The 144,179-nt window shown below is 48.8% G+C and overlaps 1 protein-coding gene across 1 annotated transcript; it reads left to right on the top strand.

The window, feature by feature from the left end:
• The first annotated feature begins 37,798 nt into the window (after nucleotides 1–37,798).
• gabbr1b (gamma-aminobutyric acid (GABA) B receptor, 1b) lies at nucleotides 37,799–119,402 on the top strand. Its single transcript, XM_041213034.1, is given in 19 exon segments — nucleotides 37,799–38,174; nucleotides 60,838–60,972; nucleotides 68,648–68,818; nucleotides 71,084–71,185; nucleotides 71,466–71,531; nucleotides 74,880–75,071; nucleotides 76,119–76,367; nucleotides 80,718–80,781; nucleotides 82,041–82,118; nucleotides 88,956–89,106; nucleotides 89,604–89,736; nucleotides 93,619–93,735; nucleotides 100,843–100,950; nucleotides 104,115–104,208; nucleotides 105,713–105,840; nucleotides 111,301–111,429; nucleotides 113,706–113,849; nucleotides 116,912–116,980; nucleotides 116,982–119,402. Coding segments are annotated over 19 exon segments (2,457 nt in total). The 5' UTR covers nucleotides 37,799–37,946; the 3' UTR covers nucleotides 117,081–119,402.
• The last annotated feature ends 24,777 nt before the right edge of the window (nucleotides 119,403–144,179 follow it).

Here is a 144,179-nt window from a genome sequence, read left to right as displayed (position 1 = left end):
CACACACACACAATCTCTCTCACATGCACACAATCTCTCTCTGATACACACAACCTCTCTCTCACACACACAATCTCTCTCACACACTCTCTCACACATGCACAATCTCTCTCACACACACAATCTCTCTCTCACACACACGCACACACATTATCTCTCTCTCTGTCCCTCCCCCTCTCACACACAATCTCTCTCACACACACCCTCACACACATGCATTCTATCCCTCTCTATCACACACGCACACTCTCACACTTACACACACACACACAAACACTCTCTCTCTCACACACACTCTCTCTCTCACTCATATACACTTTCTCTCACACACAATCTCTCTCTCACATGTACACAATCTCTCTCTGACACACACTGCCTCTCTCACACACACTCTCACACGCGCACTCACAATCTTTCACACATGCACAATCCCTCTCGCATGCACAATCTCTCCCTCACACATGCACAATCTCTCTCTCACACACATGCACACACATTATCTCTCTCTCCCTCCCCTCTCTCTCTCACACACAATCTCTCTCTCACACATGCACAATCTCTCTCTTACTTACACATGCATAATCTCTCTCTCACACACTCACTCACTCACCCACACTCTCGCTCTCTTTCCCCCTCTCTCTCGCTCACACACACACACACTCTCTCTCTCACTCATACAACCTCTCTCTCACACACATAATCTCTCTCACACACACTCTCTCTCTCACACACACACACACAATCTCTCACACATGCACAATCTCTCTCACATGCACAATCTCTCTCTCACACACATGCGCACACACATATTATCTCTCTCTCTGCCCCTCCCCCTCTCTCTCTCACACACAATCTCTCTCACACGCACACACAATCTCTCACACATGCACAATCTCTCTCACACACACAATCTCTCACACATGCACAATATCTCTCACATGCACAATCTCTCTCTCACACACAGGCACACACACACATTATCTCACTCTCTGCCCCTCCCCCTCTCTCTCACACACAATCTCTCTCTCACACACACCCTCACTCTCACACACATGCATTTTCTCCCTCTTTCTCACACACACACACACTCACACACGCACACACTCTCTCTGACACACACACATGATCTCTCTCTCTCACTCACACACACATGCATGCATGCGCACACACACACACACACACAATTTCTCTCACACACACACAATCTCTGTCTCACACACACACAATCTCTCTCTGCCACACACACAATCGGTCTCTCTCGCTCTCACTCACACACACCCATTCACTCACTCACACACTCTCTCTCCCCCTCTCTCACACACAAATGCACACACACTTACTCACTCACTCCCTTTCTCTCTCACACACGCTAACTCACTCATTCATACACTCTTTCTCTCCCTCCCTCTCTCTCACTCTGTCTCTCTCCCCCTTTCTCTCTCCCTCACATGCACACACACACTGTCTCTCTCTCACACACATACACTGTCTCTCTCACTCGCACACTCACTAGCACACTCACTCACTCACTCACTTGCACACTCTCACTCGCACATTCTCACTTGCACACACACTCTCTCTCACTCTCTCACACACACTCTCTGTCTCTCTCTCACACACATAATCTCTCCCTCTCACACTCACTCTGTATCTCACACACCCTTTCCCTCTCTCTCTTTCACACCCACTCTCTGACACATGCACAATCTCTCTCTCACACACACAATCTCTCTCTCTCTCACTCACACACTCACCCACCCACCCACACTCTCTCTCTCCCCCTCACACAAACACACACACACATCTCTCTCACTCTCACAAATCCCTCTCTCTCTCAGTGACACACAATCTCTCTCAATCATTAACACAGAATCTCTCATGCACATACGCACACACTCACACTCACACACACAATCTCTCTCACGTACACACACACATACAAACACACACACAATCTCTCTCTCAGACATACAATCTCTCTCTCCCCCATACACACGCACAAACACACTTTCCCCAAACATCTGACAGGACAGCAGTGACATTCAGGGGCATTAAATCGAATGTGGCAACACATTCTCTCTGTCTGACACACACACTCTCTCTCTGACACACACTCTCTCTGACACAAACTCTCTCTCTGACACATTCTCTCTCTCTCTGACACATTCTCTCTCTCTGACACACTCTCTCTCTGACACACACTTTCTCTGACACACACTCTCTCTGACACACACTCTCTCTCATACACAGTCTCTCTCTCACACACTCTCTCACATACACAAAATCTCTCTCTCACACACACACACACACAATCTCTCGCACACAGCACAATCTCTCACACACACACAATCTGTCTCACACACACACACAAAATCGAATGTGGTAACAACAACAGCCTGCATTTAGGTAGCCCCCTTAACGTAGCACTAACACCTCATGGCGATTCACAGGAGCATTATCAAATCCAAATTGACTCTGAGCCACGTAAGGAGATATTAACGAGGTCACCAAAAGCTTGGTCAAAGAGGTAGGTCTTGAGGAGAATCTGAATGGAAAAGGGGGAAGTGGAGAGATTTAGGGAGAGAATTCCTGATTTCAGGACACAGACAATTGAAGGCACTGTCCTCAATGATGATTAGATGGGGGTTTGGTGATGGGGTGGAGGGGGTGCCGGAAGTTGGTGTAGGGAGGGGTGGGGGTGTGCTCGGGGAGAAGCATCAAAGGTAAAATAACATTGAGGGCATTAGACCTGCTTCTCTGCATAAACCGGCAGTGCTGAGTCACTCAGGTCCTCCAGAGGAAAACACCCTCCTCCGGAGCGTCATGGAAAGGTAAATCCGGCTTTTCCCATCCTGCAATATTTTCGCTGACCGATCCTGGGCTCCCAGACGTTCATCGCCTCTCCCCGCTAACCTGCAATGGTTTTTTACATGGGGGGGAGCCCTCCCCTGGCACTGTGGCACTGCTCTGCCTGGCGCTTAAGCTCGGGGAGGGTGGGGGTGTGGGTGGTGCCAGGCAAGCCCGGGAGCGATGGGCGGACGATTCCGAGCTTCGATATTTCAAACCCCGATGAGAGAAGGGACGGACTGCCTTTCTATAGAGCCTGTCACCACGGCAGCTCATCCCCAAAGCGCTGCACAGCCAATCCAGCACCTCCCCCATCACCCCCCCCCCCGCCCCCGAAGTGCGCTCGCTGTCGCCTCTCAGAGGAATGTGGCAGCTGATCTTATTTCCTTGCATAGCAAGATCCCAAAATCAGCAACCTGATGATGCACAGATTATCTGCTCTTTCCTTTTATAAGTGATCCTTTTCCCCCTCCCCCACACCCCCTCCCCACCACCCCCCCCACCCCCCCAAGACAGCCACTCTCCCCAGCTCTTCCCTAAAATACTAAATTGGGATCTTTTACTTGCCTGTGGCAGAAAAATCACGGATTGGGTGCAGGTTCAGTTTTCTGCAGAGTCTCCTTCAGGATAGAGCAAAGATGAACAGCATGGACTCTCCACCAGGTGGCACCTGGAGACTGACTTGACAATGGTGACTTATCACATGGACTGAGCAGCGATAGAAGGTGACTATTTGCCCTTCACACAAGCCACTACTACTTCAGCTCACCCTATCGCTGCAACCATAAGCTTCCATTCTCCCTCATATATTTATCTTGCTTCCCCTTAAATGCGTCAATCCCTCCCTGTGAGTAGCAAGCCCAAGGTTAATTTTTTTCTTTCATGGGATGTGGGGTGTGGCTGGCAAAGCCAGCATTTGTTGCCCGTCCCTAATTGCCCTTGAGCTGAGAGGCTTGCCTGGGCCATTTCAGAGGGCAGCTAACAGTCAACCACAATTGTGAGGGGGAGAGAGTGTGACACAGAGAGAGAGGGCCAGGAGTCACATGTAGGCCAGACCAGGTAAGGATGGCAAATCTCCTTCTGTAAAGGGCATTAGTCAACCAGATGGGGGTTTTAACAAGAATCGATGATAGTTTCATGGAACTGAATTTAACTCCCACCAGATGCAGTGGTGGGAATTCCTCCTGAACCACGGAAGTGAATTCCAAATCTGGAGACCCACCTCCCCCATCCCTTTAAACTCTTTCTCTCAGAATGGCTCTGTAGGGGAATTTGAATCTCTTACTAAATATGGTTTGCAATGAGGCTGCTGGTGCTGTTCCACCAAGACTTCACAGCTCAATCTCTCTCGGCAATGGCCCCACAGAAAAATAAACAATATTGCCCCATTTCTCTTTTGGCTAAAGACGTATCCGTCATCGATTCTTCTACTCTCACCTTCCCTGAAAAATGTGTAGGAAAGCTCAAGGTATTTATATAAATATTTATAGGGCTCTAGTCACGCACTGCCCTTAACGATTCAGTTTGGCATGGCAAGAGTTAATAAGACCCCCAGAAATGAGTGAGTCCCTCATCTGGGGAGATGGTAGCAATGGCACCAGACTAGTAATCCAGAGGCTAACCCACTGAGGGCATGGTTCAAGTCCCACTGTGGCAAACCTGGAATTATAAAGCTATCATCAGTAATGGTGATGATGTCATTGATTGTTGAAAAATCCTGCCCATTGACTGGGGGAATCTGCCGCCCTTAGCTGGCCTGGCCTATGTGTGACTCCAGACCCACAGCAATGTAGCTGACTCTTACCTGCCCTCTGAAATGGCCTAGTAAGCCACTCAGCTCAAGGGCAATTAGGGATGGGTAACAAATGGACTGCCAGTAGGGGGGGAAAAAAAAACTCCAACTGATCAACGTTACCCTGTAAGTTTAAAAAACTGAGCCTGAAATGCTTGCATTGGGAGCTGGTCAGAGACGGTTAATGAGGCTAATTCGTGGACTGAATGGGCTTCTCTTTGTGAGGATATGTTGAGCAGGTTGGGCCTGTATTTATTGGCGTTTAGAAGAATGAGGGGTGATCTTATTGAAACAGATAGGATTCTGAGGGGGCTGGACAGGATCTGATGCTGAGGGGATGTTTCCCCTCGTGGGGGAGTCTGGAGCTAGAAAGTTTAAAAATGAGGAACCCTCCATTTAAGATGGAAATGAGCAGGGATTTCTTCTCTCAGAGGATCATTAATGTTTGGAATCCTCTTCCCCAGACAGTTGTGGAGGCTGGGCTGTCGAATATATTCAAGGCTGAATTAGACAGAGTTTTGATCGAAAGGGGAGTCAGGAGTCATGGGTGACAGGTAGGAAAGTGATGTTAAGGCCACAATCAGATCTTACTGAATAGCAGAGAAGGCTTGAGGGGCCAAATGGCCTGCTCCTCCTATTTCTTGGGATCTTATGTTCTTCAAGCCCCATTGTCCTATTTCCTATCTCAAGGCTGTGTTGTTTCATAGTATACAGACAGGGTTAGTCAGCAGGTATGATTAGCATATTGTGCACTTTCAGCACAATTTAAACAGTTAAATCGTGTTCTGATAATTTAACACTATTCTCTCCTGGGAATAAGCAACTTTAACCATTTCATCAGTTCAAACTGCAGTACAAATCCACAAGCTAGTCATTTTTCTAAATTAATTCACGGCATGTGAGCTTCACTGGCTGGGCCAGTATTTATTGCCCATCCTTTGAGAAGGTGGCAGTGAGCTGCCTTCTTGAACCGCTGCAGTCCATGTGGTGTAGGTACACCCACAGGGCTGTTAGGGAGGGCGTTCTAGGATTTTGACCCAGCGACAGTGAAGGAACGGTGATGTAATCCCAAGTCAGGATGGTGAGTGGCTTGGAGGGGATCTTCCAGGTGGTGATGTTCCCATCTAGCTGCTGCCCTTGTCTTTCCAGATGGTAATGGTTGTGGATTTGGAAGGTGCTGTCAAAGGAGCCTTGGTGAGTTGCTGCAGTGCATCTTGTAAATGGCACACACTGCTGCTACTGTGCGTCGGTGGTGGAGGGAGTGAGTGTTTGTGGATGTGGTGCCAATCAAGCGGGGCTGCTTTGTCCTGGTTTTTATCTAAAGTAAACAGAAACCTTATTGATATGAGATTGAGTGGAATGTTAATTCTATGCACACGGGACTGGGCTATCATACTGTTCCGACCTTTGGACTTAATTCTCTCTCTCTCTATCTCTCCCCATTTCCCTGAAGTTCTGCCTTTGTTTATTAGCCTTTCTTTTCTGTCCTACTCAATTTCGCTTTTCCTATTTTCTGTCTCTCCTTAATTCTCTCTTTTTCTGTTTTTCTTCCTTTCTTTCATTTTCTACATTACATTTCTCCCTCCAAACCACCTCAAACTCTCTCTTTCTCCATTCCCCATCTCCCTTCTTCATTTTCTCCCTCTGCCTTTTTCATCTTCCCTCATTCTCTCTATTTCTTTCTCATGTTTTCACCTCTTTCCTCTCCGTTTCTCTCCCCCTCTCTCTCATCCCTCCTCTCCTCTCTTTTGCTCCATAAATTTCCTGCACAATTTTCTTTCTGTAGCTTCCTCTCATGTTTTTGCCAATTCTCTTTTGGTTACTCCCTTTCTCTCTCCTGTCTGTACCTCTCTAACTCTATCTCTCTTTCTCTCCCTCTCTCTCTCTCTCTCTCTCACCCTATCTCTGTTTCTCTCTTTGCTCAATCTTTCTCCCTCTCTCTGATTCTCTGCCTGTCTCTGTTTCTATCTCTTTCTGTCTCTTCCTCCTATCTCTCTTCGTCTCCCTTTTTTTAAATTCTCTCTCTATTTATGTATTTCTTCCTCTCTCCCTCTCTCCCACTTTCTGTCTTCCGATCTCTCTACGCTCCCTGTCCCTCCCCCTCTGTGTCTATCACCCCCTCCCATCTCTGTGTCTCTCTGTCCCTTCCCCCTCTGTCTGTCTCTTTGTCTCTCCCTCCCTCTGTCTCTCCCCCTCTCTGTCTCCCCACCGTGTCACTTTCTCTCTCTGACCCTGCCCTCTCTGTCTCTCCCCCTCTCTCGTCCTCTCTCTGTCTCTCCCTCTCTCTGTCACTCTCTCTCTGACCCTATCTCTGTCCCCTCCCCCTCTGTCTGTCCCTCTGTCTCTCTTCCTCTCTGTCTCTCCCTCTCTGTGTCACCCCCACTCTCGATGTCACTCTTCCTTGCTTCTCCTCCACTCTGTGTCACTCTCTTGCTGTCCCTTCCCCCTCTGACTGCCTCTCTGTCTCTTCCCCTCTCTCTCATCCCCTCTCTGTCTCATCACTCTCTCTGTCTCCACCTTCTCTCTGTCTCCACCCTCTCTCTGTCCCCACCCTCTCTCTGTCTCTCCCCCCTCTCTCTCTCCCCCCTCTCTGTGTTTCTCTGTCTCTTCTCCCTCTGTCTGCCTCTCTGCCTCTCCAAATCTCTGTCTCTCCTCCTTTCTATCTCTTCCCCTCTCTATCTGTCCTGCTCTGTCTCTCACTCTCTCTGTCTCTCCTGCTCTCTGTGTCACTCTTTCTCTGTCCCTACATCTACCTCTCTGTTTCTTTATCTCTTTGTGCCTACCCTGTCTCTGCCTCTCTTTCTCACTATCCCTCTTTACCCCTATTTCTCATTTTCCCCTCACTGTCTCTCTCTCTCTCTCTCTATCACTCTCTCCCTCTTTGTCTTTTCCCTTCTCTGCCTCTTCCTCTTTCTATCTCACTCCCTCTCTCTTTCTCCCTCCCCCTGTCCACCTCTCTGTCACTCCTCTGCCTGTCTGTCTCTCTCTCTGTCTCCCCATCTCTCTCACACACCCCGCCCCTCTGGTATTTGTCTTCTGTTTGCACTCTGTTTGGGCTGGAGGTGAAGGGGTTAATCCCCAGTTCATGCAGACACTACCAACACCCTCCCATTTTACAAAACCATTTCTTCAAAATGGAGCTGATTAACACGCAGTTAGCTCTGAGAGAGTTAGAATTCAGGCTGGAAATATATTTCTTGCTAAAATGTATTCATTGTGCAGAATAATATGATGCCATTGGCAAATCAGAGAAGCAGTGACAGATCACTGAACAATATCTGGCCACAATCCTGCACACACATTTCTAAGATGCTGTCAGGCATCCACTCGAATCCTTAGGGAAACACTGTCCTTATTTCAAATAGTTCTGAGTTATATTCCTGCCGGGGAGGGGAGGAGGTGGGGCGCGATATTAACCACTGCCTTGGTTCAAAAAAAACCCCAATATCACCCGGTTTTGGAATGTTCTGGAAATCCAAGTGACCGAATGATTGGACAAGATAGGGCTTTGGTGTCAGTGTGTGTCCGACTGACAGTGCGACAGTGTGTGTGCTGCCTGTTTGATCTGGGAATGTCTCTGTCTGTGAGACTGACAGTGTATCAGTGTGTGTATAGCCTGTTAGATCTGGAATTGTCATTGTACTTCAGACCGTCTGTGTGTGTACAGCCTGTTAGATCTGGAATTGTCATTGTACTTCAGACCGTCTGTGTGTGTACAGCCTGTTAGATCTGGGATTGTCATTGTATTTCAAGCTGACAGTGTGTACAGCCTGTTAGATCTGGAATTGTCTCTGTCTGTAAGACAGCCTGTTAGATCTGGGATTGTCCTTGTACTTCAGACTGTCGGTATGTGTGCAGCCTGTTAGAAGTTTGTGTGTGTGTGTGTGTGTGTGTGTGTGTGTGTGTGTGTGTGTGTGTGTGTGTGTGTGTGTGTGTGTGTGTGTGTGTGTAGAAAGAAAATACAAATGTCAACACTTTTGTTAAAAACAATATTCAGTCACATGCATTCTATGGAGAAACCTCCCTTGCAAGGATACAAATGCAAATGACCTCAGTATGTTACATCAATGAACCCTCACTACATTAATGGAATAGGCCATCTTTGGCTTTGCAGCAGGATGATACATTAATGGGATAGACCAACCTCAGTTTCACAGCATTATAATTCATCATTGTCCCCCAAAACCACCCTCCCCAAACCCCCCACCTTTATCCTCATCTAATATTGCACTGGATTCTATCATGATAGCAGGTCTAGATTATCCACTTGGATGGATAGTGTGCTGTCGTTAAGCTATTGCTGAATGATTAAAATCAGTCTTGGCAGCTGGCTAGAAGGCCGAGTGCTTTCTACTATTAGCAGATACATCACAGCCGGCTCACTTGCAGGGCTTGTTCCCAGCAAAGTGGTGGCAGCCAGGTGTGAAGATATAAAGTACCTGACATCGGAGCTCCAGTTGTGGGTACGTGCACACCAGGTGTGGGGGTACCTGCACACCAGGTGTGGGTATGTATACACCAGGTATGGGGGTATGTGCGCACCAGGTATGGGGGTATGTGCGTACCAGGTATGGGGGTACGTGCATACCAGATGCGGGGGTACGTACATACCAGATGTGGGTATGTACACACCAGGTGCGGGGTACGTGCATACCAGGTGCGGGGGTACGTGCATGTCAGGTGTGGGTACATGCACACCAGGTGTGGGGGTACGTGCGTACCAGGTGTGGGTACGTGCATACCAGGTGTGGGTATGTGCACACCAGGTGCGGGGGTACGTGCATACCAGGTGTGGGTATGTGCACACCAGGTGCGGGGGTACGTGCATACCAGGTGTGGGTATGTGCACACCAGGTGTGGGTATGTGCATACCAGGTGTGGGTATGTGCAACCAGGTGTGGGTACGTGCACACCAGGTGTGGATATGTGCATACCAGGTGTGGGTATGTGCACACCAGGTGCGGGGGTACGTGCATACCAGGTGTGGATATGTGCATACCAGGTGTGGGTACGTGCACACCAGGTGCGGGGGTACGTGCATACCAGGTGTGGGTATGTGTACACCAGGTGTGGGGGTACGTGCGTACCAGGTGCGGGGGTACGTGCGTACCAGGTGCGGGGGTACGTGCATACCAGGTGCGGGGGTACGTACATACCAGATGTGGGTACGTGCACACCAGGTGCGGGGGTACGTGCACACCAGGTGTGGGTATGTGCATACCAGGTGTGGGTACATGCACACCAGGTGTGGGGGTACGTGCGTACCAGGTGTGGGTACGTGCATACCAGGTGTGGGTACGTGCACACCAGGTGCGGGGGTACGTGCATACCAGGTGTGGGTATGTGTACACCAGGTGCGGGGGTACGTGCATACCAGGTGCGGGGGTACCTGCACACCAGGTGTGGGTATGTATACACCAGGTATGGGGGTATGTGCGCACCAGGTATGGGGGTATGTGCGTACCAGGTATGGGGGTATGTACACACCAGGTGCGGGGGTACGTGCACACCAGGTGTGGGTATGTACACACCAGGTGCGGGGGTACGTGCATACCAGGTGCGGGGGTACGTGCATGTCAGGTGTGGGTATGTGCACACCAGGTGCGGGGGGTACGTGCACACCAGGTGCGGGGGTACGTGCGTACCAGGTGCGGGGGTACGTGCATACCAGGTGTGGGGGTACGTACATACCAGATGTGGGTACGTGCACACCAGGTGCGGGGGTACGTGCACACCAGGTGTGGGTATGTGCATACCAGGTGTGGGTACATGCACACCAGGTGTGGGGGTACGTGCGTACCAGGTGTGGGTACGTGCATACCAGGTGTGGGTACGTGCACACCAGGTGCGGGGGTACGTGCGTACCAGGTGCGGGGGTACGTGCGTACCAGGTGTGGGTATGTGCATACCAGGTGTGGGTATGTGCACACCAGGTGCGGGGGTACTTGCACACCAGGTGTGGGTATGTGCATACCAGGTGTGGGTATGTGCAACCAGGTGTGGGTACGTGCACACCAGGTGTGGATATGTGCATACCAGGTGTGGGTATGTGCACACCAGGTGCGGGGGTACGTGCATACCAGGTGTGGGTATGTGCATACCAGGTGTGGGTATGTGCACACCAGGTGCGGGGGTACGCGCACACCAGATGTGGGTACGTGCACACCAGGTGTGGGTATGTGCACACCAGGTGCGGGGGTACTTGCACACCAGGTGTGGGTATGTGCATACCAGGTGTGGGTATGTGCAACCAGGTGTGGGTACGTGCACACCAGGTGTGGATATGTGCATACCAGGTGTGGGTATGTGCACACCAGGTGCGGGGGCACGTGCATACCAGGTGTGGGTATGTGCATACCAGGTGTGTGTATGTGCACACCAGGTGCGGGGGTACGTGCATACCAGGTGTGGATATGTGCATACCAGGTGTGGGTATGTGCACACCAGGTGCGGGGTTACGTGCATACCAGGTGTGGATATGTGCATACCAGGTGTGGGTATGTGCACACCAGGTGCGGGGGTACGTGCATACCAGGTGTGGATATGTGCAGACCAGGTGTGGGTATGTGCACACCAGGTGCGGGTGTGCGTGCATACCAGGTGTGGCTATGTGCAACCAGGTGCAGGGGTACGTGCATACCAGGTGTGGGTATGTGCACACCAGGTGCGGGGGTACGTGCACACCAGGTGTGGGTATGTGCATACCAGGTGTGGGTATGTGCAACCAGGTGCAGGGGTATGTGCACACCAGGTGTGGGTATGTGCACACCAGGTGCAGGGGTACGTGCACACCAGGTATGGGTACGTGCGCACCAGGTGTGGGTACGTGTGCACCAGGTGTGGGTACGTGCATACCAGGTGTGGGTCTGTGCACACCAGGTGTAGGTACGTGCATACCAGGTGTGGGTACATGCACACCAGGTGTGGGTACGTGCACGCCAGGTGTGGGTACGTGCGTACTAGGTGTGGGTACGTGTACACCAGGTGTAGGTACATGCGTACAAGGTGTGGATACGTGCGTACCAGGTGTGGCTATGTGCGCACCAGGTATGGGTACGTGCACACCAGGTGTGGGTATGCATGCACCAGATGTTTGCATGTGAACAAATATATATAATCCACCAACACCAAAATGAAACCATTCATGCCCACCGACCCACATGTGAAACAGCAACAATCTCTGTACATGCGCAGAGCTTCACTCTGTATCTAACCCCGTGCTGTACCTGTCCTGGGAGTGTTTGATGGGGACAGTCTGGTCTGTATCTAACCCCATGCTGTACCCAGTCTGGTTGTGCTCCATGCTGACGCCCTTTTTGCCTTGAATAGAATTAGTTGCTTCTTCCACCTTGTTGTGCAAACTCGATTAATCGAGATCTACTTTTTGACTGGCTGACCTGTGCCATTCTTGGAGCTTAGAATCCCTGTTTGTGCCTTAAGTTGGCCGTTGCGTGGTTGGCGATATCCTGCTCGTTGTGTTATCTCTGGGAATCTCTGCTGGCATCACGCAGTGCCACATCAGCCCAGGTGTTTACTGATATCTTCCTTCCCCCTTTCTATCTCTTGTAGTTGGGTGTTGCAAAGTGATATGGGTGAGATCACAGTCATACATGTCATAAGCTTTGGCAAGCATGTCACTGGTACGTTAGACTTCCAATGCACTGTTACAGTTATTTCGCCACAGTTTAAGTGACTGACCGCTGACATATTCAGGCACCTGCCAGTGCGCGTTCACAGGTTCATGGAACAGGTATGACTGGGCTATCGTCCGAGGCTCATTCCTGGCTTCTCTCACCCTCCTATCAACGTGCTGCTGCCTGTAAAGCATTAGGGGAAGCCTGACTCCATTTCCTCTCCTGACCTAAGGCCGCGTGGACCACCAGAGACTTGCCACAAGAGCCCGCACCAGAACTGGATTGACCGGGGGTGGGGGGGGTGGGGGGGCTGGTTCTGCGGCCTGAGAAGAGACTTGGAAAGTCAAGCTGATTTTTTTTGTGCTCACCGCCTCACCACACTCCCACCAGATCACCACCCCCCCACCCACCCCCTCCCCCCGCCCCCCTCCCCACCACCACCAGCTGCAGGCCCAGTCTGCAGCAGACCCAGAGGCCGCGGTGCACTCTCGCCTCTGGTTCTAAGGTCATGGGTTCAAGCCCCACCCCAGCATAAAATCCAGGCTAAAACTTCCAGTGCTGTGCTGTCCTTTGGTTCATGCGTTAAAGTGACCTTGCCTTGTCCAGTGGCTGTAAAAGGTCTGACGGTCACCTTTCCGAAACAGGGGGTGTGTTTATCCTCCCCAGTGCCCTGGGCCAATATTTGCCCCTCACACCAACATCATTAGAACAGGTAATCTGGTCATTATCACATCTTGTGAGCTTGCTGTGCACATATTGGCTTCCGAACTTTCCTACATTGCAACAGTGACTAACACCTCAATATTATTTAACTGGCTGTGAAGTATTTTGCAATGTCACGTCAGGCGCCATATAAATGTTTCTTTCCATCTTTCCTACGATCTGTCTTTCTTTTCTTCCCTCTTCACTGGGGCCCAGCAGGCTGGAAGCTGATATGTCATGATATAGAATGCTAGGCCTCAGGCTTGGTGCTACCAGGAGAGGAGGCCGAAGGACAGGTTTTTTTTATATGTTAAAAAGCAGTTCCTCTCGGCTTAATCTGTCACTGTGCGCACAGCAGTCGTGTGAGCTCACAGCTTTAATGTGTTTTGTGTTTTGCCTCACAATATTGAGCGTGGGAGGGATTTTACTGAAGAATTAAAATTTCGCATGAGATTGTTTTCCAGGACCACACTGTCCAATGTCATTGTGTGAGTGGGAGCGACAGCTGGGGGCTCCGTGGGAGGGAGAGCCAGGGTTAGGAGGGGCAGGAATAGCTGACTGTGGAAGCAGCCTGACGCTGTGTGTGGTGCATGCACGAGGCTGGGCCTCAGCATCTTATACACATGCACAGCGGGCAGCAAACATCTCTCTCCATCCGTTCAATCTCCCCCTCTACACCCTTTCACCAACTCTCTCTCTCTTTCACTCTCTTTTCCACTTTCTCTCTCAATCTATCTTTTCACACTCTCCCTCTTTCTCAGATTTTTCACAATCTTCCTATCCTTTCACCTTTACTTTCCATCTTTCCTTCCTCTCTATTCCCTCATCGTTTTTCTTTCTCTCTATCTCCCTCCATTCTTTTTCTCCCTCTCTTGATCCTTTAACTCCCTATCTCCTCTTTTAAAAATCTTCACTCCCTATCTTCACTGTTTCTTTCTCCCACATGATCCTCTGAGGCAGGCGCCGGATGTTGACTGTGTTCTCTGCCAAGTCCCTTGTTAACTCAGCAAGGTGAAGATTATTTATTGTAATCATGCAGAGCCCCACTTGATTCAGCAGGGTAAGGATTACTCCCTGTGTATATGATCACTCTTGATTCAGCAGGGTAAGGATTACTCCCTGTGTATAGGATCACTCTTGATTCAGCAGGGTAAGGATTACTCTCTGTGTATAGGATCCCTCTTGATTCAGCAGGGTAAGGACTACTCACTGTTTATAGGATCCCTCTTGATTCAGCAGGGTAAGGATTACTCACTGTGAATATGATCACTCTTGATTCAGCAGTGTAAGGATTACTCCCTGTGTATAGGATCCCTCTTGATTCAGCAGGGTAAGGATTACTCCCTGTGTATAGGATCCCTCTTGATTCAGCAGGGTAATGATTACTCCCTGTGTATAGGATCACTCTTCATTCAGCAGAATAAGGATTACTCACTGTGTATAGGATCCCTCTGGATTCAGCAGGGTAAGGATTACTCACTGTGTATAGGATCCCTCTTGATTCAGCAGGGTAAGGATTACTCACTGTGTATAGGATCACTCTTGATTCAGCAGGGTAAGGATTACTCCCTGTGTATAGGATCACTCTTGATTCAGCAGGGTAAGGATTACTCACTGTGTATAGGATCCCTCTTGATTCAGCAGGGTAAGGATTACTCCCTGTATATAGGATCCCTCTTGATTCAGCAGGGTAAGGACTATTCACTGTGTATAGGATCACTCTTGATTCAGCAGGGTAAGGGTTACTCACTGTGTATAGGATCCCTCTTGATTCAGCAGGGTAAGGATTACTCCCTGTGTATAGGATCACTCTTGATTCAGCAGGGTAAGGATTACTCATTGTGTATAGGATCACTCTTGATTCAGCAGGTTAAGGATTACTACCTGTGTATAGGATCCCTCTTGATTCAGCAGGGTAAGGATTACTCCCTGTGTATAGGATCCCTCTTGATTCAGCGGGGTAAGGGTTACTCCCTGTGTATAGGATCGCTCTTGATTCAGCAGGGTAAGGATAACTCACTGTGTATAGGATCCCTCTTGATTCAGCAGGGTAAGGATTACTCACTGTATAACTGTACAAAGTCCCTGGTAATTCAGCAGAGTAAGATTTACTCATTATCTAATTATACAGAATCCATTTAATTCAGCAGGGTAAGGATTACTCACTGTGTATAGGATCACTCTTGATTCAGCAGGGTAAGGGTTACTCACTGTGTATAGGATCACTCTTGATTCAGCAGGGTAAGGATTACTCACTATGTATAGGATCCCTCTTTATTCAGCAGGGTAAGGATATCCCACTGTGTATAGGATCCCTCTTGATTCAGCAGGGTAAGGATTACTCACTGTGTATAGGATCACTCTTGATTCAGCAGGGTAAGGATTACTCCCTGTGTATAGGATCCCTCTTGATTCAGCAGGGTAAGGATTACTCCCTGTGTATAGGATCCCTCTTGATTCAGCAGGGTAAGGATTACTCACTGTGTATAGGATCACTCTTGATTCAGCAGGGTAAGGGTTACTCACTGTGTACAGGATCCCTCTTGATTCAGCAGGGTAAGGATTACTCCCTGTGTATAGGATCCCTCTTGATTCAGCAGGTTAAGGATTACTCCCTGTGTATAGGATCCCTCTTGATTCAGCAGGGTAAGGATTACTCCCTGTGTATAGGATCACTCTTGATTCAGCAGGTTAAGGATAACTCACTGTGTATAGGATCCCTCTTGATTCAGCAGGGTAAGGATTACTCACTGTATAACTGTACAAAGTCGCTGGTAATTCAGCAGAGTAAGGTTTACTCATTATCTAATTATACAGAATCCATTTAATTCAGCAGGGTAAGGATTACTCACTGTGTATCTTTACAGAGTCCTGATAATTCACCAGGGTAAGGATTAGTCACTGTGCATCTGTACAGAGTCTGTGTTAATTCAGCAGGGCAAGGGTTACTCACTGTCTCGCTGTACTGAGTTAGCGTTTATAAAGCCGGTTAAGGATTATTGCTGGATGGTAAAATGCTGTAAGGTGAACTGTTACAAAATCTGAGCACATTTTCAAGGATGATCAGGTAGCCAATTAATGGAGCCCATTATTAGCTCAGACTCCGCTTGTGTTACTATGCAGCTCGATGATGACTGATGGAGTGTCCTGGCATGTGGAACGGTTTACTTCCTGCCGATTCATCCCTCCTGATGAAAGTTAGGATTTCTCACAAATCAACATTTTAATAAACATGACTACAGCAACCTCCTGCGCTATGAATTAAACAGCAAATCTGAATATCCAGAATCCTAATCATTGGATGCTCTGGGGCCTGAAAACTCGGAGGCTGCTTCCTCCCACTGCACCCGGTTCATTTGCCTCATTATTACATTCATGTTGATGAATTGGGAGTGCAAAGGATGTATGCTGAGCACTGGCTTGTGAGACAGGGACAGTGAGCGGCTGTGAAATGTGGGCCCATCAAGCATAGCGCATCTGAACAGGGAACAATATCAGTACAGAGGGAATCTCTCTGTGTCAGTTCCCCTTCTGAAGAGGGAGTCTCTCTCTGTCAGTATCTCTTCTAAAGAAGGTCTCTCTGTCAGTTCCTCTTCTAATGAACGTCTCTCTGTCAATACCCCTTCTAAAGAGGGAATCTTTCTATCAGCATCCGTTCTAAAGCGGGTCCCTCTGCCAGTTCCCCTTCTAAAGGGGGAGTCTTTTAGTCAATACTTCTGCTAAAGAGGGAACCTCTCTGTCATTATTGCTTCTAAAGAGGGAGTCTTCTGTCACGGGCAGAAGGGGGAGAGGGTTAACTTAAACAGCCCTGATTTCTCCCCACATTACCCGCTCGTAAACAAAAAGGTGTTTTTGATTTCCCTTCCCCTTTATAAGCGGTGGCGTATTTCCCAACCTCCCAGTTTTGGTGCGATCCAATTTTCTATTAATAACCTCTCAGTAACTCGAGCTAGGATGAACTCAAATGGTTAATTTATTTGCACACACTCAAACGAGGGAGGGAGTAGCAACTTTGCCTCCTTTGATTTCATACAATGAAAAGAGGACAGCGAAAAGAGATTTACAGGGCAAAGACCACAGAGGAATTATTGTTTCACATGATTCCACTGTCCAAAATCGCAGTCCAATGAGGTTTCCCTTCACGGAGGCCCGCAGGCCGAAACCTAATGCTGTAAAATTCACTTCTCTAGTATAGTTGACTTCTCATGAGGAGATAGACATGCAGGGATGGATCAGCCCTATAGGCAATGGTACAGAAGTTCCTGTAGAAACAGTGTAGATGGGACTAGGTATTCAATGTGGGCAAAGCCTCTTTTCTGTGCTGCTGCTTGTTGATGACAACATGGCAGACCGAGGATTTTTTTCCAATGTAGCAAGGCAATATTATTGGTCACACAAGCTAGAGGATTCCATGCCACATGACTCCCACCTCTTCACAGTGTCTCTGACAAAGGGTGTATATCCCCCGTCTGAGTTCCCAAGGTGTCAAATGTTCCAACCATTAAGATTTGAAAAGAAAATTGCAGGGCCCTTTGCCCTAGCAGATGGATAGGCTCCGGTTGGCCCGACTTGGCTTATGAAATGCAGATGGCCTTTGTATAGTTCTCTTTAAATTTGATCTCTGCAGCCCACAGGGGTCATTAGTGTCTCTTCAGAGATAACAATGTGCAAGTTTCTGCAATACTGCCATGGTAGCTCCTTTTTGTTCAGGGTCATGGACAGACATAGATTCTGCCATGTTAAAAGGTCATTGCCCAGTTTTTAAAATTTTAGAACATATATATGTTTATAAAAATATATGATGTGAGATTTTAGTACACTGACACTTGTCAGAGCCCCTTTGAAAGAGGGATTCCTATCTATCTATATATCTCTTTATCTCTGTACTTCTCTCTCTATGTATCTACCTCGTTCTCCATCTGTATCTTTATCCATTTGATCTTTTTACTCGACTAATGATGATTGACAGACATTTGTGATCTCCAGTTTTCTATTTATCTATCCATAGATCTATGACTGTTTATTTGCTCCTCTAGTCACCTGTCTCACTGTCTGTCAGTCAGTCTGTGCTTTCCTTCATTTCCTTTCATGTCTCTTCACCCGCAGCTACCCACCCCCTCACCCACCACCCCCTCCGCCAATCGTCAATCTGCCCTGGTCTATGACTCACCAGCCAAGCACTTGCTGTACTCTTTCGGACTGGGACAGTGCTTAGCAGCTGCTCTCCCCTAACGCAGTTGCGGGTTTTTTTTTCATTCGTGGGATGTGGTTGTCACTGGCTGGGTCAGCATTTATTGCCCATCCCTAATCGCCCTTGTTCAGGGGGCATTTAAGAGTCAACCACATTGCGGTGGGTCAGGAGTCATGTGTAGGCCAGAGCAGGTAAGAACAGCAGATTTCCTTCTCTAAAGGACATGAGTGAAACAGATGGGTTTTTACCACAATCGGCAGTGGTTTCGTGGTCATCATTAGACTTTTAATTCCAGATTTTTATTGAATTCAAATTCCACCATCTATTGTGGTGGGATTTGAACCCGGGTCTCCAGAGCATTACCCTGGGTTTCTAGAATACCAGTCCAGTGACAATGCCACTATGGGTATGAGGGGGTGGGGGGTGCTGCTATTCCCTTGGGGTGTGACACCTCAGTCAGAGAGGGTGGAACAACTCTCACAAACACAGTCTCCTGGAACGTTGGATCCACCCAGCTGAATTAACGTGAAGCTCATGAGCGTGTGGAGAAGCCAACTTTAATTGTTTCAGCCAACTCTCTGTTGTGTTGAATCCCTATACTGCTGTTTTCAGTAAGTCAATGGAGCTGGGGCTGAGGGGCTGGCAGGAGACAAGCCCAGGCTTCTCGCTGTCAGAGGGTAAGTGGATGCTGCATGGGCTGAACTCCATCACCAACACCATATTTGGCCCTCCAACAGTGTCAACCCGAGTGGGTCTGGGGCATCCCAACTTCACTCCAGCTTCTCCTCAAGGAGTCAGCCAGGTGCCCTTGGGCACCCAGACGGAGGAAGATCAGCAGGTGGACCCTGAAAGACGTCAGGGACCTGTGACCGACTGAGGATGTAGGAGTCATGCACACTCCTTGGAAACCATGCGCACACCTGGAAGCGTTTGTGGTGGTCGCACACCAGCTGCACATTCAACGAATGGAAGCCCTTATGGTTAACATAGTTGACCCCTTGTTGCGATAGAGACCTGAGTGTCATGTGAGTGCATTTGATCGCACCCTGCACCTGTGGGAAGCCCAAGACCTGGGCAAATGCAAACGCTCTTGTATCCTGGCTCTCTTGGATCTGGGGAAATGCACAAAGTTGTGTGTCCTCGCGAAGATGGCATCCACGACCTCATGGATGTATTAGTGGGTGGAGGCTTGTGAGATCCCACAGGGGTCGCCTGTGGAGCCCTGAAAAGAGCCACTGGTGTACAAATTGAGCGCTGCTGTCACTTTCAAAGCCGTGGGCAGTCCCTGTGGCGCCAAATCCTGCAGTAGCTGGCAGATGTGATTGACCAGTTCCCTAAACATGCACAGTCTTCGGCAACACTGGTTCTCGGTCATGTGCAGGAATGAAAGGTAGCACCTATAGACCCTGGGTCTACCTAGGTGCCGACCAACAATGGCTCACTGTGGTCCTTCAGCAGCATGTGCAGGAGCCTCAGCCACCCCTTCTTCCTGAGGGTGCTGCTCCACAGCCAGGTGCCTCTGTTGCTCTCTTCTCCATCCTCTCCGGTCTCTGTAAGCCACAAGGCATACAGTTAGTTCACCAGGCTCCATGCTCCTGATGTACTCCCTCTGCAGGATGAAAGAGAGAGACGCGTGGGTTAGCTTGGGTATGCTAAGAACCTCTTTTGGTTAAGCACCCCGGAGAGTGCTGGCCACCACTTGGGTGGCCAGGGTTCTGTGCACTTCATGGCTGCCCGAAACTCCACCCACCTCCGCCTCACTCCACCTGACCGATTGGCGGCAGCCTTGCCCACTGGACTGCGTGCTGTGCTCTCAGATCAGGCACAGGCGTTCTCCTAACCCGCGCTGCAAGGCTGCACTGTTAGCTTGAACCATGGGGGAAGACTGGTCCAAACTGGGATGATGGATGGTGAGCACCTCCAACCAGTGACTGCTCCACAGCCAGCTTTAGCAAGGAGATTGTACAATGTGTCCAACTGTTCTACAACCCACCAAAACGCTCATTACTTTGCAGTCTGTGCCCAAGGGGTGAAAAGCTCTGGAGCACTTGGTGGCACTTTGATACCTCTGCGCTGCTTGCATGGGCAGGTAAGCTAGAGGTCCGACTCCACGCATGTCGATGTGTTTGAACTGCCTCAGCAGCAGAGGAATGGTCATTTTATAAAGGGTTTCTCTAATGCATGGCCACTTCCCTCTGTGCTACCCTGCACATGCTTGTGCACTACCTTCAACCGCAGGGCAGCCCTTGCCCCCACCCCCACCCCCATCCCCAACGAGCCTCAACCTTGAAGTCCAACAGGCGACCCAGGTGAGCACTGTGCAATGACACTGTGCACTCACGTCCGAGTTCCCCTCAACTGCAGGTCTTACGTATGCCTATGTTGGGAAACACACCGATGTGCAATGACACCAACGTGGGCAGATGATCCAGCCCGGGGTATGGGGGTGGGGTGGGGTGGGCTGGCCTCATAATGATATGCAGATGTATTACAGTGAGGTTCCTGACGTCCCCTGGTGGGAAACGCGGCCCGCCATTGACGGGCTGAGTGGACAATTGCAAACTGGTTTCACGACTGATCGTGAAACCGATTTTTGCCCTTCTCGCCATATTGCCCGCTCATTCCACTGAGCAGGACTGACGCCAGCAGGCACGGACAATTCGTCCCTCTGTATCTGACCCCGTGCTGCACCTGACCTCGGAGTGTGAGATGAGCAAACGATTGTTAAGTTGCAAAATAAATGCTCCTTTCTCAACTTAACTCATTGGATTCATGTTATCCTAAGCATTGCCTGCAGCCTGGAGTTTCTGCTGGGGGTGGAGTCAGTAAAATGTATCTGGATGTGCTGGACACCAATCTCATTTTTGCCAAGGTCGAGTTGCCCTCAAGTAACTGCTTAAGCTTGTGAATGTATGTCCAAATCAAGAAGCCCCCTCAAGGAGGGTATTTTTAATCCCTCACTATCTCTTCAATCACACAATGCGATGACCATTCCCCAAATGGATGCAGTTGGCATAAGCTTGCCAAGTCCAGCTGAACGAGTATTGAACCAGTGTGAAAGGTTGGGGGAAATGCCATTGGGAAGCTGGCATAAGCTTAACTCAATTAGGCTTAAAATCCCACCACCTTTTGTGCTAACTGATAGGCCTGAAGCACGCTGTCTCTCCAGGACTGTCAAGGAGAGGGAAAGTCAGCAGTGAATCTTTTCCATGTGCATCTCATTAATACTGTGCTTGGAGTCAGCTCTCACCATTTTTTTTTTGCTGATATTTTTAATCCTTCACCAGCTCTTCAATCTCAGAAATCTGTCATGTTGAAGCGAATTGCCTACAGGTTTGCAGTAACCTAGATTGCAGCCTAGCTTCTCTAGTTTTTCTTAGTTACTTTGAGCCAGAGAATTGCTGCTGTGCTCTCTCTCTCTCTCTCTCTGTCTCTTTATCTATCTATCTCTCTCTCTCTATCTCTCTCTCTCTCTCTCTCTCTCACACACACACATGGTCTCTGTCTCTCCTTTTTTTAATGAGACTGGAGCAGATGACTCCTGGCAATGCTGCCTTTATCCATTTGTTGTTCAATGGGCTCTGCTCTTTGGCTGATTACAACAGGATGTGCTGTCAGTGGCAGTGCCCAGGGAGCTGTATCTCAAGGAGCTGAATGGGATGATTACTGAGACACAAACTGGGCACCCATTTCAGGGAAACTCACACTGCAATTAGAGAAAAGATACATGTGCTATACTTCAGGGGTCATAGTGAGCCAATTACAAACCACAACAGTTACGAACCACACCAATTACTGTCCCATAACCATTAAGGACAAGTCATCCCAGTCAATATGGTTAAGTCAGCCCAGTCAATAAAGACAGGTTAGCCCAGTCAATACAGACAGGTTACCACAGTTAGTACAGGTAAGCCAGCCCAGTTAAAACGGACAGTTTACACCAGGTTACCCTCAGCCAGAAGTGCTGAGTGGATGATCCAGCTCAGCCTCCTCCTGAGATCCCCAGTATCACAGATGCCAGTCTTCAGCCAATTCGAATCACTCCACGTGATATTAAGAAATAAAGGCACTGGATACTGCAAAGGCTATGGGCCCTGACAATATTCCATCAACAGTACTGAAGACTGGTGCTACAGAACTTGCCATGCCCCTAGCCGAGCTGTTCCAGTACAGCTACAGCACTGGCATCTACCTGGCAAGGTGGAAAAGTGCCCAGGTATGTTCTGCCCACAAAAAGCAGGACAGGTAACATATAAGCCTGGATAGAGGATTGGCTGGCTGGCAGAAAACAGAATACATAAATGGGTCTTTGTCTGATTGGTGGGATGTAACGAGTGGAGTCTCACAGGGGTCTGTACTGGGGCCTCAACTTTTTACAATTTACATCAATGACAGATGAGGGTAGCGAAGGCATGGTAGCTAAATTTGCAGATGACACAAAGATAGGTAGGAAAGTATGTTGTGAAGAAGATATAAGGAGTTTGTAGACAGGTGTAGATAAGTTGAGTGAGTGGGCAAACATCTGGCTGATGGAGTATAATGTAGGGAAAATGTGAAGTTGTTCACTTTGGCTGGAAGAATAAAAGAGCAGAATATTATTTAAACGAAGAAAAACTGCAGAATTCAAAGGTGCAGAAGGATCTAGGTGTTCTCGTGCATGAGTCACAAGAAGTTACTTTGTAGGTACAGTAAGTAATGAAGCTAATGGAATGTTATCCTTTATTACAAGGGGAATTGAGTATAAAAATAAGGATGTTATACTTCAGTTATACAAGGCATTGGTGAGACTGCATCTCGAATACTGTGTGCAGTTCTGGTCTCCTTATTTAAGGAAGGATGTAAATGTGTTGGAGACGGTTTGGAGAATATTTACTAAATTGATAACTGGAATGAGCAGTTTGTCTTATGAGGAAAGGTTGGACAGGCTGGGCTTGTTTCCACTGGAGTTTAGAAGAGTGAAGGGTGACTTGACTGAAGAATATAAAATCCTGAATGGTCTTGACAAGGTGGATGTGGAAAGGATGTTTCTTCTTGCGGGTGAGTCTGGAACTAGGGGGCACTGTTTTAAAATTAGGGATTGCCCTTAAAGGACAGAGATGAGGAGAAATTTTTTTCCCGGACGGTCGTTCCTAACAATACTGTGGGTGTTCCTGCACCACATAGCCTGCAATGATTCTAGAAGGCAGCTCACCACCACCTTCACAAGGGCAGTTAGGGATAGGCAATAAATGCTGGCCTAGCTAGCAATGCCCAAACCCCATAAAAGAATAAAGCAAGCAAGTTACCCCAGTCAATACAGACAGGTCAGCCGAGCCAACACAGACAGGTCAACCCGGTCGACACAGACAGGGTACTCCAGTCAATACAGACAGGGTTCCCCAGTCAATACAGACAAGGTTCCCCAGTCAATACAGACAGGTTAGCCAAGTCGACGCAGGCAGGTTAGCCAAGTCTATGCAGACAGGCTAGCCAAGTCGACGCAGACAGGCTAGCCAAGTCGACGCAGACAGGCTAGCCAAGTCGATGAAGACAGGCTAGCCAAGTCGACCCAGACAGGCTAGCCAAGTCGATGCAGACAGGCTAGCCAAGTCGACGCAGACAGGCTAGCCAAGTTGACGCAGACAGGTTAGCCAAGTCGACGCAGATAGGTTAGCCAAGTCGACGCAGACAGGCTAGCCAAGTCGACGCAGACAGGTTAGCCAAGTCGACGCAGACAGGCTAGCCAAGTCGACGCAGACAGGCTAGCCAAGTCGACGCAGACAGGGTACCCCAGTCAATATAGACAGAGCACCCCAAGTGTTGTAGACAGAGTACACAGGCCACTGCACGGAGATTTTTAAGGCTGTTGCAGACAGGGTACTCCAGATGTTGAACACAGGGTACACAGGATGTTGGAGACAGCGAACGGTGGTGGTTGCTGGCTTTCCCTTGATTCGAGGATGATGTCTACTCAGGGTTGCGGGTTTCTCTCATGGGTATTCTTGTGACTGAACATGGCTGATCCTCAAGCCAGAAATCATTGGGCACATGGGGCAGGACATCCCATGTGGTAGTGGGACCTGGATGCAGGATTTGCTTCTTTTTTTTCCCCATTCCCTTCCCTCGCCCTGCATCATCATTAAGACATTGTGACTCAAAGCATGAGGCAGGTTGATGGACAAGTTGTCGCCATTTTGAATGATTGGCAGCAAACTCCCCCCAGTTATTAATGTCAATGCTGTTGCACTTCGTGGCAAGCTTCAGAGTGTCTTTGAAATGTTTACTTTGCCCTCTCCTGGAACGTTGGTCATTTGAGAGTGAGACTACAGGGCCTGGTGAGGGAGACAGTTTTTGGCCATCCAGACACAGTCTCCAGTCCATCAAAGTTGATTTTGCAGGAGTTTTTTTCCTGAATGCTTGTGGAGTTGGCTTCCATAAGGACACTCGTGTTTGTTCGACATTCCTCCCAGTGAATCCAGAAGATGCGGTAGCGGCGTGGATGATGGAATTCCTTTAGCGCTCTTAAGTTTTGCTGATACACATTCCAGACCTCATTGCAGTACAGGAGTGCAGTGACGACAACTGTTCCATCACTAGGACTGTTGTCAGCTTGCGGAGATCTTTGTTGCCAAACACTCACTGCCCTAGTTTGTAGAAGGCTGAGCTGGTGCAGCTGATCCGGCATTGGATCTCCTCGTCAATGGTGACCTTTTGAGAGAGGTGACTGCCAAAGTGTGGGAAGTGCTCCCCTCATTCCAGTGTCTCTCCTTCAAAATATCTAGGAGGTGGACTTTTGGCTGACCGGGTGTGGCTTGGCCTGTGAGCTTTGTTTGTCAACATTCAAGGACAGGCTGAGAGTTTCCTGTATGCAGAATTGAAGAGATCGAGAGTGACTTGCAAACCTGGTGCACAGTGGGCGACAACACTGCAGTCATCCGCAAACTGCAGATCACGTACGCCTATGGTAGAGTTTAGTTTTGGCACAGAGGCAACTGAGGTTAGAATTTCCCACCTAGATTGTATTTAACACTTACACCAGAAGGCAGTTGATCTTCAATGAGGTGAACAGTCACTGTCAGCAAGATTTAACAAAATAGTATGGGGACTAACACACAGCCTTGCTTGACACTGGTTTGGATTTTGAAGGTGACTATTTCGGATCCCCCACTCAAGACATTTGCAGTCATGTCACCATGAAGCAGATGCTGGACTGTGATGAAGTTTCTTGGATCTTCGGAGCACAATCCACAGAAGCTTCATGATCTTCTGAGTCAAGTGCTTTGATCAGGTTGACGAGTATAATGAAGATTCCCGGCATTGATCTCGATACTTTTCTTGGATTTGCCCGGCAACAAAGACCATGTCGGAGGTTCCTTCGGAAGGTCTAAAGCCACCTACATCTCTTGGGGGATATCCTCAGCCAGAAGGAGTGGGCAGGTCAGGATTTCCCCTGCTATGGATGGGAGGGAAATCCCTCAATAGATTCCACTGCATGATTTGCCTCCCTTGTTGAGGACGTCATCGATGTCAGAATAGAAGTTTTCCTTAACATCTTCATCGGAGTCAAGGGTCAGGGCATAAACGCTGATGACAGAGGTACATTGGTTACAGATAAGTTATCGGTGAAGTGTCGAGCCTTTCAATTATACAGTTAGGGAGTTCTGATACCGCAGGGTACCAAAGCTGTTACAAACAAGCTGCCATAGCTATTGCAAACAGGAGACCCACTGCCATTGCATTCAGTGTATCCAGACCTTTGCAGACATGGTTCCAAGCGAGTCCCCACAATCAGCACTTCAATAATGACCCGACAATCTTTTGATGGGGCAAATATTGGCCAGAACACAGATGGAGAACTCACCCTGCTTTTCTTTGAAATAATGCCATGAGATCTTTTAGATGCTGTCATACTGGCAGTAGGCAACCAGTATGCTGAGTGAATCTTTGATAAGAAGTCAGTGTGCCAAGGATATCAGCTGCCAGGTGAAATTAAATGTGGTGTACCTCCTGGAATACCAACGCTCAGTGAAAGCCCTATTACAGTCAAATGTTTATTACAGTGAAATTCCTATTACAATTAAACAATCATTACAGTGAAATTCCTATTACAGTTAAACTCCCATTGTTTTTATTATTAATTCATGGGACATGGGCTTCACTGGCTGGGCCAGCATTTATTACCCATCCCTAGTCGCCCTTGAGAATTGCGACTAGGGATGGTCAATGCAGTGAAACCCCTATTACGATAAATACCCTAATACAGTAAATACCCTATTACAGTGAAGCTCCCAGTGCAGTGAAACCCCTATTACAGTGAAACCCCTAGTACAGTAAAAATCCTATTGCAGTGAACCCCTATGACAGTAAAACCCCTATTAAAGTGAAACCCCTGTTACAGTAAAGCCCTATTACATTCAAACTTCTATTACAGTAAGCCCCATTATAGTAAAACTCCAATTACAGTGAAACACTGATTACAGTGAAACATCTAATGCAGTGGAACCCCATTAAGTGAAACTCCTGTTACAGTGAAACTTATATTACAGTGAAACTTGTATTACAGTGAAGCCCTTATTATAGTAAAATCATATTATTGTAAAACTCCTGTCACAGTGAAACCCCTATTACAGTAAAACAGCTTTTACAGTAAAATTCTGACTATAGTAAAACCCCTATTACAGTGAAACCTGTATTACAGTGTAACTCCTGTTACAATGAAAACTCTATTACAGTGAAATCTGTAATACAGTGAAACCCCTATTATAGTAAAACACCTTTTATAGTAAAATTCTAACTATAGTAAAACTCCATTACAGTGAAATCTGTATTACAGTATAACTCCTATTACAATGAAAACTCTATTACAGTGAAATCTGAAATACAGTGAAACCCCTATTACAGTAAAACCCGTGCTATAGTGAAACTCCTATTACAGTGAATTTCTAACACATTGAAATCCGAAAAATATTGAAACCCCTATTACAGTGAGGACCTAGAGAACAGTAACACCCCTATTATAATGAAACCCTGATTACAATGAATTATCAATACAGTGTACCCCCCCCCCAAATGCAATTAACTCCTGATACAATCAAAATCCTACTCCAGTGAAGAACTCGCTATTGCTGTGAACCTCCTAATACAGTGAAAATCCTATTGAAGTTAAATTGCAATATAGTGAAACCCCTAATTACAGTGAAACCACAAATATATGGAAGCCTCTAAGACCGTGACCTCTTAATACAGTGAAACTCCTATTAGAGTTAAATCTCTAAGGAAACGCCTAATATGCAAGAGCCAAAAGTGATGAAAGACCTATTGTATTAGTCCTCGATTTAGTGAAATGTTTGCTATACCCACACTGTATATAATAATACTTTTAATAAAGTAAAACTTGTTACAACACAACTGCCAGTAGAGTGACACTGAAAGCCCTGATATAATAATTTCCTGGCACAGTGAAATTCCTGATATAGTGAAACTCAATACAAATAAACTCCTGGAACTATGAAGCTTAATATAGTTAAGCGTCTACTCAGTTGGAACACAATATAAAAGAACCTCTTGACCCAGTAACGTTTGATATTGCGATCTTCTCTTGCTGTGAAACTTAACACCTCTCCCAGATTGAAACTCAATGCAATAAAACCCCTAATGCATTGAAATTCAGTCGGGTGATATATTGAAACTGCTGATAGATTAAAACATAATGGACACTGCAAACCTCCTGACACAGTAGCAGCCTGTGGCATCCTGTGTTTGAAGGGGGTCATTTGGATGGGCCATTAACCAAGTGTGGGAGAGCTGGAATATTTCAATATTTTGGACAGAGGAACACTTTGATTAGAAATGATCACTGCCTGTGATCAGTAGAAATAATATATTCCTGTTGAGTTCTGAAGAAATCATAGTTGACTCGAAACACTAACACTGTTTCGCTCTCCACAGATGCTGCCAGGCTTGCTGAGTATTTTCAGCACTAGCTGTCTCTTTATTTCAGATTTCCAGCATCTGCAGTATTTTGCTTTTATTTTAATATATTTCTGTCCCTTTTGCAATGCTACAGATATATAGAGTTGCATAAGCGGGCCAATATCAATTGTAACTGCATCAATATTTATGGCATTGTTGTGTTTATTCAAAAAGAGAACTATTAATGGGCTTCTCTGTGATTTCAAGCCAGCTGGCTGATTGTGATTAAGATCAATACACTCATGCTTCTCTGACCTATTCTTCAAGCAAAATTGATGGACACTTTAATTCATTTAATTCACTCCAGATTGCTTGGACTGCGCGGATCAACATTCCCCTTGGATTAGATAAGGAAAAGAAAAAAAATGTCCCCTTCCTGCTGATGGTCACAATTCCAGGTGAAACTATTTTAAGGATATTTCCACTTCCTAGATGGAGTCAGATTCAGGGCACAGAGTGGGATAAGAGTAGTGTGTAAATAGAATTAGATACAGAGCGCGGGCGAGATCGGATACAGAGCACGGGCGAGATCGGATACAGAGTGCGGGCGATGTCGGACACAGAGCACGGGTGAAAACGGATACAGAGCACGAGTGAGGTCGGATACAGAGCACGGGTGAAGACGGATACAGAGCACGCGTGAGGTCGGATACAGAGCACGGGTGAAGACGGATACAGAGCGCGAGTGAGGTCGGATACAGAGCACTGGTGAAGACGGATACAGAGCACGGGTGAGGTTGGATACAGAGCACGGGTGAAGACGGATACAGAGTGCGAGTGAGGTCGGATACAGAGCATGGGTGAAGACGGATACAGAGCATGAGTGAGGTCGGATACAGAGCACGGGTGAGGTCGGATACAGAGCACGGGTGAGGTCGGATACAGAGCCCAGGTGAGGACGGATACAGAGCGCCGGTGAAGAAGGATACAGAGCACGCGTGAGGTCGGATACAGAGCACGGGTGAAGACGGATACAGAGCGCGAGTGAGGTCGGATACAGAGCACTGGTGAAGACGGATACAGAGCACGGGTGAGGTTGGATACAGAGCACGGGTGAAGACGGATACAGAGTGCGAGTGAGGTCGGATACAGAGCATGGGTGAAGACGGATACAGAGCATGAGTGAGGTCGGATACAGAGCACGGGTGAGGTCGGATACAGAGCACGGGTGAGGTCGGATACAGAGCCCAGGTGAGGACGGATACAGAGCGCCGGTGAAGAAGGATACAGAGCACGGGTAAGGTTGGATACAGAGCGCGGGTGAAGACGGATACAGAGCACGAGTGAAGACGGATACAGAGCGCGAGTGTGGTTGGATACAGGGTGCGGGTGAGGTCGGATACAGGGCGCGGGTGAGGTTGGATACAGGGCGCGAGTGAGGTCGGATACAGGGCGCGAGTGAGGACGGATACAGGGCGCGAGTGAGGTTGGATACAGGGCGCGAGTGAGGTCAGATACAGGGCGCGAGTGAGGTTGGATACAGAGTGTGGGTGAGGTCAGATACAGAGCGCGGGTGAGGTCGGATACAGGGCGCGAGTGAGGACGGATACAGAGCGCGGGCGAGGTCGGATACAGGGCGCGAGTGAGGACGATACAGGGCGCGAGTGAGGTCGGATACAGAGCGCGGGCGAGGTTGGATACAGGCCGCGAGTGAGGTTGGATACAGAGTGTGGGTGAGGTCGGATTCAGAGCGCGGGTGAGGTTGGATACGGAGTGTGGGTGAGGTCAGATACAGAGCGCGGGTGAGGTCAGATACAGGGCGCAAGTGAGGACGGATACAGGGCGCGAGTGAGGTCGGATACAGAGCGCGGGTGAGGTCGGATACAGGGCGCGAGTGAGGTTGGATACAGAGTGTGGGTGAGGTCGGATACAGAGCGCGGGTGAGGTCAGATACAGGGCGCGAGTGAGGATGGATACAGGGCGCGAGTGAGGTCGGATACAGGGCGTGGGTGAGGTCGGATACAGGGTGCGAGTGAGGTCGGATACAGGGCGTGGCTGAGGTCGGATACAGGGTGCGAGTGAGGTCGGATACAGGGCGCGAGTGAGGACGGATACAGAGCGCGAGTGAGGTTCAGTTACAGTGTCTGGGTGGGGTCAGATATGGAGTGTGGGTAGAGTTAGATGTAGAGTGCAGATAGGGTTAGATACAGAGTGTGTGTGCGTCTGAAACTGAGCGGAGGTGGGGATAGATTCAGAGTCCAGGTGGGGACAAATAGAGTGCTCAACCTTTCCTCACAAGACAAACCCCTCATCCCAAGAACCAGCCTAGTGAACCTTGTCTGACCTGCCTCCAATACAAGTATATCTCTTCTTAAACAAGGAGATCAAAACCGGACACAGTACTCTAGGTGTGGTGTCACCGATGTCCTGTACAGATGTGGCAACACTTCCCTCCTTTTATACACCAATCCCCCGGCAATAAAAGCCAACATTCCATTTGCTGTACCTGCATGCTGACTTTCTGTGATTCATGTACAAGGGCACCCAGATCTCTCTGTACTGCAGAGTTCTGCAGTCTCTCATGATTTAAATAATATTCTGCTTTCTTTATTCTTCTTGCTAATGTTGATTGGATGAACATGGGTCAGGGCACCAGGGATAATGCCCCTGCTCCTGTTCGAAATAGTGTCATGGGGTCTTTCACATCCGTCCAAGCCAGCAAGTGGGGTTTTCGAACCTCTGACAGTACAACACTACTTGCACTAAAACCCTGGAGTAGGACTTGAACCAAGGAGATTCAGAGGCGCATGTGCTACCAGCTGAGCCACCATCGGAGCCCCAGCTTAACATCTCAACTAAGAGACAACACATCAGGCAGTGCAGCACTCACTCGGGACGGGCACTGGAGTGTCAAACTAGGTTTTGTGCTCAAGTCTCCTGTGTGGGGCTTCAGACTCAGAAGTGAGAGTGCTCCCCACTAAACTGCAGCTGACATCTAGCATGCAAATACTTAACATAGTGCGTATGGGATCCTACTATCCAGTCTTTTTAACTGAAATGCTAACCCATATGAATAAAACAAATGAGACAAGTATAATGCATTTGTCTGGTGGTGTTCCAAGAGGTCTTGTGGGCGCAGTGGGTGGTGTCCCTACCTCTAGGCCAGAAGCTCCAGGCTCACGTCCCACTCCAGGACCCGGTGGCCACAAAAGGAGCGTTCCTAATGTGGCCAAACAGGTCGATTATCAGCCTGTGAATCCTTCCAAGTACACCTGATGGTAAGAGTGGGAGAGTTTCTTGTTCAGCCACACTGCAGAAGGCAATGGCAAACCAGTGCAGCGCTTTGCCAAGTATAATCACGGACCAATCCAATGGAGGTCTGTGGCTGCCAACACCCTCTTGCCTTATGGTACCTGGAGGAGGAGGATAATTACAAGTTTTTTTTGTGTTTGCATCTTACTGGTCATATTATCTTTTTCTGTGTATATACTATATCGCTATGGGTGTTAGTGTGATTATCGCCCTTTAAATCTGTATGTATCTCCATGTTGATATCCCTGTTTGTGTGTGTGTGATTTTCTCCCCCTCTATTTTTCTGTATATATGTCCATGTGTCCATCTATCTATCTCTCTCTCTCTGTCTGTATCTCTGTGCAAATCCCAAAGTGTTTGTATGTGATTGCCCGTTGTTCTGTTTACAAAAAAAAAAGAAAGACTTGCATTTATATAGCATCTTTCATGACTTCAGAACATTCCAAAGCACTTCACAGTGAATCAATTACTTTCGGAGCGTCTTCACTGTTGTAATGTAGGAACCAAGGCAGCCAATTTGCCCATAAGCAGCAATGCGATCTTGACCAGATGATCTGTCCATGTGCTGTTGATCGGAGGATAAGTATTGTCCAGGACACTGGGGATAATTCCCCCACTGTTCTTCAAAATTGTGCTTTGGGATCTTTTACGTCCACGTGAGAGTTTGGATGGGGCATTGGTTTAACGTCCCATCTGAGAGACAGCACCTCTGATAGTGCAGCAATCCCTCAGTGCACTGGAGTATCAGCCTAGATTGTTGTACTCAAGTCCCTACGAGTTTTTTTCTATCTGTCACTCTGTTTATGCCTCTGCACCTGTCTGTATGTCTCTCTCACTCTCAGCATCTGTATATCTCTGTACATCTATCCCTGTGTGTGATTATCTATCTTACTGCATGTGTCCTGTATGTGTGTCTCTCTCTCTAATATATATTATATATATATTCCTGTTTATTCATGTAATTATCTGCTTGTCACTGTTTATGTCTCTGCATGTCACTCCCTCTTTCTATCTGTGTGTCTCTATATATTGTTGTATGCATGTGATTGTCTGTGTGGCATTCTGATTATATCACTCTTTGTCTGTCTGAATCTCTCTCTCTCTCTCTGGCCATATGCATCTGTACATATATGTCTCTGTATCTGTTGGACTGCGTTGTCTCCCTCTATATGTGTTTCCCTGTGTGTAATATATATACGTGTCAGCATCATTTTCCCTCTCTGACTCTGCCCCTCTGTTTGTATGCTTATGTCTGTATATTTCTCTCACAGTATCGGTATGCCTCTGTGAATATGTGCCTGTGTGTGAGTGTGATTATCTCTGTCTGTCTTTGTGTATTTCTACATGTGTGTGTATGTGTTTGTGTCTCTCTGCCCATATATAATACTGTGTCTGTTTATGTCTGCGTAAATATCCCTGCACCTGCCTGTCTGTCTCCCTCTTTGTATCTGTGTGCTTCCATGGACTGCAAATGACTGCTTATGATATTAATGGTAAATGATTACTGTGCTGAGATGTTCCTCCACCTGTTGTTTACACTGAGGGATTAACCTGCTTATTTTAATTAAACTAATGCTTTTGTTAAAATAGCAAACAGGATTTTTTTATTCATTTGTGGGATGTGAGTGTTGCTGGCTAGACTAGCATTTATGGTTCATCCCTAATTGCCCTTGAGAAGGTGATGATGAGCTGCCTACTTGAACTGCTGCAGTCCCTGTGGTGTAGTTACATTTACAGTGCTTTTAAGGAGGAAGTTGCAGGATTTTGACCCAGTGACAGTGAAGGAATGCCAATATAGTTCCAAGTCAGGATGGTGCGAGACTTGTAGGGGAAATTGGAGGTGGTGGTGTTCCCATGCTTCTTCTGCCCCTGTCCTTCTAGGTGATAGAGGACGTGGGTTTGGAATGTGCTTTCAAAGGAGCCTTGGTTAGTTACTGCAGTACACTTGTAGATGGTACACACTGCTGCCACTGTGCGTCGGTGGTGGAGGGAGTGAATGTTTGTGGATGGAGTGCCAATCAAGTGGGAGGCTTTGTCCTGGATGGTGTTGAACTTCTTGAGTGATGTGGAAACTGCACTCATCCAGGCAAGTGGGCAGTATTCCATCACACTCCTGACTTGTGCCTTGTAGACAATGGACAGGCTTTGGGGAGTCAGGAGGTGAGATACTCACTAAGATTTCCCAGCCTCTGACCTGTTCTTGTAGCCACAATATTTCTATGGCTGGTCCAGTTAATGTAGTGTAAACACTTAAATATCTGTTTCCAAACACAGCCAGGCAAGTTGTGCCAACAACATAAATGCAACAGGACAACCTGCTATAGTTGAGAACTCTAGCAAAATTATAAAACATTCTAAAAGCACAGATTTCATTATGGGTAGTCATTGGAGAGAATCTGCCTGCTATTTGTGGAGTGTATATGATTGTGTGTGTGTTTGTGTGTGTGAGATTCTCTCTATGTCTACCAGTCTCTCTCTCTCTCTTTGTATCTTTATATTTGTATAATCTAAATGACAATTGCAGAATTAGTGTTGTTATGAGTGACAGATTTAACATGTTCCTGTGACTTTCCTGACATTATACTGGAGGTATTCACACATTTAAGACTAATGGGTTAATGCCTATGTTAAGGTAGCAGAAAAAGGAATGATATTAGTGGTGTTAAGTCTTCATCTACTGATTTTGCCCATTATCATTTCTAGGTTAGTGTGTCTAGGTGCATGTAGTTTTATATGCCTGTGCCTCTGTATCAATGTGTATATCTGTATGTGTCTCTATGTTTGTCTGCATGTATATATATCTGTGTGTGTGTGTGTGTATCTTTGTATTGTATTGTATATATATATATCCGTGTGTATATCTGTGTGTGTTATAGAATTGTATGCAACAATGGTTACAGCACAGAAGGAGGCCATTCAGCCCATTATGCCCATGGCAACTCAGTTAGTTTTGTGTATGGGGATGATTCTCCATCAGTCTATATATCTGATGGCTGTGTGATTGGGTGCGAGGGGGTGTGCGTGTGTGTGTGTGTGTGTGTGTGTGAGAGGGAGAGAGATGTATGAGATTGATTCTCTGAGATATATTGAGTGCTTTACATTTGTGTGAGAATCTGTATGTATTTTGCATTTGTGTATATATATCTTGTGTATAGACTTGTATGTATATATATATATATATATATATTTATGTGTGTGTTATGCACAAGGGTGATTTTGTGTGGGCACATATCTAACTGCTTTGTGATAAGGTGTGAGTGTCTCTGTAACAATGTACTTAGAAAATCATTGTATGATTAGATCAAGTGAACATGGTTTTACTAAAGGGAAATCCTGTTTGGCAAACCTATTCAAACTTTTTGAGGATATAACCAATAGAGTAGCTAAAGGGAAACCAGTAGATGCAGTATACCTGGATTTTCAAAAGGCATTCAACAAGGCACCACACAAAATGTTAACAGGCAAGGTAAGTACTCATGAAGTTGGGGTGATATATTAGCATAGATAGAGGACTGGTTAACAGATAGAAAGTAGAGAGTGGGCATAGATGGGACATTTTCAAGTTGGCAGGCAGTGAATAATGGAGTACCACAAGTATCAGGGCTAGGGCATTAACTATTCACAATCTATATTAATGACTTGGATGAAGAGAGAGAGAGTAACGTATCAAAGTTTGCAGATGATACAAAGCTGAGTGGGAAGATAAGCTGTGGGGAGGACACAGAGAGGCTGCAAAGAGATATAGGGTGGAATTTTACAGTCCCGTCACGTTGGGGGGCGGGGCCATAAAATTCAGCGAGCCAGTCAAAAGTCCATTGACTTTGGCAGGACCAGAAAATCCAGCCAGTGGGAGGGGCCATAAAATTCCACTCATAGACAGGCTAAGTGGGTGGGCAACAAGATGGGCGATTGAGTATTGAGATGGAGTATAACGTAGGAAAGAGTGAAGTTATTCACTCTTATTGGCTTACACATTGTACAAGTCTTCAAAGAGACTTGGGTGGTGCTTGTACAAGGAACACAGAAAGTTAGCCTGCAGGTGCAGCAAGCAATTAGGAGGGAAAATGGCATGTTGGCCTTTATTGCAGGGGATTGGAATACAAGGATAAAGAAGTCCTACATATGAACATAGGAATTAAGAGCAGGAGTAGGCCATTCAGCCCCTTGATCCTGCTCCACTATTCAATAAGATCATGGCTGATCTAATAGTGGCCTCAACTCTACATTCCTCCTACCCCCGATAACTTTAGATGCTTGACTAACAAAGGAATCAACATACCTCTGCCTTAAAAATATTTAATGATCCTGTCTCCATGGTCGGATTCACAACCTTCTGAGAGAAAAAAATTTCTCCTCATCTCCATTTTAAATGGGAGACCCCCTTATTTTTAAACTGTGTTCCCTAGTTCTTGACTCTCCCACAAGGGGAAACATCCTCTCAACATCCACCCTGTCAGGTCCCCTCAGGATCGTTTACATTTCAATAAGTTTGCCTCTCATTCTTCTAAACGCCAATGGGTACAGGGCCAGCCTGCCCAACCTTTCCTCCATAAGATAACCCTCCCCCATCCCAGGGAGTCAGTCATGCGAGCCTTCTCTGAACCGCTTCTGATGCAAGTATGTCCTTTCTTAAATAAGGAGGCTAAAACTGTGCACAGTACTCCGGAGGTGGTCTCACCAATGCCTTGTGCAACTGTAGCAAAACACCCTTAGTTTTATATCCCATTCCCCTGGCCACAAACAACAACATCTGATTCGTCTTCCTAATGGTTTGCTGTACCTGCATACTAACTTTTTGTGATTGTGAGTATTGCTACAATTGTAAAGGGTTTTGGTGATCCACATCTGGAGGACTTTGTGCAGTTTTGGTCTCGATATATAAGAAAGGACATACTTGCGTTGGGGGTGGTCCAGCAAAGGTTCACTAAATTGGTCCCTGGGGTGAGGGAGTTGTCCTGTGATGAGGGGCTGAGTAAATTGGGCTTATAGTCTCTGGGGTTCAGAAGAATGAGAGGCGATCTTTTGGAAACCTACAAAATTCTGAAGGGGCTTGATAAGGTGGACACAGACTGGTTGGGGGATGTAGAACACGGGCACAGTCTCAGGATGAGGGGCCGATTGTTTAGGACTGAGACGAGGAGAAATTTCTTCACTCAAAGGAATTCTCTACCCCAGGAGGTTGTGGATGCTTCATTGTTTAAGGCTGGAATGGACAAATTTTAGGTCTTTCAGGGAATTAAGGGATATGGGGAGTGGGCGGGAAAGTAGGGCTGAAGCCCAAGGTCAGTCACAATCATACTGAATGGTGCAGCAGGCACCACAGGCCCTATGGCCTACTCCTGCTCATATTTCTTGTATTCATATGGTTCTTGTGCATGTATGTCAGTTTGTGTGGATGTATGTGCATGAGGGTGAGGATGCTTTTCTGGGTAACAGCATGAATGCACTAAAGAAGGGTCATACAGACTCAAAACGTTAACCCTGTTTCTCTCTCCACATGCTGTCAGACCTGCTGAGCTTTTCCAGCATTTTCTGTTTTTATTTCAGATTTGCAGCATCCACAATATTTTTGCTTTTATTATAGTCTAAATTTGTGCGTGTGTATGAGAGAGAGTGTGTGTGTATGAGAGAGCGTGAGTGTCTATGTGTGTGTGTGTGTTTGTGAGTGTGCGTTTGAGTGTGTGTGTGTATGTGTCTGTTTATGTGTGTCTGTATGTGTGCGCCTGTCTATGTGTGTGAGTACGTGAGTGTGTGTGTGTGTGCCTGATTATGTGTGTGTGTGTCTGTGAGTGAGTGTGTGTGTGGGTGAGTCTGTGAGTGTGTATGTATGTGCCTGTTTATGTGTGTGAGTATGTCTGTGAGTGAGTGTGTGTGTGTGCCTGTTTATGTGTGCAAGTGAGTGTCTGTGAGTGAGTGTGTATGTGAGTGAGTCTGTGAGGTGTGTGTATGCCTGTTTATGTGTGTGAGTGAGTGTCTGTGAGTGAGTGTGTATGTGAGTGAGTCTATGAGTGTGTGTGTGCCTGTTTATGTTTGTGAGTATGTCTATGAGTGAGAGTGTGTGTGTGCCTGTTTATGTGTGTGTGTGTGAGTGTCTGGGATTGTGTGTGTGTGTGCCTGTTTATGTGTGTGAGTGAGTGTCTGTGAGTGAGTGTGTATGTGAGTGAGTCTGTGAGTGTGTGTGTGTTCCTGTTTATGTGTGTGAGTATGTCTATGAGTGAGTGTGTTTGTGTGCCTGTTTATGTGTGTGTGTGAGTGAGTGTCTGCGATTGTGTGTGTGTGTGTGCCTGTTTATGTGTGTGATTATGTCTGGGAGTGAGTGCGTGTGTGTGCCTGTGTGTGTGCGAATGTAAGAGTGAGAGAGCGTGTGTGAGTGTGGGAATTTGGCTGCTGTAGTGACATCACCAAGCTTGCTGACTGCAGTAAGATGGAGCTTGCTGCTGATGCTGCTGATGCTGCTCATGCTGCTGCTGTTGTTACTATGACAGAGCTTCAGCGCTTGGGAACGAGGACGATGTGTCGGGGGCTCTGAGCATCTTTAAGAGGACGGGGGCCAAACGCGACTTGTCGGCAGCGAATAATGATGGCACGGAGCCGGAGCAGCCTCTTGCTCCTTGCGCTGATCCTTCTCCCTCTCTCCGCAGGCAGCAAGCAGACCCTGTACATCGGAGCTCTGTTCCCCATGAGCGGTGGCTGGCCGGGTGGTCAGGCTTGCCTTCCAGCTGCTCAGATGGCCCTCCGCGATGTCAACAACCGCTCAGACATTCTTCGGGACTACGAGTTGCAACTGATCTACCATGACAGCAAGGTATCTTGGATGGGAGAGGGGAGGGGGAGGGCTGCTTTCAAAAACACAACCCTTGTTCCTTCAGGAATCAGCCCTGTATCGGAAGATAACAGATTTCCATGTGTTTTGGGGGTGGGGAGGGGGTAGCAGTGGCAGCCGGCGGGGAACATCTGAAATGCAAAAAGCCACTCACAAGTTTTTAATCGTCTGGGTTTCGGTGTCACTGTTGATTTCACTGGCGCTTCTTGCAGGGTCGGTTTCACCTGCTAGATAACCCCCCACACCGACCCTCACACACACACACACACACACTCACACACACACACACACACACACAGGGAGGAACATGCAATGAGATTAAGCAGAGTTGGTTAAGCAGAATTGGTGTTCTATTTGTGAGGAGAATTTATTATCGCGTTGCATTGTGATTGGAGGTGCTTGGAATGGATGTTGGCAGCGAGATCTTTGGGGAGACAGTTACTATGATTAAATCTCTCTCTCTCTCTCTATCGGTCCCTCTTTTCCTCTTTCCCTGCTGTCTCTTGTTCTTGGTGCCTGTCTGCCCTCACTCTCTCCTTCTTTTTGTCTCTGTCTCCCGGTATCTCCCTCTCTCGCTCTGCCTCACTTTCTATATGTCTCACTTTCTCCTCTCTTCCTCTCTGCCTCTGTGTCTCTCTGTTGCTCTTTTCCTTCTGTTCCTCTCTCTATTTCTCTATCTCTTTTCTCACCCTGTCTGTCTCTGTTTCTGTCTTTCACTGTCTCTGCATTTTTTTCTCTCTATCTCTCCCTCTGTCTCTCTGTCACTCCCTCTGTCTCACTCTCTGACCTCTGACTCTTCTGTCTCAGTCTCTCTGACTCTCGCTTTCTTTCTCTGCTTCTCTCTTTCCCTCTGTCCCTCTCTCTCTGACTCTCCATCTCTATCTCTGATTCTCTCCCTCCATCTCCCTCTCTGTGGCTCCCTGTCTCGCTCTCTCTCTAACTCTCTCTCCCTCTGTCTCTTGTTCCCCCATCTCTCTCTGACTCTCTCTCCCTCTGTCTCTCTCCCTCTCTCTGACTCTCTCTTTCCCTCTCTCTCTGACTCTCTCTCCCTCTCTCTCTGTCTCTCCCTCCATCTCCCTCTCTGTTGCTCCCTGTCTCGCTCTCTCTCTGACTCTTTTCCCCTCTGTCTCTCACTGTTGTTCCCCCATCTCTCTCCCTCTGTCACTCTCCCTCTCTCTCTGACTCTCTCTCCCTCTGTCTCTCTCCCTCTGTCTCTCTGACACTCGCTCTCTCTGTCTCCCTCTCAAACTCTTCCTCCATCTCTCTCTGTCACTCCCTCTGTCTCTCTCTCTCTCTCTCTGACTCTCCCCCCACCTCTCTCCCTCTCCGTCACTGACTCTATCTGCGTCTGTCTCTCTCTTGTGTGTCTGTTTTCTCTCTCGGCCTTTCTCTGTGTCTCCGTCTCACTCAGGTTCTCTGCCTCTCTCCGATGTGCTGGCAGCCTGAGAGTCGGCTTCACCCTCCTCGACACACTCATTGCTTATCGACAGCACAGTCATTGCACAAAACAGGGGCTTTCTCAGTGTTCGCTTCCAGCCTCACTGAACAAGACTGAAAGCTGAGAATCTCTAAACCAGCACAGTGCTATCAGTCTGAATGGATTAAATCTTGCCTGGGAGGAGGGGGCAAGGGGGATGGTTTACAAATGCCCCCTTCCCACATTTATTACTGCAGAAGCAAATTAAACTTCATTAAAATACAACGCATCTTGAGAAAGAGAGAGAGAAAATATTCATGTGGGTATGGAAGCAGCTGAATGAACCATGCATGGCACTGACTGTAAAGGTTGCCCTTTATCATTGTGCATTAATCTGTCACTCAGCCATGGTTCCTTCCTCCAGATTTAACTCCATGGGTGCTGCATCACTAGGCAGCGTGGTCCAAATCCATTACATCTATGTTCCTCCACCCCACCCCTTTTCTAAAATTTATTCTTTCATGGGATGTGGGCTTCACTGGCAAGACCAGCATTTGTTGCCCATCCCTAATTGCCCTCGAGCCGATTGGCTTGCTAGACCATTTCAGAGGGCACTCATGAGTCAACCGCACTACTGTGGGTCTGGAGTCACATGTAGGCAAGACCAGGTAAGGAGGGCAGATTTCTTTCCCTAAAGGGACACCAGTGAACCAGATGGGTTTTTATGACAATCAATGATAGTTTCATGGTCGCCATTACTGAGACTAGTTTTATATTCCAGATTTTATTAACTGAATTTAAATTCCACCAGCTGCCCTGGTGGGATTTGAACCCGTGACCCCAGAGCATTAGCCTGGGCCTCTGGATTACTAGTCCCTTCTGCTACTCTTAAAGGCACAGGGCATCTCAGTGACAGGAAAGATGGCTAGATAGGCGGTGGTAGATGGTGGTGTAATGGTAATATCACTGAAGTGGTAATCCAGAGGCCCAGGATAATGCTCTAGGGACGTGAGTTTAAATCCCACTAGGGCAGCTGTTGGGATTTAAATTCAATTAATAAATCTGGAATTGAGAGCTAGTCTCATGGAAACTATCATAAATTGTCATAAAAACCCATCTGGTTCACTAATGTCCCTTTAGGGAAGGAAACCTGCCGTCCTTACCTGGTCTGGTCTACATGTGACTCCAGACCCACAGCAATGTAGTTGAATCTTAACTGTTCTCAGTTCAAGGACAATTAGGAATGGGCAACAGATGCCGGCCTTCCCAGCGATGCTCACATCCCATGAAAGAAAAAAAACACTCACAGTTTATTTAAGCGCTGGAAAATTATGGTGGGGGTATCGTTGATAGGGCCCTGAGGGGATCCAGTGAAAGGGCCCTCCCCACCCCAGCTGATCCCTGATCACTGTTTTTCAATACACCCCAGATGCCTGAGTGCATCATCTAGGCGGAGACTCCCAGCGCAGTACTGAGGGAGCCCTGGTCTGTCGGAGCTGCCCTCTTTCAGATGAGATGTAGAGTCGAGACAGCACCACCACCCACCCCCAACTCTGCCCTCTCATGGCTACCTACTTCAAAGAAGAGCAGTACGTTATCTGCCGTTACCTGATGAATATTTGTCCCTCAGCTAAAAGCTAAAACGAGATTATTTGATAAATTTTCTATGGCTTCTTGTACTGAAGTAGACTGTGGATTTAGATGTAGCATCAGGGCTCTGTAAATTGCCAAATAATTTATGTAGCACCTTTTCATGACCTCCGGTTGTCCTGAAGTGTCTCAGTCAATGACATACTTTTTGAAGAGCACTCACTGTCGTGAGGTAGGAAAACTGGCGGCCAATTTTCATCCAGCTAACCTCCACAGGCCACAGTGTGATCATCGGCAGATCATGTTTTTAGTGATGTTTGGTTGAGGGATAAACAATAACCAGGGTTCAGGGGAGAGCTCCCTTGGTCCTCCTTGCCATAGTGCCATGGTATCTTTTATGCCCACTTGATTGGGCACAATGGCCTGGGTTCCATATTCACCTGGTGAGGGGGTCGGGAGGAGCTGCGGGGCGTTGTGGGGTTGGGGGTGGTGTGTCAGCTTGAGGCTTATGTTCAAGTTTCTGAAGTGGGGCTCAAACTATAGAGAGGTGGTGTATTGTGTGTTGAGGGACTGTTCCTCAGTGTGGATGTGGTCCTGAAGAGAGAGCAGAGCGAAGGGGCATATTGTGTGTTGGGAGATGGTCCCTAAACATGAATGTAGTCCTGAAATGACAGCAGAGCGAGGGGGAGTATGTCACCCACACACCCTGCTTTTAAATGCACGATTTGCGGAGGTTCCTGTCACATCGCGATCAATCCATCACTGCCACGGATTAATTTGCGGTTGCTCTTTTCCAAATGGATTTCTCCAAAACGGCTGCCTTTCTTATCATGAAGGACAGGTGCCTAAATCAACCATGCGAATAACAGCTTCAGATGTGCCTACCTCTGCTCCTACCTCAGCGCTTCGGCTGCTGAAACCCTCATCCATGCCCCCGTTACCTCTAGACTTGACTATCCCAACCCACACATGACTCGTCTCCCATATGCTACTCACAGTAAACTAGAGGTCATCCAAAACTCTGTCGACAGTATCCTTAAATCGCATCGAATCCCATCCCTCTATCACTGCCCCCACCCACCCCACCCCACCAAGGCCCCCACCTGGGCTCACTGCCATAAATTGACTTCCAGTTAAGTAATGCCTCAGTTTTAAAATTCGCATCCCTGTTTTCAATGGCCTCTCCCATCCCTATCTCTGCCGTCTCCTCCAGCCCCATGACCTTCCGAGATATCTGTGCACCTGGCCTCTTGAATATCCATGATTTTAATGGCACCCATCATCAGTGGCCCAGCTGCTCACATCCTAAGCTCCTCAACTCTGCAATTTCCTCCCTAAACGTCTCCACCTCTTCTTCCTCCTTTGAGACACTCCTTAAAAGCATCCCCTTTGACCGAGCTCGGGTCTTCTGCCCTGCTATCTCCTTACTTGGCTCGGTGTCAAATCTTGTTTGGTGATCACTTTCGTGAAGTCCATGGTATGCTTTCCAACGTTAACGTGCTGCATTAATGCAAGTGGTTACTGTTATAAATACAGACCAGCTCAATCAGCCCACCTACAGAATGAATAATTCCCAAGCACTATCTTAATCTGAATAACCAACATTATCTGGCGGGCTTTTTTGGTAAGCTAAACAATCGTCAGCAATTCTGCGCTCCCACCTGAGATTGCAATGGGACATCAGTTTAATCTGAAAGGCTCACCTCCTTAAGTACTCCACAGGGATTGTGGCTGAGATTTTCATCTTGGTGCGGGGGAGTGCGGATCGGAGCTCCTGATCTTCCGGCTCAGAGGATCATGGGAACGTAGGACTTAGGAGCAGGAGTAGGCCATTCGGCCCTTCGAGCCTGCTCTGACATTTAAAGAGATCATGGCTGATCTGGTTGTGGTCTCAACTCCCACTTTGCTTTCTGCACCCCCCCCCCCCACCCCCCACCTTGACTCCCTTGTCTGTCAAAAAGCTGTCTGACTCAGCCATGAATATTTTCAGTGAGCCAGCTTCCACTGCTCTCTGAGGAAGAGGATTCCACACAATAATGGCCCTCTGAGAGAAAGAATTTCTTCTCATCTCCATCTTATATGATAGACCTCTTATTTTTAAACGGTGTCCCCTAGTTCTAGCCTCTCCCACAAATGGAAACATCCTCCCGGTAATCCACCCTCAGGATCTTATATGTTTCAATAAGATCACCTCTCATTCTTCTAAACTCCATTGGGTATAGGTCCAACCTGTTCAACATTTCTTCATAGGATAAGCCCCTCATCCCAGGAATGAGTCAAATGAGCTTTCTCTGAACTTCTTCTAATGCAGCCAAATCTTTTTTTCCAAATAAGGAGACAAAACTGTGCACAAAGTCCAAAGTGTTACATAGTGAGTTGCGTCTTAGGGTTGAGGAGTTGGTTAGACAAGCATAATCGGTCACAGAAACTACTGCTAGTCCTGTAGGAGGCAGGACAGGCTAATCATCACCTCAGATGCAGCCCAACAATGTGTGAAGGGATTGGGATCCCATCACTCACTATCCTGTAATATACTTAGGCCAGAAAACAGACTGAAGGAAAGGGGGAGTTTTTTCCCAATGCGAATGGTTCCTGTGAATGCAAAATGGTATGTGGGTCTGTAAATCCCCTTCATTGGAACCACAAGTCACAACTGGTGCATTCTAATCTGACAATAATCAGATTGAGATCAGAAGGGTTTTTTGATAATTTTTGATCATTTTAATTCTGCACTTGGACTCACATAATACATATCACACTAGATAGAGAGGTGTAATACATATCACACCAGGTACAGAGAACTATAATACATATCACCCTGGGTATAGAGAATTGTAATACATATCACCCTGGGTACAGAGAACTGTAATGCATATTGCACCAGGTACAGAGAACTGTAACACATATCACCTGGTTACAGAGAACTGTAATACATATCACCCCAGGTACAGAGAACTGTAATACATATCACACCAGGTACAGATAACTGTAATACACATCATACCAGTTACAGAGCTGCAATACACATCACACTCGATACACAGAGCTGTATTACATATCACACTAGGTACACAGGGCTGTAATGCACATCACAACAGGTACAGAGAGCTGTAATACATATCACACTTGGTGCACAGAGCTGTATTGCATATCACACAGGGTACAGAGAGCTGCATTACATATCACAGCAGGTATAAAGAGCTGTAATACATATCACACTCGGTACACAGAGCTGTAAAACATATCACACTGGGTACAGAGAGCTATATTACATATCACACCGGATACAGAGAGCTGTATTACAAATCACAGCAGGTATAGAGAGCTGTAATACATATCACAACAGCTACAAGAGTTGTAATTCATATCACATTGGTACAGAGAACTGTAATACACATCAGACCAGGTACAGAGAGTTGTAATACTTATTAGAATGGTGCAGAGAGCTGTAATACACATTATTCCGGGTACAGAGAGCTGTAATACACATCACTGCGGGTACAGAGAACTATAATACACATCACTCCGGTTACAGAGAACTGTAATACACATCACTCCGGGTACAGAGAGCTGTAATACACATCACTCCGGGTACAGAGAGATGTAATACATATCACTCCGGGTACAGAGAGCTGTAATACATATCACACTTGTGTACAGAGAGCTGCAATACACATCACAGCAGGTACAGAGAGCTGCAATACACATCACAGCAGGTACAGAGAACTGTAATACACATCACTCCGGTTACAGAGAACTGTAATACACATCACTCTGGTTACAGAGAACTGTAATACACATCACTCCGGGTACAGAGAGCTGTAATACACATCACAGCAGGTGCAGAGAGCTGCAATACACATCACAGCAGGTACAGAGAACTGTAATACACATCACTCTGGTTACAGAGAACTGTAACACACCTCACTCTGGGTACAGAGAGCTGTAATATACATCACAGCAGGTACAGAGAACTGTAATACACATCACTCCGGTTACAGAGAGCTGTAATACATATCACACTGGGTACAGAGAGCTGCAATACACATCACAGCAGGTACAGAGAGCTGAAAGACAAACTGGATGCAGAATGAAAATGTAAACATTGCCATGAATATTATATGGTGGTCCCAGGGGTTTTATTACTTTACATATTCGCACAACTGCAATGGATCCACTCATAGCACCAATCAACTCACATCGCAGACTGCTGAGCTCCAGTGCCCTGTATTTCAACAATTCCCCACAATGATCTTTTTTTATTCTTTTGTGGGATGTGGGCAATTTATTGTCCATCCCTCACTGCCTTTGAGAAGGTGGTGATGAGCTGCCTCCTTGAACCGCTGCAGTCCACGCAGTGTAGGTACACCCACAGTGCTGTTAGGGAGGAAGTTCCAGGATTTTGATCTCATCACATGGCAATAACAGTGATAGTAGCAATAATAGTAAAATAGAATTTCAGTTCAATTCTCCCTATAAAGATGATGAGCAGTTGTCAGTGTCTGCTGAGGGACATTGAGAATTTAAACATCAAATAAGGTTTAAAAACAAGAATTTGTTTTCCTTCTTAAAACTTAACGTTTCTTCTAGACTGCCCCATAAAACACCCCAGGACAGGTACAACACAGGTTTAGATACAGAGTAAAGCTCCCTTTATACTGTCCCCATCAAACACTCCCAGGACAGGTACAGCACGGGTTAGATACAGAGTAAAGCCCCCTCTACACTGTCCCCATCAAACACACCCAGGGCAGGAACAGCACGGGGTTAGATACAGAGTAAATCTCCCTCTACACTGTCCCCATCAAACACTCCCAGGGGAGGTACAGCACGGGTTAGATACAGAGTAAAGCTCCCTCTACACTGTCCCCATCAAACACACCCAGGGCAGGAACAGCACGGGGTTAGATACAGAGTAAATCTCCCTCTACACTGTCCCCATCAAACACTCCCAGGGGAGGTACAGCACAGGTAATATACAGAGTAAAGCTCCCTCTACACCGTCCCATTAAAAATACTCCCAGGGCCAGTACATCTAGTGTAAAAAGGCTGTACTCGATTGCAAAGACATTTTGGCACAGGTCATGTTTCTTCCTGACTTTTAAGGTCACCACCGTAAATTTACTCTCCAAGCCACGAATCATCCTGTCTTGGAAATGCTGTATATACTTGTGTAAAAGTTGAGATTTTGAGATCAGAATTTTAGGCAAAAGTAAGGGGGTCGACATTTCCAGGAGTAATAGTTTGGGGAGTTGAAATCCACGCCGGTTCTTGTGAGCTGCCGATAACTGCGCTGTCTCAGCACTAACCGGCCATTGTCCTGAATTCAGCATAAATGAGAAAAGAGCAATTGTGAAAAAGACTCACTGGACTGTTCCTCCAAAACTGCTCCCCAAAACTGACACAAGGTATATGAAAACTAAAGGATTCAGGGGCCAAAAAGTCAGAGTTCAACTCAGGCGTGCGATACATGAAAAACTAAGGATTTAGGAAGGGGGACCGTTACCTGGGTATTTACGGTGTGTCGCGGTTCCTTCACTGTTGCTGTGTCAAATTCCTGGAACTACCTTCTATATGAGCATGGTGGGGGTGTACCTACACCACATAGACTGCAGTAGCTCGAGTAGGCAGCTCCCCACCACCTTCTCAAGGGCAACTGGAGATGGGCAATAAAATGGTGGCTTGGCCATTGATGCTCACATCCTGTGAATGAATAGGAAAAGGTTAATGAGAAGCAGGAGAAGTGATCTATTGACTGCTTCCCCAGGCCCAGTCCAGAGGGCCTACGCTACATTTCTGAATGCTTCAGATACAAGCTCGTTGGTCCCTCCAGCCTTGGTGCAGTACAATTGTACATATTAACTGGCACTACCGTTCTGATATTCATAGACTGATGAAACATTTCTGCTAGGACATCAAAATGAAGATAAACAGATGTCAAATATAATAAGGAAAATCCCTCCAGTCAAGGGTTCTGACAATGAAACACTTTTATCTAACACTTCACATTTACACAGACAGCCTCTTCCCAGGGGAGAGGTATAACCCCGGAGTGATCGCTTCTGTAAATAGGATTTACCCTCTCATCCATCTCTCCCCCATCCACAGTCAGACACTGGGCAGCCTGTTCCCAGTGGAGGGGGATTAACCCTCTTCCTCACCTCTCCCCCATCCACAGTCAGACACTGGGCAGCCTGTTCCCAGTGCAGGGGGATTAACCCTCTTCCTCACCTCTCCCCCATTTACAATCGGGTAATATAAATATACCAAAAAGGAATATAGACCAAACGGTTTGACCTCAAGGTACGGTGACTAGTTTGGGTGAGGGGAGGGTTGGGGTGGTGGGTGGTGTTACACAACCTGATAAGACCATTTCAATCCATGACCTACACACTGTGCGACTGACACTCAGCCGCTGCTTCCCCCTCCAAATACCCTCTCAGCCGGATGCTGAAATCAGGTGCTGCAAACCCTGGAAAAAGAGGCCAGCTCCTTACCATCTGCTCTTTATTTCTCCTCATTGCAGCAAAACTCCTTCTTCAGTGATTCAGGTCAGCTTAATAATCGCAGCCTGTTGTCACTTGGGTCTGTTTTAAACAGGCCCTCCGGGCAGCCGCTAACTCAGTGATATGGTAATTTATGTCAGCACTGTTAATGTGGAGAGACGTCCCCGGGCACTTCACGAGGCTGAGTTTGCTGGGCTATGGGGAGCAATCAGGCAAGCGGAACTAATTGGATAGCTCCTTCAAAGAGCTGGCACGGACACGATGGGCTGAATGACTTCATTCTGTGCTGTGTCATTCCATGATCATATCCCTCCAACCTGCCCCTGCTCTGCTGATCGTCACGTGTGTCAGCAAAGTTACAGAGGCCCAGCCCCAAGTTCGGACGAAATCCCCATTTCTGAAGGGCAGAGTTTTGCGGGTGTCGCCGCCTCTGGCTGCCCAGCGGCCCTTTGACGCTCCAAGGGGCGCTAATTGGCCGGAGGCAGGCTTTCTGCCCCTCACTCGGATGAAAATCCCACCCGAGAGAGCCGCGGTCGTCCCAGCAGCGCCACCAGGAGCAGTGGCCACTGCCGGGACAACAAGTGGTCCCCGGGTTATAAGCCCTGGTGCCCAGGTTGGAGCTGAGCGTCTTGCAGCGGAGATGGGAGGGGTGGTCTCGGGGTGCTGGGCAGCGTGGGGTGAGGGAGGGGGTTCATGATGGTAAGGCCAGGTAGGGAGGGAGAACCTGGGTGGGTAGGGAGAGACCTTGGAGTGGCGGCGCTGATGCCGGGGGTCAGTAATGGAGGTCACACACCAACCCCCCCCCCCCACCCCCCCCTCCCCACCTCACCTCCACCTGAGGCCTGAGCACAGTGATCGGTTTGGCTTCCCCCAGACACTGAGCTTCACCCCCCCAGCCAGGGAATCATGTCTGGACAGGCCACTTAAGGGCCTCAACCGGGGCAAGGACAGACAGGCCTCCCCCAAGCCCATCCCTCATAAATTTGCATTCAGGTCATGGGCGGAGGGAAGGTAGGTAGGGGGGAAAGCAGGGGGGTAATGGGGGAAGGTGGGGGGGTAGGAGAGGGAGAAGGCAGAGGGAGGGGGGTGAAGGGGGATGAAGGTGGGGGGAAAATTGCAGGAAAGGGGGTGAAGTTGGGGGGAAGGGGGATTGAAGGTGGTGGGAAAGGGTGTTTGAAGTGGGGGGAAAGGAGGGGGTTGAAGGATGGAAGGTGGGGTTGAAGGTGGGGGGAAGGCAAAAGAAGGGGGAATGAAGATGTGGGAGTAAGGGGGTGAAGGTGGGGCTGAGGGGGGGTGAAAGAGGGGTGAAGGTAGGGGGGAAGTTCAGTGAAGATGGGGGAAGGCAGGGTGAAAGGAGAATGAGGGTGGGGGTAAGGGGGGGTTGAAGGTGGGGGTAAGGGGGTTAAAAGGTGGTGAAGGTGGGGGGGAAGGGCAGTGAAGGTGGGGTGAAGGCAGGGTGAAGGGGGTAAGGGCATAAGAAGGGGGTGTGAAGGTGGGGGAATGGGGGTGGGTGAAGGTGGGAGTAAGGGGGGGAGGAGGATGAAGATGGGGAAGGCAGAAGAAGGGGGTGTGAAGGTTGGAGGAAAGCGGGAGGAAGGGGGAATAGGGGTGGGGGGGAGGAGGTGTGAAGGTGGGGGGAAGGCAGGGGGAAGGGGTAAAGGTGATGGAAAATGGGGGAAGGCAGGAGGAAGATGGTGGGAGAATGGGGGAATGTGGCTGAAAGTGTGGGGAAGCGGGGTAAAGGTGGGACAAATTGGGGGGAAGGAGGTAAAGGTGGTGGAAAATGGGGGAAGGCGGGAGGAAGATGGTGGGAGAATGGGGGAAGGTGGCTGAAAGTGTGGGGAAGCGGGGTAAAGGTGGGACAAATTGGGGGGAAGGAGGTAAAGGTGGTGGAAAGTGGGGGAAGGCTGGGGAAGATGGTGGGAGGACTGCTGGAAGGCAGGAGGGGAAGGCAGGGGAAAGGGGGGGAAGGTGTGGGGGAAGAGGGGAAAGGTGGGGGAGTAGGCGGTGGAAGTGGTGTGGGGGGGGTGCGGTGCCACCTGGAGAATCCTACGGGCCCTCATGGCACATCACTGGTGGGGGGAATCATGAAACTCTGCCCAACATGTTCCCCACCGGACATTCTTGCAAGCCTTTGCAAAGATGGGAGTTTAATGGAATAATCTCCACTTGCCTGGATGAGTGCAGCTCCAACAACGCCCAAGAAGCTTGACATTGTCCAGGACAAAGCAGCCCACTTGATCAGCACCACATCCACCACCTTCAACACTCACTCCCAGTGCACAGTGGCAGCAGTGTGTACCATCAACAAGATGCACTGCAGCAACTCACCAAGGCCCTTTAGGTGGCACCTTCCAAACCCATGACCTCTACCACCTAGAAGGACAAGAGCAGCAAGCATGTATGAACACAACCACCTCCAAGTTAAACTCCATCCTGGCTTTTATTTTTCTTATTTATTCATGGGATGTGGGCTTTGCTGGCTGGGCAGGTATTTATTGCCCATCCCTAGTTGCCCTTGAGAAGGTGGTGGTGAGCTGCCTTCTTGAGCCGCTGCAGTCCCTGTGGTGTAGGTACACCCACAGCACTGTTAGGGAGGGAGTTCCAGGATTTTGACCAAGCGACAGTGAAGGAACGGCGATATATTTCCAAGTCAGGATGGTGAGTGACTTGGAGGGGAACTTCCAGATGGTGGTGTTCCCATGTATCTGTTGCCCTTGTCCTTCTAGATCGTAGTGGTCATGTGTTTGGAAGGTGCTGTCTAAGGAGCCTTGGTGAATCAGCCATAATAAATGCTGGCCTTGCAATCAACACCTGCAACCTGGGAATAAAATCTGTTGAAGTTTGCTAGCGACTCCGTTTCTCCAACATTCCCCCTGGGATTGTTAGCCGAGATCTTAATGTTCAAGTCTCTGGAGTGGGGGATGTTGAACCCACAACTTTCTGACTCTGAGGCAGGAGCCGGACACACAATACCAAGCTAACTTGACACAAAGATCGAACAGGGTATGTTCCTGGTCCATCTGGCCAGAGTACCGACTGAGAAACTTCAATGAGCCATGTGGATGGGATGGTTAGGGGCTTTCCACAGTGTGAGCTCACTGTGGTGAACACACTGGGGATGGTGAGGGGCTTTCCACAGTGTGAGCTCACTGTGGTGAACACACTGGGGATGGCCTTTGCAATGGGGGACCCACATGACAGTAAATTGTAGGAAATTGAGAGAAGCTGATTTCTTTGGGTCTTGAAGTCACATTGAGCTGAAATATCAACAGGAAGGCCACGTAAGTGTACTTAGTGCGTAAATAATTTTAAAAAAAACATTAGTCCCTCTTCTGCCAGTTTAGCATGGGGAATAGCAAGGGAAGCACTAAGCAATCTTTCTCTTCGTCCCAAGCCCGAGGGAGCACTGGGACTAACATGGACTGATGAGGGAGAGAGTGAGCCAACGTGGATTTGCAAAGGGTTAGTCAGGTCCATCGAACCTGGTGGAATTTTTTGAGGAGAAAACTAAAGTGGGATAGGAGGTCTTGTGGAGCAGTGACCCTGCCTCTGTGTCAGAAGCTCTTGGTTCGAGGGGCACTCGTGAGACTTGATGCCATGGAAGGTGTGTTCCTAACGTAGCCAAACAGGTTGAATATCAGCCTGTAAATCCTTCCAATACACCAATGGCAGGCGGAAAAAGAGTGTGAGAGTTTCCTGGTTGGCCACACTTTGATGTAGAGTGGCATCCCCCACCCACCACCCTAACCCTCCCCCCGCACCTCCCCACCCCTCCCCCCCACCACAACCCTCACCCCCCCCCCCCCCCCCCCCAACCTTCACCCCCTCAGGAAAATCTGGCTGTGGAAACAGACATAAGCATGTGCTTTGCCTGCCTCATATATCAGCAGACACAGGAAAGCCTCCAAGCCCAAGTCACTGAATTTGGTGGGGGAATGAGGGATGTTATTTACACAGGCTTCCAGAAGGTATTGAACTGGGTTCCATACAAGAGACTGGACAACGAACAGAAGGCACATGGAATTGGGGGGTCACCTATGAAGATGGTAGTGAGTTAGTCCGGAGATAGAAAGTAGGGATAATGGGAAGGTACTCAAATTGGCAGCAGCTGGTGTTCCTCCCACAGTCCCCCCACTCCCCTCCCCTCCGCTCCCCTCCCCTCCCCCACTCCCTCCCCCCCCACCGCACTACTCCAGCACCCTACACCCCGAACCAGAGATGCGTACTGAGGCCTCAGCTTTTCACCACATTTTAAAGATAAGTTAGACAGTGGGCCAGGTGTCTGACCTTGCGCACGACACGAAGTTGGGTGGGAGAGTGAACTGTGTGGATGGGGGCCGCTCGCTGTAAAGGGGTGTTGACAGATAAACGGGCAAAGCTGCGGCAGGTGGAGTTTACTGGTGGGGGGGACGGAAGTGTGAGGCCGTCCGCTTTGAAAGACATGAGGGTATTTTTCTAAAAGGTGAGAAACAAGGAACTGTGAAGCTACTTGTGGGGGGGTGGGGGGGGGGGGTGCCTATGTAAGAAAATCACAGAGAGCAGATATAAAAGTAAAATTAAAAGGCCACGTGCAGGGTTAAGGGGAGAAGGTGGGAGAATGGCACGAGGTGAATTACTCATTCGGAGAGCCACGATGGGCCAAGTGGCCTCCGTCTGTGCTGTAACAAATTCTGGGAATGGAACGCAGGCCTTTTACACCAGTCACCGGGCCTTCCTGTTTTGAACCCAAGTGACGCACGGCCCTTACACTGTGCACCAGGCATTCGGCCGTGACTTGGGAACCGTCAGCACTTTGGGATTGGCCCTGGGATGGCGGGGGGGGGGTCTCCAGAGAGCGAATAGCAACCTCCGAGAGACTGCTGTGAACTGACCTCAGGGTTTGCTGGGGGGGTGGTTGGAGGTCAGGGGGTCAGGAGATGGGATCTCCAGAAAACATTCAACCAGAATTGGCAACCCTTCTACCATGGGCCTTTCGGATTTCCGTTTTGTTTTGGGCGGAGGCAGCAGTAACGGGATTTCTGAATCGTGGTTAACCCCTCCTGAATGCAAAAATACTACCAGCTCTCTCTGGATGAGCAGCCGACCTCCTGCCTCACATCAAGGCCTCAGGGCACAGTCAGCAGGACCTGCCCCACCGCCCCTCTTGCTCCCCTCCCCCGCCCCACGCCAGGTTCCCCTGCAGCAAGAGCCAACAAGCCATTGAAACCTGGATTCACGCCGGCGGGATCAGAAGAGGGGCCGGAAAATCCCAGCTGTAGAATCATGCAACACAGAAGGAGGCCATTCGGTCCTTCAAGCTTCTGCCAGCTCTTAGAGAGAGAGGGAGAGCTATCCAAGTGGACCCCACTCTAGCTCCCTGCCCTCTCCCCAACTCCCGCTGCCCTGCAAATGACCCTCCCTTCAAAAAGCTTGGTCAAGGGGATGGCTTTCAGGGATCATCTTAAAGAAGGAAAGCAAGGTAGAGAGGTGGACAGGTTTCAGGAGAAAGCTCCAGAGCCTAGCGTCTGGTCTGCTCAAGTGGATCCTGAAGATTTGAGGTGGTGTCAAGGTGGCTCAAAGCCCGAGGTGAACTGGTCAGTCGTTGACTGGGGGCTGAAATTAGTCAGTTTCCAAGTTAATTTTCCCTCAGTGGGTCTCTGACATCAAACGCATTTCAGTAATTATTTGCAACAGGGTGGGAACAAGGGGCAGAATTTTACGTTCACCCACCGACCGTGAGGTTTTTCGACAGCCTGCCCACTGGACGCCGGGTGAGGCCTAGGCCAGCCGGCCTGCTCTTGCCTCAGTTGAGGGCCTGAACCAATCATTCACCAGTTAAGGGCCGTTTCCCGCCCAGCCTCAATTTTCAGGCTGGCGGGAGGAGTTCAGGGGCAGGTGGAGAAGCCTGAAAATTAACCCTGTTCAGGCCCCGGGTGGCGAGGTGGGGCCTGGGGGTGGGGGGGGCAGGGGAGTCAGGGGGGAAGTCCTGTCTCCGGCCAATTAACACTCATTGGATCATGCAGTGGCTGTGAGGTAACCAGAATAGGCCAGGACGTGTTTGGCAGGGGAGGAAACTCGGCCATCTGAAATATCCTGGTCTAGAAGCCTCCTCAATTTCTCAACTCCCACCCCCGCAGTTTCTGATCTGTGTTGTTTATTTCTCTTCTGTGACCTGTCAAGTCTTTCAGTGGCGTGTTGACTGGCCCAATCTTCAGAGACAACATTTCCATAGCAATGCATGGAGGTTTGACATCTCCTTTGGTGCTCGGTGCCAAAGCCTCTACTTCGCTCTGTGTCAGCCTGTTCCCGTTGCCAGTTTGTACAAGCGTTGTACAGCATACCATCTTAGCTCTGAACGCGCTGTAGCATTTGGGTTTCATGTCTATGCCCCGGCTGTGGAGGAGGAAGAAAGACTTGGAGTTAAGCAGCACCTTTGACATTCTCAGGATGTCCCAAACTGCTTCACATCCAATGCATTTACCTTTACGATACAACTCTAACATAGGCAAACGTGGCAACCACCTTGTACACAGCAATGTCCCGCATCCCCGGAGAATTTCCCCAATATTAGGTTGAATATTGCATGAGATAGCTCAGGCCCAGCCTTACTGTAACACCTTGTTCGAAAAGCAGCACCTCGGACAGCAAAGCATTCCTTCATTACTGCACTGGGAGTGTTAGCATAGATCTCTGGGTGGGACTTGAGCCCATAATCTTTTGACTCGGGCAAGAGTGCCACCCATCAAGCCACGACGGTCATGTCTGTATTCTGAAGGGGTCATGTCAAGGATGTTCAGTAATAGCTGGGGACTCGGGACAAGATCTGAATGTTCTGCTAGCTGCTCTTGATGGAACAGAAGTAGGTGGTTCATCACCTTGAGCATGTTCCACCATTCAGCTAGGTCAGTTAGAACTAGTGGACGTAGTGTGTTTGGATTTTCAGAAGGCGTTCGTTAAGGTGCCACGCGAGATATTGTTACACAAGGTTTGGGGTAATGTATTAGCCTGGATTAAGGATTGTTTAGCATACAGAAAACTGAGAATTGGAATGAACCAGTCATTTTTGGGGACGGCAGTGTGTAACTAGCGGGGACATGAGGATCAGTGCTTGGGCCTCAGCTACTTACAATGTCTTGGGATGAAGGGAGTGAGTGTAATGTATCCAAATTTGTTGACGATACAAATCAGTAAACTGTGAGGAGAATGCCAAGAGGCTGCATTGGAGTACAGACTGGTTAAGCATGGTAGATGTGGAGTACAAGGCAGGGGATGGTGAAATTATCTGTTTAGTTAGGGAACTTGGAAAAGCAGAATATTTTTCAAGAGGTGAGAGATTAGCATGGGTTGCAGAGGGAATCGGAGGTCCTTGTACACAAATCAGAGAAAGTTAGCATGCAGGCATAACAAGCCATTGGGAAGACAAATGCTAGGATAGTCTTTATTGCAAGAGGTTTGGAGTATTAGAGTAAGAAGGTCTTGCTTCAATTATATACAGCTTTGATGAGATCATACCTGGAGTACAATGTACAGTTTTGGTCTTCTTACCTAAGGATGGATATACTTGCTTTAGAGGGGGTGCAATGAAGGGTCATAGACTGATACCTGGGTTGAGAGGGTTGTCCTATGAGAAAAGATTGAGTAGGATGGGCCTACATTCTCTGGTGTTTAGAATGAAATGTATGAAGTTCTTAAAGGACTTGACAGTGTGCGTATGTTTAGGGGGAGATGGTGCTGTAGTGGTAATGTCAGTGGACTAGTGATCCAGAGACCCAAGCCACTGTTCTTAGGACATGGGTTCAGATCCCACCACAGCAGTTGGTAGAATTTAAAAACTCAATTAATCTGGAATTGAAAAGCTGGCCTTAGTAATAGTGACCATAAAACAGTCATTGATTTAGGGAAGGAAATCTGCTGCCCTTACCTGGTCTGGCCTACGTCTGACTCCGGACCTACAGAAATGTGATTGACTCTTTACTGCCCTCCGAAATGGCCTAGCAAGCCACTCAGTTCAATGGAAATTAGGGATGAGCAACAAAAGCTGGTCTTGCCAGTGATGCCCACTTTTCATGTCTCATGAAAGAATGAAAAAAAAGGTCATTTCCCCTGGTTGGAGAATCTAGACTAGGGGTCATAATATGAGGATAAAGGAGCAGCCAATTGAAACAAGGGGTCTAAGGTGAGGAGAAACTTCTTCACTCAGAGGGTTGTGAATCTTTAGAACTCTCTACTCCAGAGACCTGAGGTTGCTCAGTGGCTGGTTATATACAAGACAAGAGATCAACAGATTTTTGGACTCTGAAGGAATTAAGGGATATGACTAAAAGGCAGGAAGTTGGAGTTGATTATGAAGTTCAGCCGTGATACTGAATGGGCTCAGTGGGCTGAATGGCCTACTCCTGTTTCTGTTTCTTATGTTCTTACAATCATAGCTGATCTGAGTCTTAACTCTATACATTTTGGACCCAAAAAGGATAGAACAGGGCACTTTAAAAATGGTGAAAGGCTGGAAACAGAGGAGGTCTTGAGATGAGGGGGAACCTAGGTACATAGGCAATTAAAATATCATGAGCAGCTACAGGAAATAATGTAAAAAGGCTAGTGGAATGTGGACCTTTATATCTCGAGGGTCATGCTTCAGTTTAATGGTTAGAGCACACCTGGAGTACTGAGACCAGTTTTGGGCACCACACCTTAGGAAGAATATCTTGGCCTTGGAGGGAGTGCAGCACAGACTTACCAGAAGAGCAGGAGGTTTAGGGGGGATGTGAGGAAAAACTTTTTTACCCAGAGGGTGGTGACGGTCTGGAATGCGCTGCCTGGGAGGGTGGTGGAGGCGGGTTGCCTCACATCCTTTAAAAAGTACCTGGATGAGCTCTTGGCATGTCATAACATTCAAGGCTATGGGCCAAGTGCTGGTAAATGGGATTAGGTAGGTAGGTCAGGTGTTTCTCAAGTGTCGGTGCAGACTCGATGGGCCAAAGGGTCTCTTTTGCTCTGTGATTCTGTGATACCTGAACTCTAAGGGTTACATTACAAGGAGATATTCCACAAACTATTGTTGTATTCATTCCCTGAATTTTATAAGGGCTGATTTGATCAGAATTTCCAAACTGTTAAAGGAAACAGAAAGGGTAGATGGAGAGAAGCTATTTCTGCTGGTTGGGAAGTTGAAGACATGGGAGCACTATGGAAAAAATTGGATCCAAGAATTTCAGGAGTGAACTAGGAAACACTTCTACACTTAAAAAGGCGGTAGAAGATTGGCACTCTCTTCCACAAACAGCAATTAATGCTAGGCCAATTCTTAATTTTAAACCTGAGATTGATGGATTGTTTGTTAACCAGACATATGAAGGGGTAATGAGTAAAGGCGGATATACAGAGTTAGGTTGCAGATCAGCCGAGATCTCATCAAATGGCAGAACAGGCTGAAGGGGCTGAATGGCCTCCTCTTGCTCCCATGTCCCATGTTCCGAACTGCTCTTGTTCTGTATCACCTAAAAAAATAATCTATCAAACTCAGCTTCGAAATTCAACAGCTTTTTGAGAGAAAAAGAGAGCAGATTTCCACTAAGGATTATGTGAAGAATTGCTTCGAACATCACTCCTGAATCCTCTAATGTTAAGACCATGACCACTTGTTCTGGACTTCCCCCATCTGAGAAAATAGATTCTCTCTCTATCTCCCCTGTAGAGTCCATTAATCACCTTAAACACCTCAGTTAGATCACCCCCTGAGCCACCATGGGACTATTTGACAGCTCCGATTTTGCTGAACAGAGGCAAGTTATTGTAAAGCAGCCTGCACTTAATCTACTGCCTCTAAGATAGCGAATGACTGAGGGCCCCTCATGGGTGGGGTGGGGGGTGCTATCATATACAAACAGGAGTTGTGAGAGGAGTTAGGCCATGTGGGTTAGAGATGAACAAGATGGTGGATGGCAGTAAGGGTCAGAGCTTAAAGGTGAGCCAGACTGAGAACAAGATAAGAAGGGAGGCAGTGTGGGTTGGAGGCTATAGGTGAGCAGGACTGAAAACAGGATAAGAGGGAAGGCAGTGTGGGTCAAACATTATAGGTGAGTAACACGACCACTACCATCTAGAAGGGCAAGGGTAGCAGATAGTTGGGAACACCACACCTGGAAGTTCCCCGTCCCTCCAAGTCACTCACCATCCTGACTTGGAAATATATCGGCCGTTCCTTCACTGTCGCTGAGTCAAAATCCTGGAACTCCCTTCCTAACAGCACCGTGGGTGTACCTACGCATGGACTGCAGTGGTTCAAGAAGGCAGCTCACCCCCACCTTCTCAAGGGTAACTAAGGATGGGCAATAAATGCTGGCCCAGCCAGCGAAACCCACATCCCGTGAATGTATCAAAAAAAATGATGAGAGGCAGTGTGGGTCAAAGCTTATAGGTGAGCAGCAGGATAAGATGGGAGGCAGTGTGGGTCAAAGGTCATAGGTGAGCAGGACTGAGAACAGGGTAAGATGGGAGGCAGTGTGGGTCAAAGGTTATAGGTGAGCAGGACTGAGAACAGGATAAGACGGGAGGCAGTGTGGATCAAAGGTGTAGGTGAGCAGGACTGAGCTAGGAAACAGATGGTAGCTCTTGAGTTGAACTTGGTGTACAAGGAAGTAGAGGCAGCCGATGGTGAGAACATTGGAGAGCTTGAGCCTCAGAAAGATGAATGTCGGGATGAGATTCCAAAGGCATTAGGGAGGTTAGAAGTGGAGCAGGCATTTCAAAGGTGAATCGCTCTGATTCAGTCATACCAGGGCATAATGTGACCAGTCGGTGCCGAGAGAGCACAGTGAGCACCCCCCACTCCTCCTGTGTGACATGCATGTGTCGGTGGTGGGGGGAGAGGCGGTGAGAGCTTTACACACATGCCAAGAACTCTGAGGAGCTGTCGGACATGAGCAGATGCAAGGTGAGAGCGTTATTCGCAGATCCTGCAGCTCAGCCGATGACTGTGTCAATTACATGAAAACAACACATTCATCAGAGGCCCCAGGGAACTGGCCGAGTGACATTAATGGATTCTTCTCTTCTCCTTGTTCTCATTCTGTTTCTGCATCTGCTCTTTTCCCTTTAACCCTTTACGTCCCGTTTTACTGCAGAATTCCATGGGTCCTTCCTCACCGGGGGGGGGGGGGGGGGGGAGGGGAGGTGGAGGGGTAAATGTCTTTGGACACCTTTGTGCCCATGTGCTTTTTAAAAAAATTTTCTTGGGGAACATCCTACTGGAAGGTCAGAGGAATTCCTTAGCAACTAACAGAACAAGAGAACATAGGAGCAGGAATAGGCCATTCAGCCCATCGAGCCTGCTCCGCCATTCATTGAGATCACAGCTGATCTTCTACTTCAACAGCATTTTCCCGCACTATCCCCGTATCCCTCGATGTTTTTAATACGTGGAAATCTATTGATCTCAAGTCTTGAACTTACTCAACGACTGAGCTCCCACAGCCCCCAGGGGCAGAGAATTCCGAAGATTCACCATCCTCTGAGTGAAGAAATCCCTCCTCATCTTGGCCCTAAATGGCCTGCCTCTTATCCTGAGGCTGTACCTACCCTGGTTCCAGCAACCGCCCCCACCCCCCATCCCCAATACCACTCCCCCAGCCACCCCCACTTACCCCTAGCCAGGGGAAACACCCTTCCTGCATCTACCCTATCGAGCCCGGTAAGAATTTAGTGTGTTTGAATGAGATCACCCCTCGTTTTTCTAAACTCCAGAGAATAAAGGCCTAGTCTATTTAACCTTTCCTCATACGACAATCCCTCCAGCCCAGGAATTAATTTTTGGTGAACTTTTAGTGAATAGGAGAGGGAGGGAAGATGGCAAATCAATCCGTCCAGCCTGCCAGGTAATGCTGGTGATATTAGAGCTGGAGCGGTTCTCCTCAGAGCGGGGATGGGTTAGAGGGAGATTTAATTGAGTTGTTCAAAATCATAAAGAGGTTTTGATGGAATAAATAAGAAGGAACTGTTTCCACTGGCAGAAGGATCGATAACTGAGGACACAAGATGAAAGAAAATTGGCTAAAAAGCCAGAGGGGAAGATGGGGAGGTTTTTTTTTTACATAGCTTGTTATTATGAACTGGAATGCTGTGTTTGAAAGGGCAGTGACAGCTAATTCAATAGCAACTTTCAAAGGGGAATTGAGTGAGGAAATTGAAAAGGATAAATGTGAAGGGCGCTGGGGTGGGAGCAAAAGGGGAAGTGGGACTAATTGGATAGCTCTTTTCAAAGAGTCAGCATAGGTACAAAGTTCTAAATGGCCTCATTCTGTGCCATATTACACTGCGAAGCTTTGATTAGCAAACATGTGGCTGGCGTGTTGGTGTGGTGCTCCTCCATCTGCTGTAAGAGAGAGAGAGGGAGAGAGACAGGTTGCATTTATATGGCGCCTTCCCCATCCTCAGGCGGTACAAATAGTGTTTCACAGGCAGTGGAGAGCGCACTTTAATGGACAGCAAGACCCCACAAATAGCAAGGAAATAAATGACCAGCTATTGTTTGACAGACAAATAGCGGCTGAGGGAACACCCCCCCCGCTCTTCTACAAAATGCATCATGTGCTTTTTTTACATCCACCTGAGAAGGCAGAGAGACGTCCAAGACACAGCACCTCAAGCAGTGCAGCTCCCCCCACCCTTCACTACTGGATGTTGTTCTTGAGTCTCTGAGGTGGGATTTGAACCCACAACCTCCTGACGTAGATATGCGAGTGCTACCCACTAAGCCACAGCTGACAAAGCCAGTGTGCTAGCACCTGTTGGACAGCTGAATGGTGCACCGACTAGATGTGAGCCACTAACCCATTGTGTCACCAGCTGGAAATCTGCAAGTTAGAGCAATCCCTGGGGGTATTTTTATTTTGAATTAATAGGTGAAAAGGGTCCATTGAACCCCCAATACCCTGGATTGAATTCTTTTTTAAATTCATTCATGGGATGTGGGTGTCACTGGCTGGGCCAGCACTTATTCCCCATCCCTAATTGCCCTTGAGAAGGTGGTGGTGAGCTGCCTTCTTGAACCGCTGCAGTCCATGTGGTGTAGATACACCCACAGAGCTGTTAGGGAAGAATCCTGGGCTGCAAGGCTGTGTCCCAGTCTGATTGGTTGTGCTTGCCTTTTCAGTGTGACCCCGGGAAATCTACCAAGTACCTGTACGAGCTGCTCTACAATGAGCCCATGAAGATCGTCCTCATGCCAGGATGCAGTGGTGTCTCAACGCTGGTGGCCGAAGCAGCCCGGATGTGGAACCTGATTGTCGTGAGTAGCACAGCTCGGACATGAATAAGGACCTGTGGGCCCCTCTCTGTCTCCGCCTGTCATTCTTCTCTTATTCACACACATTCTCTCTCCCTCTCACTTTCCCTCTCTCCACCAGTCACCTCTCCCTTTATGTCTGTGTCACTCCATCTAATTCAGTCTTGCTCATTTATCCACCACTCCTTGATTGTCCCCATCTTTTTCTGTCTCTCTTCATCTCTGACCCTTTGTCTTCATCTCTCTCCTTCCCTCGTCTCTCTTTATCTCTCGTCTTTCTCTGTCCCTCTGACCCCTTCTCTCCCTCTGTCCCTTTCTCTGACTGCCTCTGTCGCTCGTCTCTATCTCTGTCCCTCTGACTCCATTTCTCGCCGCCGTCCCCATCTCTCTCTTTCTGTCACTCTCTGCCTCTGTCTCCTTCTGTTTCTCCATCTATTTGTTTCTGTCCTTGTGTTAATGTGAGTGTTTACCTATTTGTCTCTCTCTCCCTCCCTCTCTCTCCCTCCCCCTCACTCTTTCCCTCTCTCCCTCCCCCTCACTCTTTCCCTCTCTCTCCCCCTCCCTCTCTTGCTCTCTCTCCCTCCCTCTCTATCATTTCCAACCCTCGGGAAGCGGGGTGGTTAACGCTAACCTCACCCTCCCACAGGAGTAGAATGGATTTGTGACGGACGCCTGTTTTACACAAGTCAATCGCTGTCACCTGGTTCACACTATTGCCCAATATACCCCTGTGGGTGAGCAGGCAGCAACAGAAATACCAGACCAGTTCACTTACCAATAGCTCAGCCAGGCAAGTAGGTTTGCACCTTGACAGATAGTAAGGTGGATCTGTTGTCAGTTTTCTGTCACCGAGGAGTACAGGAAATTGCCTGCTGTCACTGTGAAGGCTGTGTGCCATTCACTCAAATATTTATGTAAGAGAAAACGCAGGGCTGGCTTGAAGCTGTGCCTGAGTTAATGAGGGGCCTGCTGTAAAGAAAGACATGTTCACATGGTAGTGTGTGTGATGTTACAGCGTCTGCTGTAAGCAGGGCTTCTGCACACTGACCCACGGGCTCACGTGATGATGGCCTCAATAAGCTGTCACAATCCAGATCTTAATGAGTGTGGGGACCCCCTTGAATGAGATTACTCACCTCCCCCTTAATATCGGGTGCGAAATGTTGCAGTAGGTGTTCCAAGAGTGTCCCCATCTCCCAAACCTTTAAATCCCACCATGGCAGTTGGTGGAATTTAAATTCAGTCAATAAAACTGGAATATAAAACTAGTCTCAGTAAAAGTGACCATGAAATCATCATTGATTATCGGAAAAACCCATCTGGTTTACTGATGCCCCCTTTAGGGAGGGGAAATCAGAGCCAGTGCAGACTCAATGGGCTGAACAGCTTCCTCCTGCACTGTAAAGATTCTGTGATCCTTACCTGGCCAGCCCCCTACAAGTGGTGGACTCTTAACTGCCCTCTGAAATGGCCTAGCAAGCCACTCAGTTCAAGGGCAATTAGGAATGGGCAGCAAATGCTGGCCTAGCCACATCCCATGTCAGAATAAAGTAAAACATCTGGGATATCTGCGCTCCGCTCCTCCAATTCTGCCATCTTGTGCATCCACGCTCTTAATCGCTCCATCACTGGTGGCTGTACCTTCAGTTGCCTTGGCACCCTGCCCCCCAATCCCAAGATCTGGAATTCCCACACCTCTCCGTCTCTCCGCCTCACTTCCTCCTTTAAGACACTCCTTAAAATCGACCTCTTTGAACAAACTTTCGGTCATCTGACCCGAATATTTCCTTATGTGTCAAATTTTGCTGAATAATGATCCCGTGAAGCCCCTTGGGATGTGTTAGGTTGTTGAACGCGCCATATAAATGCAAGGGGCTGTTGTTGCTGACACTGCAGGTCCTATCCCAGCAATTTAAACACGGGAACCCTTTATAAAAATGAATGCTGCCATTAATTGACAGAATTTCCTTCATAGGTCTCCATGATGTAAACACTGGCGAGCTCAGACACACAAGCTATTAAACCAGTTGTGAGTGAATGCAGATTGCCCTTTGACCCTCTTGTCGAAATCATGATGGAAGGCCCTGGAGGGATTTGTGACAGGATTTACTGCTCATCTCTTGTCTGTTCTTCCTCACTGTCAGTAGTCATTAAATCCCTGCCTCGCGTGTTCAGTGGCAATCGTAACTGAATCTGTCAATTTTTTTTTAGCTTCTCCTGTCCTTGGCCTGCATTCACATCAAAAAAAGAAATTGGCCACAATTTTGTTTTTGACGGTAGCAGAGGAAAGGCAATGGATTAAAATGGAAGGTGGGCAGCAAGAAGTGGACAGTCCTAAGGGTTAGCGAGGCGAGGATATCATGAGGAACATTATATTCAGGTTGTATTCGGCCCGACAACAGCTAATGTTTACATGGCGCCATTTTGTTACATTAACGTAACGAAACGTCTCAAGGTGCTTCAGAGGATCATGATAGAACAAAGTGTGATACCGAACCATGTGAGGAGATATGAACAAAAACAAAAATACCTGGAAAAACTCAGCAAGTCTGACAGCATCTGCGGAGAGGGATACAGTTGACATTTCGAGTCTGTATGACCCTTCATCAGAACCAAGACATATAGAAATGAGATGAAATATAAGCTGGTTGAGGGGGATGGGACAGGTAGAGCTGGATAGAGGGTCAGTGATAGGTGGAGGCCAAGAAGAGACTGCCAAAGATGTCATAGAAGGACAAAGGGGTGTTTGCGGTGGTGATATTACCTAAAGGATGTGCTAATGGGGAATTAAGGGAAGCAAGCTAGTGGCAGATGGCCCTAGTGGGGGTGGGTTTGGGGGGGAAGGGATCAAAATGGGCTAAGAGGTGCAGATGAAACAATAGATCGAGATATGAAGTCAGGTGAGCAAAAGCTTAGCCAAAGAGGTGGGGGTGGGATTTTCCGGTCCCGGCACCAGCGGATGGGGATGGGAAAATTCAGAGATCCTTTACAAGTCCATGGCTCTCCAAATTTCCTCGTCCCGCCCGCCAAGGCACCTGCCGGTGTCGGCTCGGAAAATCACTCCCGTAGGTTTCGGGAGAGCGTCCTAGTGGGAGAAAGAGAGAGGCAGGGAGGGGAACCCCAGAGCTTGGGGCCCAGGCGACTGAGGGCACGGCCACCAATGGCGGAGTGATTCCAACCGGAATCAGAGGAGCGTGGCTGTGGGCCTGGAGGAGATGATGGAGGCGGGGAAGGGCTGATTGCCACGGATTGATTTAAAACGGGGGTGAGCATCTTAAAATTGAGGCACTGCTCGACCGGGAGCCAACGAGCTGAGGGACAATAACGGAATGTGGTAGCAGGGTTTTGGACAACATCAAGCTCACAGAGAGTGCGAGAGACCCGCCGGTCGTGCGCTGGAACAGGCTAATGTAGGCGTAACAGAGGCGTGAACGAGGAATCTCCAAGGTCGTGCACATCGGGCCCCCGTCAGCATCCCCGGTTTTGATCACTCCACCGTTGGCGGCCATGCCTTCCCCGCCACCCCCCACCCCCCACCCCCCGGTCAGCCTCACTTTCGACGCTCCTTAAAACCTAAACCATAGTTCCAGATGCTGTGACAACACGGGTAGTTTGTGGGCCGCGCGGATCTGAAAAACCCGTTGACCGATGGCAGGCGGGAGTGGTCAGAGGGCCGCTCCGATTGCCCGCAGAGCTGACCTCCGACCCCCGACCCCCCCCGGATCAGGATACGAGACGCCAACCAGCCAGGATCCCTGCGAGGTGACGCCATGACCCGGCACTGGTCACAAGGCCGCGCGTGAGGAATGACCCCGCCGTCTGGAGGTCAGCCAGCTCCTGCGGGATTGAGACCTCCCCTCCCCTCCTCACACAGCGAGACTCGGGGGACGGGCGGGCCAGAACAGGACAGGTTTTTCAAAACGTGGCTAACTATACTACCGAGGCCCTGTCCTGCTGTACAGTCTCATGGGAGGAGAGGGGAGGGTTAATTTAATTTTGGGCCATAGTGTCAATGGTCGATAACGAGCTGACAGCCCCTGATGTGCCCTTCCCGCTCCAGCCCGACTTCTGCTTTGCATTGAAGCCCCAGCAAGGGGAAAACTGGTTGTGAATGGATGGCCAGTTCCGATAAGCAGCCATTTTAAATCGCCGGCCAACAGTTAAAATGGCCACCCTGATGTCCGGCTGGCTGTTCCTGGCCTGGCTCACCGAGAGAGAGAGAGAGAGAGGGACACAGAGAGAGAGAGCTGAGCTTGTGGATGCTGAATGTGACAGCTGTGGCGTGTCAGCCAGGATCAGCACTGAGGGGGGAGGGGGGGAGGGTGGAAGGGGGGGGGGGAGGGGGGGAGGGTGGAAGGGGGGCGGGGAGGGGGGAGGGTGGAAGGGTGGAGGGAAGGGGGGTGGGCGGAAGGGGGGTGGAGGGGGAAGGGGGTGGGGAAGGGGGGGTGGAGGGGGAAGGGGGTGGGGAAGGGGGGGTGGAGGGGGAAGGGGGTGGGGAAGGGGGGTGGAGGGGGAAGGGGGTGGGGAAGGGGGGGTGGAGGGGGAAGGGGGTGGGGAAGGGGGGGGTGGAGGGGGGAAGAAGCGGGGTGGGGAAGGTGGGGGAGGGAGGGGGTCGAGGGGGGGGATGGTGTTGGGTGAGCGGGACAAGCATAATCCGCACCTCGTTGGCGCTCGGCCTCCTTTTCCATTGCCCAGCTCCTGACCCGCTTCCGCTCCCGGCTCGATTTTGATTGTTTTCCCAGTTTTCCAGATGGTTAATAAGAGAGGGAGAGAGAGCAACGCGAGGAGCGCTCACCGTTGCCAAGGCAACTGCCCTGTGGAGCTCAACCCTGAAAAGCAATGAGAGATAAGGAACAAACACCGTGTGTGCTTTAACCCTGGTGTAGCGGGATGGGTACACAGTGCCATTTCGCTGCTGTGGGCAAACTGGGCACTGTTAACCCTCTCCCACTTTTCCCACGTGCCTGTTCTTCACGAACGCAAGGGCGAGTAAGATATTCACCTGCAGGAGTCAGATTCCACCGAGCTCAGTCACTCCTGCTTGTTTCATCCCGAATTCCCCTGCACATTCCTGCCCGTCAGGATTGGAGAAGCCGGCTGATTTTCCCCCATCCTAAGGTTGGGGGGGGGGGGGGGTTAGCGCAGGGGATGCCAGGGCATTGAGGCCAATCCCAGTGGCCCAATGGCCGTCACAGCCGAGATTAATGTGGGTATCAAATTCTGGGATCTGGGATTGAGGGGCAGAGAAAGCAAGAGATTAAGAGAGGGGGCAGAGAGAGTGAGGGAAAGAGAAATAGTGAGGGGCAGAGAGATAGAGGGGCAGAGAGATAGAGGGGCAGAGAGATAGAGGGGCAGAGAGATAGAGGGGCAGAGAGATAGAGGGGCAGAGAGTTAGAGGGGCAGAGAGATAGAGGGGCAGAGAGTTAGGGGGCAGAGAGATAGAGGGGCAGAGAGAGTGAAGGGCAGAGAGAGTGAAGGGCAGAAAGAGGGGTGAGAACAAGGAGAGGGGCAGAGGGAAGGGGGAGCCAAGAGAGAGGGGCAAGGGGAGAAAGAAAGGGGGGAGTCAGACGGAGGGGCATAGAAAGAGAGAGGCAGAGAGAGACAGGGAGGCAGAGAGAGAGAGGGGCAAGGAGTGGGAGAGAGGGGGAAAAGAGATGGTGGCTGAGAGAGAGGGGGCAGAAAGACTGAAGGGCAGAGAAAGAGAGAGGGGCCAGAGAGAAGGGGGGGTGCAGAAAGATAGTGAGGGACAGAAAGCCTGAGGGGGCAAGGAGAAAGAGAGAAGGGGGAAGAGAGAGAGAGAGAGAGGGAGGTGTGCAGAGAAGGGTGGGGACAGAGAGGGAGAGGGTCAGGAAAAGTGAAGGGCAGAGAAAGAGAGAGGGAGCAAAGAGAAAGCGAGCAAGAGAGAACAGAGAGAATCAGAGAGGGGAGAAACTTGGAGAGAGAGAAAGTGGTGGGCATGTTCTTGGCTGGCTCCAGCTTTCAGCTCCCTGTCCCTGGTTGAAGCTGGCTCTTAGCTTGAATAAAATGGACAATATTTTGTGCCCATCAGGGGTCACAGTGCTGAACGGTTCTCATGCAATTTGCAGAGAGTAGCACACTTTCACTAACCTTCTCCTCTCTTGATGCGGTGTTGCTTAGCAACGCTGGGTGCTTGGCAGCGGTTCAGCTCTCGAGCTGCTGATTTGCTGAGCTGAGCTGTTCTCCAAGTGGAAGCCATGAATTCCTCCACCTCCTGCAACGAGACCCTGTCAGCCACAGGGAGGAAGGACACAGTGTGAAGCTACCCCCCACCCCCTCAATTTCCGCCAACACAGGGTCTGATACTGTGCATTGCACAGTATGGTGCGCTCTCTGGGTCTGAGTCAACAACAGGAACAACTTTTATTTACACAGCAGCTTTTTAAAGCAGCAAAACACCCCAAGGCCTTTCACAGCAACAATTTCCAAACCAAAATTTGACGCCGAGCCATGCACATAAAAAGGTTTGAAGACAGGTGACCGATAGCTTGGTCAAAGAGGTGGCTTTTCAGGATTACAGGAGGAAACTCTAAACACTTTTAAAAAGTACCTGGATCTGCACCTTAAGTGCTGTAAGCTGCAGGGCTATGGGCCGGGTGCAGGAAGGCAGGATTAGAAAGGGTACCTGGGTGTCCTCAGGCTGGCATGGACAAGATAAGCCAAATGGCCTCTTCCTGTGCTGTAACTTCTCTATGGTTCTATGGTATGGGGAAAAGGGGGAGCAGGCTATTGAGTTGGATGATCGGCCATGAATGGCGGAGCAGGCTCAAAGAGCCGAATAGCCTACTCCTGCTCCTAGTTCCTATGTTTCTATGAAAGGGAGATAGAGAGGCAGAGAGGAGCAGTGAGGGAATTCTGGAGCCTGGGGCTTAGAGTGGCCACCAATGATGGAGCAATTAAAATTGGGGATGCTCAAGAGGTTAGAGTTGGAGGAGCACAGATATCTTGGAGGGCTGTGGGCTGAGGAGATAACAGAGATAGGGAGGGTAGAGGCCACGGAGATATTTTGAAAACAAGGGCGAGCATTTTAAAATTGAAGTTTGAGGGGCTTATCTTATGGGGAAAGGTTGAACAGGTTGGGCCTATACCCATTAGAGTTTAGGAAAATGAGATCCTGAGGGGACTTGATAGGGGGGATACTAGGAGGATGTGTGGGGGAGACAAGAACCAGGGGGCACAGTTTAAGAATAAGACGTCTCCCTTTTTAAGATGGGGACGAGGAGAAGTTTTTTTTTCTCAAAGGATTTTTAGTACATGTGGAATTCTTTTCCCTTCAGGGCAGTGGAGGCTGAGTTAAACAGATTTCAAGGCTGAGTTAAATAGATTTTTGATAGACAAGGGAGTCGAGGGTTATTGGGGGGGGGGTGCAGATGGCAAAGTGGAGTTGAGATCACAGCCAGATCAGCCATGGCCTCATTGAATGGTGGAGCAGCCTCAAGGGGCCGAATGGTCTACCCCCCCCGCCCCCACCCCCACCGCTCCCAAGTCCTATGTTCCTAGATGTTGCCAAGCTGAGAACTAATAGAGATTAGTGAGCACAGTGGGTGATGAGCAAATGGGATTTGGTGCCTGTTAGGATATGACATTTGTATCTCACATTGTGAGAGGCCCCCTGTGCATCACTGAGCACGCTGGTGACCCTCTGCTCTCCTCTCTGCAGCTCTCGTATGGCTCCAGCTCTCCTGCTCTCTCCAATCGCCAGCGCTTCCCCACCTTCTTCCGGACTCACCCTTCCGCGACCCTCCACAACCCGACCCGGGTCAAACTCTTCAAGAGATGGGGCTGGACGAAGATCGCCACCATCCAACAGACCACAGAAGTCTTCACCTCGGTAGGTTCCGTGTGCCAGCATGTGGTGGAGGGGGGGGGTGGGGGGAGGTGGCTACCGACCGAGTTAAGGGCCGGATGGGCAACACAAACTGCCGGGCTGTCTGATGGGCCATCACGTGTGGACCGACATCAAGGGTGCACGTGGGGTGGAGGGGGTCGTGGAGAAATGGGAAGGAGAACTGGTTTGCTTTTAATTCAGTTTCTAGGTCTGGGTAAGGCTACTATTCATTGCCTGTTCCTCATTTCTCCCCTGAGATCCTGATGATACATAGGAATATAAGAGCAGGAGTAGGCCATTCAGCCCATCGAATCTGCTCCACCACTCAATATGATCATGGCTGATCATCCCCTTTAATGCCTTTTTACCACACTAACCCCATACCCCTTTATTATGCATCTATGGCAAGTAACTCACCTCCAGCCCCCACCCCAAAACCCGTCCACCATTTACAAGACACAAGTCAGGAGTATGATGGAATACTCTCCACTTGCCTGGATGAGTGCAGCTCCCACAACACTCAGGAAGCTCAACACCATCCAGGACAAAGCAGCCCCACTTGATTGGCATCCCTTCCACAAATGTTCACTCCCTCCACCACCGATGCACAGTAGCAGCAGTGTGTACTGACTACAAGAGGCACTGCAGGAACTCACCAAGGCTCCTTCAACAGCACCTTCCAAACCCACGACCTCTGCCACCTAGAAGGACAAGGGCAGAAGATGCATGGGAACGTCACTAACTGCAAGTCCCCGCCAAGTCAATCACCATCCTGACTTGGAGCTATATCGCCGTTCCTTCACTGTTGCTGGGTTTAAACCCTGAACTCCCTCCCTAACAGCACTGTGCGTATACATATACTGGATGGACTGCAGCGGTTCAAGAAGGCGGCTCACCACCACCTTCTCAATGCCCACATCCCATGAAAGAATTTTTAAAAAACCGAGTGGCACGCTAGCCCACTTCCGAGGGCAGTCAAGATTTGACCACTTGAGAGTGGGACTGGAGTCACATGTAGGCCCAACATAAGGATGTCAGATTTCTTTATCTGCAAGGGTATGAGTGAAGAGGTTTGAGGCTTTTAACGATATTCTTACAGCTTTCCAATGACAGCTTTTCCTGATAGCAGATTTGTTACTTAATTCCAATTCTCAAACTGTCTCTGGTGGGATCTGAGCCCACGTTCCAACAGGCCTCGGATGCCGATCCCTCTTCCTCTTCATTTACCATGAACATTGAGTCCGGTTCTGGTGACCAGACTTTAGGAAGGGTGTGAGACTCCTTGAGAGGGCACAGTGGAGATTCACCGGAATAGTTCCAGGGAAGGGGGCATTTTAGCGACAAGGTTAGGTTGGAGAAGCTGGGGTTATTCTCCTTGGAGCAAAGGAGATTGAGGGGAGATTTAATTGGGATGTACAAGATGATGACAGGTTTAGATAAGGTAGACAAAGTAAAGCTGTTCCCAATGGCTCATGGTGCAAGGACGAGGAGGCACGGATTAAGGTTTTGGGAAAGAGATGCAGGGGGAACATGAGGAGGGACGTTTTCCCCGCAGCAAACAGTAATGACCTGGAACTCGCTGCTCACAAGGGTTATAGAACGGGAGATGATGAAGGAATTCAAAAGGAAATTGGATGGCCACTTGAGGTAAATAAACTTTCAGGGCTATGGGGATAGAGCAGGGGGGTGGAATGGGACTGACTGGATTGCTTCACAGAGAGGAGGGGAAGTGGTATTGTCACTAGACTGGTAATCCAGAGACCCAGGGTACTTCTCTGTGGGGACCTGGGTTCAAATTCAACTACAACAGATTTGAATTCAATAAAAATCTGGAATTTAAAGTCTAATTGCTGATTATCATTAAAAACCCATCCAGGTAGGAAATTTGCTGTATTTACCCCTGGTCTGGCCTATATGTGGCTTCAAACCCACAGCAATGTGCTGACTCTCAACTACACGTCTGAAGATTGGTGATAAGTGCTGGCCTAGCCACTGATGCCCACATCCTTTGAATGAATAAGAAACTCTAATGGGCTGAATGGCCTTCTTCTGTGCCATCATAACTCTCTTACTCCTCCTGATTCCATTTCTCCATCCCACCTTGACATCCTTGGCCCTGTTTTCACCAGCTGCACGTTGAAGATGCCTCAACCCAGCAGACGGGGCAGAGGTGAGCCTGGAGTTCAGCTCCCCATTGTCTGAGTTGCGCTCAGTGGCTTGTTGGAGCCGTTCAGAAGTCCTGATAATCCTCTCTGTTTCCCCTCCCAGACTTTAGACGATTTGGAGCAGCGCGTGAAGGAAGCCGGGATCGAGATTAGCGTGCGGCAGAGCTTCCTGACAGACCCTGGCGTCGCTGTTAAAAACCTCAAGGTAACCTCCGAGCCGTTGGAATAACAGGCTGCAGCAAGGACTGATCATCGGCTTTCACGCTTTACACACACGGGACGTTCGGTACTAGATAGGAGTGAATCACCCCCCTGTTAAAGCACTGTACATGCACAGGAGCTGATACTGAGACACACAAGGACTATGCAGCACCAGACAGGAATGAATAATTCCTTCAGACCCCAAGCATGTTGTATCGTTTAGGCAGGGGGGAAGCCGTGATTGGTTTTATAACCTAATGGAGTGTTTTAATCTGTTTCTGCAGAGACAAGATGCCCGTATCATTGTTGGGTTATTCTACGAAACTGAGGCAAGGAAAGTCTTCTGTGAGGTATGAGTTCAATGGAAAAAGCAACTTGCATTTATTTAGTGCCTTTCCCATCCTTGCGATGCCCCAGAGTACCTCAAAGCAGGCAAAAATACTTTTCAGGTGTAGCCATTGTTGTAATGCAGGAAAATTGGTGACCAGTTTGCACACAGCAAGCTCCCATAAGTGACAAGGTGACAATGACCACATAATGATGTTGGTTGATGGATAATTATTGACCAGGACATCAGAGATAACATTCCTGCTCTTCTTCAAAGAACACAGAAGGACCTTTTACGTCCACCCGAGAGGACAGATGGGGCCTCAGTTTAAAGGTCTCATCAGAAAGGTGGCACCTCTGACAGTGCAGCACTCCCTCAGTCCTGGGGCTGGAGTGTCAGCCTAGATTTTGTGTTCAAGTCTCTAGAATGAGACTTGAACCCACAGCCTTCTGACTGAGAGGCAAGAGAGAGAGAGAGAGAGGGAGGTTACTTCCTGAGCATGATTGCTGTCTCTTGTCACATTCAGACCACCCTGACAGCACATGATACAGGGCAAGGACCCCAGAAACAGCTACCCCTTCAGAGCCTGGATTTTCCCTATTGGGACATTCTGACCTGTTTGAGGCTCGGTTCAGAGACTTGAGCACAAAATCTAGTCTGACACTCCCAGTGCCAGTGCTGAGAGTGTCGCACTGTTGGCTGAGGGGGAGCTGGTGCGTTAATGAGAGAGTGCTGCATTGTCAGTGGCAACATTCTTTGGCAGAGATGTGCATTAAAGATCCCGTAGAACAGAAGGAGGCTATCTGGCTCCTTGAGCCTCTTCCGCTTTTCACTTAGACCCTAGCTGATCCTTACTTAACTCTGTCTACCCGCCTTACTCCCATATCATTTAATACCCTTACCATGAGTCCTTATCAAATTTTTCTCACAGGCATTGTGAGGCTTGCAGATTTTGCCGGCAGGCTGTTTACACATCTCTCTGATAGTGTCTCCCACCTTTTTTTAATTCATTCATGGGATGTGGGCTTCGCTGGCTGGGCCAGCATTTGTTGCCCATCCCTACTTGCCCAGAGTAGGCAGTAGTGAGCTGCCTTCTTGAACCGCTGCAGTCCAAGTGGTGTAGGTACACTCACAGTGCCATTAGGGAGAGAGTTCCAGAATTTTGACCCAGCGACAGTGAAGGAACGGCGTCAATCTGGTTATACTGCCCATCAATCAGACTCCATTTCTCATTTCCACATCACAGTTGACCACCCCATGTGCAAGGTTACCCCTTGTCCTGGCTTCCAGTTCAAGGGTCATCATATGATGTAAGAACTGATTGCTCATAAAGAATAGAAGACAACTTATATCTAGCCAGAAGAGCGAAAAAAACAGTAGCTTAAACAAAATAACAGCTGCGAATGTGGTCTGACCAATATGAAAACAAGACGAAAGAGTGGGAAAAACAAGTCCACAGTTAATAATACCATTATTGATTACTATTCACAAATTGATTGATTAATTGCTTGACTTAATCAAAGCACAATCACACTTAGTTTTAGCTCAAGTTCCACAAAGTAACTTTCAGAAAATCAGTACTGGCTCTCTTCAAATCGAGAGCAAAGCATAATTAAAATGTAAAAATATAAAATTGCAAAAATTGATGATTTCAGCCCTACAACCATCCTTTGTGTGAAGAAGTGCTTCCTGACATCACCCCAAAATGGCCTAGCTATTATCTTAAGGTTATACCTTCTTGTTCTGGGCCATTCCACCAGAGGAAATTGTTTCTCTCTATCTACCCAATCAACTGCTTCAATCAGCTTCAAGATGTCACTTGTTAACAGGGTACAAGGAATTCCCCTGACATAACAGTCAACTGCCCTTCCTGGGCTAAGAGTATATGGTAGTGCAGTGGTAATGTCACTGGGTGAGTAATGTTCTGGGGCTGGGTTCAAATCCCACCACAGTAGCTGGTGGAATTTAAGTTAAATCAATAAAATCTGGAATTGAAAGCTTGTCTCAGTGGTAGTGATCATGAAACTATCACTGATTGTTGTAAAAACCCATCTGGTTCACTAATGTTCTACCATCCTTACCCTGTCAGGCCTATATGTGACTCCAGACTCAGAGCAATGTGGTTGACTCTTTTAACTGCCCTTTGAAAAGGCTGAGCAAGCCACTCTGTTCAAGGGCAATTAAGGATGGGCAACAAATTCTGGCCTTGCCAGTGATGCCCATATCCCATGGAAATTTTTTTTAAAAACAGCACATTATCCCATGAAGTATCCCATTGCTGTTGTTTGTGCATAGTCACATTATAAATGCAATCGCGTTTTATAATCATTCATTGTAGGTGTAAGACAGTTCAGAAAGATATGGTAAGTTGCTATATAAATAAATACAAGCTCTTGTCACATCACTACCCTATCAAACACACCCACATCAGATATAGTGCAGGATATAACTTAGGTCATTCACACTAACACTCTGACACAATATAACTGTCACAGAAATCACAAACTCCTCACTGTGACAGTTATATTGTGTCAGAGTGTTAGTGTGAATGACCTAAGTTATATCCTGCACTATATCTGATGTGGGTGTGTTTGATAGGGTAGTGATGTGACAAGAGCTTGTATTTATTTATATAGCAACTTACCATATCTTTCTGAACTGTCTTACACCTACAATGAATGATTATAAAACGCGATTGCATTTATAATGTGACTATGCACAAACAACAGCAATGGCTCACTCTGGCTGTAACATCTTACATAAAAAACCCTCACTGTAATACTCTGACATTACACTGCTCCGACTGTAACATCTTACATAACACTCACTGTAATACTGATATAACACTGCTCTGACTGTAACATCTTATATAATACTCCCCCCACTATAACATTGATATTACATTGCTCTGATTGTAACATCTTACATAACACTCCCCTGACTGTAACACTCTGACATTACATGGCTCTGACTGTAACATCTTACATAAAAAACCCTCACTGTAATACTCTGACATTACACTGCTCTGACTGTAACATCTTACATAACACTCCCCTCATTGTAACACTGATATAACACTGCTCTGACTGTAACATCTTATATAATATTCCCCTCACTGTAGAAGTGGTATAATATGCCTCTCACTTTTCACTGTAACATTCTGATTTTAAAAAATGTCTCACAGTAACATTCCGATATAACACACATCTGTCATTACCACACTCTCTGGTATTACACACCACATCTCGCTATCACTCTTATAACACATCCCTCACGAAAAAACACTCTGCTCTAGCTGCACTGTGCTAACGGCTCTCCCAGTTAATTCCCCCTACACTGCACTGCATCTTTCTCTCTTCCTCGGCTGCAGGTATACAAGGAGAAGCTGTACGGTAAGAAGTATGTCTGGTTCCTGATCGGATGGTATGCGGACAACTGGTTCAAGATCCAGGACAATAACATCAACTGTACGGTGCAGCAAATGACGGAAGCCGTGGAGGGTCACCTCACCACTGAGATCCTCATGGTGAATCCCACCAACAGCAGGGGAATTTCCAAAATGGTGAGGACACAGCTTCGGAAGGAATGGGGGCCGGTTTTGCTTTTTTTAAGGCACACTCCGAGTGTTGGCATCACTGGCGTTTATTACCCCACCCCTCTAGCTGCCTGTGAGAATGCGGCGGCGAGCTGCCTTCTGGAACTGCTCCGGTGCGTGTGGGTTAAAGGTGCTCCGGCGGGGTTGTGAGGTAGGAAGTGGCAGCACTTTCACCTGGCGACAATGAAGCATACGCCAAGACATGTACGAGTAAAAAGGACATGTGACCGGGGGAAAGGGGGGGTGGGGTGGGGGAAGAGGGCAGGTGTTAATGTAACCGAGGGTGCGGGTGAGCGCTTTGAGGGAGCCCCCTGAAGGCAGATGGCTGCCGCACGTGCCCGCTGAGCGGAATCTGGTGTGAGTGCGCGTGGGCGCCGGCACCCTCGCCCGGTGTCACCTCGCGCTGTTCCGCGTCCATTTCGGGTCCGGTGCGAGCCCGCCCACCCACGGGATGTAATATTCTGGCCTGGGTGTTGGAGGTCAAGTACTTGGGGGTTATGGGGTGAGGAAACCTTGGCAAGTTGCTGTCGTGCATCTCCGCAGGAGGATCGTGGAATGACGCAACACGTGGGAGGACATCCTAACCGGGAGGGGGTGGGGTGCATTATAAAACATAATGTGACGCTTAACCCTCATTCATAGATATTAGGACAGGTGACCAACAGGTTGGTTGAAGAGGTGGGTGTTAGGAGCATCTTAAAGGAGGTAAACAAGAGAGGCAAAGAGTTTTAGGAGGAAATTCCAGAGCCCAGGGCCCAGACAGCTGGAGGCACAGCCGCGAATGGTGGAGCAACTGAAATTTGGAATATGCAGTTGGCCTGAGGAATGCAGAGACCCCAGATGGCTGTGGGTGTTGGAGGGGGTTACATAGATGAAGGGGCGAGGCCTTGGAGGGGTCTGAAAAGGAGGATGAGGATTTTAAAATCAAGACATTGCCTGGCAGCTGTGAGCTGGATGGGTTGGATGCGGTGTGATGTAGCCCATGTAACTTTCCCGCTCTGAATCCATGCCCAGACCTCCCAAGAGTTCTTGGAGAAACTGCAGATGGTGATCAAGAAATCGCCGGAGGAGACGGGGGGCTACCAAGAGGCCCCCTTGGCCTACGATGCCATCTGGGCCCTGGCCCTGGCCCTGAACAAAACGGCCCAGGAGCTGGAGAAGAAGCAGATGCGTTTGGAGCAGTTCAACTATCGCAGTCAGAACAGGGACATCACCGACGAGCTTTACAAAGCCATGAATTCCTCCTCCTTCGATGGGGTCTCGGTATGTGCCTGTCTGTATGCCTGTCTGTATGCCTGTCTGTGTGCCTGTCTGTGTGCCTGTCTGTGTGCCTGTCTGTCTGTATCTGTGTGTCTGTCTGTATCTGTGTGTCTGTCTGTATCTGTGTGTCTGTCTGTATCTGTGTGTCTGTCTGTATCTGTGTGTCTGTCTGTATCTGTCTGTCTGTATCCGTGTGTCTGTCTGTTTGTCTTTGTGAGTGAGTGTGTGTGTGTTTGTCTGCACCTGTGTATCCCCATGTGTATGTTTGTTTATCTATGTGTGTGTGTGTGTGTGTGTGTGTTTATGTGCCTGTGTATCTCCATGTGTGTCTGTGTATCTCTATGTCTGTGTCTGTTTGTCTGTGTGTGCCTGTGCGCTTGTGTGTCCGTGTGTAAATGTTACTGTAGGCAGAATTTTACACTCTCCGGGTGGTGGGTTTGTATGTGGGGTGTCAGCGTAAAATTCCTCGGATGGCCTTCCCGCTGGGTTCCCACCTGCCCCGACCTCTCCGCAACTTGACACTGGGACAGGCGGGGCCAGAGTCAGCCCACCCACCCTTCCCCCAATTAAGGCCCTTAAGCAGCCAATTATGGATCTCTTAAGGGCTGTTTCCCAGCCAGCCTCAATTTTCAGAATGGCGGGAGGAGTTCCAGGGAATGGGGGAAGCCCGAAAATAAGCTGGATTCAGGCCTCAGGCTGGAAGTTGGCGGGGGTGCGGGTGGGGGTCGTGGGTGCAGGGGGGGGAGGTTGGGGGGGAGGTTGGGGGGTGGGGGGAGAGGTGGGTGTGCCTCCATCAGCAGCTCCCTTTTAACATCGGGTGCCGCCCCCTCCAACATAGCTGCAGGACCTCCCTCCCCCCCCATCCTGGCCTCTCCTCTGACACCCCAATCCCCCCCCACTCCAGTGCCCACCTACCCACCCTACCCCCCAGGCCTCCCTACCCTCCCCGCCCTGAGAGGGCCAAAACTCACCTGTTCCTGGCATCCCGGGACTTGGGCTCTGGGCACGGCTTGTAGTCCCGGTCTTGGCCACTGCCAGTGTCTGGCACCAAACAGATTGCCCAGCAGCTCTCTGAGGTGGGACTTCCTCCTGAGTGAGGGGCAGAAGTCCCGCTTCCAGCCGATTGATGCTCAATGGAACGTTAAATCGCTGAGGGGCAGGCGGCATAGGCGGGTATCTGTTCCCCGCTGACGGTTTGGATGCCGGGAAGGGATCCACCCCGCCATCCTAAAAATCCTGGCCTGTGTGTGTATCTGTCTGTCTGTGCATGTTTATCTATATGCATGTGTCTTTCTGTGCGTGCCTTTCTGAGTGTGTCTGTGTCTGACTGTGCTAGCGTATCTGTGTCTGTGATAGTGTGTACCCGTCCGTGTGTGTGTGTCTGCCTGCACATGGTTGCCTTTACATGTCTGCCTGTGTTTACCTGCCTGAGTGCATCTGTGTGTATGTTGTATGTCTGAGTGTGTGTGGCTCTGGGGGACATGGGTTCAAATCCCACCGCAGCAGCTGCCGGAATTCAAATTCAATTAATAACCTGGAATCAAAAGAGATGATCTTAGTAATGGTGACCACGAAACCATTGCCGACTGTCATTAAAAACCCATCTGGTTCACTCACACCCTTTAGGGAAGGAAATCTGCTGTCCTTACCCAGCCTGGCTTACGTGTGACTCCAGACCCGACAGCAATGTGGTTGGCTCTCAGCCGCCCTTTGAAATGGTGTGGCAAGCCACTCAGTTCAAGGGCAATTTGGGATAGGCAGCAAATCCTGGCCCTGCCAGTGATGTCCACATTCCCATGAAAGCATTTTTAAGAAGTCTTTGTGTGTGTGTGTGTGTGTCAATCTGTCTATATCTATGCGTGTGTGGATGTACATCTGTCTGTGTGTGTGCATTGATGTGTCATGTGTTGGTGTATAATTTGTGTTTTTCCTGTTTGTGTTTGTTTATTTGTGTCTCTGTGCGCCTGTAATTAAAGGTAGTCTCTTTTAGTGTGCTGTGTGTAAGTTTTTATTTGTAAGCAAGTGTGTCTGGTACGTGAAAACATTGCCGACATTTTAACCAGAAGGTTAATGATCAGATAACCAGTTTTTTTAGGTAATATTGATAGACCAGGAGAACTCTCCTGTTCCTCTCCAAAATGGGGCTGTTGAGACCTTTCACACCCAGCTGAGAGGGCAGATAGGGCCCCTGCCTGCTCCCCTGTGCCTCACGTCCCCTCCATGCCCTGAGACCCCCACCATTGCCCGGTCCTGGACTTGAGACTCTGGGTACCAATTGCAGTTCCCGTCCTGGCCAAAGCAGCCCCACTGCAGGGACTCGGGAGCTGCCGGCCAGCCCCGGGTGAGGGCCAGAAGTCCCCTCTCCGGCCTATTGACGCTTGTTGGAGTGTGAAATGGCTGCGGACTTGCCGACTTGTCAGATGGTGGAAAGGGAAAACCCACCATCCTGAAAACCCTGGCTTATGTGCTCGTCTCTGGCTCTAAACCACAACTTTCTGACTGAGAGACAAGAATGCAGCCCACTGAGCCACGGCTGACAACCATTTTGAACACCTCTTTAAACAAATCCCCGCAGAGTCTGAGAGTAAACAAAGTTGTCTTTGATTTGAGGTTTTCCCTGAGCCTTTAACCCAAGCAGCGATCTGTGTTGCAATTGTTCCTGAGGATATTTATCACTTCAGTAGCGGGAGGCCCAAGACCGCACTCAGCATTTCCGATGTGGCCACTGTTTTACACAATCACCATGATCTTGTTGCTTTTATTTCCACTCCCTCTCGATGTAAATCCTCAGGCCCAATTTTCGATTTTCACTGGCTATCTATTTGCCCTTCCCTACCCTGTTTCTCAGAATTTAATCATCAACGTGCCCGGACCCCTTTGCTCCTTCATCACACTGAGGAATCTCTTATTTGTGGGATATTGTCTCTAACCCACTCCTCAATGTGAGATGTCGCATCTCTCAAACACGTTGCTCTTCCTGCCTCTTCCAAAAACTATTTAGTTACTGATTATACCCTGTGTGGAGCTCCATCTCAGATACATCAATGTGTGTGTGTCTGGGTCTGTATGGTGTGTGTGGGTCTGGGTGTGTGTGGGTCTGGGTGTGTGTGGGTCTGGGTGTGTGTGGGTCTGGGTGTGTGTGGGTCTGGGTGTGTGTGGGTCTGGGTGTGTGTGGGTCTGGGTGTGTGTGGGTCTGGGTGTGTGTGGGTCTGGGTGTGTGTGGGTCTGGGTGTGTGTGGGTCTGGGTGTGTGTGGGTCTGGGTGTGTGTGTGGTGTGGGTGTGTGTGTGGTGTGGGTGTGTGTGTGGTGTGGGTCTGGGTTTGTGTGTGGTGTGGGTCTGGGTTTGTGTGTGGTGTGGGTCTGGGTTTGTGTGTGATGTGGGTCTGGGTTTGTGTGTGATGTGGGTCTGGGTTTGTGTGTGATGTGGGTCTGGGTTTGTGTGTGATGTGGGTCTGGGTTTGTGTGTGATGTGGGTCTGGGTTTGTGTGTGATGTGGGTCTGGGTTTGTGTGTGATGTGGGTCTGGGTTTGTGTGTGATGTGGGTCTGGGTTTGTGTGTGATGTGGGTCTGTGGATGTGTGTTTATGTGTCTGGGTGTGTGTGTGTCTGGGTGTGTGTGTGGGTCTTGGTATGTGTGTGTGGTGTGGGTCTGGGTGTGTGTGGGTGTGTGTGTGTGTGTGTGGGTCTGTGTGTGTCTGTGTGTGTGTCTGGGTGTGTGTGTGTGTGGTGTGGTATGGGTCTGTGTGGTGTGTGTGTGTGTGTGTGTGGTGTGGGTCTGTGTGGGTCTGTGTGTATGTGTGTGTGTGTGTGTGTGTGGTGTGACTGAGTGTGTGTGTGTGGTGTGACTGAGTGTGTGTCTGTGTGTGTGTGTCTGTGTGTATGTGTCTGTGTGTGGTGTGTGGACCTGTGTGGTGTGTGTGTGCCTATGTGGTGTCTGTGCTTGTGTGGTGTGTGTGTGTGGGGTATGTGTGTCTGAGTGTGTGTGTGTTGGTGCATCTTGTAAGTGCCTGTGTTTGTGTTCATCAGCACGTGTCTGTGCTTGCTGCTGGCTGCCATAGAGACAGAAAGTCATTTAAGGCACAGGGAAAGTGCTTTGCTGCTGTCCGCCGAGCTGGTGTGTCGGTCCCTGTGCTGCTCAGTGTGTGTGTCTGTCTCGGTGCATTTATGGAGTGGCATCAGTGCAAGAATACTTAAGGAATGTTATGGTTCTCCCAGCTTAGATCCCTAGAACTGACATTACCATCGGTTTGACATTTGCGTCTCCTCTCCCCTCCACTCCCAATCTTTGTGCTGATGGCTTTCCTGAACATTGACGGATCTTGATGTCTATTGACATGTCCTTTCTCTCCCCTAGGGTCACGTGGTGTTCGATGCCAGTGGATCTCGGATGGCCTGGACAATGGTTGAGCAATTGCAAGGTGTATTTATCATTGTGCTGCAGCTGTAGTTTTTTAAAAAAATTCCTTCCTGGAAGATGTGGGCATCACTGGCAAGGCCAGTCTTTGTGTCCCGTCCCTAACTGCCCTTCAGCTAAGTGGCTTGGTCATTCATTTCTGAGTCAACCACATTGCTGTGTGGTCTGGAGTCACATGTAGGCCAGACCAGGAAGGGAGGGCGGATTTCCTTCCCTACTAGGCATTGGTAAACCAGATGGGTTTCTTACAACAATCGATGATAATTTCATGGTCATCCTTACTGAGGCTCGCTTTCAATTCCAGATTTTTTTTTCAATTAATCGAATTAAAATTTCATCAGCTGCCAAGGTGGGATCTGAACGAGAGAATCAGTCTGGATTAGTAGTCCATTACCAGTACTCCACTGTCTCCCCGTGTGCCAAAAGCAGTAGAAATGGTTGTTGGGGGGCAGCAGCACACACACTGCCCACAGCATCTGATTGAATTCACCAGGACTGAATGTCGGATGGGGAGCAAAGGGAGCTGTCAGCACATTAACATTTTCCGTTTCCCCTACCACAGAAATCCAGATCCCTTATCTATTCCCCGACTTTCTGGAGTGAATTCCCTCCATCTTCCGGATGGATCCTTGCTGTACGTTCGGAGATGCTTTACACATAATTCCATGGCTGATTTCACTGTATTTCCCTGGATGGAATTTAACTGTGTTGGCCAGAGAATTTTTCCCTGTCTCTTTGTCTGCATTTCATGTCTGCAGCTGGCTCCATATATCCTGTGCCTTCCCCCTTTACCTGCTGGGAATCTCTCCCTCCGAGAAGCTCCGATGGAAGAATTAATCCCCTCCCCTGGAAACAGGCTGCCCAGCATCTGACTGTGAGTGGGGGAGGGAGGTGGGTGAGAGGGTTAATCCCCTCCGCTGGGAACAGGCTGGCCAGTGTCTGACTGTGAATGGGGGGGGGAGAGGTGGGTGAGAGGGTTAATCCCCTCCGCTGGGAACAGGCTGCCCAGTGTCTGACTGTGAATGGGGGGGGAGAGGTGGGTGAGAGGGTTAATCCCCTCCGCTGGGAACAGGCTGCCCAGTGTCTGACTGTGAATTGGGGGGAGAGGTGGGTGAGAGGGTTAATCCCCTCCGCTGGGAACAGGCTGCCCAGTGTCTGACTGTGAATGGGGGGGAGAGGGGGGTGGGGTGAGGATGGTGGATGTTTATCCCGTTATTATCTGGAGCAGCTTTGTAACAGAATGACTTTGTTCTTTCCCCACAGATGCTAAATACGTGAAGATCGGCTACTATGACAGTACGAATGACAACATGTCTTACTTTGGCACTGACCGCTGGTTTGGTGAGTCACTTTGGCCTGTTGCTCGGAGTCATGACATGACACTCAATCCCCACCCATATGTGGAGTGAGACTTACCCTTGTTTATGCTTCGTTCTTGACAGATGCAGTATCTGCTCCATCAGCCAGGGCTCGGTCAGTACCTCACTTGCCTCTGAGTCAGAAGGTTGGGTTCAGGTCCCTGGAGTGGGACTTGAAGACAAAATCTAAGGCTGACACTTCTAGTGAGGGAGTGCTGCACTGTCAGAGTGTCAGTACTGAGGGAGTACTGCACTGTCAGAGGGTCAGTACTGAGGGAGCGCTGCACTGAGAGAGAGTCAGTACTGAGGGAGTGCTGCACTGTCAGAGGGTCAGTACTGAGGGAGTACTGCACTGTCAGAGCGGCAGTACTGAGGGAGTGCTGCACTGTCAGATGGTCAGTACTAAGGGAGTGCTGCACTGAGAGAGGGTCAGGATTGAGGGAGTGCTGCACTGAGAGAGGGTCAGGATTGAGGGAGTGCTGCACTGAGAGAGGGTCAGGATTGAGGGAGTGCTGCACTGAGAGAGGGTCAGGATTGAGGGAGTGCTGCACTGAGAGAGGGTCAGTACTGAGGGAGTGCTGCACTGTCAAGGTTCAGTACTGAGGCAGTACTGCACTGCCAAAGTGTCACACTGAGGGAGTGCTGCACTGTCAGAGGGGCAGTACTGAAGGAGTGCTGCATTGTCAAAGGGTCAGTTTTGAGGGAGCATTGCACTGTCAAAGGGTCAGTATTTAGACGGTGCTGCACTGTCAGAGGCGCCATCTTTCTAAAGAGACATAACGCTGAGGCCCCATCTGGGGCTTGAGTGTTGGAGCTGGACTCATCCACCAAGTGGACAGCCTGAGTATATGGCAGGCAGCTTATAAATTGAAGTTCTTTGTGGGTGAATCCATAGGAAGGACGGCCTTCCCTTTCCTCAGATGCACTGCAGCCATTCAAGAAGGTGGCTCACCACCAGCATCTCAAAGGCAGTTAGGGATGGGCAACAAATGCTGGCCTTGCCAGCGACGCCCACATCTTGAGAATTACATATTTCAAATAGGAGGATGGATAATTTGCCTCAGTCCCTGAGGACCATTGGCCTCAGTCTAGATCGAGAGCCTGCGTGTATTTGTTCTTCACGTGAGGACAGGCTTCCTATGCGATGGCCCCCTCCTCCCCAAACCACCACCCCCCAGCCCACCGTCCACTGGTTGAGTGAACAAGTTTCTATTACTCATCACCTATAGTCGCACTGTGACAGGTTAGCGGTCACGGAACCTTCTCCCATTGAGGCTGGAAGGGAAGAGGATGAGATTTGGGGACCGCTCCCCTGCCCGACCCCTTACCTCCCTCACTCCATCAGCTTGAGCTCATCCAAACTCTGCTGAACGCATCCTAACTCGCGCCAAGTGCTGTTCACTCATCACCGCTGTGCTTGCTGACCTCAGCAACACTTCAGTCTTAAAATTCTCATCCTTGTTCACACACCTATCCATGGCCTCTCCCCTCGCTATCTCTACATAACCCTCCGAGCTATCTGCGCTCCTCTGATACTGGCCACTTGGGCATCCCTGATTTTAATCCTACCACCATTTCCTGGCTAGGCCTCGATCTGCCCAGGCCCTAAGATCTGGAATTCCCTCCCTAAATGTTCCTGCCTCTGCACCTCTGTCCCCACTTTTAACATTTAAACCTAAAACCAATTTCTTGCTCACCATCTCTTTATGTGGGCTCAGTGTCAAATTGTGTTAGATAATTGCTCCTTGAAGCATCTTGGGATGTTTCCAATGTTAAAGACGCTATATTAATGCAAGATGAGATAAACATTGCTAAGACCGGTGAGAAAGAGGCAAAAGGTTTTAAAAGGAAGCAGTGATTTGCAGAGAAAGAGTTACAGCTGCAGGTAAGTGAGGAGTTAACAAGTCACAGGACAGTTAGTAAATCTCAGCAGTTTGTGCTCACAGCTCGAGCTGTCTGGCTGGAAATTAATCACACTCATCATGCAGTGTCGCAAGTGACAAAAGAGAGAGGGAAGTGTGGAAAAGAGAGCCGCAGAGTGTGAAGAGAACTGGAAAAGGTACAGCCTGTCTCAGAGGAGAGAGGCTCCCAACATCAGGGGTTCAGAGACCCCCTGCATTAGGAGAACAGACACCCCTTGAATCAAAGACCAGACACCCCTTGCATCAGAGACCAGACGCCCCCTGCATCGGGAGACCAGACGCCCCCTGCATCGGGAGACCAGACGCCCCCTGCATCGGGAGACCAGACGCCCCCTGCATCGGGAGACCAGACGCCCCCTGCATCGGGAGACCAGACGCCCCCTGCATCGGGAGACCAGACGCCCCCTGCATCGGGAGACCAGACGCCCCCTGCATCGGGAGACCAGACGCCCCCTGCATCGGGAGACCAGACGCCCCCTGCATCGGGAGACCAGACGCCCCCTGCATCGGGAGACCAGACGCCCCCTGCATCGGGAGACCAGACGCCCCCTGCATCGGGAGACCAGACGCCCCCTGCATCGGGAGACCAGACGCCCCCTGCATCGGGAGACCAGACGCCCCCTGCATCGGGAGACCAGACGCCCCCTGCATCGGGAGACCAGACGCCCCCTGCATCGGGAGACCAGACGCCCCCTGCATCGGGAGACCAGACGCCCCCTGCATCGGGAGACCAGACGCCCCCTGCATCGGGAGACCAGACGCCCCCTGCATCGGGAGACCAGACGCCCCCTGCATCGGGAGACCAGACGCCCCCTGCATCGGGAGACCAGACGCCCCCTGCATCGGGAGACCAGACGCCCCCTGCATCGGGAGACCAGACGCCCCCTGCATCGGGAGACCAGACGCCCCCTGCATCGGGAGACCAGACGCCCCCTGCATCGGGAGACCAGACGCCCCCTGCATCGGGAGACCAGACGCCCCCTGCATCGGGAGACCAGACGCCCCCTGCATCGGGAGACCAGACGCCCCCTGCATCGGGAGACCAGACGCCCCCTGCATCGGGAGACCAGACGCCCCCTGCATCGGGAGACCAGACGCCCCCTGCATCGGGAGACCAGACGCCCCCTGCATCGGGAGACCAGACGCCCCCTGCATCGGGAGACCAGACGCCCCCTGCATCGGGAGACCAGACGCCCCCTGCATCGGGAGACCAGACGCCCCCTGCTGCGGGAGACCAGACAGACCCGGCATTTGATGACCAGGTGGTGGAAGCAGATTCAATAATAACTTTAAAAGGGTAATTGGATAAATATTTGAAAAAGAAAACAAATTGCTGCATCTGCGGAAAGAGTAGGGGGCTGGGATTACTTCAGTTACTTTTTCATGCATGGTGGGTTGAATGGCCTCCTCCTGTGCTGTATGCTTCTATGCTTATTATGGGCTGATCCCTGGCAATGTTTATATAAAAAATATGCTGTATATATTTATATTATATACATTCAGCCACACATATACAAAGCTTCAAGTCTAGTGTGCAACTACCACACTAAGGTACTCATCATTCAGACGACATGTTTCAAAGTGTCGAGTGTTTGCAAAAAGAGAGATGACAAGTCAGGGATCTCTTTCTGGCTTTCCTGACCTTGATAACTCAGATCTCTTCCCAGGATGTGAGCAAGGAATTTTACAAGGAGCCACCAATCAAAAGAAACCTAGCTCCCTCCTTGCAGCAGTTGAACTCTCAGTGACCTTGGATGCTAATTGGAGTGGTTAATGATCTACACCGCTGGCCTTAAAAAAAAGGGGGGGACAGGAGGCATCAAAGGCAACCCGCATCAGCAGGTGAAAATTGTGGCTGCTACCCCAGGGAGATATCTGCTGCTATGAATAAGAATGCTGAATACCAATGACTTGCCCTCTTATATAACTATTCCTGCTGCCTCTACTGAGACTGAAGGTCCGTGGAGCCACCCCCAATGCTACAGTTGTCCAAGCACTCGTTTAACACAAAAACAAAGAAAGACTTGCATTTATACATACACCTGTCATGATCACCGTGTGTCCTAAAGTGCCTTACAGCCAATGAAGTACATTCTGGAGTGTAGTCACTACTCTGTAATCTAGGAGCCGCGGCAACCAATTTACACACAGCGAGATCCCGCAAACAACAACATGGCAATGACCAAATAACCTGTCCTGGTGAGGCTGGTTGAAGGGTAACTCATGGCCAGGATACCTGAACGAGCCCCACTGCTCCTCTCCAAAATGGTGAATTTTCAACATCCACAGCAGAGAGGGCATCCAGGGTCTTGATTTAATATCTCACCTGAAAGGCAGCACCACCGGCAGTGCAGCACTCCATCAGTACTGCGCAGGGGAGCGCTGGCTAAGATTACGGGCATAAGTCATCAGAGTGAGACTTGAACCTACACGGCTTCTGGTTTGAGGAGGCCTGAGTGCTTCCCACTGTGCCAAAGCCAATATCAAGATGAAGCCCAAGTGATTCGAAATGACAGCAAACGTATTGAAAGGCGACAGTTTTCAACAGGGAAGTCAGAATCTAAGCACAGGGAGGGGGAAAATGCAGCACATACATTAACAAACCCATCAGCAGAGCAGCAATAATCCCCAATTAGTGCACCCATAGGTGTCTCCAGCGTGCTGTGCTGTGTACATTCCAGAGCAGCATTTTTTCAGCCTGGCAAACCTGACAACCTATTAATTAGCAGGAACTCTCACAGTGAGACACAGGCCTGCAGTGCTGCAACGCAACTTCAAGTGTCCAACGCTCACATCCTTGACTTGAGATTCATCTCATTTCCATTTCACATTTCTAAGTTTTACTTTTGAAAATAAGTTACACTTGTGAATTTTATTCCAATCTGTAGCTCACTCCCAGGTATCCATTATTCTCTATATAAACCATCTGAACCCCTCGATTAGATTCCAGTCCGTAACTCACTTCCAGGTATCCATTTTTCTAGATATAAACCATCTGAACCCCTCGATTAGATTCCAGTCTGTAACTCACTCCCAGGTATCCATTAATCTATGTATAAAACATCTGAACCCCTCGATTAGATTTTAGTCTATAACTCACTCCCAGGTATCCATTATTCTCTATATAAACTACCTGAACCCCTTAATTGTACTCCGGTCTGTAACTCACTCCCAGGTATCCATTAAACTATATATAAACCATCTAAGCCCCTCGATTAGATTCCAGTCTGTAACTCACTCCCAGGTATCCATTATTCTAGCTGTAAACCATCTGAACCCCTCGATTAGATTCCAGTCTGTAACTTACTCCCACTATTTGTCATTCTGAAAGTTAATGGAAAGGTTCAATTGTACAGTAGTTAGGTGAGATTTTTTGCTTTTTTGAAAATTCAAGGATATCAAGGTGATATTTCTTGTTCAGAAACCACTGCAAATATGAAGGAGGGACCTCTCTCACCTCTGGGACTCTAATACCCCCGCACAGCTCTTGTACAGGACTCCAGTAATGAGACATTCCTGAGAGCGTGGGAGGAAAGGTTTTAGGTGTCAACGTTCTGTCCTTTCGTCTCTATAGAAACCGCCGGAGACTCTCCGACACATGCAGGCCTCTCATTTAGGTCACCATAGCAACCTGGTGGATTGCCGCAGTGGCTCTCAGGGCTGTTGCCATGGAGAAATCAAAGCTGGAGAGCTGTGCTCCATATTGATGTCTCCTTGAAAACAACAGGAGGAAGACACAGCGTTCTCAGCAATGGATGTGCCCCAGGCTCACTCCAAACTGTCTGAAAAATAACCCTCTCACCTACCCCTTCCCACACGCAGTCAGATACTGGGCAGCCTGTTCCTCACATAGGGGATTAACCCTCTCACCCATCTCTCCCCTATTCACAGTCAGATACTGGGCAGCCTGTTCCTCACAGAGGGGATTAACCCTTTCACCCACCTCTCCCCTATTCACAGTCAGACACTGGGCAGCCTGTTCCTCACAGAGGGGATTAACCCTTTCACCCATCTCTCCCCTATTCACAGTCAGACACTGGGCAGCCTGTTCCTCACAGGGGCTTAACCCTTTCACCCATCTCTCCCCTATTCACAGTCAGACACTGGGCAGCCTGTTCCCAGTGGAGGGGATTAACCCTTTCACCCATCTCTCCCCTATTCACAGTCAGACACTGGGCAGCCTGTTCCCAGTGGAGGGGATTAACCCTCTCAGCCATCACTCCCCCTATTCACTGAGCAGCCTGTTTAGTTGACAATCACTGACACTGCTGAATTAATCGCAAAGAGAATAAAGAATGAATCTGTAACAGTCTTTCAGGAGCTACAGACTGGAATCTAATCGAGTGGTTCAGATGGTTTATATACAGAATAATAGATACCAGGGAGTGAGTTACAGACTGGAATCTAATCGAGAGGTTTACATATGGAAGAATGGATAACTGGGAGTGAGTTACAGACTGGAATCTAATCGATAGGTTCAGATGGTTTATACATAGAAGAATGGATACCTGGGAGTGAGCTACAGACTGGAATCTAATCGAGAGGTTCAGATGGTTTATATATAGATTAATGGATACCTGGGAGTGAGTTACAGACTGGAATCTAATCGAGAGGTTTATATATGGAAGAATGGATACCTGGGAGTGAGTTACAGACTGGAATCTAATCGAGGGTTCAGATGGTTTATATCTAGAAGAATGGATACATGGGCCACACTAATTGCACTTTAAAAAGTGCTTCATTGCTCTGAAGTGTTTTATGGCGTCCTGATGTGGCGAAAGGCACTATGAAAATGTGTGCTTGTTTCTCTCTCTCTCTCTCTCTCTTTTTCTGTCTTTCTAAGAGTAATGATGAACTCACCACCCTAACCCTTGACTATCGTTGTCTTATGTTCCTAGGTGGGGTCCCTCCCGCTGATCACACAAAGGTTATCCCCACTTTCCGTTACCTATCCCAGAAGCTTTTTGTGTCGGTCTCAGTCCTGGCTGGACTCGGGATTTTACTGGGAATTATCTGCCTCACCTTTAATATCTACAACAGCAATGTACGGTAAGTAGGCAGGAGTAGAAAGTGTCTATAATTATTGCTGGGCCTATAATAGCCAATAAATCATCACCTGAGTGCTCGCTGTCCCACACTGCTTCCCGTTCTGGTAATGCCTCTATTTAAAAAGTTCCATCCTACCTCTGCAATCTCGTCCCTCCCTCCCAGATATCTGTACTCATCTAATCCTGGCCTCTGTGCATCCCCTATATTAATCGCTCCACCATCGGTGGCTGTGCCTTCAACTGCTTGGGCCCCAAGCAGTGGAATTCCCTCCCTAAACCTCCCCACCTCTCTCCCCTCCCATTAGATGCTCTTTAAAACCTATTTTTTAGCCAAGGCGTTTGGATATTTGCCCTAATAGTTCTTTATCTCGCACGTGTCATACTTTGCTCGACAGCTGCCCCTGTGAAGCACCCTGGGATGTTTGACTGGGCTGTAGGCGCTATGTAAATGCAGGATGTCATTGGTGTTGTAACGGCTCGATCTTTCCCTCATTCCAGGTACATTCAGAACTCCCAGCCCTACCTGAATAACATGACGGCGGTGGGCTGCACACTGGCACTGGCAGCCGTATTCCCGCTTGGACTGGACGGGTACCACATCCGCCAATGGCATTTCCCCCTTGTCTGCCAGGTGGGTCATCCAGGAAGAAACGAAAGCAAGGAAGAAGGGTTGGGGGGGGGGCGCGGAATCTCTTTCATTCAGCCTCTTTTGTTCAAAGCGCTTCAGAGCCAGTGAGGTACTTTTGAAGTGTTGTCCCTCTTATAAGGCAGGAAACTCATCAAGGCTCCTTCGACAGCTCCTTCCAAACCCAAGACCCCTACCACCTAGAAGGACAAGGGCTGCAGATGCATGGGTACATCATCCCCCTCCAAGCCTCTCACCACCCTGACTTGGAAACATATCAGCCGTTCCTTCACTGCCGCTGGGTCCAAATCCTGGAACGCCCTCCCTAACAACGCAGTGGGTGTACCTACACCGCATGGACTGCAGCGGTTCCAGAAGGCAGCTCACCCACAGCCTTCTCAAGGGCTATTAGGGGGTGGGCAACAAATGATGGCCCAGCCAGTGACAGCCCATGAAAGAATTGAAAACCAAAACAGCAGCCAATTTGCGCACAGCAAGATCCCGCAAACATCATCGCGATAATAGCTGGTTAATCTGTTTTGCTTCGCGATGTTGGTTGAGGGGTAAATACTGCCCGAGGCCAACAGGGGGAGAACTCCCTCGCTCTTTCTCAAAATAGCGCCACGGCATTTCCTGTCGGGTGGGAAACGTAATTCAGCCCATCTTTCCGTTCCTGCCTCAATGTGTCCTCCGCCTCAGAAACCAGGTGGCTCAGGCTGTCACTGCCCCTTCCCCCCCCAACTCCCCCCACCCTACCCCACCGAAAGCCTGGCCAGCCCCCAAGCGAGCTCCGCTCTTGACTGCTTGGCTGCTGGGCTGGGGAGGACGTGAGGTCGGGGGGGTGGGGGGGGGTGGGGGGGGGGGGGGGGGGTGCATTGTGGTCATGGTCACCTCCCCAGCTCGTTCATCCTCGATTCGTCGAGCTGCTGGTAACTGAGGATGCGGGACAGACCTGGAAAGGTCGGCATTTAGTGTTCGTTCGGCGGCTGCCCTGAGGGTGTGGGTTCCTGCGCCCTTCCCCTCAAGCGAGTGGCACTTTGGAGGGCTTTGAAAGTCGGCATCAATGAGACGCATAGGTGCCATTACACAAAGGCTTCACCATCGCTGGATCCCACCCCACCCCCGCCCCCTCGCCCCCATTGACATTTCAGGGAGTCGCCATTGACCAGAAACTTAACTACATGATAACAATGTCTACAAGGGCTGGCCAGAGTCTGGGGATTGTGTGGTGAATAACTCACCTCCTGATTCCCCCAAGCCTGTCCAAAATCTTTAATGTACAAGTCAGGACTATGGTGGAACACTCTCCAATTTCCTGGATGAGAGCAGCTACAGCAACGCTCAAGAAGCTGGACACCATCCAGCGCAAAGCAATCCCCTTGATTGGTACCCCAGCCACCACCTTAAACACTCACTCCCTCCACCACCGACGCACAGTGGCAGCAGTGTGTGCCATCTACCAGATGCACTGCAGCAACTCGCCAAGGCTCCTTCGACGCCAAACCCCAACCTCTACCCCCCCTAGAGAACCAAGGGCAGCAGACGCATGGGGTCACCATCCACCTGCAAGTTTCCCTCCAAGCCACACACCGTCTTGACTTGGAAATATATCGGCCGTTCCTTCACTGTCGCTGGGTCAAAATCCTGGAACTCCCTTTCTAACAGCACCGTGGGTGTACCTACACCGCATGGACTGCTGCTCGCCAGCACCTTCTCAGGGGCAAGGTGGGGTTGGGGGGGCGTGGGTGGATGGGCAATTAATGTGGCCTAGCCAGCGACGCCCACATCCCAAGAGAAAATAAGGTCAGATCGGGTGGGGATGACAGGGCTATGAGCCAACTGATTGTAGTTTACGACAATCCACCAGCTTTCGTCATCATTTTGGACTAGACGTTAAAATACGGCCACGTCTGTCCTCTCGGGTGAATACAAAAGATCCCAAAGTAGAGCAGGGGAGTTATCCCTGGAATCCTAACCAATATTTATTTATCCCTCGGCCAACATCACAGAAGGAACACAGATGATCCGCCCATCATCACATCGCTCCTCGAGGGAGCTCTCTGTGCGCAAATTGGCTCCCGTCTTTCCTACATCACAAGGCTGACCAGCTACACTTCAGAAGTAATTCATTGGCTGTCGTGCGTTTCTGTGACCTGCTGAGATTGTGAAAGATGCTCCTGAAATGCAAGTGCTTTTTCTTCTTCCTTTTCCAGCAGACAAACCATGCCCGGGTTGATGGATTATTTTCTTCTTTACACCTCAGGGTCAGCGGAGAAATCCAGGACTCCTCTGGGTTCTGGGTTGAAGGCCAGACAACTGCATCACTGCACCCATGATCCCACTGAACACTGAGGGATCTGAGGGTTCTTCTCTGGGCCTTTGAGCTGCAGCAAAGCCGACAGGCTGTTCCAGGCCTGTGGACGGTTGCTATGGGGTTCAATTGCCTCTGCGCTATTTTTAGTGCCTTTGTTAATTCGTTTGCATTGCTTTGCTGTCTATGTTGTTACAGTGCTACTGTTAACCCATGAATTACTGGCAGTAAGGCGGCACAGGCAAGGGATCTGGGAGAAATCGACGACGTACAGGGTGTCTCTGATTGGGTGCCCCCGATGGAAAGTTCAATTACTTCACCCAATCAAATAACACGCAACAGCAGCCAGAGGAAGGCACTTTAACACCTGGTCTGAAAGACAGCACCTCTGGCAATGCAGCACTCCACCAGTGCTGCAGTGTCAACCTGGACTTTGTGCTCGAGTCTCTGGACTTGAAGCCGTGATCTTCTGAGGCAAGAGTGTTCTCCACCGGGCCTCAGCTGACACAGATGAGCTAAGATGGGCATTTCTCATCTAGAGTGATTTCCTGATGCTATGAGCTTGTCAATGGTATCCTGTACAATGGCTTTCATGGACAGCTCTCTTGTCTCAACTCAGAAAATCATGGGTTCAATTCCCACTGCAGGGATCAAGCAAAAAAATCCAAGCTGACAGACCCTGTGCAATACTGAGGGTGTGCTGCATTGTCAGAGGTGCTAGCTTTTGGATGAGGCGTTAAATCAAGTCCCCACACTGCCCTCTCAGGAAGATTTAAAAGATCCCGCAGTGCTAATTTGAAGAAGAGCAGAGGAGTTATCCCCAGTCTGCCCTGGGTCAATATTTACCTCTCAACCAACATCACGATAAAATGGTGATGGGAACGCCACCACCTGGAGGTTCCCCTCCAAGTCACTCACCGTCCTGACTTGGAAATATATCGGCCGTTCCTTCACTGTCGCTGGGTCAAAATCCTGGAGCTCCCTCCCTAACAGCACTGTGGGTGTACCTACACCACGTGGACTGCAGCGGTTTAAGAAGTCAGCTCAGCACCACCTTCTCAGGGGGGGCAATTAGGGATGGGCAATAAAAATGCTGGCCTAGCCAGCGACGCCCACATCCCGTGAATGAATTTTTTAAAAAAATTAACTGATCGTCATTCTCCCATTGCTGTTTGTGGGAGCTTGATGTGCGCAATAGCAGCTGCCACATTCCCCACATTACAACAGGGACTCCACTAAAATACTTTAGTGGCTGCTTAGGGGGTGACTGAAGTTATGAAAGGCCCTACGTGAATGAAAGTTCTTTCTTTCAAACACAGGAGCAATGACCGTGGGCCTCAGCATTACACGGGAGAGGCCGAAATTCCTTTGATCTCCCCTCCATTGCAGCCTACACTTCCAAACCGGGAGCCTGACTGGATTGTTTTTAAATTCCCCGCAGGCCGGTTTGCAGTGTTGGGCAATTGAAAAATTCTAGCGCCTTAGTCTTCTCGGAGGAGCCCTCCCTGTGTGGACCCCATGGCCGGAGAGCACCTGTAAATAAACATTAAAGTGGCCCTTATCTTTTTCTCCCACAGGCCCGAGTGTGGCTACTAGGCCTGGGCTTCAGCCTAGCTTACGGCAGCATGTTCACCAAAATCTGGTGGGTTCACACCGTGTTTACCAAGAAGGATGACAAGAAGGAGAAACGGAAGGTATGGGCGCTGACCTTTTCAAGGAATTCATGCACAAGACATGGGCATCACTGGCAAGGCCGGCATTTGTTGCCCACCCTTAACTGCCCTTGAGAAGACTGTGAGCACCCCTCACTCCAGAACCCAGCAGAATATTAGTTGACCAGAAGGAGAGGCAAGTGATGCTGGTGATGGTGGTGGTGGGTGTGGTGGGGCGGGGGAGGGGCAGTTAGTGCCTATGGCTCACAGGGAGGGTGCCACATGGTCTCAGCCACATACCATCCCGGTGCTCAGTTAGTTTAATGATCACTTTTCCTTATGACTTCAATCCATTGGGATGTGGGACGCCCGTCAGTTTGTGTTCTCGCTCCTCCTCTACATTCCAGCAGTGACTGCACTTTTAAGGTATCATGAGTTCCCTCAGGGATGGCCTGCGAACATGAAGACACCATAGAAATACACACTCTCTTTTTTCTCGTCTCACTCTCTTTCTTTTTTCCCTTCTACTTATATTTGTTTCTTTGTCTTCTCTCTCCATATCTCCCTCCCTTCTCTCTATCTCCCTCTGTCTCTCTCCCCTCCCTCTGCCTCTCTCCGTCTCTCTCTCTCCTCGTCTCTCTCTCCCCTGCATCTATCTCTCTCTCCCCCTCCCCTCCTTCTGTGTCTATCTCCCTCTGTCTCTCTCCATCTCTCTCTCCTCCTTGTTTCTCTGTCCTGCCTCTCTCTCTTTCCCTCCTCTCTCTCTCCCCTCCTTCTGTCTCTCTCTGTCTCTCTCCCCTGCCTCTATCTCTCTCCGTCTCTCTCTCTCCTCTTTCTGTCTCTCTCTCTTTCCCTCCTCTCTCTCTCCCTCCCCTCCTTCTGTCTCTCTCTATCTCTCTTCCCTGCCTCTATCTCTCTCTCCCCTCCCTCTGCCTTTTCTCTCTCAGTGCGGTGTTATATGATTAAAAGTCCGCATTATTATTTCTGAATTCCACTCCTTTAAGAGGGTAGCGTTGTAACATCCCCACTTGGTGGCCGAATGTGGTAGTGCAGCTCCTTTTTTAACAAGAGGGCAAGTTGATGGTCAGGATTTTCCTGCCCCCCCGCGACGGATGCGGCCGGCCATTCAGACTTCCGTTCACATCGGCGGGACTGGAAAATTCCGGCCAGTGATTCCTCTTCTTCTTCTTCTTCAGTTCTCTGCCTGAAGGCAGGTCCCACCCGCAGCACCACCACCTCCACACAGGTAAGGGGACAAGGCAGCTCCTGCCTCTACACCAGCCAGAACGGGGATCGAAGGGTGAGCTCCTGGCACCCCTGATCCACACTGGCTGTCTGGCCAAGCTCCCCTTCACCCCACCCCAAAGGGTGGCAACATACACTTTTACATTAACACATTCTGCTTTCTGACCTTAATGCCACTATCAGCACCTCCTTTAGCCCTTACCACTATCCTTAACACCCCTTTTGTCCTCCTGTCCATGACATCTTTGACAATCTCTCCTTTACCCCCACCTATCGCTGGCCTTCTCTCCAGCTGTGCCTGCTTCACCCCCCCCCCCCCTCCTCCCTAAGCAGTATAAATTTTTACTTCTCTTTAGCTCTGAAGAGCCACACGGGACTGGAAACATTAACGCCGCTTCTCCCTCCACAGATGCTGTCAGACCTGCTGAGTTTTTCCAGCATTTTCTGTTTTAATTCTGGATTTCCAGCATCCGCAGTATTTTGCTTCTACACGTTGTAGCCGCAAAGTTATAGAGAGTGATGGTAACAGCACCAGCTTCCCAGGAATCTCTCCCGCTCGAGTATCTTTGAAGAATTTTGCAGATTGTTACTCAATCCATTTGGCTGCGTTATGAACACGCTTTCCTTGGCCACCTAGTTCTGGAGTGGGAATTGAACCTGGAGCTTTATGGCTCTAGAGACAGAGGGCACTACCCACTGCGCCACAAATCAACAATTATAGAAGTTAACATGCACAGCAATAGTGTGTGTGAAGTGGGTCATAAGTTGTGGCCATCCTTAACTTTAAAGTAAAACAATTTCTTGTTGTTAAACTGTTCCCCCCTCCATTCCCACTATAGATAGGCTGAGATAAAATGAGTATAGATGCTCTGGAACTTAGAAGAATGAGAGGCGACCTCGTTTGAATTATACACGTTTTTAGGGAGATTGACAGCCTGGATGCTGAGAAGGTGCTTCTCCCGGCTGCTGAGTCTAGAAGTCGGGCTGGGGAAAAGAGGCCTATCATTTAGGACTGAGGTGAGGAGAAATTTCTTCACTCGAAGGGATGTGAATGTTTGCAATTCTCCAACCCCGAGAGATGAGTAGGCTCAGTCGTTAGGTACATTCGCGACTGAGATCGACAGTTTTTTGGCATTGAGGGAATTAAGGGATACGGGGATATGATGGGAAGCTGGAATTGAGCTGGAAGACCAGAAGATCTTATTAAACATGGGAGCAGGCTCATTGGGCCACATGACCTACTCCAGCTCCTATTTTCTATGTTCTTATTCACAAGTCTGACAATGTGGCGTATTTGTTATTTTCACACTATCACTATCTTCCCTCGGAGAATTGTGTGAAGAATTGGCAGGGTTTGGAGGCTGTTTAAATGATATAAATGTTCCTTCCATGCAAACAGGAACATAGGAGCAGGAGGAGGCCATTCAGCCACTTGAGCGTGCTCCTCCATTCAACTAGAGCGTGGCTGATTATCTACCAATTGTCCTGTGCTATCCCCATATCCCTTGATGTCATTGGTATCTAGAAATCTATTGACCTCTGTCTTGAACGTGCTCAATGACTGAGCTTCCACGGCCCTCTGGAGTAGAGAATTTCAAATATTCACCACCGCCTGAATAAAGAAATTCCTTCTCATCTCAGTCTGAAATGGCCTACTTCCTTATTCTACACCCGCACCCCCGGCCAGGGGAAACATCCTTTCTGCATCTACCCTGTGTAGCCCCTTAAGAGTTCCATAAGTTATAATGAGATCACCCCTCATTCTTCACAACTCTGGCGAATACAGGCCCAGTTTCCTCAATCTCTCCTCATAGGATAGTCCAACCATCCCAGGAATTAGCCTGGTGAACTTATCTTTGGCAAGTGTATCCTGCCTTAGGTAAGGGCACCAAAACTGTACATGGTACTCCAGGCGTATCCTCACCAATGTTCTATACAATTGAAGCAAGGCATCTCTTTGCCTGCACTCAAATCCTCCTGCAATGAAGGCCAAGGTTGGTAGATATCTAGACATAGTCTATACTCTACAAACGAGTGTGAGGCAACCACAGCCTCGGGGCATAGACCAAACTCAAAGTGTGCAAAGCCGCTCTTCTGTATGGCCAAGTCATGGGTCCTGTCTCACCTCCCACCAACGCTAGGTCTGCTGCATCTTCAAGATCCGTTGGCAGCATTGCATTATAAACACTGAGACCCTTAAGACAGCCAGCATCGAGACCATCCTCCTGCAAAGCCAGCTGCGTCGGGCGGTTTACGTTGCCTGGATGGACGGCAGTCGGCTGCCCAAGAAGGTGCTGTACAGACAGCTGACTGCAGGTGAATGGAACAGAGGGGGGGGCCGATGTCTCAAGGACTCCCCGAAGAAGTTGCTCCCCGTGTGGCACATTGACCATCGGCAGTGGGAAGGGCCGGTGTTGGCCATGATGCTTGGAGATGTCACAGCGGGAGTGTCACAGGCGCCTCTGAGACTGAGCCTGGAGCCAGTATGAAAGAGATAAGAGGAGGAGAGATCCAATTTCCCCCCCCAGCAGTGACTACACCTTCACCTGCATCCGGCGTTGGAGAATCTGTCAGTCACGGGTAGGCCGGCGGGCCTGCACCCCATGAGAAGAGTGCAACCTTCCAAAAAATCTTCGTCCATGAAGAAACGCCAGGAAGATATTCTATATACTCTACAGTAGGAGGGTTTTAGGGGCTGATGCAGCCCTTGTCATCCACGCGCTGGGTGTTTACCCGTGCTGTGCAGTATAACTCCTGTATTCCATCGCTCTGCAAGAGCTTTCGAAACCTCCCCCTCTCTTCACTGCTTATCACACTCGGTCCGTATTTTCTCCAAAGGCTGTCCGGATGGGGAGGGGAGCTCTGCACGGACCCATGCAGCTGGTTTCAATGTGAGGCGCAGCAGGCAGTTTAACTCAGGTCAGCTACCTGCGCATCACATTGCACGGATGCCAGTCCTCGTTTTCAGAAAGAACTAAGAGACGTGGATTTGTACAGCTCCTTTCACAAACCAAAGCACTTTACAGACAGTGAAGTAAATTTGAGGCGTAGCCACTGTTTCAACACGGGGAATGAAGCAGTCAATTTTGCGCTCAGCAAGATCCCACAAATAGCTATAAGGTAAGAACCAGGCAATCTATTTTCTTCACTGGTATTGGCTGAGGGTTAGATATTGGCCAGGACACCAGGGAGAGCATTGGTGCTTTCCTTCTGGGTAGGGGCCAAGGGGTCTTTTACATTCACCCTTTGATATACTGGCTGCCACTGGGAGTGGATCGTGTGTGAGTCGTTCCTTCCACCCCAGCCAGGACAAGTCTTTAATGACAAAGGAAGAGCTGGTGACTTGTCAGCTTTGGCTCAGTTGGTAGCACTATCGTCCCTGCATCGCAAAGGTCCTGGGTCCAAAGCCCGCTCTGGGGCTTGAGCTGCAAATCAAGGCTGCTATTCCAGTGCAGTATTGAGTGAGTGCTGCATTGTCTTGTGCATGAGGTATTAAGCTGAGGCCTGATCTGCCTGCTCAGGTATATGTTAAAGAGCCTATGGCATTATTTTGAAGGAGAGCAGGGGAGCTCTCCCCAACGTCATGTCCAATATTTGTCCCTCAGTCAACATCAGAAAAGAAGCAGATTCTCAGTCCATTGTCACATTGCTGCTTGTGGGAGTTTGCTGTGAGCAAATTGGTTGCTGAGTTTCCTACATTACAACAGTGACCACACTCCAAAAAGACCTCAGTTGTCAGTAAAGTACTTTGAGGCATCGGAGGGGCCGTGAAGGGCGCTGTATAAATGCAAGCCTTTACTTCCTTTTACCCGAAAGGTCAGTGGTTTAACGTCTCATCCAAAAGATGGCACCCCTGCCAGTGCAGCACTGCCTCAGTACGGGACTGGGAGAACCAGCCTAGAGGTAACCGCAGCTAAAGGCTCCTCGATAATGCTGGAGTTTAGTAACATCTGCGAGAAGTACTCCAGCCGCAGGACTGCTACCAAAATGCGATTTGTTGTTGTTGAGCGGGAGGTTTGTGCCCTTGTTGGGTTTTGCGTAATGCAAGCTGCTTTTGTAGCGTTGAATTTCTGGTTTACTTGCTCCCAGAGGTGAGAGCTGTCAGTGCTGGAGACTGGAATCTCTCCCCAGTCTTCTCACCCAGCGTCAGCATCAAGCCAACCCGGGTCAGATACAGCTTGAATATCAGTAACCACCCCTTCGCTCCCCATCACCCCCTCCCCCCACCCCCAGTTTACCCCTTGGGCTGACCTACAAAACTGTCTCAGTTCCACACCCAGAAGGCAATCAACCCTGTCCCCCCCCTACCATTGACCCCATCCCCTTTGCCCCAGGAATGTGCCCAAATCCCATCCCTGGACAAACCCCTCCTCCCAAAAATCCATCCGTGCGGCATTTTCATACCCCACCCCAGCCCCTCCTCCCCGCCACCCCCACCTCCATGCCCCCTCCCTGCCTGCCCTGCCCTGGGTGACATGGAGCCAATCACAGGCCGACTGCAGTTGAAGGCCCACTGGGATCTGATTCACAACTGGGGGCCTGAGCGTTTGCAATGGTGATCATTGCAGGCAGTGGAAGTGCTTGGAGGGCTGGGGATTGGGGAGGTGTTGCGGTGTGGCGTGAGGGGGGTCGAGATCTTTCTCACACCCAGGCCGCTTCCCAGGGTTCATTTGCACCCACGTTTGGTGGGCCTTGGAGCGGGGTGTCTCGGAGAGGGGAGTCGCTCCAGCAGGTCTGGTGTGAATGAAGAGTATCACTGATCATCTAGGGAAGCCATGGTCTATAGGGTTGGGGAGGCACGTTGGTGAGTCTAAGATCGAATTGTCTGCACATGGGGTGTTTAAGGATGAAATGTTCCCGAACACAACAGGCTGCAGTAGCATGACCAACCCGAGCTCTCAGGTACTCCGCATGACTACAAGTATCCAGTGCTGTTATGGCTCAACTGATCCATTCCAGTATATATACGCATCATTAAGACCTCGAAAAACCTGCCTTCCATGAACGTGTTTGCTACGTACTGACCCATCCAGTCCCAGAGGGGGAAGGTCAATATCTGACCCACTGTCCCACCCAGTCCCAGAGGGGGAAGGTCAATATCTGACCCACTGTCCCACCCAGTCCCAGAGGGGGAAAGGACAGTGTCTGACCCACTGACCCACCCAGTCCCAGAGGGAGAAAGGACAGTGTCTGACCCACTGTCCCACCCAGTCCCAGAGGAGGAAAGGACAGTGTCTCACTCACTGTCCCACCCAGTCCCAGAGGGAGAAAGGACAGTGTCTGACCCACTGTCCCACCCAGTCCCAGAGGGAGAAAGGACAGTGTCTGACCCACTGTCCCACCCAGTCCCAGAGGAGGAAAGGACAGTGTCTCATCCACTGTCCCACCCAGTCCCAGAGGGAGAAAGGACAGTGTCTGACCCACTGTCCCACCCAGTCCCAGAGGAGGAAAAGGACAGTGTCTCACCCGCTGTCCCACGCAGTCCCAGAGGAGGAAAGGACAGTGTCTCACTCACTGTCCCACCCAGTCCCAGAGGGAGAAAGGACAGTGTCTGACCCACTGTCCCACCCGGTCCCAGAGGGGGGAAAGGACAGTGTCTCACCCGCTGTCCCACGCAGTCCCAGAGAGGGAAAGGACAGTGTCTGACCCCCTGTCCCACCCAGTCCCAGAGGAGGAAAAGGACAGTGTCTGACCCGCTGTCCCGCCCGGTTCCAGAGCGGGGAAAGGACAGGGTCTAATTCAAATGACATTTGTTTTGTGATCGACATCATTTTCTTCTCTGTCTGTGGAAACTCTTTCCTCCTTTCAACACCATGTGTGGACCACAGCACCGGATGATGAACTGCTTAGAAAACTGAACTGTTATAGTCTGAATCTCACCTTGTTTTGCTTTGTGTCCCTCAGCACCTGGAGCCCTGGAAACTGTACGCCACAGTGAGCGTGCTGCTCGCCATTGATGTCCTCACACTGGCTGTCTGGCAGATTGTTGACCCACTTCACCGCACCATCGAGGTGAGGGACTGACCTTTCAAATAACCTGGCCGTCCAGGTTAACCCATCCCTTCTCCAACAAAACCAGGCCTGATTTTCAACACCTCCATTGAATCTACTCCTTAGAGCGAGGAGGAGCTCCCTTTCCCCCCTTCCCCCTCCTCCTTCCCCCTCCCCCTCTCCCCATCTCCTCCTCCCCCTCACCTCCCCCTCCCTTCCCACCCCTCCCCCTCCTTCTCCCCACCTCCCTCTCTCCTCCTCCCCCTCTCCCCCCCTCACCCCCTCCCCCTCCTCCTCCTCCCTCTCCCCCTCCCCCTCCCCCTCCTCCCTCTCCCTCCTCCTCCCCCCTCCCCCTCTCCCCTCCTCCTCCTCCCCCTCCCCCTCACCTCCCCCTCCTTCTCCCCACCTCCCCCTCCCCTATCCCCTCCTCCCCCTCCCCCTCCCCCCACCCCCACCCCTCCTCCTCCTCCTCCTCCCTCCTTCCCCCTCCCCCTCCTCCTCCCACCTACCCCTCCCCCCCACCTCCCCCTCCCCACCCACCCCTCCTCCTCCTCCCCCCTCCCCCTCACCTCCCTCTCCCCTCCCACCCCTCCCCCTCCTTCTCTCCACCTCCCCCTCCCCCCCACCCGTCCTCCTTCTCCCCCTCACCTTCCTGCTCCTCCTTGCAAACCGCACCCCCCCCCCCCCCCCCCCCCCAACACACACTCCTCCAGTCTAAGTCCCGAACTGCTGGTAACATGGTTCTGGATCTCCGCTGCAGCCTCTCTCATGTGACCATTTGCCTTTACGAGGCAAATTTTTCCTTTAACCCATATGGTTTACTGCCTGCCAAGAGGAAAAGCTGAATGAGAGCAATTAATGATGCTGCAAATTTAATGATCCCGCAAACTAGCTCCAAAGTGGGGTGGATCCAAGTGGGAAGAGGGGAACAGAGTCCAAGGGGGCAGCAGGGTGTGGGAAGGCAGCAAGGACCAAGAGGGGAAGAGGAGAGCAGGGTGCAGGAGTGTCATCAGGGTACTAGAGAGACAGCAGGGTACGATAGGGGTAGCAGAGTCTGAGAGGGGAGCGGTAAGCAGGATCTGAGTGGCGCAGAATGGTCCGAGAGGGGAGAGGGGAGCAGGGTGAAGGAGTGTCATCAGGGTACTAGAGAGACAGCAGGGTATGATAGGGGTCGCAGAGTCTGAGAGGGGAGTGGTGAGCAGGATCTGAGTGGTCCGAGAGGGGAGAGGGGAGCAGGGTCCGAGAGGGGAGCAGATCCGAGAGGGACAGCAGGGTTCAAGAGAGACAGCAGGGTCCAAGAGAGAGAATGGGGCCTGAGTGGGGAAGCAGGGTCCGAGAGGGAGAACAGGGTCCGAGAGGGAGAACAGGGTCCGAGAGGGAGAACAGGGTCCGAGAGAGACAGCAGGGTCCATGAGAGAGAACAGGGTCCGAGAGAGACAGCAGGGTCCGTGAGAGAGAACACGGTTCTAGAGGGACAGCAGAGTCTGAGAGGGACGGCAGGGTCCGAGAGGGAAAACAGGGTCCGAGAGGGAGAACAGGGTCCGAGAGGGAGAACAGGGTCCAAGAGGGAGAACAGGGTGTGAGAGGGAGAACAGGGTCTGAGAGGGGCGGCAGGGTCCGAGAGGGGCGGCAGGGTCCGAGAGGGAGAACAGGGTCCGAGAGGGAGGACAGGGTCCGAGAGGGAGAACAGGGTCCGAGAGGGGAGAACAGGGTCCGAGAGGGAGAACAGGGTCCGAGAGGGGAGAACAGGGTCCGAGAGGGAGAACAGGGTCCGAGAGGGGCGGCAGGGTCCGAGAGGGGCGGCAGGGTCCGAGAGGGGCAGCAGGGTCTGAGAGGGGCAGCAGGGTCCGAGAGGGAGAACAGGGTCCGAGAGGGAGAACAGGGTCTGAGAAGGGCGGCAGGGTCCGAGAGGGAGAACAGGGTCCGAGAGGGAGAACAGGGTCCGAGAGGGAGAACAGGGTCCGATAGGGAGAACAGGGTCCGAGAGGGAGAACAGGGTCCGAGAGGGTCAGCAGGGTCCGAGAGGGGAGAACAGGGTCCGAGAGGGGAGAACAGGGTCCGAGAGGGAGAACAGGGTCCGAGAGGGTCAGCAGGGTCCGAGAGGGGAGAACAGGGTCCGAGAGGGGAGAACAGGGTCCGAGAGGGGAGAACAGGGTCTGAGAGGGGAGAACAGGGTCCGAGAGGGGCAGCAGGGTCCGAGAGGGGCAGCAGGGTCCGAGAGGGAGAACAGGGTCCGTAGAGGGGCGAACAGGGTCCGTAGAGGGGCGAACAGGGTCCGTAGAGGGGCGAACAGGGTCCGAGAGGGGCGAACAGGGTCCGAGAGGGGAGAACAGGGTCCGAGAGGGAGAACAGGGTCCGAGAGGGGCAGCAGGGTCCGTAGAGGGGAGAACAGGGTCCGAGAGGGAGAACAGGGTCCGAGAGGGGCAGCAGGGTCCGTAGAGGGGAGAACAGGGTCCGAGAGGGGAGAACAGGGTCCGAGAGGGGAGAACAGGGTCCGAGAGGTGGGAACAGGGTCCGAGAGGTGGGAACAGGGACTGAGAGGGAGAACAGGGTCCGTAGAGGGGAGAACAGGGTCCGTAGAGGGGAGAACAGGGTCCGAGAGGTGGGAACAGGGACTGAGAGGGAGAACAGGGTCCGTAGAGGGGAGAACAGGGTCCGTAGAGGGGAGAACAGGGTCCGTAGAGGGGAGAACAGGGTCCGAGAGGGGAGAACAGGGTCCGAGAGGTGGGAACAGGGACTGAGAGGGATGGCAGGGTCTGAGAGGGGAGGGGAGAGCAGGGTCCAAGTCGGGCAGCAGGGTGTGAGAGGGAGAACAGGGACCGAGAGGGGTGGCAGGGTCTGAGAGGGAGAACAGGGTCTGAGAGGGGAGGGGAGAGCAGGGTCCAAGTGGGGAGAGGGGTCCAAGTGGAGGGAGATGAGCAGGATCCGATTGGGGGAGGGCCCTGACTGGGGCAGGGGATATCCAGTTGGGGGGGATGAGCAGGACCTGAGAGGGGAGAGGTGCCTGAGTGGGGATCGGGGGTGGGGGCACAAAGCCCTTGCTGGGAGAGTATCATTGTGTCTGAGAAAGGAGATTGGAGTTTGAAGCAGGACAACTTACCCAACAATGTAAGCGAGCTGAAAATAACGACTGGAATGTGGAGGAAGTGAATGACTGTGATGCTTCTAATCTGCTCTGTCTTCAGGAGTTCTCCAAAGAGGCACCAGCGGGGGACCAGGGTGTCCTGATCCTGCCACAGCTGGAGCACTGCAGCTCAAACAAGATGAACACCTGGCTCGGTAAGAGGCTCCCCCCCCCCCACCCCCTGCCCCCACCCCCCCTCACGTGCTTCCCCCTACCCCACCCTCCATCCCACCTCGCATATCTAAAACTCAGCTGTGGTGTCTGGTTGGTTCTGGTGCACCGTCCGCGCCACCCACAGTACATTCGACTGGGAATGCGCGTTGGCAGAGGATGGTATGGTTCCCTCATTGGGCCAGCTCAGAGTGGCACAGTGCGATTCCGTGACTGTGCTGAGTTATCTGGTCTCAGCTGCCTGTGGGGTTGTTGGGGGGTGGGGGGGGGGGGGGGGGGGGGAAGTGGGGGGGCCAGTGGTCCCTGGTATGAAGTATGTGTGCGTAGATGCTGGCTGAAGTCAGAATGGGACTTGGCTGTGGGGGTGGGGATATCTGAACTGAAGCCTCCAGTCGGCGGTGGGGGGAATTGACAGGAGGGGGAATGATGCCAGTTTTACTCTCAAATGCATTTGACGGCGATCATGTGAAATGCCGCGTTCCGACTCACCCCGTGGGAATTCCTGCCCAGCGAGCCCAGTTAAAATGAGCACCAAAGTGTCTGGGCTCTTCAGCTAAGGACCGGCCGGGGAGCTGGAGGACATCCCAGGGCCAGCCAACCAATTCGGGAGCGGTGCAGAGGAGGCAAGAAAGATGAGCATTAAAAAAAAAAACAGCCTACGCTCTCAGGGTCGTCGTTTATGGCCTATGGGCAGACGACCTTTGAGAATGTCCGGCAACTGACACTTTGCCAATTCTTAAGGGGTTGGGGTCTTTTCGATACGTGGACCCGTCCTTCCCAAAGCTGTGCATCACTATGGCTTTTCCTCACCCCATGTTCGGGGCTGTTATTTGTTATCATTGGGTGAAATATGAAACTGGATACTAAAATTTTTGTTGATAGATTTATTCACAGGATGCAACATTACATACATCTGCTCCCTCCCTCCCAACCCAGGGTCCCAGCGCTCTCTCTTTTTGAGTGCTCTAAGTATTTAATTAAACAATGCCCTTCACCTGCGTATCTTAATAATATAATCAACGCATCATTAACATTATGGACTAATGGATAAAGATTGATTGCTGCGATCAGTCCCTTACTGTTGTATCAATGGGCCTGCCAGTCTGATAGGAAGGGCATTCGATGAACTTTCACTTGCCTCTGTCCATCTGTCCCTCTGTAAAAGCAGTGGGGGAGGGCCCTGAGTCGGGCAGGGGATGTCCAAGTGGTTGGGGCGGGGGGGGGGGTGGGTGGAGATGAGCAGGACCTGAGAGGGGTGAGGTGCCCGAGTGTAAAAGCAGTGGACAGAGTTGGCCCATGTGCCAGTCACCTGTTACTCTCACCGGCAGTAACCGAGGCTGCAGTGGCGGGTCTCTTCGCAAGGTGAAGCGTCTTGATCAGAAGATGTGAGTTCCCTTGAGAAACTTGGTGGCATGGAAGCTGGTTCGCATTGATTGACCTCCCCAGCTCCCTCCCTTTATCTCTCCCTTGTTTTTTTTTCCCCTTCAGGAATTGTTTATGGATATAAGGGCCTGTTGCTCCTTCTGGGCATCTTCCTGGCCTATGAGACGAAGAGCGTTTCCACGGAGAAGATCAATGACCACCGGGCAGTGGGGATGGCCATATACAATGTCGCTGTAAGCCGTGTGTCAGTGTGCGGAGATCCTCCTGTACCCTCTTCTCCTAATCCACTCCTGCTCCTAAGCTCTGGAATTCCCTCACCAAACCTCTTGCCCTACCTCGATCTTCCCTCCTTTCAGACACAGCCTAAAACCCACCTCTTCGACCGAGGTTTTGGTCACCCCTATGTGTCTCAATGTCAGTTTTTATCTGGTTTTGCTCCTGTGCAATGCCTTGACGTGAACGGCACAATATAAATGCAAGTTGTTGTTTTCTGGTTAACTTTCCATTTGTTGGAAAGGTGGGTTTGTGGTGGGGGGATGGGGGAGGGGGGTGTTGGTCAGGTGTGGGGTAGCAGAATGAATCCTGCACCACAAACAAAATGCCAGCGGTCAGAATTGTCCAAACCCACGACCCCACCTATGAGATCGATCATTGAGGTTAGTTCACTGGACTAGTAACCAGTGTCCTATTCCAGAGAGCCAGCTCATGAAAGACAGCGCTGAAGCCAATCTTTACACATTTTTATAAGCATCTATTTCCACTGTCGCAGTATAAAGGGACATCTCTTAACTCCAGCACCACAGTTTCCATTCCGTGTGTATTCACAAGTGGGAGAAAGGTGAAACCCCACCACAGGCCCACCACCTCCCCACAACAAAATACATTTACCAACCAGAGGCCAGGACTACTGATCTGATAACCTGAGTTTAAATCCCACAAGGCCAGCTGGTGGAATTTAAATTCAGCTTACTGAATAAACCTGGACTAGAAAACTAGTCACAGTAAAAGTGACCATGAAACTATCATCGATTGTCATAAAAACCCATCTGGTTCTCTAGATGCCTCTTTAGGGAAGGAAGTCCTCCTCTGGAGGTCCGCAGCATCACAGATGCCACTGTTCAGTCAATTTGATTTTCTCCACGTGATATCAAGAAACAACTGAAGACACTGGATACTGCAAAGGCTATGGGCAATAGTACTGAAGACCTGTGCTCCAGAACTTGCTGTGCCCCTAACCAAGCTGTTCCAGTACAGCTACAACACTGGCATCTACCCAGCTATGTAGAAAATTGCCCAGGTATGTCATGTAGACAAAAAATAGGACAAAGCCAATCCGGCCAATTACCGCCCTATCAGTCTACTCTCGATCATCAGTGAAGTAGTGGAAGGGGTTATCAATAATACTATCAAACGGCACTTGCTTAGCAATAACCTGCTCGCTGATGCCCAGTTTGGATTCCACCAGGGACACTCAGCTCCTGACCTCATTACAGCCTTGGTTCAAACAAGGACAAAAGAGCTGAACTCCCAAGGTGAGGTGAGAGTGACTGCCCTTGACACCAAGGCCGTATTTGATCGAGTCTGGCATCAAGGAGCCCTAGCAAAACTGGAGTCAATGGGAACCAGGGGGTAATCTCTCCACTGGTTGGAGTCATACCTAGCACAAAGGAAGATAGTCATGGTTGTTGGAGGTCAGTCATTTCAGCTCCAGGACATCACTGCAGGAGTTCCTCAAGGTAGTGTCCTCGGTCCAACCATCTTCAGCTGCTTCATCAATGACCTTCCTTCCATCATGAGTCAGAAGTGGGCATGTTGGCTGATGATCGCACGATGTTCAGCACCATTCACAACTCCTCAGATACTGAAGTAGTCCATTTCCAAATGCAGCAAGACCTGGACAATATCCAGGCTTAGGCTGACAAGTGGCAAGTAACATTCATGCCACACAAGTGTCAGGCAATGACCATCTCCAACAAGAGAAAATCTAACCATCGGCCCTTGAAGTTCAATGGCATTACCACCACTGAATCCCCCACTATCAACATTCTGGGGGCAATCATTGACCAGAAACTGAACTGGACTAGCCATATAAATACTGTGGCTACAAGAGCGGTTCAGAGGCTAGGAATCATGTGACGAGTAAGTCACCTCCTGATTCCCCAAAGCCTGTCCACCATCTACAAGGCACAAGTCAGGAGTGTGATGGAATACTCCCCACTTGCCTGGATGAGTGCAGCTCCCACAACACTCGAAGCTCGACACCATCTAGGACAAAGCAGCCCAGTTGATTGGCATCCACAAACATTCACTTCCTCCACCGGCGCACAGTAGCAGCAGTGTGTACCATCCACAAGATGCACTGCAGGAACTCACCAAGGTTCCTTAGACAGCACCTTCCAAACACACGACCACTACTATGTAGAAGGACAAGGGCAGCAGCTAGATGGGGACACCACCACCTGAAAGGTCCCCTCCAAGTTACTCACCATCCTGACTGGGAAATAGATCGCCTTTCCTTCACTGTCGCTGGGTCAAAATCTTGGAACTCTCTTCCTAACAGCACTGTGGATGTACCTACACCACATGGACTGCACCACATGCTCAGCCAGCGAAGCCCACATCCTGGTGAATGAAGAAAAAATAAATCTGCCATCCTTACCTGGCCTGGCCTACATGTGACTCCTGACTCTTAACTACCCTCTGAAATGGCCTAGCAGCGCAATTAGGGATGGGCAACAAATGCTGGTCATTCTAGTGATGCCAACATTTAATGAAAGAATTTTTAAAAATTAAGAGCAGCTCTGATTTTGGAGGGAGCTCTGGTTCACGTTTCCTTATTTCCTCCATATTCCCCATTTCTCCACCTTTCTCCAGTTTATACGCGTTCTCTTGTATTACTTGCCACCTTGCTACATCAGTCTAAATCCCTTTCAGCCTGAGCAGAGGCCCTAAGACGACCATAAGACTGAGGAACAGAAGTAGGCCATTCGGCCCATCGAGTCTGCTCCACCATTTAATGAGATCATGGCTGATCTGATAATCCTCAACTCCACTTTCCTGCCTTTTCCCCATAACTCTTGATTCTCTTACTGATTAAAAATCTGCCTATCTCAGGCTTGAATATACATAACGACCCAGCCTCTACAACCCTCTGCGGTAAAGACTTCCACAGATCCACTACCCTCTGAGAGAAGAAATTCATCCTCATCTCTGCCTTAATGGGCGACCCCTTACTCTGAGATTATGCCCTCAGGTCCTAGACTCTCCCACGAGGGGAAACAACCTCCCAGCATCTACCCTGTCAAAAACCCTAAGAATCTTATATGTTTAAATAAGATCGTCCCTCATTCTTCTAAACTCCAATGAGTACAGGCCCAACCTACTCAACCTCTCCTCATAAGAAAATCCCTCCATCCCCAGGATCAACCTAGTGAACCTTCTCTGGACTGCCTCCAATGTCAGTATATCTTTTATTAGATAAAGGGACCAAAACTGTTCACAGTATTCTAGGTGTGGTCTAACTAGTGCCTTGTATAGTTTCAGCAAGACTTCCCTATTTTTGTACTCCATTCCCTTTGAAATAAAAGTCAACATTTCATTTGCCTTCCCTATTACCAGCTGAACTTGTATGTTAGCTTTTTGGGATTCATGCATGAGGACTCCCAAATCCGTCTGTGCTGCAGCTTTTTGCAGTCTTTCTCCATTTAAATAATATTCAGCTCCTCTAATCTTCCTGCCAAAGTGCTTAACCTCACATTTTCCCACGTTAAATTCCAAATGCCAAGTTTTTGCCCACTCACTTCACCTGTCCAAATCCTTCTGTAGACTCTTTGTGTCATTCTCACCACTTGCCTTCCCACCTATTTTTGCATCATCCTCAAACTTGGCGATAGTACATTCGCTTCCCTCGTCTAAGTCATTAATGTATATTGTAAATAATTGTGGCCCAGCACTGATTCCTGTGGCACTCCACTAGTTAAAGGTTGCCATTCTGAAAATGCCTCCCTTATCCCAACTCTCTGTCTTCTATTAGTTAGCCAGTCCATGCTAATATGCTACCCCCAACACCATGAGCTCTTATCTTATTAAGTAGTCTTATGTGCGGTACCTTATTGTTTGCTATTTGGAAATCCAAATATATTGCATCTACTGGTTCCCCTTAATCTATCCTGCTTGTTACATCCTCAAAGAATTCTAATAAATTTGTCAGGCATGATTTCCCCTTCATGAAGCCATGCTGACTCTGCTTGATTATATTTTGCATTTCTAAATGCTCTGCTGTTACATCCTTTATAATAGACTCTAACATTTTCCCAATGATGGATGTTAAGCTAACAGGCCTATAGCTACCTGTTTTTTGGCTCCCTCCCTTTTACATTGGCAGTTTCCTAATCTTCTGGGACTTTTCCAGAGTCTAACTACTCTTGGAAGATTACTACCAGTGCACTCACTATCTGTGTAGCTACTTCCTTTAATATCCTAGGATGCAACCCACCAGGTCCAGGGGACTTAGTGGCCTTTAGCCCCATTAGTTTCACTAGTACTTTTTCTCTAGTGATAGTTATTGTATTTATTTCCACCCCCTGCCTTTTGCTCCTTGATTATTTAGTATTTTTGGAATGTTATTTGCCGCTGATTTCCTGGCTTCCTCTTCAGTCAGCTCCTGTCTCCAGGTACTAGCCAGGCGCCAAGCTTGCATCAATTATGCCAGACACAAGGCCTCCACTTGCATCCTGAAAACATCAGGAACTTACAGTGCTCTGTTACTGGCCCCTTTCTGGAGATCTGAGCACAAAATCCAGGCTGATGCCACCAGGGTAATACTGTCAAAGGTGCCATCTTTCAGATGAGGCATTAAATTGAGGCCCCCTCTGCCCTCTCCGATGGATAAAAAAGATCCCACAGCCACTATTTCGAGGAGGGGCAGAATGGAGTTTACCCTCACTGTCCTGGGCCAATATCCATCCTCCAACCAACATCACTTGGAAAACAATGATCTGGTCACGCTCACGTTAATGTTGGTGGGATCTTGCTCTGTAAAAATTGGCTGCCGTGTTACCTGCATTACAACAGTGACTATATGTCAAAGCACTTCATTACTTCATTGGCTGTGACATGCTGTGGGATGCCCTGAGGTGATAAAAGGGGCAGTGGAAATACATGCGAGCAAATGAAATAGGAGCAGAAGGTCTTTCAGCCCCTCGAGCCTGCCCCACCATTCAACAAGATCATGGCTGATCTGTTGGTGTTTCGAATTCCACATTCCCATCTATCTCCTTTGATTCCCTTGCCTAAAAAGAATCTTATCTACCTCCACCTTAGAAATATTCAGTGACCCCCACCTCCACCGCCTTCAGAGGCAGAGTTCCAAAGTCGCACAACCGTCTGAGAGAAAAAAAATTCTCCTCATCTCTGTCCTAAAAGGGTGACCCCTAATTTTAAAAACAGAGCCCCCCTAGCTCTGGAACTCACCCGCAAGAGGAAACATCCTTTCGGTCTCCACCTTGTCAAGGCCGTTCAGGATCTTATATACTCGTCTAAACTCCAGTGGAAACAAGCCCACTCTGTCCAAACTTTCCTCATAAGACAACCCACTCATTCCAGGTTTCCTTTCTCATTCTAACCTGCCCTTCTATATGACAGCAGTGTGGGTTTATTTTCTGATTCCAGTTTCTCTCTCTGTCTTTCTCCAGGTGCTTTGTATGATCACTGCCCCCGTGACCATGATCGTCAGCAGTCAGCAGGATGCTGCCTTTGCCTTCGCTTCCCTGGCAGTCGTCTTCTCTGTCTACATCACCCTGGTGGTTCTCTTTGTCCCGAAGGTTTGTAACTCCCAGCTCTTCCCCGGTGAACACACAGCGCGAGTACCAGACAAGCCATGTGTTCGCTAGCCCTTGACCTCAAAACAAAACAGAACCAACAGTTCAAAACCAGAGATGAGGGGGTTAAAGACTCAGACTTGCAGAAAGCAGGGTTGTGTTCCCTGGAGTTTAGTAGGTTAGAGGGAGATTTGATGAAAGTTTGCAAGATATTCAGAGGGACAGGCTGGGTAAAGAGAGAGAAACCGTTTCCGAAGGTTGGAAAGCTGGAACTCGATAGCATCTAAAAATTACAGCCAAACTCCATGGGAGTGAAATTAGGAAACACACTTACACACAAAGGGCTGCGTTTTACCTTCCCGATGAGGGCATGTTTCCTGCAGGGGTGGGGTCATATAAAATGGGGCAGATGCCGATCCCGCCCCCATATTATGGGGGTGAAGGGCTGGAAGGAAGGGGTGGCTTCTATCGCCGGGGGGCTGCCCTTTGCCGATCGGGTGGTGGTGGATTGGAGGGGCCCCTGAGGCAGAAGCCCTCCCTCTCCCTCCCCTACCCACACCCCATTCTTCCTACCTGCCTGCAGCCTTAAACCTACCACCACCCCACCTCAGCCCCCTCACTGACCTGCCAGGACTTGCGCAGCTCCGGTACCCATGGGCTTTCTCCCTACTCTCCTTGCAGTCCCAGCAGGGCCCACTGACTGTCTCTTGGTGCTACCGGGATTGGCGGAGCTGCCAGCAAATCGGATTGGCCGGCAGCTCCCGATGGTGAGACGTCCTCCTCGGTGAGGGACAGAGGTCCCGCTCGGCCCTTGTTAAGCCCGTCCGCAGCACGCTGTGGCTGACTTTGCTTCAGGGATGGGGGCGGGGGTGGTGAGGGGTGGGTGGCAGATGTTAGGAACTCTTTTAGGCAAAACGGCAACTGATGCCGAATCGATTATTCATTTCAAATCTAAGATTGATAAGATCTTTATTAACCAGAGTTATGAAGGGATATGGAGCCAAGGTGGAGTTAGGTCATAGAGCAGCCATGATGACATTGAATGGCAGAATAGGCTCGAGGGGCCGAATGGCCTCCTCCTGTCCCTGTATGGAAGTGGGACGGCACCAAATTGGGAGGTGCAGTTAACGCGGAGGAGACTGCAGCAAAATATGAGAAAGTGTTAATGAACTTGCAGAACAACTGTGTACGCGACAAATTAGTTTCAATATTGCTACATGTGAGGTGGTGCATTTTGGCAGGTTGAGTAAGGAAGCAACAGAATGCTTGGAAAGAAGAGTCGAGAGGATGCGGGGGAACAAAGGGATTTTGGGTACAGGTGGACAACTCATTAAAAGTAGCCATGCAGGGTTAGCCATATAAAGAAATGTGATCAAGGCACCTGGGCTCACTTCTGGATCAATAAAATTCTTTTTCTTTCATCATTCATGGGATGTGGGCATCGCTGGCCAGGCCAGTATTTGTTGCCCATCTCTAATTGCTGCAACTGAATGGCTCGTTAGGCCACTTCAGCAGAGAGGTTATGTTAAACTTGTAAGGAGCCCTGGTTGGACCACACTTGGAGGACTGAGTATGGCTCTGGTCTCTGTTTTACAAAAAAAAGGACATAGCAGCATTGATGAAGATTGGAAAAAGATTTATTAAAACGCTACCAGAATTGAGAGATGATAGCTATTGGGAGAGACCAAGCAGTCTGGGGCTCTTTTCTCTCGAAAAGGAGAAGATTAAGGGGTGGACTGATAGGAATTATTAATTAAGAAAGAGTATATTCAAGGCTGAGTTAGATAGAATTTTGATCTACAAGTGACTCAGATGTTATGAGGGGTGTTGGGTGCAGGGCAGGAAAGTGGAGTTAAGACCACAAACAGATCGGCCATAATCTTATTGAATAGCGGAGCAGGCTCAAGGGGCTGAATGGCCTACTCTTGCTCCTATTTCTAGCGATCTTATGATCCTACAAAATGATGCCATGCAGTATTTTGCATGGAGCTGCGAGGGCAGAGAGCACTTTGGTTTTAATGTCTCAACTGATGCACAGCACCTTTGACAGTGTGGCACCCTCTCGGTACTGCACTGCACTGGGAGTGTGAGCCTAGGATTGGGACTCGGACCCACGACATCCTGACTGGGAGGAAAGAGTGCCATCCCCCTCCTGAAGCACAGCTGACACTGCCCAAGGCTCACGTGAGTGCAAGTTCTTTCCTGCTTGTGACCAGCATTTCAGGCACAGGGCAGACGAGTGCGAAATGATCACTAATGCGCCCGTGTCCCTGTGACAGATGCGGAGGTTGATAACACGAGGAGAGTGGCAATCTGAGCAGCAGGACACCATGAAGACAGGCTCCTCCACCAACAACAACGACGAGGAAAAGTCACGGCAACTGGAAAAAGAGAACCGAGAACTGGAGAAGATCATTGCTGAGGTTTGTCGGACATGCACGGTGTTCATTGTGCTTGCAAAGAACATTGTCACACACAGAAACTTTAGGAGCAGGAGAAGGCCATTCATCCCCTCCAGCCTGCTCCCACTTTCAATTAGGCCACAGCTAATTTGTATCTGAAACTCACTGTGGTTCTGATACGTTATAATATACTTATCTAACCGAAATCTATCCATTTTGGCATTCACATTGACTCTCCCACCTCACTAGCTGTTTGGGGGAGAATGTTCCTCCGGATTGCTGCTATCCAGCTAGGTGCAGCTGAGAGGCAGGACAGCCGTGATTTAATACAATAACAGGACATGCTTGAGGAGCTGAATAGCCACTCCTGCTCCTAAACCCAACCACCACAGTCAGAAGGACAATTCTCAACCCGCACTACATTCTCCCTGTTTCTTTAAAAGGTAGAATTTAATGTTGATCCGCTGGTGGGTTAGTAGGTGGGCGGGGGCGGTGACTGTAAAATTTCTCGAACTGCACTCCTGCCCACCCCGACCTCCATAATTTTTGCATTTAAAGGCTTAGGCCCACCCTTGCCCCAATTGAGGCCCTTAAGTGGCCAATTATTGACCACTTCAGAGCAGTTTCCTGCCCAGGATGGCCGATAGAGTTCAGGGGTGGGGGAAGTCCAAAAATGAACTGTGTTCAAGCCTCGGGCGGGAAAGGGAGTGGTGGGGACACCTTTTAATGTTGGGAACACGCCACCACCCCACCCCTCCAGAAGGTCCGGCCCTCACAGTTGCTCCCTCCCACCTGACCTCTCCACTGACATCCCCACCTGCCCTCTGTCCACGCACCTAGGCCTCACCTCCCCACCCCTCCCTGAGACCTCCACACTTACCTGGTTCTGGACTCCTGGGACTGGGACTCGGAGGACTGCTTGCAGTCCCAGTCTCATCCACTGCAGCTTCTGACACTGAAGAGACTAAGGAGCTGCCAGCCAATCAGATTGGCCCAACAGCTCTCTGAGGTGGGACTTAGGACAATAGAACCATAGAAAGGTTGTGGCGCAGAACGAGGCCATTCAGCCCTTTGTGTCTGCGCCGACCATAAAATAAAAGAAAAAGGAGTTATCCACTCATTTTTTGATCCCACTTTCCAGCACCTGGTCGGTAGCCTTGCAGGTTACAGCTCTTCCGGTGCAGATCCAGGTACCTTTTCAATGAGTTGAGTGATTCGACCTCAACCACCCATTCAGGCAGCGAATTCTAAACGCCCACCACCCTCTAGGTGAAAAAGGTTTTTCCTCATGTCCCCTCTAATCCTTCTACCAATCACCTCAAATCTATGCCTCCTGGTAATTGACTCCTCAGCTAGGGGAAACTGGGCTTTCCTACCTACCCTGTCTAGGCCCCTCATAATTTTGTACACCTCCATTAGGTCACCATTCAGTCTCCTCTGTTCCAAGAAAAACAACCCAAGCCTATCCAATCTTTCTTCATGCAATTTTCAAGCCCTGGCAACATTCCTGCAAATCTCCTCTGTACTCTCTTCAGAACAGTAATGTCCTTTCTGTAATGTGGTGACCAGAACTCTACACAAAATTTGAGCTGTGGCCTAACCAGCGTTTTATACAGTTCCAGCATTACTTCCCTGCTTTTCTATCCTATACCTCATCCAATAAGGGAAAGCCTTGCCTATGCTTTCTTTACCACCTTATCCACCTGTTTTGCCACCTTCAGGGTCCTGTGGACATGCACTCCAAGGTCTCTCACTTCCTCAACCCCTCTCAAGATCCTCCCATTTATAGAGTATTCCCTTGTTTGCCCTCCCTAAATGCATTACCTCACACTTTTCCGGATTGGATTCCATCCACCACTTCTCTGCCCACTTAACCAAACCATTGATATCATTCTGGGGACAACAGCTATCCTTTTCACTATCAAATACTCGGCCAATTTTTGTGCCATCTGAAAATTTCCCAATCACGCCTCCTACATGACTTCATCCCCAGTGAGGGGCAGAAGTCCCATCTCTGGCCAATTAACACTTGCTGGAGTGTGAAATCGCTGCAGGGCAGGCAGTATTGGCGAGTTTGTGTTATCCACTGACTCTCCGCATGGCACGAAAGGAAACCCTGGCCATTGCTTAGAGGCCTGCTCAGGGCTCAGACAGATACCTCCCTCCTGTCACATTCCTGCCTCAGGCCAATGAGTAGACCCAATGTGCTGGACAAGCTGAACCCTTTCATTCATCACACTTTCTCTTGAATGAATTTCCAGTGGGAGGCACCGGAAAGGGTAACTGTAGTGGTTTGGAATTGAACAGAGTCTTTGCCGAGCAGTTTTAACCGAACCCGCCCATTGGGAAACGGACTGGATGGGGTGCGAGGCTTATTTTGCGCCTCCCAATCCGATTTTGCCCTCCATTGAAGCCAATGAGCAACTTTGTCAATGGGGGTTTCAGTCAAAGTCACAGTAGCGGAGTGGGTTCACCACCACCTCCGCCCTCCCCAACTTCGCCCCGGTAATGACATTAGGAGCTCCTGCCTAAATCTTTGTAGCATTTGTTCTGCCCGTTACTAAGGAGGCAGGAGCTTTCAATCAAGCTGCGGTTACTATTTTTACCAAAGCAAATCATCGCGTCACTTTCATGAGTGCAGAAAAAACTTTAAACGAGAGATCTGATTGGGTTTTTTGTTCATCTCCTGCCCCAGGTTGAATAGTCCTGAGGAGACTACCCTCACGCCTGACCTTTAGGGGCAGGATTGACTCTGAGATGGGTGACCCCCCCGCCCTGGTGCAAGGGCAAGTTAAGGGTAAAAGCCACTCATGGGCAGCAGCGCAGCTGCCGACTGTTCTACTATCCGCTCAACGCTATTGCCTTTAATAGGGCTGTTTATTGTGGGGAGGAGAGTGTATAGCGGGCGGCTGATTTGACACTGCCCCTTTAAGAGGATACCGTCTAAGAGGAATTCCTACCCTGGTTTAATTGGTGGAGAATAACAGGTCCCGTGATTGCCTGATGGGGAATAGCTCTCTGCACTGCCAACCTCGCTGTTAACGGCTTGATCTGTTCTGTTTCCCTGCTGTGCTCACCCACAGAAGGAAGAGCGTATCTCCGAGCTCCGCCAGCAGCTCTACGAGCGACAGCAGCTGCGCTCCCGGAGGCGCCCCTCCAACACCGCCAAGGAGAACTTCACGGACAACCACTTCAGCAACTCCTCCTCGGGGACTGTCTCCTCCCTGTACCAGCCCAACCTGCCCCTGGTGAAGTGCCTGGTCTCGGCTGAGCAGACCGACAAGCTGGGCCGGAACAACTGCGACGGCAGCAGGGTCCACCTGCTCTACAAATGACGCTCAAGGGGGTCGGAGGGTCGGCCCAAGCAGGGGCTCAGGTAACCGCTGGTCCTTCAACATCCTCCAACTGGCTGAGCACAGGCAGATGATAGGGGCCCCCGCAGAGGAATGGCCTCTGTGTTCCGTCTGACTGGTCTCGAGAGTGGATAAACCCCACTACAGCCCAATCCCCCCCCCCGCCCCGCCCGCCCTCAGAATTGGAGCAAAAATACCAAGCAAAACCTCAAGCGTGGTTACCATGGAAACACAGTTAGGTATGGGCAATAAGTGCTGGCCTAGCCAGCGACGTCCGCATCCTATAAATGAATTTTTTTTAAAAAAAAAGCTTCTTTGAGCCCCAAGTGTTGAGTTCTTCGGATAGTGAGGTTGCAGGATTCCCTCTGCTGGTGCTTATTTTGTGTTGAGCGCAAGCACGTCCCTTTAAAATCCTTTCACGTTTTGTTTGAAAGGTCAACCAGGGGTAACCTTTCACTGACTTGGAAATATATCAGCCGTTCCTTCACTGTCGCGGGTCAAAATCCTGGAACTCCCTCCCTAACAGCACTGTGGGTGTACCTACACCACATGGACTGCAGCGGTTCAAGAAGGCAGCTCAGCACCACCTTCTGAAGGGCAATTAGGGATGGGCAGTAAATGCTGACCCAGCCAGTGATGCCCACTTCCCATGAAAGAATACGTTTGAAATACTGCATTTACGATAGAACTAACCCACAACAGCCAGGAGAACATTTCACCCTGTGAAATCCATATCAACCATGGGTGACCCCTGGTGGCAAGGGCATGTTAAGGGTAAAAGTCGCTCCTGAGCGGTATCGCATCTGCCGACTGTTCTCCTACCCGCTCAATGCTGTTGCCTTTAATAGGGCTGTTTATTGTGGGGAGGGGAGTGTATAGCGGGCGGCTGATTTGACACTGCCTACCCCCGGTTTAATTGGTGGAGAACGATTGCCCTGCGTCACCCATCGCAGAATCATCCTCGTTAATTGAGATCCTCGTCCCAACTCGTGTCCATCGACAAAGATTCAAATTTGGGAGGCAATTTCCCCAGAAGCCATTTGGTAAATAATTCATGTCACAGACAAGGGGAGTTTGTTAAAGGGATAAACTCCCTCGCCACAGTTACCAAGGCCTGACCCGGAGTCCCCAGCTCTGGTGAATTTGATCGATCCTGGCTGTTGAGTTAGGGGCAATGGAAGGATTTGCAAACTCGTTCGATTGTTGCTGGTTTTGATCCAGTTTCAACCCCAACTTCTCTCTTCGACCCGGGAAGCTTGGGGGTGGGGGCAGGAAGGTACAGTGTCCTCCAGGAAAGTGAGCCATGGAAGATGCTATTTCAATCTTCATTGTAATCAACCTGTAAAACAGAACAATATGTAGGATTTTCACTGGGACCAGAAGAAACCCTGAAGGGGTTTATAATCGACCACACGTGGACAATCTCCACTGCACCCCCTCCTGATGCAATTGTTGCCTACAATAACTTGGGTGCTTTAGTCCGGACAGATGCAGATTCGAGGTCTCACAGTTGGGCTGGTGTGTGCTCTGTCCTTTATTGGCAAAGTACCAACGCCAAGTCTTTCCAGCGCTTTGGGACCAGCCAGTCACTGAATGTTTAATTAATGGAGAAAGCACCATTCGATAAACATGCCAGGGTGCGGAGAGAATCCATTGCTAATACCATGTGGCTCTTAAGAAGTGTGGAGGCGTCATTCTCACCCCGCGCATAAGCCCCAGCTGGTGGCCGGCCGGAAATTGAAGCGTGGGCCGGGGGAAGGGCGCAAAACGGACGTATCGTTTTGTGCCCGTCCCCAGTTCAACCCTGCGGCCTAATTGAACAAAGGATGGGAGCTGCAGCCGTCACAGTCCTGTTGCTCCTCTTAATTGCTTTCAGCATCTGCACAGTCCTGTTCTCCTATAACGATGGCAACTCAATCCGTCCTTACTGGACAAACTTTTATTTTAGCGATTTATGGCTGTCTTATCTATATTCTTCCAATTGAGTCACATGTGATTCTTGACTCATGCTGCGTCAGGTTGTACAAACTGCTACGTTAGAGTGCCATAGTGGATTGGAACCGTATTTTTCTGTTATATTGGCAAGTGAATGGTGATCATTTACAATGTGCATTGCACCAACTGATTAGGATTTGACATTCGATGCATGGATGGTTTTAACACCAGACTCATTGTATTTGGGAAAGGACTTATTTCTAATAAAATGCTTCTGTATATTCTGCTACAGTCCCTTGTGGTTGTCGCTACAGTTAAGTACTGATTATAAAAGCGCGCGTTCCGGCACAAGGGTCTGAATCATGAGCTAAGTAACAAGGTACGTGAAGAGCTCCGGCCCTAGTGTGCTAGCAGCATTATAAAGGTGGCGGAAAGGCTTTCCAGTGAAGTTGCCGCATGAGCAGTTACACTCTTGCCTCTGAGGCAGAAGGTTGTGTGTTTGAATCCCAATCCAAGAGCAGGGAGCTCAAAACCCAAGGCTGGCACTCCGGTGCAGTACTGAGGGAGTGTTGCACTGTCTTTTAGATAAGACCCCCCCCCCCTCCCCCCCCGCAAGGCCACAGTTTTGAATATGAGCATGGCAGTTCTCCCTAGCGTACTGGCCCAGATGTATCTTTCGTGAGAGATCCGGCCATTTATCACATCGCTGTTTGTGGGATCTTGCTGTGTGCAAATTATCTGCCACCTTTCCTACATTACAGGAGCACTTCAAAAAACACTAAATTGGCTGAGACTCAAGACTGTCTGGCCTGGATCTGATTACCTAGATCCTAGGGCTTTTTCAAGAGGTCGTTGCCGAGATAGTAAATACATTTGTTCTAAGGCTGCAGAATTCTTAGATTTTCCTAGAAGAGTTCCCAATTATTGGAAGGTAGCAAACATAATACCATAATTGAAGAAAGGGGAAGAGAGAACTTGGGTAACTCAAGGCCAGTTAGCTTAACATCATTAGTAAGGAGAATGTTAGGCTCCTATTATGAGGCACTCGGTAACAGGACCCTTTAGAAAATCCTAATATAAGTAACAAAGTCGACACGGATTTGTGAAAGGAAAACCGCGTTTGACAAATCTGTTAAGAGTTTCTTCAAGGATGCACTGAGCAAGATGGATAAGGGGGAATCGGTAGATGTAGCGTGTTTGGATTTGGTTTTACAAAAAACATTTGATAAGGTGCCACACAAGAAGTTATTACATGAAATCAGGATTAACGGGATTGTGGCGTAACATATTAATGTGGAACGGTGATTGGTTTTTGGACAGTAAACAGGGAACAAACAAAACCGGACACTTCACGGGTTGGTAGGGCTGCAACGAGCGAGGATTGGTACATGGGCTGAAGCTATTTACAATCTATATTGATGACTTAGAAGAGGGGATGGAGGGTAATGTATCCAAGGTTGCTGATGATACAAAGTTAGATGGGGAACTAAGCATTGAGGAGGATACAAAGAGGCTACAGAGTGATATAGACAGATTTATGAGTGGGCAGAAAACATGGCAGGTGGATTAACAAGGCAGCAAAGCATGAAGTTGTCCACTTCGAAAGGAAGCAATAAAAACACAGAATATATTTTTAGGTGGTGAGAGAATAGGAAATTTAGCATTCAGAGGGGCTTGTGTTCCTCGCCCCTGCGCCTCTTTACCTTTAACCCCTCAGATGGAATCTGGGATTCCCTTGGTGTACTTCTGCCCATGTTTTCATGCTCCTGGTCTCTGTCTCCCGGTGATTCCCAGTGTTCTTTAGGTTTTTGTGATATTTAATGTCATACGATTCTCTGAAGCAGCTGCCGCGAGTTTCCTCCAGCATGCAGATTAACCAAACAAAGGTCACCAACAAGACATGGGCCAGGATTTTTACGGTCCCCCACCGGTGGGTTTTTAGGCGGTGGGGGGGGAGCGTAAACTTGAATGGACGGGATTCCCTCTGGGTTCCCACTCGCCCCAAGCGCACAGGTATTATACGCTGGGGTGGGCAAGGCATTGGATGGGAAGCCCACCCTCGCCCCAATTATTGGCCACTTAAGGGCCGTTTCCAGCCCAGCCTCAATTTTTAAGGCTGGCGGGAAGATTGAGAGCCTCCATGGGGGAAGCCTGAAATACATCAAAGGGAGGGAAGAGTGGGGGGAGTGTCGCCTCCATCAGAAGCCCCCTTCTGATGTCGGGCACCCTCCTCCCCTCTTCTTAAGGATTGGTGGTCTTTGGACCTCCCTCTGTGCCCCAGCCTCTTCCCTGAAATCTTGATTGTCCCCCCGCCCCATCACAGGCCTTCCCAGCCCTGCCTGTCCTGGGACCCCCTGAACTTACCTGGGCCTCCGCTTCCTGGACTTAGCCTCCAACACCTTCTTGAACTTCCTCTTCTGTCCACTGTGGCACTGTCGCTGGAGGGACTGGAGAGCTGCCGGCCAATATTTCATTTAATTTCTATATGTCTTAGTTTTGATGAAGGGTCATACGGATTCGAAACATCAACTATGTCCCTCTCCGCAGATGCTGTCAGACCTGCTGAGTTTTTCCAAGTATTTTTGTTTTTGTTCTAGATTTCCAGCATTTACAGTATTTTGCTTTTATCTTAGTGTTTAATTTGACTGCCACCTCACTTAAAGGAATGTCTACCTTAAAGAAGTATTGCTCTTCTCTCTGACAGGATTTCCGCCTATCTCTTTTGCCCTGTTCATCTTCATTCTTTCCATTTCTTCTTGGCCTCCACCTATCACTGGCCCCCTATCGAGCTCTCCTGTCCCACCCCCTTCTACCAGCTTATATTTCACCTCATTTCTATTTGTCTTAGTTCTGATGAAGGGTCATACAGACTCGAAACGTCAACTGTATCCCTCTCCGCAGATGCTGTCAGACCTGCTGAGTTTTTCCAAGGGACCTTGGCGTGTGTGTCCATAGATCTCTGAAGGCAGAGGGGCATGTTAGTAGGGTGGTGAAAAAGACATATGAGACACTTGCCTTTATCAATCGAGGCATAGTTTACAAAAGTAGGGAGGTCATGCTGGAGTTGTATAGAACCTTGGTGAGGCCACAGCTGGAGTACTGTGTGCAGTTCTGGTCGCCACATTATAGGAAGGATGTGATTGCACTGGGGGGGGTGCAAAGGAGGTTCACCAGGATGTTGCCTGGGATGAAACATTTAAGTTATGAAGAGAGGTTGGATAACTTGGATTGTTTTCGTTGGAGCAGAGAAGACTGAGGGGTTACCTGATCGAGGTGTACAAGATTATAAGGGGCATCAACAGGGTGGATAGGGAGCAATCTCCATCTATCACTGGCCCTCTATCCAGCTCTACCTGCCCCACCCCTCCTTAAACCAGCTTATATTTCACATTTTTTCTATTTTTCCTTAGTTCTGATGAAGAGTCATTCAGACTCGAAATGGTAACTGTATTCCTCTCTGCAGGTGCTGTCAGACCTGCTGAGTATTTCCAGGTATTTTTGTTTTTGTTTTGGATAGGGAGCAACTGTTCCCCTTAGTTGAAGGGTCAGTCACAAGGAGACACAAGTTCAAGGTGAGGGGCAGGAGATTTAGGAGGGACGTGAGGAAAAACTTTTTTACCCAGAGGGTGGTGATGGTCTGGAATGCACTGCCTGGGAGGGTGGTGGAGGCGGGTTGCCTCACATCCTTTAAAAAGTACCTGGCTGAGCACTTGGCACGTCATAACATTCTAGGCTATGGGCCAAGTGCTGATAAATGGGATTAGGTAGGTAGGTCAGGTGTTTCTCATGTGTCGGTGCAGACTCGATGGGCCAAAGGGCCTCTTCTGCTCTGTGTGATTCTGTGCATTGACCTGTGCACCGGAAATGACAATGGCAAGCGCAGCTCTGTCAACCCTGCAAAGTCCTCCTTACTAACATCTGCCAAAATTAGGAGAGGCAGCTATTTCACAGGCTAGTCAAGCAACAGCCTGACATAGTCATCATGGAATCATGCCTAACAGTTAACATCCCAGACACCACCATCACCATCCCACCGGCAGGACAGGCCCAGCAGAGGTGGCGGCACAGTGGTATACAGTTGGGGGGGGAGTTGCCCTGGGAGTCCTCAACATTGACTCTTGACCCCATGAAGTCTCATGGCATCAGGTCAAATATGGACAAGGAAACTTCCTGCTGATTACCACGCACCGCCCTCCCTCAGCTGATGAATCAGTGCTCCTCCATGTTGAACACCACTTGGAGGATGCACTGAGGGTGCAGAATGTACTCTGGGTGGGGGACTTCAATGTCCATCACCAAGAGTGGCTCAGTAATACCACTACTGACCTAGCTGGCCAAGTCCTAAATGACATAGATTGTCTAGACTGGGTCTGCAGCAGGTGGTGAAGGAAAAACATTCATGACCTCACCCTCACCCTCACCAACCTACCTGCCGGAAATGCATCTGTAAATGACAGTATCGGTAAGACTGATCACCGCACAGTCATTGTGGAGATAAAGTCCCACCTTCACATTGAGGATGCCCTCCATCGTGTTGTGTGGCACTACCACCGTGCTAAATGGAGGAGATTTCAAACAGATCCAGCAACTCAAGAATGGCAACCATGAGGTGCTGTGGACCATCAGTAGCAGAAGAATCGTACTTGAACATAATCTGTAACCTCATGGCCCAGCATATCCTCCACTCTACCATTACCATCACGCCAAGGGATCAACCCTGGTTCAATGAAGAGTGCAGGAGGACATGCCAGGAGCAGCACCAGGCATACCTAAAAATGAGGTGTCAAGCTGGTGAAGTTATAACGTAGGACTACTTGCGTGCCAAACAGCATAAGCAGCGAGTGATAGACAAAACTAAGTGATCCCACAACCAATAGATTAGATCTAAGATCTGCAGTCCTGACACATCCAGTCATAGATGGTGTTGGACAATTAAACAACTGAGGAGGAGGCTTCACAAATATTCCCATCCTCAGCCCAGCAGATCAGTGCAAAAGGTGAGGCTGAAGCATTTGCAAATCTTCAGCCAGAAGTGCCCAGTGGATGATCCATCTCGGCCTCCTCATAGGTCCCCGGCATCACAGATGCCAGTCTTCAGACAATTCGATTCACCCCACGTGATATCAATAAACAGCTCAAGGCACTGGATATTGCAAAGGCTATGGGCCCTGACAATATTCTGACAATAATACTGAAGACTTGTGCCCCAGAACATGCCACATCCCTAGCCAAGCTGTTCCAGTACAGGTACAACACTGGCATCAACCCAGCTATGTGGAAAATTGCCCAGGTATGTCCTGTACACAAAAAGCACGACAAAGCCAACCCATCCAATTACCGCCCTATCAGTCTATTCCTGATCATCAGTAATGGAAGGAGTCATCAACAGGGCTATCAAGTGGCATTTGCTTAGCAATAATGTGCTCACTGATGCCCAATTTGTGTTCTGCCAGGGCCACTCAGTTCCTAACCTCATTACAGGCTTAGTTCAAGCATGGACAAAAGAGCTGAACTTCCAGGGTGAGGTGAGAGTGACTTCCTTTGACATCAAGGCTGAATTTTGATCGAGTGTAGATCAAGGAGTCCTCGCACTGGAATCAATGAGAATCCAGGAGAAAATTCTCTGCTGGCTGGAGTCATACCCAGCACAAGGGAAGATGTTTGTGGTTGTTGGAGGTCAGCCTCAGCTCCAGGACATCACTGCAGGAGTTCCTCAGGGTAGTGTCCTTGGCCCAACCATTTTCAGCTGCTTCATCAATGGCCTTCCTTCCATCATCAGGTCAAAAGTGGGGATGTTCGCTGATGATTGCACAATGTTCAGCACCATTCGCGACTCCTCAGATACTGAAGCAGTCCATGTCCAAATGCAGCAAGACCTGGATAATGTCCAGGCCTGGGCTGACAAGTAACATTCACACCACACAAGTGTAAGGCAATGACCATCTCCAACAAGAGAGAGTCCAACTATCTCCCCTTAATGTTCAATGGCATTGCCATCACTGAAACCCCCACTATCAACATCCTGGGTGTTACCATTGACCAGAAACTGAACTGGACTAGCCATATAAATACTATGGCTACAAGAATGGCTCAAAGGCTAGGAATCATGCAACAAGTAACTCATCTCCTGACTCCCCAAAGCCTGTTCACTATCTACAAGGCACAAGTCAGGAGTGTGATGGAATACTTCCCACTTGCCTGGATGAGTGCAGCTCCCACAACACTCAAGAAGCTTGACACCATCCAGGACAAAGCAGCCCACTTGTTTAGCACCACATCCAAAAATGTTCACTCCCTCCACCACTGACACACAGTAGCAGCAGTGTGTACCACCTACAGGATGCACTGCAGGAATTCACCAAGGCTCCTTAGACCTACAACCACTACCATCTAGAAGGAAAAGGGCAGCAGACACATGGGAACAACCACATCCTGGAAGCTCCTCTCCAAGCCACACACCATCCTGACTTGGAAATACATCACAGTTCCTTCACTGTGGCTGGGTCAAGATCCTGGAACTTCTTCCCTAACAGCACTCGGAAAAACAGAACTAATTTACATCGAACGACAAGTGGAAGCAACATTTCTACAGGAGACTCTCCTCACAGTCCCCAGAATATTCCAAGCTGATGTGTGAGTGGAGACGGGACAAATACTGCCCACCTCCTCCTCTCCATCCAAGGGATACACATTTCTGGAGAAGGGGGTGTTGGAATAGTCACAACTGGAGGTCACAAAGGCATAGATGAGGGTTTGAGCAGGTGACAGGTTGATGCGGGGGGAGAGTCGGACAATGTTAAAGACATGGAATTAGACAAATATAGTGACGTTGCTGACGTGCAATAGAAACTCACCTCGGAGTTAAATATGATGCCAAGTTTGCGAACACTCTGACACTGTTTCAAGCAGTTGACAGGGAAAAGGATGGAATGGGTGGCTAGGGAACAGAGCTTGTGGTAGGGACTGACTGATGTCTTTGGCTTTCAAAATATTTAACTGCAGAAAATTTCTGCTCATCCAATACTGGATGTCAGACAATTTAGGGGCATAGCTTAGACATGTCTCTTTTTCAGCAAAACTCAAGTTCTGTATTACCAAATGACAATTTAGAGACAGGGGAAGTGTCAGAAGGAATGCTGCGGAGGCTAAGTTGGCTTTTATTTTTGTTCTTTCATGGGATAGGGTATCACTGCAAGACCAGCATTTGTTACCTGTCCCTAATTACCCTTGAACTGAGGGACTTGCTAAGTAATTTCAAAAGGCAGTTAAGCATCAACCACATTGCTGTAGGTTTGGACTCACATGTAGACCAGACAAGAATGGCAGATTTCCTTCACTAGAGAACATTTGTGAGCCAGATAGGTTTTTGCAACAATCAGTTGTATGGTACTGATTTTGTATTTCAGATTTACTAATTAATTGAATTTAAAGTCCACTAGCTGCTATAGTGGGAATGATCTTCCCCCAGATCATTAGCCTGGCCCTTTGGATTACTACTCCAGTGCCATTACCTCTATGCTGCTATCTCTCCCTGCTGTCATCAGTATACATGTGCAAAACTAACATTGCGACACCCAATGAGGGGTAACGTAGATGAGAATTAGGAGGAGGAAGCCAAGGATAAACCTTTGGGAACACCAGAGGCAAATCAGCTCTGATTGGTTGAGGTGTTGCCATGGATAATGCACCAGTGAACTATTGTCTCCAATGCTTCCCCATGGCAACACCTCACCCAATCAGAGTCAACTTGCCAACCAATTAGCACCCTTTTCTCATGCAGTATTAATTGTTGCTCCCTTTGAGATTTGGTATTCTTGCAATTCTGTTCCGATGACTGCAAGGCAAAAAGCTTCCACAGCGCGATGCTTTTTCAGCTATATTCAAGCTCTGTACTGCCACATGACTATGAATAGGATGCATAATCATAGTAATGAAAGGGTAGAAGAGAGGTGGCATTAGGAGAGAGTCCAAAGTTAAAGTCATAAATTATCATTTAATGTGCAGATTAGGAGCTGGGTTAGGATCTTCTCATCTGGATTTATAGATCAGGAAATGGAATATAAGAGTTTTACCAGAGTTAATGGCTTCTATCATTTCTCTCCATGTGTAAGCAAAGTTATAGCTCGTAGAATGCACAACAGCCTTGTGAGAAAAGCTATAGGTCATGGAATAAAAGAGACAGTAGCAATATGGATACAAAATTGGCTGAGTAATAGGAAACAGAGTAATGGATATTTTTTGACTGGAGGAAGGTTTGTAGTGGAGTTCCACAGGGGTCGATATTGGGACTCTTGCTTTTCCTGATACATATTAATGATCTAGATCTTGGAGTGCAGGGGATAATTTCAAAGTTTGCAAATGACACGAAACTTGGAATCATTGTAAACTGTGAGGAGGATGGTGTGGAACTTCAAGAGGACATAGACAAGTTGGTAAAGTGGGCAGATAAGTGGCAGATGAAGTTCAATGTGGAAAAGTGTGAGGTGTTGCACTTTGGTAGGAAGAACATGGAGAGACAATATAAAATAAGGGATACAATCTTAAGGGTGTGCAGGAGCAGAAAGACCTGGGTGCATATGTGCATAAAACATTAAACATGGCAGGACAAGTGGAGAGAACAGTTAATAAAGCATATAGTATCCTGGGCTTTATCAATAGGGGCAAAGAGTATTAGAGCAGGGAGTTATACTGAACTTATATAAGACTCTAGTTAGATTTCAGCTGGAATATTGTGTACAGTTATGAGCATCACATCATAGAAAGGATGTGAACACACCGGAACATTTACAAGAATGGTTCCAGGGATGAGAAACTTCAGCTATGAGGATAGATTGGAGAGGTTGGGACTGTTCTCCTTGGAGAGGAGAAGCCTAAGAGGAGATTTGAGGGGACTGGACAGAGTTGATGGGGAGAGGTTATTCCCGCTCGTAAGAGGATCCAGAACGAGAGGGCGCAGACTTAAAGTGATTGGCAAAAGAAGCAAGTGCAAAGTTAGAGAAAAATGTTTCACAGGGCGAGTAGTTATGAGGGTTGGAATGCACTGCCTGGAAGTGTGGTGGAGGCAGGTTCAATCGATGTATCCAAGGGGTCAGATGATCATTTAAATAGAAACAATGTGCAGGGTTACGGGGAAAAGGCAGGAGAATGACAGTGAGTCATAATGCTCTTTGGGAGGGCATGTGCAGGACACGATGGGCCGAATGGCCTCCTTCCGCATTGTAAGAATTCTGTGACAGGGCCCTTGAATACCCTGATCGACAGCTCGTCGTGTGCTAATGGTCATTCATCCTAGTGCTGACCGATCCTGTAAATATTAGACACAGCTGATCGTCGACACGCTCTGCTGAATTATTGTACAAAAATTCCATTAAAAAAAAGGTTCCTAAATCTTAGATTTCAGTAAACATCGTGTCCTGCCTCCTGTTCTGACATGTTTCTTATTGGTATAAACAAAGGGGGATCATCTGAGTTGACGGAGACTGAGCAGCTATACTGGACAATAGATATCACATCCACATGATTACAGGCTGTTGATGATACGGAATCCGCACCGAATGAAAAAAAAGTCATTTTTGGCAGGTAACAAATGTGCAAACATCCAGCGCCCACTCGGGTTCATCTGCGCCCTTTCAGTTCATAGCTGTTTGCCAATGGCCAGACACTCGCCTTGTGTGTGCGATTCTGTCGCTGCGGCTGCGGCTGGTTCTCATTGAACATTCTCCCATATTGTCAGCTGTTTGCACAGATAGAAACCGCACGGATCGAAGCAGGAGATATGTTTGGCAGCCAGCCGGCAGAAATGTTAGTAAACATTATTTGAAAAGCAGCTGAGGAGAGAGAGAGAAACAGAGTTAATGTTTCCAGTCTGTATGACCCTTCTTATACAGACTCGAAACCTTAACTGTTTCTCTCTCCGCAGATGCTGTCAGACCTGTTGAGTTTTTCCAGCATTTTTTTTTTGTTTTTATTTTACGTTTCCAGTATCCTCGGTATTTTTGCTTTTATATTATTTGAAAAACCTTTGACAGCGAGAGGGCGCAGTTGAAAAATGTAACTTGTGATGCCGGGGACCGGGGACTGACTCTCACACCCACGCCGCACCAGATCCACCCACATATTCACCATGGAACCGGAGAGAACTAGCCTCGAGGAAGAATTGCCAGCTGAAGTATCAAGATCATAGCAACAGGTTGCCTGAATTCTGCAGACTGTGAGAGAGCCCAACACTCCGGGGAAATAAAACAATCGATTTAAATCCGTTTCAGCAAACGCTTTATTTATTTCAACATTGCTCTCTTGTTATTTCCCCCCCAAAAAATACACTTTATTTATGAAATTTGTATTAAAAAATACATTACAATATATTTCAACCAAAAATTATAGAAAGCGCAATAAAATGCAACTTCTCTCCATACAGCATGTTCCATTTCTAAGTGTCTCTACAGAATTGTAATTACCTTTTACATTCCATGTCAGGCACCCTCTGTTATTTTGCAACTGGTCCACAATATCATTCTCACCTTCAACAATTATCACTCCGTCTTTTGGTTCCATCCGTTTTTGCAACTCTGTAAGCTCCTCCTCAATAGAATTTAAACTCTCTCGAATTTCTCGGAGGTTTTTCTCCATCGTATCTAGAATCTCCTCCTCTTCTCTCCTGAGATCTCGGAGTAAAACCTGCTCTTTCCCAGTGAGAATCTGGTGCATTTCCCTGAACTCGGGTGTGATGTGGGTTTGCAGACTGCTCGACTGTTTCGGCCAAGTGAAATGTGAAAAATAATCCTTTACCGCGATAACAGGGAACAAAAAAAAGTCTAACCGAGATCCCCAGAAAACCCAGCGCAGGGAGAACTTGCCCTAACTTTGGAAATCCGCTGCCTCTGTTTGAGTTCCCTTTCTAAGAAACACTGACTTGCCCTCGGTGACAGATTCTGAAGAAGATTTTCAGCTGGCCCTGGATATGAGGCGGGGGGAGGGGGGTGTGGAGAGAGGGGGAAGAAAAAAAATCACAAAATAAAAAAGTGTCTCTGATCTGCTTCTCCTTTCCCCTGGGAATTATGGAAGAGTTTTTTGATTAAAAAAAATAGAAATCTTGTCTCAAACTTGGCTTCAAATTCCTCGACTCCTCCCCACATCAAGGCCAGGCCTTTGCTCTGGGCTACATTGGCTAGACACGGCTTCTCCTCTGATCTGCTGTTCCTTTTGCAACATCCAAGGCGACCTTGATCATTTTTCCAGCCCTCCCCACACCACTGCATTGGCTGACAGTCTTCGCTCTCCCGCCGAGCCGGTGGCGATGCCACTGGTTCTACCGGTTTGTCAGCTTCCTCCGGTTTCTGGCCAGTCAATCGCTCTTCTCCCCTGGGCCGAAGAGCGAACCTCGGCTGCTCCCTGGATCTCATGGTGTCTCCCAACTTGGGCAGCACCTCCCTGACCCTTGCGATTGACCGTGTACACCTCCTGCACCCTCACGCCCACACAAGCGTCTCTCCCAGTCCGTCCTCCGACACTCCCGCCCGGGAAGATCAGCTTGTGGACTTCACTCGCTACAGCTGCCTCCAAACTCAGACAGTAGTCCATCCGTGCTGACTGCACCCTGCAGAAGTCATTCTTATCCCACCGCGGGACCTCTGGCTTCATTCAATCCTAGCTCATCTCTCCGACCCCCCCACCCCACCGCTCATTGTCTCCTGAATATTTGCCTGGGCCGGAGAGTTTTAGTTATGAGGAGAGATTGGATAGAAACTTAGAAAAAAAGGGGCTGGAGTAGGCCATTCAGCCCTTCGAGCCTGCTCCACCATTCATCATGATCATGGTTGATCATCCAACTCAGTATCCTGCGCCCACTTTCTCCCCATACCCTTTGACCCCTTTCACCCCAAGGGCTGCACCTAACTCCTTCTTGAAAACATACAATGTTATGGCCTCGGCTACTTTCTGTGGTAGCGAATTCCACAGGCTCACCATTCTCTGGGTGAATGAATTTCTCCTCATCTCAGTCCCAAATGGTCTACCCTGTATCCTCAGACTGTGACCCCTGGCTCTGGACTCCCCCACCATCAGGAACATCCTTCCTGCATCTACCCTGTCTAGCCCTGTTAGAATTTTATAGGTTTTTGTGAGATTCCCCCTCATTCTTTTGAACTCCAGCGAATATAATCCTAACCGACTCAATCTCTCCTCATATGTTAATCCCGCCATCTGGGGAATCAGACAGGTAAACCTTCGCTATACTCCCTCTATAGCAAGACCCTCCTTCCTCAGATAAGGAGACCAAAACTGCACACAATATTCCAGGTGTGGTCTCACCAAGGCCCTGTATAATTGCAGCAAGACATCACTGCTCCTGTACTCTAATCCTCTCGCTATGAAGGCCAACATACCATTTGCCTTCTTAACCGCCTGCTGCACCTGCATGCTTACCTTCAGCAACTGGTGTACAAGGACACCCAGGTCTCATTGCACATTCCCTTCTCTCAATTTATAACCATTCAGATAATAATCTGCCTCCCTGTTTTTGCTACTAAAGTGGATGACGTCACATTTATCCACATTATTCTGCATCTGCCATGCATTTGCCCACTCACTCAGCTTGTCCAAATCACACTGAAGCATCTCTGCATCATCCTCACAGCTCACCCTCCCACCCAGCTTTGTGTCATCTGCAAATTTGGAGATATTACATTTAGTTCCTTCAGCTAAATCATTAATATATATTGTGAATAGCTGGGGTCCCAGCACTGATCCCTGCAGTACCCCACTAGTCACTGCCTGCCATTCAGAAAAAGACCTGTTTATTCCTACTCTTTGTTTCCTGTCTGCCAGTTTTCTATCCATCTAAATATACTACCCCTATCCCAAGCGCTTTAATTTTACACGCTAATCTCTTATGTGGAACTTTGTCAAAAACCTTCTGAAAGTCCAAACAAACCACATCCACTGGCTTCCCCTCATCAACTCTACTAGTTATATCCTCGAAAAATTCCAGTAGATTTGTCAAGCACGATTTCCCTTTCTTAAATCCATGCTGACTCTGTTCGATTCTGTCACTGTTTTCCAAGTACCCAGCTATTAAATCTTTTATAAAGGACTCTAGAACTTTCCCCACTACTGACGTCAGGCTGACTGGTCTATAATTCCCTGTTTTCTCTCTACCTCCCTTTTTAAATAGTGGGGTTACATTAGCTACCCTCCAATCTATAGGAACTATTCCAGAGTCTATAGAATCTCGGAAGATGACCACCAATGCATCCACTATTTCCAGGGCCACTTCCTTAAGTACTCTGGGATGTAGATTATCAGGCCCTGGGGATTTATTGCCTTCAATCCCATCAATTTCCCTAACATCATTTCCCTACTAATACTGATTTCTCTCAGTTCCTCCCTCTCACTAAACCCTGTGTTCGCCAACATTTCTGGTATGTTATTTGTGTCCTCCTTTGTGAAGACAGAACCAAAGTATGTATTTAGTTGGTCAGCCATTTCTTTGTTCCCCATTATAAATTCCCCTGTTTCTGACTGTAAGGGACCTACATTTGTCTTCACCAATCTTTTTCTCTTCACATAGCTATAGAAACTTTTACAGTCAGTTTTTATGTTCCTTAGAAGCCTACTCTCGTATTCTATTTTCCCCTTCTTAATCAATCATTTGGTCCCCATTTGCTGAATTCTAAACTGCTCCCAGTCCTCAGGTCTGTTGTTTTTTCTGGTGAATTTGTATGCCTCTTCCTTGCATCTAATACTATCTCTAATTTCCCTTGTAAGCCATGGTTTGGCCACCTTCCCTGTTTTACTTTTGTGCCAGACAGGAATAAACAATTGTTGCAGTTCACCCTTGAACTCTTTGAACGTTTGCCATTGCCTATCCACCGTCATCCCTTTAAGTAACGTTTCCCAATCTATCATACCCAACTCGCGCCTCATACCATCGTAGTTTCCTTTATTAAGATTCAGGACCCTAGTCTCAGAATCAACTACATCACCCTGCATCTTGATGAAGAATTCTAACATATTATGGTTGCTCATCCCCAAGGGGCCTTGCACAACTAGATTACCAATTATTCCTTTCTCATTACACAATACCCTGTCTAGGATGGCCTGTTCTCCAGTTGGTTCCTCAATGCCTTGATCCAGAAAACCATCCCGTATACACTCCAGGAATTCCTCCTGTATGGTATTGTTACTAATTGGATTTGCCCAATCTATATACAGATTAAAGTCACCCATAATTACAGATGTTCCTTTATTGCATGTGTCTCTAATTTCCTGTTTAATAACATCACCACTACAGTTTGGGGGTCAATATACAGGCCCTACTAACGTTTTTGTCCCTTAGTGTTTCTCAGCTCTACTCATACAGATTCCACATCGTCAGAGCTAATATCTTTCCTCACTCTTGCGTTAATTTCCTCTTTAACCAGCAATTCAACTCCACTGCCTTTTCCTTTTTGTCTGTCCTTCCTAAATACTGAATACCCCTGGATGTTCAGTTCCCATCCCTGGTCACCCTGCAGCCACGTCTCTGTAATCCCAACTATATCATATGTGTTTACATCTATTTACGCGGTTAATTCATCTACTTTATTGCGAATGCTCCTAGCATTAAGGCACAAAGCCTTAAGGCTTGTCTTTTTAACATTACTTGTCCCATTCCCACTATTTTTCACTGAGTCCCTGTTTGATTCTTGCCCTTGATTTCTCTGCCTATCATTTTTCTTATTTCCCTTTCTGTCTTTTGTTCTTGTCTTTGATTCCCCCTCCTCTGACTCCTTGCATAGGTTCCCATCCCCCTGCCATTTTACTTTAAACACTCCCCAACCACTCTAGCAAATATTCCCCCTAGGACATCAGTCCCGTTCCTGCCCAGGTGTAACCCGTCCAGTTTGAATAGGTTCCACCTCCACCTGAACCAGTCCCAATGTCCCAGGAATCTGAAACCCTCCCCCTCACACCATCTCTTCAGCCAAATATTCATCTGATATTTCCTGCTATTTCTATTCAGACTAGCACGTGGCAATGGTAGTAATCCTGAGATCACTACCTTAGAGGTCCTACTTTTCAACTTACTTCCTAACTCCCTATATTCTCCTTTTAGGACCTCATCCCTCCTTTTACCTAAGTATTGTTTGTACCAATGTGTACCACGATCACTGACTCTTCACCCTCCCCCTTCAAAATGTCTTCTAGCTGCTCTGAGACATCCTTGACCCTGGCACCAGAGAGGCAACATACCATCCTGGAGTCTCATTTGTGGCCACATAAACACCTATCTATTCCCCTTACAATTGAATCCCCTATAACTATTGCACTCCCACACTTTGTACTCCTCCCTTTTGCAGCAGAGCCAACCGTGGTGCAACAAATTTGGCTGTTGCTGCTTTCTCCTGAGAGGCCATTCCCCTCAACAGGATCCAAAGCAGTATATCTGTTTTGCAGGGGAATAGCCACAGGAGATTCCTGCACTGCCTGCCTAGTCCTCTTGCTCTGCCTAGTGGTCACCCATTCCCTTCCTGCCTGTGGACTCTTAGCCTGTGGTGTGTCCACCAATCTATGTGCACTATCCACCATACTCTTCACCTCGTGGATGCTCCACAGTGCCCCCGGCCACCACTGAGACTGGGGTTATTTTCTCTGGTGCAGAGGAGATTGAGGGGGGACATGATTGAGGTATATAAAATTATGAGGGGCACGGATAGGGTAGACAGGAAGGAACTTTTCCCCTTGGTGAAGGGATCAATAACCAAGAGCTATAGGTTTAAGGTGAGGGGCAGAAGGTTTAGAGGGGATGTGAGGAGGGATTTTTTCACCCAGAGGGTGGTGGGAATCTGGAACTCACTGCCTGAAAGGGTGGTAGAGGCAGAAACTCTCATAACATTTAAGAAGTATTTGGATGTGCACTTGCGATGCCATGGCATACAAGTCTATGGGCCTAGTGCTGGAAAATGGGATTAGAATAGTTAGGTACTTGTTTGACCAGCACAGACTCGATGGGCCTTTTTCTGTGCTGTAGACCTCTATCCTAATTTTTATATCCCAGGCCTGTGTAATTTGAGTTTTCCCTGAGTCCATTCACATTCATGTTTTGGCTGCTGCTCCTGACCAGGCCCATAACTCTGGTTCCACTTTGCACTTGTGCTCACTTATCTTCTTTGTTCCGATCCTAGGCCCCTCTCTTCTACAGTCATCACTTCTCCCCTCGCAGGCACTCTGCCCTGCCAATTCGCTTGCCCAACACTTCAGTACTCATCGACATTTCTGCTTTCCAGCCATCTTTCCATGCATGAGCTCCCCTTATAGAGGTCTATAGCTTCTTTCTATGCCTCTCTTGGCACCCTCTGAAGGGCTCATCGAGGCAATGGTGTGAGTCTTATTAAAGCACTCGGCACTGGTGCGAGGACCATCGAAGCACTCAGCACTGACAATCCCAATTACTCCATCATACTATCTCACAAAGTGTCCTGGCCAATGTGTCTGCTGGGGGCTAACCTTGTCAACCTCCTGCCCTTGGAACTCAACCTCCCACTGCTGACCCTGTGGACTCTGTCAGTGGATCAGCTCTCGCCACACTCCCCTCTGGAACGTTCCTTCAATTGTGAACAAGGCTCTTGCTATCCGTGAGCTTATTGTGGGTGCTTGCATTGACATCGAGGCCTTAACAGAAACCTGAATGAGGGGTGATGACACACTTCTCTCAACTGAAGCTCTCTCATTTAGGTAAGCCCCTTGCCCTACCCAGACTGCTGCCATGGTGGCAGTGGGGGTCCTATCAGTAAATCACACCTTTACCTGACAGCCTATTCCTGTGGTACTTTATCCTCCTTCGAGCTTCTAACCTTTCCTCCAACCCTCTCAACACTCATTGTTTACTGCCCACTCAAGTGCAATGCACATTTTCTCACTGAGATACCATCACTGTTTTCCTCCCTCAGTCTTTGCACTGAACAATTTCACACTCTCGGTGATTTCAACCTTGCTGAACTCATCATGTTCTCTCTCTTCCTCTGAGTTCACTGGCCTCTTAACCTCAATTGCTCTCACTCAGCCCATGTAAACTCATCAAGACTTACTCAACCATTCCCTTGGCCTTGCGAGCTCATGTGGTCTTGCTACTCAGTTGTATAAATTACAGATGAGGCCATCGCTGATACCTTCCTTGTGTCACTCTCCACTTACAACCACTTCCATGCTCCAAACCTATCTCCTTCTGCATCCATCCTGGAAAATCTATTCCCTACTTTGCTACAAACTGCACTTTCAAAATCCCAATTGTCTTGCCTTTTGCCTTCAGTTTACCACAGCATTTCGGTGGCTACTGATTTACTGAACTGTACCCTCCCCTCCATGCTAGTTGCCCTACTCCAATAAAATCTGAACTCTCTCTCTCTCTCATCCTGGCTCATCACCCTAGTGAGGCCCTCAGCTCTGCTGCTTTGAAAAGATATACATACAAACATAGAAAATAGGAGCAGAAGGAGGCCATTTGGCCCCTCGAGCCTGCTCTGCCATTCAGTAAGATCATGGCTGATCAGGCTGAGGCCTCAACTCCATATTCCTCTTATCCCCGATATCCTTTGGCTCCCTTGTTAGTCATGAATTTATCTACCTCTACCTTAAAAATATTCAGTGACCCGGCCCCCTGCTACTCTCTGGGGAAGAGAGTTTGAAAGATCCATGACCCTCTGAGAGTAACAATTTCTCCTCATCCCCATCTTAAATTATAGTCTCTCCCAGAAGGGGAAACATCCTCTCAGCATCCACCCTATCAAGTCCCCTCAGGATCTTATATGCTTCAATAAGATTATCCTTCAATCTTCTAAACTCCAGTAGATACAGGCCCAGCCTATCCAACCTTTTCTAGTAAGATAAACTCCCCATCCCATGTATGACTCAAGCGAACTTTCTCTGAACTGCTCCTAACACATTTGTATCCTTCCTTAAATAAGGGGACTAAAGCTGTACATAATACTCCAGATATGGTCTCACCAAGGCCCTACAGAGCTGTAGCAAAATATCCCTACCCTTGATATTCCATTCCCATTGCAATAAATGACAAAATTCCATTTGCCTTCCTAATCACTTGGGTACCAACTTTTCTTGCTATAGTGGACAACTGGTTTATCCATTCTCTGTCAGGTCTGGCTGGACCACGTAAAGCAGTGGGATTCTGCTGTACTGATTCTGCTAAACTACTCGTTATTCTAAGATCATCCTGGAATGGAAAGAAAACCCCCAGCTTCTGTTCTCCACTGTGAATCGTCTTCTTAAACCTACTTCCCCTGTCTCTTCTACCTTCACGTCAAACAAGAAGAGCATAGAGTTCATGGACCTCTTTGATATTCAAGTTGAGACCATCTGATCAGCATCTGCCACTATGTTCCTTTCCACTAGCACCTATCTCTGCAATCTCCTCCAGCTGCACAACACCTCAAGAGATTGCTGGAAAAGAGATATTCTGTTGAAACTTTTCATCTTACACTCATCAGGACAGATGCAAAAATACCAGTTGTAAAGGGAACAGAAATTTATACTGCATGAGAAGAGAATGCCATGGTTGCCAAGTGGACTCTGATTGCTAGAGGCATTGTCATGGAGAATGTACCAGGGAACAGTTAACTGCCAAGTTTTTGTTCAAATTCAAAACAGGCAGGAGACTCTGATTGGTCAAGGCATTACCATGGGGAATGAAGCCTGGTTCCTCATGGCAATGGCTTGACTAATCAGAGTGGACCTGCTTTGTTTGAATTTGAACAAAAGCTTAGCAGTTAACTATTCCCCGGTGCATTCTCCATGGCAAACTCTCTACAAATCAGAATCCACTTGCCTACCAATCAGCACCCTCTTCTCATGCAGTATAAATTTGATGTTTCCTTTACAATTGGTATTCTTGCGAGCTACCCTGATGAGTGTAAGATGAAAGGTTTCGATAGCGTGTCTCTCTTTTCAGCAATACTCAACTTCTGTGCTAGCAAATGACTGCCCCAAGATATCAGCAGTCATCCAATTTTGGCCCCTTGGACATCCCAACTTTTAACTGATACCCAGGCCTGAAGATCTGAAATTCTTTCCCTAAACCTCGCTACTGTTCTATGTCCCTTTCTTTCTTAAGATGCTCCCTTAAAACCATCTCTTTGATCAAAAGATTTGGCCATTTGCCCTAATATTGTTTTTTCTAGCTCCGTGATTAATTGTAAGACTGTATAAATAGAAGCCGTTGCAGACTATAATAACATCATTAGGTGATAAAAAAATCTGTTCCATGTTACCTTGTAGATTTCAACAGCTTAAGTTGTGAGTTGAAGTTGTGAGATTTGTGTTCCCGCGAATCTCTACAAATCAAACAGATCAGTTTCTTGTCAGTTTCACAGAACAGTTTCAATTCTTCCTGCTGTTCCTCCACAGTGAAGTTTATTTTCATTCTCCTTTAGATTCAGCTTTAATTTTTCAGCTTTCTCCACCAGATTCGCTAAATTCCTGTTAACCGTGAGTTTTCTGTCCGGAACCCCCCTCTCTCCGTTCCGGGCAGGAATTCCTTTCCTCCCGTTCCCAACACCGTGTGATACAGGAGCGGCAGAAGTTGTGTCCACACTCCAGTGAAACCGGATCGGCGAAGCAATCAACACAAATGAGGGGAAATTACATTCAAGGTCCAACTCTCGGGCTGCTGCCGGAGGCCATGTTCACACTCAGTGATTTCTGATTCAACCCGCTATCAGTTTTCATGCATGTGTGTTCCCCAATACATTGGGGCCAGCGATTTCCCAATCAAGTTCACCACAGTGCTCAGCGAATACACTTCCTCTTTTACACTTAGCTGGGCCCAGCCAACAGTAGTCGGGCCAGGACAATACTTACTGGCCGAGTATTTTTGTAGGTTTCCTTTAAGAGAAAAGAAAAGCTTGCATTTATATAGCACTTTTCACGACCACCAGGTGTCTCAGATCGCTCTACAGCCAATAAGCGCCTTTGCACTGTGGTCACTGTTGCACAGTAAACTTTCACAAACAGCGACGTAGTCACGACCAGTTTAGCTGTTCTTGTGATGTTGAATGAGGAATGAAATTGGCAGGAGTGAACACTGTGCAGCAAAGGGCTTTTTTTTTCAAAAGGAAAGATTCATTTTATAATTTTAGTATTACATGGAGCGAGGAAACACTCTCTCATGGTCTGATTGTTGTTTGGTAGCACAGAACTTGCTGAAAAAAAGTCATGCTGCTGAAGGTTTTCGTCTTGCACTCATCAGAACAGTTTGCAAGAATATCAACAGTAACGTGAACAACAATTTATACTGCATGAGAAAAGAGTGCTGGTAGGTTGGCAAGTGGACTATGATTGGTACAGGTTTTGCCATGGAGATTGCAGCAGGGAACAGTTAACCGTCAAGCTTCTGTTAAAATTCAAACCAGGCAGGTCGACACTGATTGGTCAAAGCATTGCCACGGGGAATGAACCAGGGATTGGCTGCCTCACAAGCGTTTGTTTAGTTGAACGTTGTGCAATGCGTGGACATGCTCCTTCTGTCTCTGCCAAGAGAGAAATGAGGCTGGGAGTCAACTGGCAGTTTCAAAACTGACTCTAAGATATTTTTGTTCAGTAGGATATTCAAGGCTATGGAGGGAGAATGGGTAGATGGAGTAATGATGGTCTGATTGAATGGTGGAACATAGTGTACTTTTTTTCAGATGTTCCCAAGCACTTTTGTCCCAACCTAGTTCTATTATTAAGATTGCTCTTGTATATTCTAACCAATGTGCATAGAAAAACATAAAGGAACATGGGTCAAGGGACCCAATAAACCCAGAGCGATTGGTATGCCATGTTGACTGCTTGGGTCGACTCCACAGACATAACTGTATGCTGAAGAGTTTTCTTTGGTCAGTCACTGGAACCTGTTGACCAGGTGCTGAACAACTTAGCAAATCTCATTCAAATGGAAGTTTTAGATACACCTTTACACTGATGTGTTCCAATATTGCTGCCTGTGCTTGAATTCCTGGTGAAAATGTCTCCTTTACTACAATGCAAAACATAGGAGCCCTGCTATCCAATTACAGCCAAACAGTGGGAATCCTTTAGCTTTCTCAGTGTAACTGCATTACCAAATACGAGGTTCCAATTGTTCAGAGTTCTCTACTGCCAATCACGCGATGGAATGGAACAGATCATACACTTTCGATAGAGAATCATTTCCTCAGTAACTGACATCAACACCAGACCTAACCCTTGTAAGTGGAGTTGACAGGGTTTGTAATTACAAGTGTAGCTGGGTCTCAAGTATTCATTAATAGAAAAGAAATAAAGAAACAATTACACTGTTAAATGTGATGAATACATTTTTAAAAAAGTAAATTATGTATTGGCTTACAAATTGGAGCATTCAAAAGGGAATCAGATTGTTATCTGAAGAGGAAGAATGTGCAGGGTTACAGGAAGAAGGTGGGGGAATGTTACTAAATGAATTGTTGGTTCAGAGAGCTGGTGCAGGCATGATGGGCTGAATGGCACCCTTCTATGCCAAAAAAATTGTGTGATTATTGCTGAAGAAAGGGACATGTCAAAGCTTTTCATCTTGCACTCGTCAGAGCACTTCCCAAGAGCACCAGTATAAGGGGAAACAATAATTTATCCTATATGTGGAGAGAGTGCTGATTGGTTTGGCAAGTGGGTTCTGATTGGTAGAGGCATAGCTATAGACAATGCACCAGTTAACTGCCAAGCATTGTTTGAAATTTAAACCTGGAAATTTGACCTGATTGGTCAAGGCATAAAAACAGTGCCCAACATTAGATATGATTCCACGATTGAACAACATTGGCTAAATAATCCTCCATGTGCTAAAAATTACACTGACAACCAATTTAAGATTGTCAGTTGGGCTCACAGTGTGGCGCACTTGCATGTATTGGAAACTACATATATTAATACGCAGGGCCCTGTTCTTTGTAGGCAGAAAGAACTTGTACACACTTTGCACCTTTTTCAACTAAACAAAATAAATGACGGCCAATTGCTGATTCATTCCTCAGGGCAGTGCAGTGACCAATCAGGGTCAAACTGCCAGGTTTAAATTTCATACAATACTTGGCAGTTAACTGTCAATCACTATCACTGGTGCATTCTCCATGGCAATGCTTCTACCAATCAGAGTCCACTTGTCAATCAATCTTCACATACAGTATAAATTGTTGTTTTTCCCCTTATATTGGCTTTCTTGCAAAGTGTCCTGATCAGTGCAAGATGAAAAGCTTTGACATGTCTCTTTCTTCTATCAATACTCAAGCTCTGTACTACCAAACAACAATTCTGTGATTATATGCAGCATTTGAAAAGAATTTTATTTGAACAGGAATGTTATATCTTACAGAGCCATCACTGACAAAGAGCAAATGTGGTCTCCTGGGACAGTTGTGAATGCCTTGACCTGTCCTTGGTTAGGCTGGGGGTTAGTGTTAGGCTTAGCATTGGAAACCTGCTATAACAACAATGGTTAGTGATAGCATTAGGATTAGGGTTAGAATCCAGTATTAACAACATCATGGTCATGGTATGCTTGAGTCTTTTCATCTCACAGAGAAGTGAGGAAACAGCTGCATGAATTATTAATTCAAGGAACCATGTCTTAGCCCAGGATGGAGTTCCTCACCACTTCCCCAGCTATACAAACCTCACAGGAAATGATGTTCTGCTGTACAAATGTGAACATCATGAGCCCACTTTTCACTTTTGTTGCTTCACGTTATTATTGCATCCCAGAAACTGACCTGGGGGAGAAAAAAAGATTAAAAAATCTTGCTGCAGGGAACAGTTGCAGAAATCTCAAGTAAAACTCCTGCCCCCACCCCCATTCACAACCATGAACCCACAACAACTTATATACCTCACGGCAATGTCTCTATCAGTCATAATCCACTTGCCAACCAATCAACACTTTCTTCTCATGCAGTATAAATTGTTGCTCCCTTTGAGATTTGGCATTCTTATGAATCTGTCCTGATAAGTACAAGATGAAAAGCTTTGATAGCATTTCTCTTTTTTAAGCAATACTCAAGTTCTATACTACAAAATGGCAGCTTATATTTAGATAGCACGTTCAACATAATAAAACATCCCAAGTCACTTCATGGAAGCATTATAAAACAAAATATGACACAGGATGAGGATATTTGGTCAGGGAGCCAAAAGCTGGGTCAAAGAGGTAGGTTTAAAGCCGTGTCTTTAAATGAGGAAAGTGAGGTAGAGAGGTGGGGTGGAGGGGTGTAGGGGGAAATTCCAGAACTTGGGGCCCAGGCAACTAGGTGGAGCGATTAAAATTTGGGATGCTCAAGTGACCAGGATGAGAGGGGCACAGAGATCCGGGAGGGTTGTGGGACGGGAGGAGATTGCAGAGATAGGGAGGGGTGAGACCATGAGACCAGGGCTTTGAAAACAAGGATGAGAATGATAAAATCAAGCCGGGAGCCGATGTCGGTCAGTGAGCACAGGGGTGAACGGGGAAAAGATTTGGTATTTGTTTTTACCCAGAAGTGAAGGGTAACCTGATAACACCCCGCTTACTGTGGGTGAATCATCATTGCCCTGTAGAAGGCTCTCATTGATCACTGAACCACAGCCGGGGCTGCTGTGATATCCCGCAGGAGCCTAAAACACCAAAACGCAAAGCCCAGGGAGCATATCAATGTCCATTTTGGGTCAAACGGTGGTGTTCGCTAATTAGAAACACGGGAACAGGAGTCGGTCATCCAGCCCAAGAGCCTCTATTCCGCCGTTCAATGAAATCATGGATGATTTGCATCTGTTAACTCATTGTTGGCTGTCGGGTCAGTTTAACTCCGAGACCTTTTGGCCCTGTTCCTGGGGCGCGCTGCTTTAAAATCAGGAGTGATTGCGGCTGGTACGCAGGACCTAACCGGCCATCGACAAGTTTCGAAAGCGGACCCCGAGGCCGCGGATCCTGAGTTGAACAGAACCAGGTGACTCACGAGGGAACCTCCAAAATCATTGGCCCCCGTCCGGTCCATGCGGAGTGCGTTATTTTGCAATGGACTTGCTGGATATTTGTGGCGGGTCCGCCTGTAAGGAGCATGGACCGGAATCTGAACGATTGAAGAGCAGGAGATACAGTCTTTCCGCGTTTAACCAGCTACCAGGAAGTAAGTAGCAACATAACACCTCATCCGCAGCACCAAAATATTATATTCACTTTATTATATATATATACATCATAAATAAACTGCAGCAGAAAAGATTAAAGTATATACTATATAGTATAATAATGGTATAGGATATAGTAAGTATAGCATATAGTATATACATTTAGTAAGTATTTTAACAAATAAAGAATAATCCTAACACTCCCTTTGTCCTTCAGTTCATGACATCTTTGTCAATCCCTCCTTAGACCCCATCTATCGCTGGCCTTCTATCCGACTTCACCCCTCCCGCCTCCCCACCTTAAACAGTATAAATGTCATCACATTTCCATTTCTCTGTAGCTCTGAAGGCGGGTCATATTGGACTCCAAACGTTAACTCTGCTTCTCTCTCCGCAGATGCTGTCAGACCTGCTGAGCTTTTTTTTCCAGCTTTATTTCTGTTTCAGATTTCCAGCACCCGCCGCATTTGGCTTTCATCCAGAATAACCACCGTAAGCGTGCCCGTCAACGCACAGCAAGTTTAAGATGAGAGTAATTATTTCAACAGCTTCAGGGATTCTTTCTTTGGCTCCGTCGGTGGCGTGAGACAGGGGCACGATGTGAATCGCTTTGCTGGGTACGGGAGAGCAGAGGAATCCCTATTCCCCCGACAAGAACGTTTGCAGAAAACCTCCAGAGATACCCGGTTGACAACTATTAGCCTGCAGTGACACCTATTGACGCAGGCCCTGCTAAGGGTAACAGGGGGTGGGGGGTGGGGAAGTGAACGCCCTGAGCATTGAGGTGAACTTGATCACCTCAATTGAAACCATTGAACCGAATTACCTGGAAAAACTCAGCGGGTCTGGCAGCATCGGCGGAGAAGAAAAGAGTTGACGTTTCGAGTCCTCATGACCCTTCGACTGAACTTCAAGT

The sequence above is a fragment of the Carcharodon carcharias genome, chromosome 19 (genome assembly GCF_017639515.1).
Source record: "Carcharodon carcharias isolate sCarCar2 chromosome 19, sCarCar2.pri, whole genome shotgun sequence".
Taxonomy (NCBI): domain Eukaryota; kingdom Metazoa; phylum Chordata; class Chondrichthyes; order Lamniformes; family Lamnidae; genus Carcharodon; species Carcharodon carcharias.
Note: the sequence above shows the minus strand (reverse complement) of the source record. Positions and strands in the feature narration are given on the sequence as shown.